General features: G+C 35.5%; 1 protein-coding gene across 2 annotated transcripts; it reads left to right on the top strand.

Moving 5' to 3' along the window:
- The first annotated feature begins 48,922 nt into the window (after positions 1 to 48,922).
- On the top strand, positions 48,923 to 93,962 carry LOC145674596 (uncharacterized). 2 transcript variants are annotated; one of them, XM_081744813.1, is made up of 6 exons: positions 48,923 to 49,136; positions 59,262 to 59,390; positions 65,273 to 65,391; positions 84,953 to 85,034; positions 85,515 to 85,594; positions 93,351 to 93,962. In XM_081744813.1, the coding sequence occupies exons 1-6, from the start codon at positions 49,014 to 49,016 to the stop codon at positions 93,481 to 93,483; spliced, it is 666 nt and encodes a 221-aa protein (XP_081600939.1). In that variant the 5' UTR covers positions 48,923 to 49,013; the 3' UTR covers positions 93,484 to 93,962. The 2 variants fall into 2 exon arrangements, with proteins under 2 accessions (XP_081600939.1, XP_081600940.1); XM_081744814.1 differs by lacking the exon at positions 59,262 to 59,390.
- Positions 93,963 to 144,179: the final 50,217 nt, after the last annotated feature.

Raw genomic sequence — 144,179 nt, forward strand, 5'->3', positions numbered from 1 at the left:
TCACATCAAGTCACAGAAGGCACAACGGGTCCCTATCAGGGCCAGCCACGCTCTAGTCAGGGAACAGATACAGGAACTTCACAGAAGACTAGACCAGCACGACAGGGAAATGAAACATCTACTTCTGTATCTATCAACAGTGCTCCACACCTGGGACTGGGAATGGGTAGATTCTATCACGTATGCATATGGTAGCAGGCAGCATGAATTACACACAGTTCATCTTAAGAAGAAATTCGAAAAGCTTAACCGAAGACAAAACCCTGAACCGTCTCATCCGAGCAGAGAAAAAGCAGTGGTGAATCTCTCCAGCAAAAGACTAAGTGAAGCAGCTACAAGTCTTCTATGCAAAGGCCTGAAATTCGCTCCAACACCTAAACACATTCCCATCACGGAAACTGTAAGCGGTATTGAACAAGCAATAAAACACTTAGACCAAGAAGCAGCAGACCACATACGCACACAAGCCGTTACAGTCCTTATGAGGGCCAAGCAGCAGAAGCCGAAATACAACCTATCCAGAGAAGAAAGGAAAGCCCTCAATGACCTACGAGCTGATGACAGCATCATAATATTACCAGCAGACAAGGGGAATGCGACCGTCATTCTCAACAGAGAAGACTACCACTCCAAATTAACAAGCCTACTGGAGGATCCAGCATATAGAAAAATTGACAGAGATCCAACCAAGGCCATCGAAAAGAAAACCTCCAGATTAATACAAAGTTCCAGTCTGAATGAAGAAGAAAAGAAGAGGCTTAAACCTTCCGGTTCAATACCACCAAGGATTTATGGCCTTCCGAAGATACACAAGAAAGAAGTTCCATTACGACCCATAGTTAACACCATAGGAGGCCCCACGTACAGCCTGGCCAAGAAATTAACAGGACTGCTACAGCCACTAACAGGAGAGTGTACACACCATATCAGAAACTCCAGCCATTTCGTACAACTGCTACAGAGCATCAAGACAAACGCAGAGGACATACTCGTCAGCTTTGATGTGGTTTCTCTCTTTACGAGGGTACCACTGGAAGATTCTATTAAACTCCTGGAATCGCACTTCAGCAAGGATATAGTACATCTCTTCAGACACACCCTAACGTCTACCTACTTCAGTTACCAAGACAATTTCTTTGAACAAAGTGATGGTGTAGCAATGGGCTCTCCTCTCTCTCCAGTAATAGCAAACTTCTATATGGAGTATTTTGAACACAAAGCGCTAGAAACAGCAACATACAAACCTACAGTATTCTACAGGTATGTAGACGACACATTCGTCATATGGCCCCATGGCAGACAGAAACTCGACGAATTCCTGCAGCATCTGAATTCTATACACCGCAACATCCAGTTCACAATGGAAACAGAAACAGAAGGAAGACTCCCGTTCCTGGACGTACTCGTATACAAGAAGCCAGATGGAAGTCTAGGCCATTCAATCTACAGGAAACCCACACACACTGATCTCTACCTCGATGCGACCAGTTTTCATCATCCTGCACAGAAGATGGGGGTGTTAAATACTCTAATACACAGAGCATACCAAATATCAGATCCAGATAATATAAGCACAGAACTGTCTCACCTGGAAACAGTATTCAAATTCAACGGATATTCGTCGAAACAGATCAACACAGCCATGAGAAAATACAGTAGCAGAGATTGCACCACAAAAGAGGACAACACGGCAGACAAGAAAAACATTGCACTTATTCCATATATGGGAAAAACCTCCAACCAACTAGCAAGACTATTGAAGAAATTCAACATCAAGACTGTACACTGCCCTCCACCGAAGATCAGGAGTTTACTACCAAGTGCAAAAGACTCATTGGGATTAAAGACACCAGGCATCTATAGGATCACCTGTGAATGTAACGCCACTTACATAGGTGAAACAGGAAGGAATATTGAAGACAGAATGAAAGAACACCAGCGACACACCAGACTTAAACAACCCGAAAAATCTGCAATAGCCGAACACTGCATACAATACAATCATACGGCCATGTGGGACCAAATTGAAGTACTAAAGAAATGTAAACAGTTCTGGGACAGGAAAATACATGAATCTATTCATCCGTACATATAAGCCATCCATCAACAGAGACGAAGGTTATCATCTACCTGACATCTGGTTCCAGCTTCTGAGTACGAAAAGAACCATCAGCCAATCAGAGAGCAGTTTCCACCAGCAAAATCAGAGCACGCCATTGGCCAACATAAACAACCAATAGGAACACAGCGATTCTTAAAGACCACTATATAATCTGTACGACCAGCACACTTCAACACATAGCTCTGAAGATGTTGCCGCTGTATGGTAACGAAAGCTCAGCACAGCAACACGTACTCTGGCAGCAATCCCGAGAACATTGGATCAATAGTAGACGCCAGCAAAGCTTCAAGATCATATGCAACATGTTGTGGTACATAAGGAGGAAGGCCATAGCTGTCAAAATATTCTCCAACACCGCGATGATCAATATAAATTGCAATCCAATGACTTCCTAGTTTTGTGGATGGATCTGTATTTACAATCATTGCCAGAGGAAGAGAAATCCGTGAGGGCAACTCATCGCTTGCAAATACCCCGGTAAAATGATTTCTGAACAATGGACTACCGTGTAAAGCACTAGCTAATTGTAATGTATTCAACATCGTGAATGGAAATGATACATAACGTATACGTACCTTGTAATTTAAAAGTCCAGGATAATGTTGCGCTGGTGGTCGATCTCTAGGAGTGAGGAAAACTCTCCATACACAATACAGTTTGCAGGTGCTGCTAATTTCTCTTGGAAATGAACTTCCAATCGGATGGCTCCATGTCGTTGTAAATTCCAATAGTGACAATCTCCAGCAGAAGAATCGGGAGTTAGGTCAAATACAAACAGTGTATATCCATTCTTGTAGTCGGCTCTTGAAATTGTATTTCCAGTATTGGTAAAATGTATGCCAGAGCCTGAGAACAATGTGTGGTACGATGAAATGTAGAGATTTTCTTCAAAGTTGGGTTGCAACGGTTTTGAAGGTACAGCTTTTCCATCCACGTACAGTGTAAAGAAATTAATGTTTAAATGTTGAAATTCAAATGGATTGGTGGTAATAGTTCCACTGGATGCTTCATTCGATGTAAATCCTACAATAATACGATTTGGCAATGTTCCCATAAACAGGTTATCAATAGTTTTGGATTGTATATCCTTCGGGATGGTAAATGATTTCATTTGAACCCTTGTCAGAGGATACTTTGCCGGTGTAGATTGTAAAATTTTATTGTGTGCCAATTTAACACTAGGGCTAATGTTGACTTTTTTCACCTGCAACGATGCATCTAGAATATTGATTTTTGCACTGACACCACTTTCACCGGCCATGAGACAAAAGTTTGGTTTTGCAGGAATAAGTTTCACACGAAATTCCACTCCATGAATTAAAAATTTATCTTGATTAAAAATGTCACAATGAAGATGTCCAATCATATCGAATTTCATACTTTGTTTTGTCAGTTCATAGCGTTGTTGAAATCCTTTGTTCTCACTAGTGGTTGCGTTCATATGACCAGCCGTATCTTGAAACCACATTGCTGTTTGTAAATGTGTATTTTTAGCTCCATCACTATAATTGAGCAGTTTTTCCATGTACGAACGATATGGATGATTATGTGACGGAAATGAAATTAGTTTATTGTTCAAGTAGATTTGTACTTCACTAAACATAGCATTTAGAAAATCATTGACAGGTGCAATTGCTTTATCCGTATTGGTGAAGGAGGAACCATCTGGTTTCACAATTTGTGCTTGGATGTAGAATAAGGTTTGTGGCAAATCAATGTATTCATCACTGCTACCACTCACTACAAATTCTATTGGTGAATTTTCTGCTATTGAACTAATTGGTTTGTAGCCTATAATACGATTGTCCAGAACACTGGTTTGCGTGGGCAACGTTGAAAAAATGTCCAATTCACTTTTTACACATTCACAGGATTGATGATGTAAGAAAGCCATCGTTGAATTAATCAAAAATATCTGGTGACGATGCCAATGATTTCTTCTTCTTCTTATGTGATAATTTACGTCTCTTCGTAGGATTGATGGTGTTGTTGATCGTTGGAAGGTCAACCTCAAACTGAGAGCAGTCATCCCATTTTCGTTTATGATATCCACTTCCCAGCATAGTTTTCAACTTATTTTTAGCTTTTTCTTGTAAATTTGATTTTGCCTCTTGCATCCGTTGATGAAACGATTCTTCCAGCGGTTGATTCGAGATCACAACGTCATTAATCATATTGGCATCTGATTTTAATAATTCTTTTCCCACAGTTTTAGCTCCTTGCTTCACAAGTGGTAACACTGAACGAAATAAGCCACCAAGGAAACTTCCAATGCCATGTCCTGCTTGATAGGGACTTCCCACATAGACGTTGCCGATACCGGACAACGCTTGTTTTTGGTAGTATTGCAAATACGGATCAGTCATGACGACGACGACGGAAATGTAGTTTTGTACACACCGTTCCAAAGGTGAATGGCATCCGATGACCTGTGCTATCCCTTATATCGATTTGTATTTGCTCAAAATTCATTTTTTCCACCGGAACATAATGTGCAGGATTAAAGATTTGTACTGCATGACTTCCAAAAGTATGATTCACAGGATCCATGTTGACAATTCGTAGCAAGGGTACCATTGTATCTCCAACAATGACAGATTCAATAATGTCACAATAGACGTACATTTGTGATGGTAAACCTAATCGTACATCCGGTGTATATTGTCCCTTTTCCATATCTTTTAAATCACTTTTCGGGTCAAATCCAAGCATTAAACTAACACTTGGTGAAATTTGTACAGAAGTATGGATTTCCTTTTTGGGATGTCTTATGAGGCATATATTATTAGTTGCGTCATGAGATATAAATAAATTGGTTTCTTTATGATGTATATTAATTGCATGAATAAGATCCCGTATATTGTTATAATAGCGAACAGGGATCGTTACAACCTTCCACGGTTCTTGATCATTACTACTTGATGATTTGTAATATATTTTATTGTTTTCACTGTTAATGTTCAGCAAAGAATGTGGATAATGAATCTCTACAATTGCCACATCCCATTTCTGGCGAAACTCTACACGTCGTTGTAATTTCGTAATATATGAAGTCAATGTATTTTCTGGAAAATAATCCATGGAACTATTACTGGGAAGTGTAACGTAAAAATCTTGATCAGGTTCCATTCTTCTTCTTCAATGAAGTTGCAGGGATCCACGAATTGAATGAGGAAGGATATCCTTTCCACTGGACGAGATACTCTTTTCTGCGACCTTTTGTTCTTGTACGTAATATTTTATCGATGAGGAACGTCGAAGGGAGCGGCACTGGTTGTAATTCTTCTCTGTAGAAAACACCATCGATAAGTTGATGATTTAAATCCTCTAGTCGATACACTAGTGGGTTTCTTGGTACAATGGCTTTTACTCTGAATATTTCCCAAGTCCAGTTCTCGAGGTAACCCTTGTCAAAGATACGTTTTGTTTTACTTATACGAACAGTATCACCAACAGATAAATCCGTATCTTGTTTTGAACGTTGTAGCTTTTTGTCGTATAAGTTATGCCACACCTCCAGTAAATTGTCCTGAGAAACGTTTGCAGGTGCCATTTTAATACTGGAATGCCGACTTTCATTGTATGCTTTTACAAGTAAAGGCAATACTTTGATGTAATTGTATGTTTGATATTTGGTAAAGTATTTCCACATACGATGTTTCAATGTCTGATTAAATCTTTCTGCGATGCTGGCTTTAATATCTGGATCCTTTGTTGTAACATGTTGCACGTTGTGTTTCCTGAGAAACTTTTGTACTGTCTTGTTGGTAAATTCAGTTCCTTGATCACTACGTAGTACAATTGGTTTCCTGTCCTGGAAAATTATTTCAAATGCATTCACTATATCCTCGGCACTTTTTGATTTTAGTGGTACAGCCCACCCGTACCGACTAAACACATCAATCACTGTAAGAATATAGCGGTAATTGTCATTATAGTTTTGAAGTGATTGTAAATCATTTAAATCACATTCCCATTGATCATCAATATTGTTGACAAGATAAAAATCTCTACGGAAACGACGACGTACAGGACGATGTAACGTGTAGGTAGGTTGTTTGTTTAACCAAAGTTTTATTTTGGCTAGAGGTATAGATTTTCCTGTGGCTTGCCATAATTTCTTTGCAGTAGAAAATGATGCAGGATGTGCTGGATTGTAATAAATGGATTTCAACTTTTTGTTCATGGTTTGTACGTTGACCATTGTGGAATGATACGTTTCCTTTTTGGTCGGACTTCTAAAACATCATCATCTTCTTCTTCTTCTTCTTCTTCTTCTCCGGAAGAAAATAATTCAGGTGCCGGTTTTGGTGGTGCAGATCCTTCAGATGCTGATGTACTATTATGCTTGACAATATAGCTTAATCTCCGTGGATTACCAATCAATTCTTCAGGTGTGTTTGACGATGCAAGGTAGTTGCAAAACAATTCCCAGCCTTGAGGATTAGAATGTTTCCTCGGTCGAGTCACATCGCACATTAAATCTACAATATTGGATCCATGTAGTTTATTATCGTTGATGTACACTGTTCCTTTATGATCCCACGTAATTGCGTCATCTTGTTTTAAACGACGGAATAGTAGTTCGGCTTTCTTACGATACATTTGTGGTATTGCGGCTAAAATTTCTTGTTTCGTGCTATCGTCAACATTCGGGACGTCACCATCAGGTTTCATTGATGTAATTGTAAGTGGTATTGGTTCTTCTTGTTTACGTATCACATAAAGATATTTCTGTAATATTCTATTGTACTGATTCCATTTTTCTTCATCACTTGGATACGATGTATTCAATATAGATTGCATTTCACGATCGAGATTAGATTCTCGATTTTCACTCACACGGGATGATGATGCATGCATTCGTTGAAGCATTTCTGGTGGCACTAAAACCATCTTCTTGCTATGTTCCATGATGTTTATTGTTTAAACAAAATACTGGATAACACACTTCCTACAATAGGTGCAAGTAATGCAGGTAAGAATCCTCCTTGTTGTACGGCTAAATGTTTCTTCTTTTTATCCAATGATTTTGTATTGTCCACCAGATAGCGGAGCGTGTTCTTGTAACGCTTTAATCTTGACTTCTGCGCACTTGTCAGTGGAACATTGCCTTTTAAGACATTATAACAACATTCACAAATACTATGAATTAATGAAGCGTCTGCATTGGCAATAATAGCTTTACGCAATCTTGGTTTAGCTTTGTGCAGAGCACGTAGCAGATCAGCGTGTTTCACTGTAGGAGACATCGTGACAGACTAAGTCATTCTTTTCACATGCACAATAATTTAAACATGTTTTGTTGGTACGTAAACATAATGATGCAAATCGTCGGGAAAAATATTTGTACGAAATCGCATTTCATCGGGTGTATCTTGTTTAAGATCCATCAGTAAATAACCATGTGGATTTCTTGTTGCGTCTGCATAACTTTCTTGTAGAAACAGAGGATGCTCAGGCATGATTTGATAACTCATATGCTTGATTTGTGACTTGTCACGTGGATTTTTAAACAACACCAAATACGAACAATTTAAACTCATATTTCTATTTGCTTTACTTTGATGAAATACATTTTGTGTTATAAAAATCACACTAATATTTCGATGATGTGATCCTTTCGTGAACATATCAACAGTATCACTATTCACTTCTCGCATATGGTCATCAATAATAATCAAATGTGGTCCATCTTGAGGCTGAAAATCTTTCATTCGTGGAAGTCCTTCGTGAAATTCTACTGGAACTGGCATTGTTGCATACACGTCTTGCCATTCTGCATAATACCAGTATATCTTACGAAATTTTGCATTGATCATGGTTGGGAGATGTGACAGTAATCGTTTCACAAAATACGTTTTTCCACACCCACTAGGCCCTGCGAGAATACAGGTAAATGGATGTTTCCACTGTGTATCCATGATGAACACTAACACCTTGTTTCAAAAATGATGCGTATTTAAAGCGAGTACAAATTTTTTTGTTTTAGTTTGTAAATTCTTGCATTCACTGGTGTGAAAAGGAAAGAAACCGTTCATCTGTTTATCGAATAGTTGAAAACCGTTTATTTGTTAATCGAATAGTTGAAAACCGTTTATTTGTTAATCGAATAGTTAAAAACCGGATAAAGTTTAACGGTTAACCGTGAAAGCTGATCACTGTTTGATTTAAATTCTATTTGAAAATTTTTCGTTTCAAATTTGTTTTGAAATTTTTGTTTCAAAAATTTTGTTGAAAATTTTTTGTTTCAAAATTTTTTGTTTGAAATTTTTTGTTTGTAAATTTATTCTTTCAAAATTTTTTCTTTGAAAATGTTTCGCTTCAATTTTTTTGTTGAAAATTTTTGTTTTGAAATTTTTGTTTTCAAAATTTTGTTTGAAATTTTTTTCGTTTGAAAATTTTTAATTTTTTGTTGCAAAATTTTTGTTTCGAAATTTTTGTTTTGAAATTTTTCGTTTCCAATTTTTTTTGTTTAAAATTTTTTGTTTCAAGATTTTTGTTTAAAAGTTTTCGTTTCAATTTTTGTTTTGATTTTTTAGTTTGAAAAGTTGAAAAAAAAGTTTTAAATGCCAAGAATCTTGTTCAAAGTTTCCACCTAATTCCTAGAGAACATTGACCAGGGACCTCGTCGCGCATTAAAACCAAATCATCGATCACGTGACCGTACTACACCCGAAGGGTCCTACCAAATTGAAAGGGGATACCCGTCCATACCTTATAACCTTAATTGAGTCAGTAACCGAACACGTGGTTGTACTAAACAAATTTGGTAATAGGACCACCGAAACATATTGAGGTCCTGTACTATGCTTCAATTGGACAATTTCAGTGGACCCCCATTGCCAAAATTTAAGAAGGGTGCAACAATATACGCATGTCTTATAATAAGAAATGAACCCCTGTAATCATAGAATCTCATCAAAGGGGATAAAATGGACCAAAAAAACAAACACGTGGTACAACGTTTATATTTTGGCAATTTTTGTACCCCTAAAAGGGAACGATGTGGACCATCCAAATTTATCATAATACATGTTAGGGTCCAGTACTATAATACCAAATGTTGAAATTGGGCAATTTCCAAAATTTAAGGGGGTGGGCCAAGGTACCCCTCCCGGGGTGCACCAATGTACCTATGTCTTATGAAAGGGAATGGACCCCTATACATGACCATATAACTATATAGGGTAATAACACCTCATCAAAGGGGATAAAATCGACCAAAAACCAAACACGTGGTTGTACTAAAGTTTTGGCAATTTTGTACCCCTAAAAGGGAACGAGGTGGACCACCCAAATTTATCATAATACATGTTAGGGTCCAGTACTATAATACCAAATGTTGAAATTGGGCAATTTCCAAAATTTAAGGGGGTGGGCCAAGGTACCCCTCCCAAAAATTTAAAGGGGTGCACAAATGTACCTATGTCTTATGATAGGTAATGGACCCCTATACATGACCATATAATCATATAAGGTAATAGGACCTCATCCAAGGAGATAAATTAGGTCGAAAACCAAACACGTGGTACAACGTATTGCTTACGTTTATAGTTTTGGCAATTTTGTACCCCTAGAAGGGAATGAGGTGGACCACCCAAATTTATCATAATACATATTAGGGTCCTATACTATAATACCCAATGTTGAAATTGGTCAATTTCCAAAATTGAAGGGGTGGGCCAAGGTACCCCTCCCAAAAATTTAAAGGGGTGCATTAATATACCCATGTCTTATGAAAGGTAATGGACCCCTGTATACGCCCATATAAGTATATAGGGTAATAACACCTCATCAAAGGGGATAAATTAGGTCAAAAACCCCCGAAATTTGAATTTTTGGCAATTTTTTACCCATGAAAGGGAACGACATAGACACCCAATACTGATAGAGGTACATACTATGGTCCTAGGCTACCATACCCAATTTTTAGATTTGGCAATTTCCAAAATTTAAGGGGTGTGGTCCTATGTACCCCTGCCAAAATTTAGGGGGTGGGCCAAGGTACCCCTGCCAAAATTTAGAGGGGGTGGTCCTAGGTACCCCTAGGTCATTGACCCCGGGCCAAGGTCATTGACCTTTGACCTATGACGTCACTAAAATTTTTGCTGACTCGGCTGCATATACGCGGGCCCCTACTACTGAGTATTTATTAACATTTTAAGATACGTAAGTTATATAATATACTTCAATAATAAGTATGATTTAAATGTTGATATATTACAACTTAGTGGACCTTTGTTGACTCGAACCAAGACGAGACAAGAATCCAACACTTAATTTAAGAGACGACAAGAGAAAACTTTATTTCTCGTCTCGTCTCGTGAACAAGCGTACGGTACTCAAACGCTCCGGAACTACGCAAACGTACGGTAATTAGATTAATTCTTCTGTGTCACTAAGGAGAGAGAAGATTGATGACTCACTAGTACATATGATATGAGGATCATAATTCAATCCCAAGTATAATAGTGTTTCCCAAATAAGATTTTCTTGTCTCGTCAATTTTTATAGAATTCTTGTCTCGTCTCGGTTTTCGAATATTTTTTACTCTTTCGTCTCGATTATCTTAAAAGTTTTTCCCGTCTCCTTTTGTCTCGTAAAGTAGTTTCTGATCTAGATTCAGAAGAAATAATCTAACTTTTATGTTGCTTGATGGTAATTGAAGATAGTACTACAAATCTGTTTTGAGATCAGCCCTATGCAATTGAGAGAGAGACGAAGCTAAATCAAACAAAACGTGAATTTTAGCTTTCTTCTTGAGAACCGAGATTATAAGAGACATAGATGGTAGATCTACAGTTTAAAGTGGAATTCGAACCCGAGCTCTCATACAGAAAAGGTTCATGCGCTAGTCATTACACCAACAGTTAGGGCTAAAGTAATAACATATATATATATATATATATATATATACTAGTGATTATCGCGAACTTTAGTAAGATTTTTGCTTAAGTCAATAAAAATTACATGATGTACCCAACACTCGTAACAATTAGGGGAAAAAGTGCTAAATCATCATCATCGAATTAAGTGTAGAACTGAAAAGAAAGTAAAAAAAACTTCGCATTAGAATACTGTGACAGAATCCACATATATGAATGTTCGTCATTATTACATAACGTGCAATTATATATACAAAGTTGTCACATTACAATAATACTTTTTTGTCTTTACACTGAGTAGTATGCAAGAGAATTTTGGTGTTTAACTTCTCGTAAGATATTATGGAAAAATAAATATGTATTGTTAGGATATATATTCAAAACTCTCACTTTGTATTTCACTATTGAACTTTCTATCATATGAACTGCTAATTTTATTATATACAGTATGTTACCTGTCCTTTTTAAGTCTTACTCTTATAAGTTCTCCTAGTAGAAGTTGCATACACACGTTTCGTTCGCGATGCCCTTCCACTTTTCATATCCTAACACATTTGTGATACCCCGAATTATGTGAAAGTTAACAATCAGTGACAACACCAGAAAGGAATAGGAGGACGAGAGTCCGTCTCATGTGACGACGCCTGCTCTCTGCAGACAAATTGTATTGTGAAATAGGTAAAGTAATAAAGTAATATAAAATTAACTTTTTCAAGTACATAAATTTGCTGTGTCTCTTTTTTTCTGTTTTCTGCTTACTCCCACCTAATTAATTAAAATTGACATCGTCACTGTTAAGAATGCTTGAGTTAGTTCCTGTGTCAATGTATCCCAATTTACAATACATTTCAGTGAATGTTTTATAGGTTAAGAAATACTTACTAACTTAGTAAAGCAATCGATGCAATTTACTTCACTGTTGTTGACTGCGTAGGTATATGAGAAATGACCTTGAAACGCTTGCTAAATCGTAGTGTGAAATATGCTAAATGAAAGGTGATCAAATACATATCCTCACATATTAATGTCTGATAGTTCCACGAGAATTTGCGATTAATTTTGAAGTGTTTTTATTTTGACTAGGAAAATAACGTAGGTATAGGGAGTAAAACCATAAGTTTGAAGCATCGATGCACTGTCATCTCTGAAAAGATGCGTATTGTCAGTTTTTTTTTTAAATTTTGTTGTCTTATATGGTAAGTTAATAACTGTTAACAATTGCTACTAGCGCTTTTCACTCTTCAGGAATTTAACACATAATGTTCGCAGAACACTTTTCTAAGTCCTAAATGCATTCGTGAATTATTTCATTCGTCTAATTGTCCTTAATTCAGAATGGAAACTGAATATGCTGATCGTGAATATGTATCGCTGTCGTCAAGTAATGGCCGTAATAAATGTAAATAAGGTTTTTATTATTAATTAAAACACAGAAGTATCTATTCCACGTATAGCACAATATAATACAGTAATTAACCAACATGATAATCACTAAAACCCGCAGGATTTCTTCGAACGGAGGGGGGCAAAGGCCGATATAGAGTTTTTCGATTTTTTGTCCTATATATATGAAAAGTCATAGTTTATCATTGATAGCGTATATGCTCTTACTTTTTAAAATCGCCACAGCAGCCTATTAGTCAGAACACACGTCTCCAGATATTGTAGAGAGAAGAGAAGGAAGGACATATGCAACGTGGCCTAACTAGTTTTACTGTGCCCTGGATCGATTCATTCCATTGGTGATCGATTTGCTCATACCCCCTGCCCCACGCATTTCAGCTGCTGCGATATATATATATATATATATATATATATATATATATATATATATATATATATATATATACTAACAGTAAACGAAGTTACTTTTATTAAGAAATCTAAGTTTTTACTTATCTTTTTCTTAAGTTATCACTACATACTTAAGTCGTAACTACTATCGTGGGATGTAAATTTGAACGAGATCGGTCGGGTGGTTAAGAGTTATTAAGTTACAAACAAAGTCACTTTCATTTATATATATATATATATATCGATATAGATAAATATTTCTATTGTTTTGGAAAATTGCGAACTATAGACTATATAAATTGGATCATACAGAAGAGATTCGAAGACGCACTAGACACCAGCGTAAATGGTGGCGAATCCCGCATGTATTACAATACAATAAAGCTCCGTTTTGCGGCTATCGCAGCATTGGATTTAGGGAACACGCTTTTCCGGAGTTAGTTGTTAGTGATCGTAACCACCGCCTGAAAATGCCCTCATGTTCGCACTTGTATTGCTATTTCTGAGAATGTTATCTGAAACCTTTGATTTGAATTCTTCTAAGGGGTTTTGCATGGGAAACAGAAGAAATTCTTTTTCGTGAAATTATATTTTCCGTGATGGAACGGTCCACGATTTGTAGATCCAAATAAGATATTAAAAAAAACTAATTCGTCGGATATTATCTCGTACTAAAGTTCTTGATTTTTGAATTTGAATATTTCTCTAGAAATTGAGTTTATTCGCATTCTCGCACTGATTTAACACAAGAAGAATATGAAAAGAGGTAAACTGAAGTCCAAAGTCCAAACAAGATGCTCGAGAGCTTGTTCACAAACGAGATGTCCCTGCTTCTTCACATGCGCAACCACTTTGAATCTGTGGTCGACGAGGAGGGGAACTTTGCATCGTCGAAAATGGCGAACTTCAAATGCACGTAGCATCATGGATCCCTGAAAAAGAGATCGAATTTAGTTCTTTAGATCCTGTTCCACCTTCACCTTCCTTGTTACTATTTCCTGATTGTCATCATCTGTCCTAAAAGGATAGATGTGATCTCCTTGGGAAACGACAGTATGCAGTTTTGATGAATTAGGACTGTTAATTAAGCTATCTTATGGGGTTAAAATATTATTACCGTCCTACCATTTTCTAATGCGTACCTTTACTTTGATTTATTAGCAAAAAACACTACAAATATATTCAGAATAAAAGCATTTTGTAATAAATGTTCTGCTATTAAAATAGTTTTTATTATAATCACTCCCAAAATAAGGAAAATTGGTGAAAAAACAAAAATCCAAAAGTGTTACGTAACGAACGGGGGAGGGGTTCAGCCTTGCATTACGAAGTGTGACAAGGGGGAGAGAGAGGATAAAATTGGTCAAAAATAGCGTTACTTAATATGTGGACGGCCCGTTAAGACTAATCATTGTGTGTATTGGTAGGTAGCTAAGCAGATAACCGTAGCCAGCCCAAAAATATGAGGGGGCGGTAGACGTTAGGGGGCCGATCCAACCATATTATAGTTCATCATTATATTATAGCAGTTCATTTGCAAGCATACCGTGAATATTTTAGGGAGCGTACGCAGGGGTGGGTCCTGGGGGCTCCACCCCCCGAAATCCCAACTTTTTAAAAATGTAATCTACTTTTAGGGGGCAATTTTAGAAATTTTGCTATAATTTAGCCTCAAATTGTATTTGGACCCCTCCAGAACGCTTTAGGCCCCTCCCGAAATAAATTCCTGGGTACGTCCCTGTTAGGGGGAACAGTAAAACGTTATGGGGGCCCGGCCCCCTAGTTCCCCTGTGGATACGGGCCTGTAGCCAAGCAACCAATCAAACACACAAGCATCAATTGTCAGCTTTTTGAATGACAAGTTACATTTTCTCAGCATAATTGAATGCTTTCTTTACATGAAAATAAATTTATTTTCATACTTTGTTATTTTCGGATAACACAAAACTTTATTATTTCATTTAGGAATGTTGTTTCGCTTTGTAATAATCTATTACCAAAAGACCATTAGTCAAAAAATATTTTGAAAATATCTTTTGTCCCCAAAACTAGTTAAATTCATTAAAGTATAGCACTAGTAAACGGTCCACAATCAACTGCCAATGTTAATACGTATTAACATATTTTAATTTCAAAACAAATAATAAGGTTAAATCTGACTCCACTATAGTACTTATGCAGTATAAAAATAACGAAATTAGTAAAGATTTAATATGAATTATGTTAATAAGATATTAAATTAAAAATAGTTTACTCTACATAATTTAATTTAAGAAAAATAATGATAATAATAAAATAAAATAATGTAATAATAAAAAGATGGTAATAAAAAATTTTTTAATGATAATCCAGGATTCTCTCGTGTTGAACAACATGGCTTTTCTCAATGCTGCCTTCAGAAAGGCGATAAATACGTATTATGAAGCACTCCAGTTCACATTTTTGGTTAGCCAATCACATATCAAGAAATGTTTCAAATTTATTTTTCAGACCTTCCCCCCCCTAAAAATTCCTGGATCTGTCCGCGATATCGGTTGTTGCGAATAAACTGATAATAGTTATAGCGTACCTATTGAAATGGCTTCAAACGCTCTTTGCGTAAGGAACAGTGATCCGTAGTCTTTCTTTTTTTCCTTTCTTTTCTTTTTTTTCGCCCTTTTACTGTGCTGGAAAGGGACTCAATTGGCAGTGTTTGGCACACGACCCGATCGGGAGAGTAATGCTCCCGGAAGTACGTTTTTTCGCGCGCTACTCTAACCAGTAGTTTTAAACGCTATCCTATCCAGTTGTTGTAAGTTAGTCACAAAATTTCTATCATGGAGTACAAGGGGAACAAAACGAGCCCTGCAGGGCTTCTAACCCGTTCCTACTACCACTACTACTACTTATCTGCACAAAAGTAAGTAAATTACTTTTTTGAGTATTATTTTCGTATTATTTTAATTTAAAAAGTGTTATAAAATATTTAAAAATGTTTAAAAAATTCCTCGAGCCGGGTTTGAACTCACGCCAAATGAGACTTTCATTATTAGCATATAGCGCTAGCCCACTCGGCTACGAAGATCGACAACAGCAATCATTTGATTTCTGCTATTTAAATGCAACGTGGCAAGAAATGGATAATGACAACCAATCAGAACTGTGTTTTTCGTTTCTACTTCCGGGAGCATTACTCTCCTAAGCTAGTCCTTTTGGCACAAGCTATGTGAGAACAGCGAGCAGCTCTGAAGTTGAATGTTTTCAACGCCAAGGCCACCGACACATTTTGATAAGTACACTGTCGCGTGACTCACCCTTAGGGAGTGAGTATGCCACAGCAGTTGCATTGTGTGTTTCCGTATGATACTGAGATATTTCTTTGCCAGGAAAATAGTTTTGTAAGGAGCCAAAGAAGACCGAATGTAAAAACACTTAAAAGGTATACTCGGCCTGCAAGACTTACATGCCTGGCTTTACTTTGATGAATAAGGACAACCACTACCACAGTACATGTTGTGGCACGAAAGTTGTAGTCTACGTATCTGCTATGAGTTGGTCAGCTGTGTTTATACACATCAGGTTTGACTTTCGTTTGTTGAGTACAGCACCTGAAATCCATTCATAATTCGATATGAGTTTTTCAACATGTGATAGTTCTTGTGCAATGTTAATATTTTTTAGCTACTAAAGTAGTGTCCCTATTTATCCCTATTTATTAAAAGGAACAAATAAAGCTTTTTACTTTGGGTTTTCTGTTTTTCCAAGTGTAGAGGCATTGTAGAACACGTTAGGTATGGTTTCGCTCTTTTCTGCGTCGAGACATAGGAGGTGATGACGTCAAAACTTTAAAACATATTTTATTACTAGGCCGATATTTATTTTTTAATTTTTTGGCGGATTTACTTTTGCACCTTAAAGATTGAAATTTTGCACAAACATTCAGTCCACCGAACAGTATTTATCAGATGATCTCTGCGTTATCACTGGGGGTCCATAGGGGCAAAAAGGTAAAAAAAAATATATTTGTAACCAAAATATCTTTTATTCGCGGTTTTCACGCCTTCGATACACGATGAAGACATGTGATGGTATCGATTGGAAGGCAGTTCTGAAGAGAATTATGTACGACCCACGATCCTAGGATAAATAGGGATGTATCAAGGAAATTTCTACACAAGATCCTGTTTTATACGGGAATCTGGGGTATTATGGATATATCATTTCTTTTGGCAGGCTTAGTTTTGCACCTAAAAAATTGAAATTTCGACAAATATTCACTCTACCGAATAATGTTTATCAGATTTCTTTCAGATCTCTGCGTTAACACAGGGGGGTCCACAGGGGCAAAATTTTTAAACGATATTTTGACGAAAAATCTCTTTCTTCGCGATTTTCCCGCCTTAGATACATGATAGAGAAATGTGAATGGTACCGTTTGAAAGGTAGTTCTATTCTCAAGAGAATGATGGCAATCCATGATCCTAGAATAAATACGGATGTCTCAGGAAATTTTTTAACTGTCATCAGGGTCTTTTGCGAGATAGAAACTTGAAATTTTGTACACACATATAGTATTTTTCAGTTGATTTCAAGATGTCTGCGTTTACACGGGGTCCAAATGTACTAAAAAATTTTTAAATCACAGAAAAATTCTGATTTCTCTCAAACTTTCTCATTTCAGGGACACAATAGGGAAATATAATGCTACACTTCGATTTGAAATCATTGCGACAGCTAACGCATTGCAGTTAGGCCACCAAATATACATCTTCTTATCCCATAGTCGTGTCAGGTAAAGAGACCCCTCTCTCACCTCCTTTCTTCTCCCCCATACTAAAATTAGCTAACCCCATGAGCGCAAATCTTATTACCAACTATACATGTATTAGTATAGATAAAATGAAATAACCGAGACGAAACAAGATTCATAGGTAGATGTAGGGAGAAACTGAAACACACACAATGAAAAATTGGAACCGATGAATGTCTGTTACAGAGATTCAGAAATGAGCAAAGTGAGAGATAGAGAGAGAAGAGGAAAGGAGAGAAGAAGGAGAGAGAGGAAAGGAATCTAACATTATAAAGTTCCGTTTCCAGAAATCCATCAGTAATATAGAAATAACGTTAGTTTTTACAGTTTTTCAGAACTATTCGAATATATGGACAATCCTTTAAATATTTATTATGTTACTTTCATAATGGATAGCTTACTCAATTTCAAGTAGAACTGTAGATCTAAACACATATAGGATAATGTCATAACACAAAATGCTTTGGTTCCGCGTGGTTTGATTGCAAATTCGGTAGTGTTCGTTGGACGTACTTATCGAAAATACATTCTAATATACCCAGTAGATAGCGTTGGTCATATCCTCCATTTCAGAATACTAATGCAAACGGAACGAAAAAAAACGAGACGAAAAGTAAAGAGAAAGAAAGAAAAAAAAGAAAATTAAAGAGTGCTATTTTATTGCTAAATATCTATCACATATAACCTATATTAAAAGTCCAAACTGTATCGTAATGGAAAGCTACAAATGTTGGAAAGGAAAAGTTTATGTTTCTCATAGATGTAGCATCTTTCAGATTTTAACTTGAATAAAACACATTGAATTATAGGATGGGAACATATATTGTGTCAAACTAGTATAAATAAAATTTTGTTTTCAAATACCCAAAGAGGTACCATTTTCTAGTATTGTCCGAAGAGTTATCTGTTCCGAACATCCAGCATTGGTTCAATCTCTTCCGAATATAACGTAATTTGCACAGAGAGAAAAAACACGCTAAGAGCTCATACGCATCATCGTGTCAGTCGTATTATGTTGGTTAGACCATCACTGGATCGAAAAACTTAAATCCGTAGTGTCCCGGTAATTCGACTGAGGCTGGGTAACAAAGAGGATAAAAATGAGATTTTACTTATTTCCTTGCGTTTAAACAGTATTCCTGTCAGAGATGACTAGGACCGTTGATGTTATCCCCAGAGCACGAAAAACACGACGCCGAAGTTAACGGTTAATTAGATTCCCCGGACCAGGTATATCGGGCTTCTGCTCCGTTTTAACTTTGGAATATGAAGTGCAAGTGTGAGAGGGAGAGAAGTGAAAGATGCAAAGACGGGTAGGGAAACGTCAAGAAAGAGAGAGAGGCACGGGACGAATATAAATATGAAGCATACTTTCTGTTGCAGTGTATGATATAGAACGCACACACTATTTACTCGAACTATCGCTAGTGATGCCTTGTAAGTTCTCCACCAGTAGATGAATCTCTGTTTGCAGCAATTATTTTATGTGAAAAATCATACTACCTGATGGGGAATCGAAACAAGATTTTCGTTTTGGAAGTCTGACACGTTACCACTACACCACCGATTGCTTTAGCCAAACTTTGTTTAACAAATGGTGTAGTGTTTCTTTCAGAGAACGATAACACGAAAAGTGCATACTGCAGATGAATGATGTCTTTGGAATATCCTGGTAATTCCCTTGCCCTTTCCCAACCAACATTCGTAAATCGTCTCTATCATGATACAGGTGTTTGCTTTCATATTCTTACGTAATACTTGTCCAGTATGATAAATCGATTCTTCACAATCACATTGTAAAAATATTAACTTTGACGTGAATAAGATTTGAACCTATGTTAGATAGCTGTATCATTCATAAGGCCACTTCGTTACCCCAACGCTATCATGCCACCTGAAATTAGAAGCCAAATTTTACTTACTTTAGCTGTGATCTTTTGAACGAATCAAAGTGCGCAACGAAATTAATTTATTCGACTACCTAGAGAGAAATTAGTGCCCACTAATAAAGGAAATGCACACAATCCAGGAAAAATTACAGAAATAAAACATATTTTTCAGTAAGTTCGTCGTCCAAGTTCAAAAGTACGTGAATAATAATAATAATAATAATAATAATTGTATACATTCACAATATAATAGTCTATTATTACTATTATTATTATCATTATCATTATGATGATGATGATTATTATTATTATTATTATTATTATTATTATTATTATTATTATTATTATTATTATTATTATTAGCATCAATTACCCGCTTCATTGGGTCAAATTGAGAAAAATATTAATATGGTCCGTTATTCAGTCACTGTTTAGTATTACTAAAGCCCTCTTTGATATCGGTCATTTTCGATGAGTTTTATATATCCCCTCCCCACACTATGTTGTGGGGCACGGCACCTGCAGTGTTATTGTTGATCTCAGCGAGCCGGAAAACTGTGAATTCGACACTGATATTGGTTATTTCGATCATTTTATATGTCTCCCCTCCCCCAGTAGAGGGACTGAATTTGGATTTAAAAAGCATCAGATGTGTCACTGTTAATCTCAGTGACTCCAAAAATTACAGATTCGCCACTTATACCAGTAATTTTACGTTGTTTGTTAAATGTCGCTCCCCCTCTCCATCTCTTAAGTTCCAGCGTCCAAGTGATATGACAGAAACCATCTGAGGTTCGAACTTCATTTAGGTTGAAAATTTGATCGTGATGGATCCTTTGTTTCGCGAGTTATCATCTTTTATTTATACCTTTTAACTTCTCCCTCTCCTCAACCCTAAGCTATATCGTCAAAGTAAATAGATAAATGCCATCTTAGGCCCGAACCTGATCTGTGTTGAAAATTTAATTGAGATCGGTCGAGTGGTTCAAGAGATTAGGAGCCACAAACATAGTTACTTTCAATTTTATAATATAGGTTATTATTATTATTATTATTATTATTATTATTATTATTATTATTATTATTATTATTATCATTATTATTATTTGCTTACTTTTGAACTTGCACGGAGAAATTACTGCAAAATATGTTTTATTTTCACATTCTTTCCTCGATTGTAAGTTTTTTTTTATCAGTGGGCACTTATTTCTCTCTAGGCCGTCGAACAAATCAATTTCGATGTGCACTTTGTAGCAAATAACGTTACAGGAAGAAGCCGGTTTGTTTCAAAGATCAGGGCTAAAGAAAGTAATATTCGGCTTGAAATTTTAGATGGCATGGTAGTGTAGGGGTAACGCAATGGCCTTATGAATAATATTGTTGTAACATAGTGATTGTCGAGAATCGACTTATCATACTGGATAAGCAATACGTAAGAATGTGAAAGCAAACACATGTATCATGATATAGACGATTTACGAATGTTGGTTGGGAAAGGGCAAGGGAATTACCAGGATATTCCAAAGACATCATTCATCTGCAGTATGCACTTTTCGTGTTATCGTTCTCAGAAAGAAACACTACACAATTTGTTAAACAAAGTTTGGCTAAAGCAATCGGTGGTGTAGTGGTAACGTGTCAGACTTCCAAAAGGAAAATCTTGGTTCGGTTCTCCATCAGGTAGTATGATTTTTTCGCATAAAATAATTGCTGCAAACAGAGATTCTTCTTCTGGTGGAGAACTTACAAGGCATCACTGGCGATAGTTCGAGTAAATAGTGTGTGCGTTCTATATCATACACTGCAATAGTAAGTATGCTTCATATTTATATTCGTCCCGTCCCTCTCTCTCTTTCTTGACGTTTCCCTACCCGTCTTTGCATCTTTCACTTCTCTCCCTCTCACACTTGCACTTCATATTCCGAAATTAAAACGGAGCAGAAGCCCGATATACCTGGTCCGGGGAATCTAATTAACTGTTAACTTCGGCGTCGTGTTTTTCGTGCTCTGGGGATAACATCAACGGTCCTAGTCATCTCTGACAGGAATACTGTTTAAACGCAAGGAAATAAGTAAAATCTCATTTTTATCCTCTTTGTTACCCAGCCTCAGTCGAATTACCGGGTCACTACGGATTTAAGTTCCTCGATCCAGTGGCGGTCTAACCAACATAATACGACTGACACGATGATGCGTATGTGCTCTTAGCGTGTTCTTTCTCTCTGTGCAAATTACGTTATATTCGGAAGAGATTGAACCAATGTTGGATATTCGAAACAGATAACTCTTCGGAAAATACTAGAAAATGGTACCTCTTTGGTTATTTGAAAACAAAATTTTATTTATACTAGTTCGACACAATATATATGTTCCCATCCTATAATTCAATGTGTTTTATTCAAGTTAAAATTTGAAAGATGCTACATCTATGAGAAAAAACTTTTCCTTTCCAAAATTTGTAGCTTTCCATTACGATACAGTTTGGACTTTTAATATAGATTATGTCTGATAGATATTTAGCAAGAATATAGAACTCTTCAATTTTCTCTTTTCTTTTCGTCTCGTGTTTTCGTCCGTTTGTATGAGTAGTCTGAAATGGAGGATATGACCAACGCTATCTACTGGGAATACTAGAATGTATTTTCGATCAGTCCGTCCAACGAACACTACCGAATTTGCAATCAAACCTCGCGGAACCAAAGCATTTTGTGTTATGACATTATCCTATATGTGTTTAGAAGATCTACAGTTCTACTTGAAATTGAGTAAGCTATCCATTATGAAAGTAACATAATAAATATTTAAAGGATTGTCCATATATTCGAATAGTTCTGAAAAACTGTAAAAACTAACGTTATTTCTATATTACTGATGGATTTCTGGAAACGGAGCTTAATAATGTTAGGTTATTTTTTTACTACGTTTGAATTCCTCAGTTTTTTCTGTTCTCCTGTTATCTTTTCTTCTTCTCCGCTCCTTTCCTCTTCTCTCTTTTTTCTCTCTCTCTGCCTCATTTCTGAATCTCTGTGTAATAGACATTCATTGGTTTCAATTTTTCATTGTGGGTATTTCAGTTTCTCCCTACATCAACCTATGAATCTTGTTTCGTCTCGGTTTTATTTCATTTTATCCAAAGTAATACATGTGTAGTTTGAAATAAGAATTGCGCTCATGTTGTTAGCTAATTTTAGTATGGGAATGAAGGAAGGTTGAGAGATAGGGGTTTCTTTCGCTGACACGATTATGAGATAAGAAGGTGTATATTGGGTGGCCCAACTGCACGACGTTAGCTTTCGGAATTTTTTGATGCGGAGTTTACCATTTGTAAGGCTGCTCAATTGTGATAAAAAAAGGTATGAAGCATGATCATACGATAAATAGGGATGATGCTGAAGTCGCTTTACTGAATGTCTGTAATTTAATTTTAAACATAGGACACCCTGTAAAACAGAGCATGCTCTGTTTCAAACAGATGATGTGTCACAAATGAGTTCACATTCTCATTTGTAGGAATATTAAGATCTAAGTTAGTCTAAATTCATAACCCTTTATATTTAATAATATTCTGTGATATACAATATGGCGGAATTCAAGATGGGTTCGAAGGTAGAGCCACTTCAAATCAATGCAATAATGCCAATTGTAACCTTTCTTGACTCCATCCACACACGTCGTTATTATTGTTCTGTCCCAATCATTTTGACTAACCCTGTATACAGCTCCACATATGTCTTCTCACTGCAAGATTAAACTAATCTTTTTCTCAGAATATTTTTCATATTATACTTTGATCCAGGCCTAGAAATCGAATTTTAGAACTAAGTGGAAAATGAATAATATATAAAGTTTGATTAGGCTATGTAACGAGAATACAAACTCCGAAAGACGGGAGTGCAACCTTACTTTAAAGGAGAATGACTTAAGCAATAGCATTTGTTGCAGAACAATCAACAACCAAACAAAACTTATATCACCATTCAAATTTCCAATTTGTTACTAATAACTGCAGATATTTTTCCTTCTTTTGCACAAAAACTTCAACTTACTAAAGGGACAATATACACTTGTGCATGCCTGATTTGCACTCGTGCTTTGATCTCAGGCTTTTTAGCCGTGGAACCGTGCCCTTTTCACGCAAGGCCTTTTTCACTCGGGACTATTTTACGCATGGCACTTTCGACTCGAACCTTATTGGCGCGGGGCCGTTTTGACTCCGGACCTTTTGACCAGGGCACTTTTGAAACAGCGCCGTTTTGACGCGGGCTCATTTGTCGCCGACTCCTTACCCGGGCTCTTCCTACCCGGAGCCGTTTTGACTTGGAACCTTTTGACTCGGGCCCTTTGGTCGCCGAGCCCGTTTGGCAAGAGCCCTTTAGACGTGGGACCGTTTTTGACTAGGGCAGTTTTGTCATGGGGCCTTTCGACCGGGATCCTTTTGACTTGGGCATTTCGGTCCTCGCCCTTCTGACATAGAATATATATTCACCAGCTGAAATGCGCTGGGCACGGGGAATTTGTGAGTAAATAGATGATCAACGATCCAGGGTGCAGTAAAATTACTTAGGCATCTGGTCATATATTTTTCTTCTCCTTATTTCCACTCCTGATTCCAGACCTTCTAGCCGTGGAATTGTATTTACCGGGCCTTTTATCGCGGAGCCTTTTTGACACGGGCCTTTTTGACGCGGGGGTTCTTTGACACGGCCTCTTTTAACGAGGGGGCTGTTTTGACTCGGGGCATTTTGTAGCGCGGTCCTTTCGACTCGGGAACTTTAGACACGGGACCGTCTTGACCCGTGCCCTTTTGAGGCGGTGTTTTTTTCACCCGGGAATTTTTAGATAGGGCCCTTTTGTCACGACGACCTTTTGACTTGGGCACTTTTGACAGCGGGGCCCTTTTTACTTGGATCCTTTTGTCGCCGGTCCCTTTTGACTGGGGTCCATTTTACTTGGGCATTTCTGTCTTCGCCTTTTTGTCCGTGCCGTTCTGACAGAACTATATATATATATATATATATATATATATATATATATATATATATATATATATATATATATATATCAACTCTGCGTGGGGCAGGTGTGATTAAATAGATGATCAATGATCAGGGCGCACTCTTGGTCTCAAGCTTTTTCGCCGTGAAATTATATTTGCCGGGCCCTTTTGAGGCGGAGCCTTTTGAGTCGGGCCTTTTTGACGAAGGGGTCTTCTGACTCGTTCCCTCTAAATGGGAGCCTTTCTGACTCGGGCATTCTTTCGCGGTGCCCTTCCGCCTGTAACCCTTTTGACCCGTGTCCTTTTTGAGGTGAGGTCCCTTTTGACAGCGGGGCTGTTTTGATTCGGATCCTTTTGTCGCAAGGCACTTTTGATTCGGGCATTTGTGTTCTCGTCCTTTTGTCCGTGCCCTTCTGACATAGAAATATATATATATATATATATATATATATATATATATATATATATATATATATATATATATATTCACCAGTTGAAATGCGGGCGGCAGGGGGGAGGTATGAGTAAATAGATGATGAACGATCAGGGCACAATAAAATTAGTTACGTCACTGGTCATATGTATCTTTCTCCTGATCTCAGGTTTTTTCCCCGTGGAATTGTATTTGCCGATCCCTTTGACGCGGGGCTCTTTTGACTTGGCTCCTTTTAACGCGGAGCCTTTTTGACTCGGGGCAATTTGTCGTGGTGCCATTTTGACTCGGGTCATTTTGACGCGGGACCGTCTTGACCTGTACCCTTTTGAAGCGGAGTTCTTTTTGACCCGGCTTTTTTGACATAAGGCCCTTTTGACTCACCCTCTTTACTCGCGAGGATCTTTTGATCGGTGTCCTTTTGAGACGGTGTCCACTTTGTTCCGGAATTTTTGACATAGGGCCCTTTTGACTCGGACTCTCTTCCCGCGATGATCTTTTGACTCGGGCCCTTTTGACGAGGGGAACATTTTCACGCGGTACATTTTCGACTCGGGCACTTTTGACCTTGGTCTTTTGACGTGGGGCCTTTTAAAACCGAGCCCCGTTTCGACTCGGGCCTCTCTATCCTCGCCCTTTTTCGGGCCCTTCTGACATGGAACCATATATATATATGTATGTATATATATGTATATATATATATATATATATATATATATATATATATATATATATATATATTTATCCCGATACCGATGGAACGACCATACATTGGCGATTTGCATTCCATCAGGCGACCTGGTCGATCAGGCGACACTATATGGTCGTCCAGTGGGAAACCGTGTTAGACGGTCTCCTCTCATCACCACTAGTGCGTAGAAATCAACTTTGAAAATTGACGTTGGTGGTCCCAACGGTGTTGACATAACTTTTTCTTGTATAACTGTAGTTCAGGGTTTCATCGGCAGGTGCGCGACAGTCGTGAGCGTATAGCTTGTCGAGCGTATAGTTCTATATACATCAAGGCGCGTTGGACCACCGGAAGTTCTCATTTCGCAGTTGGCAGTTGTGCTCACCATTGGCTCGTGCATGCACTTTGTTGTGTTTGCAGATTTATCGCGGTTTCGGAAGCTAGAAGAAACAACATGAATGAAGGAATCAAACAATGATTAAAAAATAACTGAAAAAACTGACAGAATATTTTATATAGTAATATACAAGACGATAAGAAAAAGTTACAATGTTTTTTAGCTTGTACATTTGTTTCAACTATTATCATACATATTAATCGTGTGGGATGTCAAATACTTTTACAAGCAGTGTTGGGCGTCTTTGGGCCACTTTCACATAATAAAAACCGCAAGTTACTGGCAGAAGTTTAAAAATGTTTTATATCCATTTATAAGAAAATTGGCAATCGTTTTATACTAGTTCCCTTAAACCTCGGATCTGTTTCCAGCAGAGCCATAGCAAGAAGGGGACGCGCGGGGCGGTCGTCCCAGGCGCTGGTGGCTAGAAAGCGCCGAACGAGCAAAAAGAAAGAAAAAGTGCTAGAAATGATTTAAAAAAGTATTGACGCCCTATTAAATCAATGTTGTTGTCGGTTTTGATACAATTTGATACAACTGTAACACTCCGACTTTGATCAAATTTGGCAGTTAGATACCACACATAAAATACACGAATACGTGTTTTTTTTTCTTTTATAATTTTCTGTGGAGGAGAAACAATTATTGAGGACCAAAGCCCATATCCAATATTTCGGAAGTTGACGCCCGAACGCAGTATGAAGTGGACCGAAGTGAATGATATTGTACCTAGTAGATGTAAAATGAGGGAATACTTGTTTCGTATTTTCCTGAAACAAAGAAATAAATGGGTGGGGCAAAGACCCTTCCAAATATTTGATTACGAAATATAAAAAAGTGCTAATGAGTATACTTTCGAAGTGCCTAAATTACATAGAGAACGCAACGAAAGGATGTTAAGAAACGATACACAAAAATAAGCTAACCCGTGTTTTGTAGTTTGTGCGGAAAAACTGTGGATGCCAAGGTCCTCTCCTTAAAAAGTACATAATAAAGCAGAAGCACAGGAAGGAGTGGACCGAAGCGAATGAAATTATACATAGATCTTGTATATGTAAGATAAGGCAATATGTGTTTCGCAAGTAGCTAGGGGGCGCTAACTTCAGTCTTTGAATTTGAACTTTTGAGGGCAGAAACACGAAACACTCGAAATTCACTGTATTGATTCCTACTTTTAGGTCATCTATCTATTGCTAAAATTTCACTATTTTCACACTAGGTTTTTTTTTCTACATATAGCGTATTTTATAGTATTTCGGTGTGCGCCTTTAACCCTTACAGTGTTTTCCCCATAAATAAAAGCACGTGCCGATTTATTTGCTGTTTACTGTTCGATATGCAAATTTGAAACAAATCAGTACGGGACACTTGGGAAACACGAATTGCTTTATTTTACACATACAATATCTACATACAATTTCATTCGCTTCGGTCCACTCCTTCTTGCGCTTCTGCTGTAATATTTACTTTCTTCGGAGGTACCTTGGCCCAACACTATTTTTCCGCAGAAACTAAAAACACGTGTTCGCATTTTTTTTTTTGCCTATTGTCCTTACACAAAGTGTTGTAGTAATTCTCATTATCATTTAGGCACTTCTAATATATACTTATTCGCCCTTTTGATATTTTGTAATCAAAGGTTTGGAAAGGTCTGTGCCCCACCCACCTATTTTATGTTTTTTTTTTTTAAGAAAATACGAAATACGTATTTCTTCGTTTTAATTCTACGGTATCTATGCATAATTTCATTTACTTCGGTCCACTTCTTGCTTTTCGAGCGCCAACTTTCAAAATTCTGGGTTGGGGCTTCTTTCCGTAAAAAGAAAATACGTATTCATTTATTTCATGTGTAATATCTACCTGCCAAATTTGATCAAAATCGGAGTGTTACACTTGGGAATTGTTACATGTTAGTACTTAAATAAAGTTATTGCTGTATGATTTTTAATGACGATGTGATATATATAAGGTGCTAAGTAATGATGTACTCAAGAGCGTTTTCAAAATCAGAAACAGTCAAAGTCTGAGTCTAAAATACGTTGGTGGTGATGAGTTTGCTTATTTAATCATGCTTTTCTACCCAATGGGATTAATATTTCTTGAGAATGAAGATACAAAAATGAAAGGAGTGAAGAGACACGAGAGAATATGCAAGTTGCTGTTTGCGTGGGAATATTAAAAAAATATAAGTAAACAAGAGGAACAATAACACTTTCGAACTTCAAGCAGTTGTAAAAAAGGAGTCAGCGAATTTTCTCTTTTCCATAGACTGATCACTACAAGTGTATTATTATTATTATTATTATTATTATTATTATTATTATTATTATTATTATTATTATTATTATTATTATTATTCCTTTGATAGGCTATATGAAATGCTTCCAATCTGAAGGAATTTGTTGGAATCATTTCTCCATCAACCACTTGTATCGCCAGGATATTTTCTTTTGTGCATACGTATCTAGTTTTGTAGTTTTTCTATCAGCACACATACCAAACGTATACACATATATAACATATATGTGTGTATGTGTATTAGTGTATTTTCAATATGTTAATTAATAATAAGCAACCTTAAATTCAGAACTTCTATTGATTTAGAGATTAAGTAATTACTATTATTTCAAAATGTTTTAACAAAAGAGACACTGACCAAAGCTTAAAACTTTACTTTATTTTAAATTATAATTTGTAACTGTTTCGGATATCTAGCATATCCTTCTTCAGACACGATCGAAATTAATGAAAATACAGACATATATATAAATGAATAGTCTTACTTTCAAAATGTTGTAGCGAACTATATTTTGGATTTGAAATACAACATTAAACATATTCTTTAGCTCCATAGATCAATATTGAAAAATTCGCAAAAGAAGGCTCCTTCTAAATGTCCATTACATTTCACAAAATATTTTTTTGTCGTAAAAGAATTGAAATTAAAATCCCATTTGCTTACAGAATAAAATTACAAAAGTTTACAATTATTACTGGAAATTCTATAATTCATTTCAAACATTTTAAAAGTACATAGTTTCTACTGTACTGAAATATCATTTCTTACCGATAGTATGAAATATTGCAAATAGTTGTACTGTAAGTTTCCATAACTGTTCTCCAAATGGATTTGTATAGAACCAAAGGGAGTTTTGTGAAGTTTAACAAAAATTCCAAAATAAACCTCTTGAAAGCAGCTCTTATTTCTAAAAGAATACATAATGATCGCTTTTGGTTGTTGTAATGCCCTTTTAAGCAGCTTAATAAAAATGCAGTGTAGCATAATAACAAAAGCTGCTTTTCTTATGTAACAAAAAAAGAAGAAGAAGAAGAAGAAGAAGAAGAAGAAAAGCTTGGTAAGGTGTCTGTACTGGGTGCCGAATTCTACTTCACCCCGGGCGCCGAAATCTCTATTTACGGCTCTGGTTGACGGCATTAAAAAAAAAAACTCTGTTGACATGTAAAAAGTTCGAGCGGAGTGCCTACAAAACGGAATACCGGCGCCATTCATGGTGTATGGCATGCTTTAACAATGAGAAAGGCAAATAACTTTAAAACGTCGGCACAATCAAGCCCTTAAATGAGATACGAACTTCCTTTTCTGAACATTTGTTATCTCTAGGTTGAAATTGGTAAGGGTAATTTTAATGTTTCACTGTTGGGTAAAGACAGGAAGATTGTGCTGATATATTTACTGGTACAGTCAACTGCTTTCGAGCTGCTTTAAAAGTACGAGTAATTTCATGTGTTTAGGTACAACTCTTCCTCGTTGTTCAATCACTCATTTTCCTCCTTAATTATTATTATTATTATTATTATTATTATTATTATTATTATTATTATTTGTTTTTGGCTGGGGTTAAAATAATTGAAGTAAATGATGTAAGATGGTTCTCAAAATAATTTAGTGCAAACATTACTACATAATTATTGGTCAAATAATTAAGTTCTATTACTGACGGTTTTATTCAAAGTAACTTATAATCTTTCATACGGTGTGTAAATTGAAGAAACTTTTTCTAATAAGAAAGTAATTTATCAATACTTGTATTTTCACTTCCAGTATGTCTTCGTGATAATGTTTGTGACATTTTACATGTTACAAGCTTTGCTTACTTAATATACATTAATATCATCAATTTAGAAAGTTGAACATTCACATGGGTCAGTGGGTCAAGATTTGTGAGCGGGTCAGTGGGTCGTGGTCAGCACGACGTGACCCACTGCTACCTACCAATCACCGTGACCCATTCTGACTCACCGACACACTCAGACCGACTGACTCACTCTATTCAGTCCATAGTAGACAGCATCTTCTGAACACTGGTGAATGTGCCTGTGTTTCACTTTCAAGGCATCTATTTTATTCACTTTTCATTTTTTTTCTATTTACTTATCTGAGATGAGTATATCTATGTGAAAAAAGAACTTCAGGTATTTTGGATATTGATATTTGTAACTGTTGTAACAACAATAGGACTTACTACTTGGCTTTCGAGATACAGCCTGAGAGTTTTTAGAGGAGCTAACTACTGAAAAAAATACATTTTTGAATCACCTGTAATACATGAATTATTACATAAAAGCGAATGTAACTAAGTGTGAGTGATGATCACGGACAAATGGCAAAGCCAAATGAAATGAATTTTGGTAGATAGTTAGACCCTAATCTCAACTGGGATGATATCATATCGCTTTTATTATAATACATGTACTAAAGGGGGAGAGGAGGTCCAAGTTTTTACGAAAAATTGAGTATCTCACAAGTCGTTCAACTTAGGGAGTGAAATTCAGTATATTATCTCTTTATTAAAAATAAGCAGAACCTGTTTTAGCAGTTTTTTAAATTTCTCTTCTATGGGGGAGACTTTCTATATATGAGAAATTGGTAGTGGGTTGATCTGTAAAACTAATCAAAAACGATCGATATTAGTTGAGAAAAATTAAGAAACAATTATTAATTGAGTCACAAAAAATACAGTCTCAATTAATTAGAAAACAGTAATAATTAGAAAGCAGTGGTATCATATATCCACTACTTTCTAATATAATAATTTTTGATACTTATGTTTATTATATGGATCCTTCACAGCACAAGGCACTGAAGCTATAAGGTTGCGAGAAATATATATATATATACAAAATTTGTACTGTAAGTTTAATTACATGGAAGTCTTAAGTTTTCACTGTATACTTAATTATATGGAAAACTTTACATCTTTATTCACATTTACTTTGGTCCACTATACCTTGATTTGAGACCTTCAAATTTCATCCCATTTTCCACTGAAAAGTATCTGTAATTCAGCAAGGAAATAATTATATATAATATTTCAAATTCATCGTAATTTTACCCATGATAAACACTTTACCATTTTATATTGTAAAGGTCAGATCCACCTTATTGTAACAGAGCGGTGCTTGAGCGATTAACCGTAGAAATTCAAACTCTGATTAGTGATAATTTCACAGCATTGTATAATTGCAAGTGTAAACTCTTTAGTCAGTGGACAGGAAGACGTGGATCATGGGTTAAAGTTGATAACGATGGGTTTTGATGGGTAGTGGGCCAGAGTGCGTCACGTTAGGAAGTGGGACATATTGGGTCACGGTTTGTTGAAGTGGGTCATGGTGGATGGTGGATCACAATGAGTCATAGTCATGATGGGTGGTGGGTCAATGGGTTGTGGGTCAATATTTCATTGACATACATCATCTGAACAGTGATCAGAAATAACGAATTGAAGCAAGCATCATTCCTTCTGATCACTGTTCAGACATTTTCTTCTTTATATATTTTCCTTGGAACAACGTAAACATGATAGTCTAAATTAATACTTGAAGGCTTTGAAGGTTGCCATCACTTTTTTAAGCTTGACGTATTATAAGAAAAGTAACAATGCACTGTAGTGCCTTTCTTTGCTAAACAAACGCATGCTTAATTAGATGCGTAACCGTGGTCTCAAATAATGCGGATAATCAACACTATTGCATTGCTGTCACTACTGGAAATGAGATTTCTTTATAGATTAATTGGTATTTTAGACTTCAAGACTTTTACTTGCCTCCTGATGTGACACTCGTCAATGAGCACGTAAGGTTGTAATGAAAAATGAGACTGAATTAAATTGTTCATTACGAAGTAACAGCCTGAAAAAGGTTTAATTTAAAGAGGGTGAGTGTCAAGAAAGAAACAAAAAGTAGATTTTGTTGCGGAGGATGATAGGTAAATATAAAAGTTCGTAGTAAAGCTATACGTATAAGGGTAAAATTTTTAAGGGATGACAATAGTTTCAAGAAGCAAAGAAATATGAAGTTTGTTTACAGGGTGTCCAAAAAGTCCCGTATCATAGATTAGAGCACATTTGTTCCATGTGCCCTCTGTTGAATTCTACCCATGTTTTGAAGCGGAATGGTAAAGAATGAAAATAGGGGGGGGGGGCAATTTGGGCAAATTGCTTCCCTTATATATCCTTTGTTTTCGTGCAAGATGAGCCCCGTCGGGAATCTATACGCTGAATTACAACATAGATTAACCGTACTCCCAGAAAGCATAGTTCATCGAACTCAAAGTAAGCCTCGGGCTCCTTGACGATCAATACAGTTTGGCTGAAATCTAGTGTTCAAGTAGTTTAGTATGAGCAAGACGTGGTGTGCTAGGGCACCAACTTTCATGAACCATGCTTTCTTTATATATTCTACTAACAAAGTGCAATATTCTTATCCATGTTCAAGAAATGACCATCTTATCCTCCTGTCCTCCCTTCGTTTTCAAACACCGTATTTACGCAATCCTAAACGCACATTTTTAATTATTTTTCAACCCCAAAATTGAGGTGTGTCTTACATTCGAGTTTGCAAGTTTAGGCCTACATTTTGCACTGCCAGTAAGACCCAATTTACAGCAGAAAACGATTGAGTTTTGACGGAGATAGCTAATCTCGTTAGTCATGATTCTGTGAAGAATGTGTACTAGGAATACCCACATTTTGCGAAAAATGGGAAATTGTTTTATCCGGAAATTTGAAACAAAATGGAAGACGAAAAATTTTCGTTGTGTTTTCACATGTTTATTTATCTTTTTCATTCTTAAAAGTCAATGCCGAGTAGTTTTTTTTTCCCTCACATTTGAGGACGTTTTAGACTCGCGTAAATACGATATCTAAAATGTCCTGCAACCCGCTTTAATTAAAACCTACGCTTGAAACTGCTAAACTTTTATTCTTATGAACTTTTAGTTGAGATGCATATTCAACAATTTTTCCTATGGCCACGGACTTTCACCCCAACGAAACTATGTTGGGAACCTCGGAAACACTTAATATATACAGAAGTGAACATAATGTTTAAAATTGTAAAAATTTTGTTCTCACCGCAAATTCAGTTTTACCAATTTCTTGTATATTACAGCACTTTTGAAGTATTCTGTAGATATATAAATGAAAGTCAACGCTTTACTTTTACATAACAGAAAATTGCATTTGAAGAATAAAACGCCATACAGTTTACCTCAGTTGCATATTCACCCATTTAAAGGAAAGTAAACGTTTTATTTTCAAAGAACTGATCACTGTTTGAAACTGAAAGAAATGTTTTTAAGCCTCAGATGTTATTTCACTTAACCCATTTCAGGAATTATGCAGAAATTTTAAAGTAACATGTATACAGGGTGTATCAGATCACACCGTCCCAGGCTTTTTCTCGGCTCGTAGTGCCCGTATACACTTCAAGCAACAAATGGTGATGCTTCCATATTTGGTTCTTCAAATAAGCAAACTAGCTTCAGGTACTCTTATTATGATAATGCCATTAAGCGATCAGCTAACTGCTTCACATGGCATTTGATACATAGATTTGGTGTCTCAAATACTTCTCTGCAACACAGACTGTCACAGCGAAAGCAAGGAATGAAATTACCTGTTGCGCGTAAGTTTGGATTTGAGAAAATACTTTCCCCGATATGTATGGAAAAGAGCTGAAATGCCATGTGAAACAGTTAGCTGATCGTTTAATGTCATTCTCACGGTAAGAATAAATGAAGATAGTTTGACTTAGCTGAAGAACTAAATATCAATGACAGGTTCAACAAAGATAAACAGAGTGCTGTGAAAGGCTTTTATACGAGTTTAAGAAGTGACTTCCCAATTTATTTGTTTGAATACCTGTGTCTACAAGTATATTTAAATCTTTGAGTTTTATTTCCCACGCTTATGCCGGCTAGGCTAATGGACACTGCAATGATGAGAAATGAATGAAATGGTGGAATCAAGAAAGTGCGAGAAAACGGAAGAACCTGGAGGAAACCCACACACACGGTGTTTGTCCACCACAAAGGTCACTTGGCGGAGCTGTGAACGAACCAAGAACTCTATGCAGCAGAGGTGAACGCTCTACCACTGAGAAACCGCGACCTGTAAGTATATCGTGAACAAGTTTCAATAAGGAACAATTTGCAAAGTTCTATACAAATTAGTGCACACTGATGAAGAAATGTTCTTTTCCACCATCACGAATACTGAACGCTCATGAGATTGGTATCGTGTGTTCATATTAATTCCAAAGTGATATGTGAAAAACGGAAACGAGTTCTGGGCAAGTTGACATCGGGCTAGGGTTGCCAGACTTCCCGGTTTTCAATGAAAGAATTAACTGTCCCGAAAAAGGCTTTCAGGACTCCTGTTTACGCTCTTCAGATTTAAAAAAATCAGCCCGCAAAAACTAGTATTTCCTACCTGAAAACGGAAGGTAGTATTTCTGACTCAAATGATGACGCAACAAAGAAAAGAGTATCTCTTCAATCATAAATGGGAGAGTGTGTCGTAATTGGCGCAATATTTAGGGCCTGTTAAACACAAAAGCTCGGAATTCGGAAAAAGGGTCACCAGGCAACTCTCCCGTTACCTCTCCACATTTTTTATACATCCTTTGTGGGGCTTCATTTGTGCTAACTGTTTATAAAAAGAATGAACTGGAAAATTGTAAGTAGCTACTAATCTGAAAAGACTGGTATAATAGATTCTTACCAAATGAGTAGGAAACGTGATCTTAATGGCTATATAGCGTGAGATTGGTGTCCGGGTTTTTCGCTTACAAAATCTGGCAATCCTACGTCGGGCGAAAGAGGTCGGAATATAACATTGATATTCTGCGTGAGTGCTACTGGTCAGTTTGTACTACCCCTCTTCAGCTTGTACTGAAGATCAAACTGTACAGAAACAAATAACAAAACGTACACAAATAATAGAAAATATTAGAAACAAACAAAAACCAACATTGTTTCTCAAGGCTAAAAATAATGAGAACATTAAACAAGTCAGAGAAAATTTTGTTAAATCAGTGAATCCATCAAAAGACAAAATTAAAATCACATCTTTGAAGGAAACGAAAAACACTCTGATTGTTGAAACAGCATCGATCACAGATATGGAAAAAATAATGAACAATCGGAAATTACATGAAAATGTGAAAGTAGAAAAGCCAAATAAGAGAAAACCTTTGCTAATAATATACGATGTTCCAGCTGATTTTGAGAACGAAGAGATAGTTGAAACATTAATTGAGCAAAACTTCGAAGAACAGGAAATAGAACAAGCCAAGCAAGATATAAAACCAAGATTTAGAACAGGCCCAAAGAATAAAGACAAATGCCATCTAGTGATTGAGACATCGGCCACAATGAGAAGGAAACTAATATCTGAAGGTAGAGTGTACCTTATGTATGAAGTTCATGGAGTCAAGGACTTCATCACAATACCAAAATGTACTTTATGCCTAGATTATTCACACGTAAGCAAACACTGCAAGGAAGAAGAAAAGATATGCTCTCATTGCGGAAATAAAGGCCACGAACGTGCTACCTGTGAAGATAAAAATAAGAGCAAGGTATGCATACCATGTAGCAGAAGGAAAAAGAAGTGTGATGCAAAAAATGAGAAGGACTGCGCTACATATAAAATGTTTTACGAGCGGACCATTTCTAGGATAGAATTTTAATGGATAAGTATCCCGAAAGATTTTTCAATAATCAACAGGAAAATAATATGGCAAAAGAAACAAAAAAGAAAAGGAAAAGCCAGTCGAATAAACTAAGGGATAAAGAAAGATCTGAAGCTAGAAGGAATCTGATCTCCAAAACAAAATTCGAAATTTGGTTGGAAGAATCAACACCAATAAGTAGCATCGAAAAGGTTTTGACAATAGAGGAAGGTTACATTGATTTAGAAGATACAAATACATGCATAGTGCACCTTATAAACCCAGATTTAGTGACATTTCCAAAAGGATTTGCTGAGAAAGTGGCCAAAACACATGAAAATTTTGACTTAAACAAAATGAAATACATAGATATAAAAGAAGCGAACAACGCGGTCAGAGTGTATTACTCCACAAATAAATATCAAGTAAATTTTTTGCATATAAAATCGAGAAAGCAAGAAGCTATGGAAGATTTGGAAATTGTACTAAAATATATACAAACGGTTACATTAAGTAAAGATAAAATTAGGAAAGAAATCACAGCTCCAGCACTGTCAATGGGTCTGTGGGGTAAACAACCGCAAGAAGTCATAAAAAGAATATATAAAGTAATAAGAAATTCCAAGAAACTAACCTTAAAAATGAAAATACCAGATAAACAACTCTTCAATACAGCAAAATTAACGTTAGAATACCATGAGAAAGAAAGTAGTGAAACGGTAGCTTATGGGGAAAGAAGGAAAAAACAGGATTTAGAGCATCCAGAAACCAAAATTAAGGAAGATAATATCAAAGAGATGGAGAAGAGAACAGAATGGAGAGAAACTGACAAAATGGATAGGCTACTAACAAGAGCAAGAAAAAGTGAAAATACAGCCTCACAGGACCCTAAAAATTTATACAATAACATAGAAACCCAAATGATCCTAGGAAGATTAGAGGAAACCAAGTTATTGACAACGGCTCTAAGACTCTTGGTTAGGCACCATATTGAGAAAGGAAAAACGATATCCTTCCCACAACTCGAAGACGTAGACGAAATCGAACTTGAAACGAACGGGATAACCTCAGACCCAGAACAACTACTTGAACACGTGAAATCAGTTTACAAAAGGAGAAAGAAGACCCTCGACTTGGAGAAAGTATATAGGGAATTTGCCAAACTGTATGGACGTATTGTATTTGACCACAGAGCGGAGTGGCCACACACCCACGTTAAAATATATAACCCCTGACCACAAGCATGGATGAACCAAGGAAGGAGGAAAGAATAAAAATTATGCAGATAAACGCAGGTGGGTCAATTACAGTAATGGACGAGATAAAAGAACTCGCTGAGAAGGAAGATATAGACATAATTTTAATACAAGAACCCTATACTAAAAACAAAAAACTAACGGTAATGGGAAAAACAGAAATAGTGTACGCAGGAGAGAAACCTATAAACAACACAGGTGAAAAACAAAACACACGAGGAGGGAAGCCAAACTCAAACCACATTGGAGAGAAACCTATGGCAGTGATAGTAAACAGAAACAAAAACTACAAAATTCTAAATCTAACACAGTTTAGTGACCCATGGACAAATTGTATAGAACTTAAATCACAAAATGGAGATATTATGATATTAAACTGTTACTGTCAGTATTGTCTAGATATAGAACCTTTTTTAAATACCATGACAAAATTTTGTGACACTTACAAACACAAGGACATACTTATATGCGCCGACGCGAATGCTAAATCTCCAATTTGGCAGAGTAGATATACAGACGACAGAGGACAGAAAGTAGAAGAAATGATAGCAGAAAATGATCTGGTAGTAATAAATGAGGAAGGTCATCCGCCCACGTACAGGAGTAGACAAGGGGGTGAATCAAACATAGACATAACACTAACAACATTGCAACTCAGCGACAGAATAACAAATTGGAGGGTACTAGACGCGGCTACCCTAAGTGATCATAACGCAATACTATTCGAGATAAGCAGCAAAACAAATTCTAACAATCTAAATGAAAACGATAAAACTGTAATATATAACACAAAAAGAATAAATTGGACTAAATTTTGGGAGACAATTAAATTGCCACAAATTGAAGACGATAGCGATGTTGATGAAATAGCTGAAACATTGGAAACTGAAATAATTAAAGCAATTATAAGTTCAACTAAAACACGAACATTAAATGGAAAATCAAATAAAAACAACTCCTTTTGGAATAATGAACTAAAAGACTTAAAACTAAAAACGAGAAGAGCTAGGAAATTATATCAAGAGACGTGGGAAATAGAATTGAAACAAATACGACTAAGAAAATACAGGGAGCAAAAAGAAATATATGAAAACAAAATGAAAGAAATGAAAGTAAATAGTTGGAAGAACTACCTTAAAGAAAATACTAACCTAGACATTTGGGGTGAACCATATAAAATAATTAGTCAGAAAATAAAGAAGCCAACAACTCTCTCAACCTTAAGAAAAGATGACGGAAGTTTTACTAAAGGATGGGAAAGCACCATAAAATTTTTAATGGAAAAACTTTTACCCAAGGACGAAAAAGAAGACGATGACGAGGTGCACAAACAAATGAGGGAAGAAATGAAAATTTTACCAATAAACGACGAAATTATGGAAGAAACAACCAATCAAGAAATAAGTAATTACATAAAATTGTTAAAAAAGAAGAAAGCAGCAGGTCCAGACATGATAAAATCAGAAATTTTCATGGAAAATGCAGATACATGGTCACCATATCTATCAAGACTCTACAATTTATGCCTCAAGACGAAAAGAATTCCTAAAATATGGAAACACTCAAACTTAGTAATAATAAAAAAGAGCGAAGATAAAAGAAATGACGACCCTAAGGCGTATAGACCTATCTGTCTCTTAAATATAATAGGAAAATTATTCGAAAGGGTAATCACTAACAGACTTAGCAAATATCGAAACATAGAAAGAGATAAGCTACAGCATGGCTTTAGGAAGAAGAAAAGTACGGAGACAGCTATAAGAAGGCTTTTAGAATTAATAGAAAATGGAAAAATAGACAAGTACCAGGTAGTAATCTATGTTGATATCAGTGGAGCTTTTGACAATTTGTGGTGGCCATCACTCTTCAAACAATTTAAAAAAATGAAAGTACCTAAATCACTATACCAGCTAATGTTAGAATACTGCAACGAAAGACAGGTCACTTACAAGGCACCAAATAATAACATTACCACATATACAACAAAGGGATGTCCACAGGGATCCATATGCGGTCCAACGATGTGGGACATCGTTATCGAACCCTGCCTAAAAACACTGGAAATTATGGAAGACACGGAAGGAGTAGTCGGCTATGCAGATGATATCGCAATAGTCGTATCAGCACGATCAAGAGACGAAATTGAGAGGAAAGGGAACCAAGTCTTACACACGCTTCAGAAATGGTGCGAAATAAATAAACTGAAACTATCAGGAAATAAAACTAAATACACGATATTCGGCCAATCTATACAAAGAGATCCAATATTAAAGATAAATAACCAAAAAATTGAACGAGTGAAAGAATTCAAGTATTTGGGAGTATGGATTGACGATAAACTGAACTATGCTAAACATGTCGAAAACGTAACTGACAAAGGAAAGAAAGTAGCACATAAAATACTCACAATTGCAAGGAAAGACTATAAGATACCCAAAAAGACCCTACAAACGTACAACAATGCTGTAATAATGCCAACAGTAAAATACTGTGCCAGCATCTGGGCTCACAGAATATTTGCAAATAAAAAATTAAGGGAACAAATAAACAGAGTTCAGAGAGGAGTTATAATTAGAACAATAGGAATAATCAAAACACTACCGATAGAATCCTTACAAGTGCTTGCACTAGAAGAACCAATCCACTACCAAATACTAAGAGAAGCAATAAAACGATGGAAAACAAATAATGAAACTATAAAAATAATAGAGATTCTAGGTACAAATCCGAATAACGAAGACGAACTAAATATGTTGATAGAAAGAAAATGGCAGGAGGAATGGTACACCACAACAAAAGGAGAAAAGCTCAAAGAATACATACCAACTATCAAAGTAAGGAAAGAAATTGGTGAAATAAAGAAGGAAACTATGGAAGCACTGTCGGGACATGGACCCTTCAAAACACATTTGAAAAGACTAAATATTGAAAATGACGAAATGTGTTCATGTGGAGAAATCCAAACACCTGAACACGTAATATGGAATTGTGAAAATTACGTAACTAGTGAAGAAATAAGGAATTTCAGAGATGAACTTAGTGATGAAGATTGGACTAGCTTACGGCAGGATAAAACAAAATTCGATAATTTTCAAAAAATAACAGAGCATGTAGTGAGAAACCTATGGAATGAACGAACCCAACGAAGAAGGTAATTGAACAAATGGCACTTTGAAAAGATACAAATAAAAAAAAAATCAAATTCTAATAGAAACAATTTTAAAGTTCTGGCAAACACCCAGAACTATAGTACAAACTTACGTTTCTTTTATTTATTTATTTATTTCGTTTTATTTCTATAACCTCTATCAACATTGTGTGTGTGTCAGTGTAGTGCGTGTTAGTGTAATAAACGCATATGAGAAACAGTGTGATAAAAGCATAGAGAATCATGGAAGAAAGAAGAAACTACAAGACAGTTAACACCAAATGAGAATGTTTTTTACACTGTGTTTTGTTTATTTTTCTTTTAATATTTTACTTTTCAGGGTGGGGAATGTGCTGCTTTCCACTCATTTATCTTATGTACTAATCAATTATTTTCTTTCTTCTTTCAGGTTATTTTCTGCATGTAAAAGGATAAATAAAGGAAATTAATAAAAAAAAACAACAAAAAAAGAGAGAGAGAGAGAAATATAAGGGCATGGTTTTAAATATTAGGTGCCATGCTGAAAAGAAATGTGCCTCACCTCAATCTGCTGAGGTTTGACAGCCGAAAAGACAGAGAGATAAATAAAGAAAAAAACAAAGTATAAGAGAGAGAAATAAAGGCAAGAGGCAGTTGCGTCTGCCGTAAATAAGTCCGAAAGTAATCGGCCAAGGCAGGGGGAAGTGGAGGCTTATAAAAAAAAAAAAAAAAAAAAAAAAAAAAAAAACTACCCCTCTTCATACTCGTATTTCCGCGCCAGAAGAAGAGTGAGGGACTGTTTGTTAATGCTCCACCTGAGAGTATTGCTGTAGCACAAAGTACTGATTGGATAACGACTGATATTTTTTTAACTTAATTGCAACACTTTGTAAAATTCTGTCATCCTTTCCCTCACATCCCAGTTGTGCTAATTGTTGATGGACATGGCAGCCATAAAGAACTGAAAGTGATTAAATGTGCGAGGGATCACAGGATTCACTACTCAGTACTCCTCCACATATCACTCACAAGACTCAACTCACTGATAGGTGTTTTATGAAACCATTTCAAGACACATACAATGATGCTTGTTCACTGTGGATGCGCAAGAATGCTGGAGTAAAGACATCCGAATACGATGTAGCGCATCTTGTTTCAGAGGCACACCAAAAAGTATGTCACATGGACGTAGCTCTCAACCGATTTTTCTTCACAAGAATATATTCACTGAACCCTCAGATATTCACAGACACTGACTATCTGTCCGCAAACGTTCACGAGTATCTGATCGGCACTTTGTGTGCAAAGGATTGGGCACGTCCATCCTCACCACAACAAACGTCTGGAGATCAGGTGACATGTTTAGGATAAACGGTCTCCCGACATCCTTGATGCAGTCTTTATGGTTCCCCAAATCTCAACAGGACGATTAGCTAGGGATGCTGCTATGAGCCAGATAATGATTTGGAGGACTCTGCACAATAACGCGTTAAATCCTTATCACGTTCGTCTGCACCAAAAACTCCGAGAACAAGATTTCCATAACCATCTGGAGTCAATGGCTGAGCGACAGGAATCCATGTTTCACCACAACATTCTGTGTACGGATGAGGTGACCTTCAAGATTAATGTAGGTCAACGTACACAACGCTCACTACTAGTCCAGCGAGAATGCTCACTGGGTACGTGAAGTTGACAATCAACATATCTGGAGTCTAAATGTCTGACGTGGTATAGTGAGAGGCCAAATTGGTCCTTATTTCTTCGAAGGTACTTTAACAGAAGTAGGATACGCTAATTATTTGTCAGATGTTCTTTGTGAGCGCTTGGAAGAGGTCTCATTAGCAACTCGTGAAATAATGTGATTACAAGACGGTCACTCTGCTCATTTTGTAACAGTTGCCGGACAAACTATTGCTCATTTATTTTCAAACAGGTGGATCGGAAGAGGAGGCCGTTTCCTGGTCAGCTCGTTATCCGGACCTGACTCCTCTCGATTTTTCTTTTGGGGACGTGTCAAGGAGCTGGTTTAGCAAGAGCGTCCTACTACAAGGGAAGACATAATGAACAAGATCTATAATGTCTGCCATGGACTAAGATGAAATGAAGTGTTAAGAGCAATCTACAGTGTCCCGGTGCGCATTCGAATGTGCATCGCACGTGCTGGATGATCCTTTGAACATTTATTGTGTTTTATTTTTTTTTGGGGGGGGAGTACGATATTTTGGTGAGAATGTTCAGACCTTGCAGTTCATGTTATTTATTTTATTTATTATCTTCAGTTTGTTTATTTTTATTATTCTTGAACAATTGTTTGTGCAATGAGTTCCGAAAAGTGATTTATTAAAATGTTTACATAAGTTAAGAAGACTAAGAGAGTGTCAGTGATTTCGTAAGTTTGATTTTTTTAGAGCGGAGTTGTTGGACTTTACAACCAAATTTCTTTCATACGTAGTTTAAAACCAAAGAGTGTTTTTCTCTGTTTTTCTGTTTTAAATTGGTTCATATTCCGAAATTTAAACTAGTACTGTCCTGTAATATTGTTTTCGTTTGTTGATAAGTAGACGAGATATGCCCTAACGTTTGATACTAAATGCTATAAAGCGTTTTTAACAACTATTTAATAGAACATGTGCTATCTGATGTTCTTTTGGAGTCATTACCAACTAAAACTGTTGTTCTTAGTTGCAATTCAACAGCAAATAATACATAGATGCCAAACCGGAGATTTTAACCGAAAATGTTCCTGTAAAAGTTGTTTCCTTTTCAATAATACTTCCAAATAAATCGAAATTGGTATCACTCTCCATTTAAAATTTTGGAGTTCATTCCCCGCGGAAGTATTCTCGCTACGCCACTGAATATGAAAGAATCACAGTTTGATTCTTCACATACGATTTGGTAGTTCATTTTTTGTTTGTGCAATGAGTTCCGAGAAGTGATTTATTAAAATGTTATACCACAACATTCTGTGGTACAAGTGTCTACGTGCACTACGAGGCGAGAAAAGTGCCTGGGACGGGTGGTCTGATACTCCTTATATATAGTAAAAAGCTGAAGGAACAGAATAAAGAGCTCGTCGCTCCATCAAATAAATACATACATATCTGCTACCATAACTAGGTGCGTAAAGCATCTATACACAGCTTCGCCGGAAGTCTGCTTCATTGTAAGGCTAATTGGACGCCCAAGCAAACGTTGGTACTTCTGCTTGAATGGGCGCAGAAATTGCCTGAAACTGTACGCAAAAAAGCATCTATACTGGACTCCGAAGAGGTACTTGAGTGAATTGTCTCCAGAATAACGCCAGTTTGGGAACAGGCAGAAATACATCAATTTTGAAGAAAAAAAGTTGACTACGGTGTCATCCTCAATGTCTAGAGACGATATATCCAAAAACAAATTTCTATACTCCAGCCGTTCTACCGGTTGCAAAAAGCATACGTTTTATAACGGTCTCTATATTGGTAGAGGGATTTAAATATATATATATATATATATATATATATATATATAACGCAGCAGTTGAAATGCGTGGGACAAGGGGCAGGTATGAGTAATGGATTATCCAGGGCGCTGTACAATTAGTTACGCCACTTTTCATATCTCCTTCCTTCTCTTCCCTCTACATTATATCTGGAGATGTATGTTCTGACTAATAGGCTACTGTGGCGATTTTAAAAAGTAAGAGGATATACGCTATCAATGATAAACTATGACAATTCATATATATATAGGGCAATAAATCGAAAAACTCTATATCGGTCTTTTGCCCCCTCGTTCGAAATAAATCTGCAGGCTTTAGTGATTATCATGTTGGTTAATTACTGTATTATATTGTGCTATACGTGGAATAGATACTTCTGCGTTTTATGTAATAATAAGAACCTTATTTACGTCTATTACGACCCTTGCTTGACGACAGCGATACATATTCACGTTCAGCATATTCAGTTTCCATTCTGAAATAAGGACGGTGAGACGAATGAAATAATTCACGCATGCATTTAGGACTTAGAAAACTGTTCTGCGAACATTATGTGTTGAATTCCTGAAGAGTGAAAAGCGCTAGTAGCAATTGTTAGCAGTTATTAACTTACCATATAAGACAATAAAATTTTAAAAACTGAGAATACGCATCTTTTCAGAGATGACAGTGCATCGATGCTTCAAACTTATGGTTTTACTCCTTATACCTACGTTATTTCCCTAGTCAAAATAAAAACTGTTCAAAATTAATCCCAATTTCTTATGCAATCATCCCTTCCTTGGAGTACTGCGCAGTCACATACCACGTAAAGGCACTTTAGGCGACGAGGATACATGGCCTTGAAGGCCAGGCTTCCGACTTCTGATATAGAGGTCCTGCGCTTCTTCAGAACAGGGAGCAGGATACAGTTTAAAAAAACAGAAATATTACATCGGGATATTTCTTTAGTGATAAGCATTGTTGGTCGAATCATGCTCGAGCTTTCTGATGGATTCAATTAATTACAGGCATTTGATAATAATGTTTGTATTAAGAGTATATAAAAGAACATAACTTTAAGAACATAAGATCATAAGCCTCAGTGGTAAAACCAACAAAAATAGAAAAATGATAAAAGTTTTGTATTAAAACAATTCTCCCTGCGTAATCTAAAACTTAGAAAAACAATAGTTAGAGCTAGTATTCCACCAGACTGACTATTGGTGATAGAAGCGAATGACGCAAAATAGTCTCTCAGTCTCTTCCCCTCACATCTTGTCTTTCTCCGAGGTTGGCGCGTGGAACGTAGCACTCTACGAAAGGAACTGAATTTCGCCTTGAAACGATTCTCCTATCACTTCAACTCCGCTACTATAGAAGGCAGGCACCTAGCAGCGGCAGAGACTGAAGAAGCAAAGAAGGAACTTACAAAATTTTCCTAGTACCTGAGCCAGTATGAAATAGACTAGAAACTCGGTAGGCGGCATCATACTTAAGTTTGATGAGGGTTACGCGGCTTACATCAGCCTAATAATCTACTCGAACCTGGACTGCCTTTCTTAGATTCCTTTCCCTTTTCTTCATATTTGGCAATTCACCTTTTTATTAGTTACATATTGAATCGCACGACTTGGGATTCTTCTAGCAGTCTACATTATTACTTTCTCAGTGTTATTCTGGGAGTTGTCTCTTTCAATTATGTAAGTTTTACAAAATTTGGTAAACAACTTCTTATATCAGACATGGGATAAATTTTCCTACATCTTTCGTAATAAATTTACTTTATTACGAGATGACTTATCACTTCAGTCAAGTCATATTCCAGACTCTAGAATATTCACTAAAGGGTGTAAGAAAAGACAGATACTCATACCAAATTTCCGATAAGTTCATTTCTGATGCCACCAACCCCTGAGACTTCTGTTCATTTTTGGTATCAGTTATATCAAGTCAATTTCAAACCAGCAAGCTAATGAAAACGTTCTTGCTTGAAGCTAATACGAGTTTTATTCGAACCCATCAGCTTAAAGAAAGAATCGAAATGTGAGTCGCTTTACTAGAAAACATGGATAAGGACCCATCCCGACCCATATAGGAAGGAGTTCCTCACCGGAAATTATTCTTAATTGGGATACTGTGAGATTCCTAGTAAGGATGGTGGGATTGCTCCATGCAAACGCAGTAAAAATCACCCTAAAATTTATAACATGTTTTATGTTCGGTCCGCGTTATTCTAGAACACTTACACGCGCACACAAACACACACACACACATATATCTATATATCTATATCTATATCTATATCTATCTATCTATCTATCTATCTATCTATCTATCTATCTATCTATCTATCTATCTATCTATCTATCTATCTATCTATCTATCTATATATATATATATATATATATATATATATATATATATATATATATATATATACTCGAATTATCACTCATTTTTCGTGGATTGCACCGAGTAACCTCGAAGCCGTGTATTGTTTATCTTTCTTAATAAGCCTTCCAGTAGTTCTGGGAAGCACTCTGGGTTTTTCATTAAATTATAATATGGCTCATAAAATGTTTCACTTCTTAATGATCCTTAAATATGCATTTTACAGAATTCAGGGAATAATTGTTCCTTTACATCTCATTTCACTAGTTCACACCATGCTCCACTTTCTAATGTGAGGGGGTCTCTATAAAGATAGATATGATGTAACTGATTAAGAAAGTCAAACACACTACCTTCACTCCATAATATGTCCTTGTGTTCCTTTCTTATGAAAAGATAAGAATGGGATACCCTGGCGTTAGACCCTCTGGCGCGTTATTCTCCAATAGGTGTAAGATCCCTATACTCTCGATGTCGTTTAATCTAAATACAGACTTTGTTAGTACTCTTGGAGGAGGGAATGCTAGCATGAAAAAAGAAATTATCAAAAACGAAATACATTACTATAGAATCCAAAGTTTCCGGAGTCCCTAAGTAGATTGACGAAACTCTCTAAATCATTTAATTCTACGTTTAACCAGCTATTAGCACCCCCAGGATGAAGGGATGGGGAAAACAAATAAAAATAATCACGAACGATCGATAGTGATGTCGAATTAATATCACTTGATGTCACTGAGATGGATAATTCACTTCCGAAATTGTTAAAGTCGAAGTTCAGCAGGGGTCAGAACGAGGTGAAAAATAAAATGTCCTAAATGAGTAAGATCAGTGTCCAATCCATAGTTTTCGGGTTTGCTAAGCTCACAGGTCCCAATCGCGATGACATTTAATCATGACTTTAGGCTGTACGGATTGTCATCTGGATTGAGAATTTGCGCGGGCAAATTCGAAGGTGTTCCTCGCACATCGACGTATATGTATGTGCAGTGGCGTATTTAGGGGGGTGGCTTCCGGGCTTAAGCCCCCCCCGAAATCTTCCTTAGTATAGTAAAGTAAATGAAATATCTTGCAGAATTTTCACATTTCCAGGCATAGCCCCACCCGAAAGTTAGCAAAGCCCCTCCCGAAACAAAATCGTAAATACGCCACTGTGTATGTGTATGTATGCATATTCAAATGTAACCCTGGTATATTTGGAGGCATTTGGTATAGCAGTATAGGTTCGTAATATATACCACTATAAATTTTGGTGATCCATATCGTATAAATATATTTTGTAACATTCAATATAACATATGTGTTTAGTGACATTTCGTCGATGATGCAAATTTTGCTGTATGAAATCATCTATCGCAGATGTTTTGTTCGTAGTCTAAATACCAATTGTTATTAAGGCATAGCTTTATTCCTTTGCGGTCCACAAATTGTTAAAACACATACGGATTGGTGTCTCCAGATATTTGCAAGATAAGCCAGTCATGCGTACATTGCTTCCTTAACTCTGATTTCCACATGCTTGTCTACTTTTATGATCATTTACTCCTGTCTCAATGTGTTAAAATTAAAAATCTCGGTTCGGAAGCCTCATTCCGCATCGATCCACTTCAGTGTTTTAAAACTAAAAATCTCGGTTTGGAAGCCTCATTCCGCAAGTTTTAAAACTAAAAGTCTCAGTTTGGAAGCCTCATTCCGCATCGATCCCCTTCAGTGTTTTAAAATAAATAATCTTGGTTTGGATGCCTCATTCCACACCGATACTTTTCAATGTTCTAAAACTAAAAATCTCGGTTCGGAAGCCTCTTTCCGCATCGATCCCCTTCAGTGTTTTAAAACTAAAATTCTCAGTTCGAAAGCCTCATTCCGTACTGATCCCCTTCAGTGTTTTAAAACTAGAAATCTCGGTTCGACGCCTCATTCTGCATCGATCTTAGGAAACGTTCTGGACCACAACGCAATGCAAATAATACAATAACCTTTTTGGATTGTTCTGCTTATTATCTAAATCCGAATCGCTAATTTTTATTTGTGGCGGCTGAAATCATTACAAAATGATGCCTCAAGTCCGATTGCATTGGAGGAGTACGACTCAGCACGTATATAAAATACTCTTGAAACTGATTTTAACCCCTAGTTTTGCTCTTGTAATGGCCTCACACTGGTAACATTACACTTGTAAACATGTCACACTGGTTTACTATTCTGTAAAAAAATCTTCAATCTATACAATCCTATTTCACGTGTACTCATTGATTTTATTTACCATTTTTATGACTGACTACTCTTAAGCTGCACTTTAATTAATATGAAATGCCTCATACTATTTCCAAACTTGTTTTATTCTTAGTCACCAGAGTGAAATATAAAAGTACTTTATTTCAAATTAAAAACATAATTGTTTTACTTACGCTTGTTAGCACATTTAATTTTGAAAAAGGGTAGGTGGCCAATTTGATTTCAACAAAACTTTTAATCCTAGTAATGTAGAGTAATATAATCTCTTATCACAAATAACTTAGGGTAGTTCACCTCAATAAACAAGTGTGAATTCTGACCTAGTAAAACGATTTAAAAAAATTTTGATCCATTTGCTGAGCCCCAAAAAATAATATTATTTTAAAATCACAATTGTATAGGTGGAAAATCAAACTCGAAGTAAATGCCATCTGTTGCGGCTGGCCGAAATCTCACGAAGGTGAACGAAACCCAACGATCAGCTGGAAGATAAATACGCCATTTTATCAGGAAAGAAAATCGATTTCTAGCAGTTTTTAACTCAAATAAAGGATATTTACAATGTCTGTTTCGAAAGCATGTCGATTATGCTTCGCCGAAGCTCAAAACTATATATATGTTTTTAGCAGAGAGGCCAGATCTGCTTTGCTAAATCTTAAAATCCAGAAATGTTTGGGTATTCACGTAAGCCATATCAGTACTAGCCATTATTATATCATATTATAAGATTTTCCAAATGTTAATTTTAAAAATTAATTTAAATAATTAAATATCGTGGTGGATATGCTGTATAAGCGTCATGCTTATAATGTGAAATTTATGATTTAACTATTTGAATGTTGAATGTACGGCATTTTACTTCAGTTCAGCCGATGAAGCCAATGTACATAATCGAATTGCTGAAGATAGAATTTATAAACAAGATTAAAGAGTAAAATATAATTATATAAAATATATGATTAATTGCCACTAATTGAAACCCAGAAATAGAAAGTTTACACAGAGGTGAACAGAATCAGACGAAATGTGAGCATAAGAGTATCCAAAGAGGTTAGAAAGGTCCTAGGTAAGTGGTTTTTCAGGAAGAAAAACGAAGTTAAACTCTGGACTATATGGTTTAATCTATTGATGAGATATTAGGTAGACAGGCAATAATAACCTAGGATGTGTGTGCTGCAGTAATGGAGGGAAATACAGAAATGTAAAGCGGAAAATATTATAAGAGAAGTTGCATCTGAAACAAATGTGGTGAAAAGGGGCAAAATGTTAGGTGCTATCTCATTTTATGGGGACACTTATGTGTAAAATCTAAGGAAGAAACATTTCACTTGATTTCACAATAGGATTGTAGCTACAAGTAATCAAAATATGTCGGAATATCACCTCTAACAAGTGTAAAAATGTAGATATCTAATAGAAAGTGTGCCCTTTATAAACGCACTATTCTCTAGATAGGACACTGATAAAGTGAAGTGCTATACAAAGGTAATGTACAAAAAGATCATGGAACTGTCGAAACGTGTGCCACACACAAGACATTGTTATATGTCATTTAAACTGTTTTTCTACTATTCTTGTTAATGTGTATACTCACCATCACTGACGCGCCTGTTCCCTGCGGATGAACTCTCTTGCTAACGCACTGGGTGCTTGCTACGTTTCTGCCCAGACTCGGTTAGATAGCATTTGTGTTTTAGTTATCACCTAGTATATGATGAAATCTGTTTTAAAGTTGATTCGTTTTACGCAATGCAGTTTTTATCCCATGTGCGCACATTCTGTACTTATACTCAGGCCTCCTAAAGTCAATTAGCACCCATTAATGCAACTCATCCCTTAAGAATCACTTTCTAAGGCAGTAAGACTGCAATTTCTGCTAAGAGAAATCCATATTTCATTCATATAAAGTGCACTTAACGAAAGGTGGCTTCTGGCAATTGGAGTGAGCACGGGGACAGTGATGGCGCTGTTGCCAAAGGCTTTGGCACCACAGAGGCAGTAGTTTCAACAGCTTAGGTTTAGAGGTGATCCTACACTTTCAAACCTAGAAAAAAATTAAAACGTTAAAAATTGCGAGGTAGGCTAGGTTAGGTTAGTTTAGTTTACTGGGTAAGATATTAGTTAAACTAAAAGAGTGACTGGAACCGGTTCTCATAGAAGCTTCAATTATCACTTAATTTAAAGTATGTTAGGTTAGATTGGTGTAGGTTAGGTTAGATTCCAGTGAATGCTCTACTTAAGTTAAAAATTTACCCGTTATACTTTTACTATTTTCAACGCACCGATTCGCAATGCTATACGCATGTGGATTTTCACAACCTTCCCTATTTTCTACACTGTGTTCTTTAATTCAGTAATCTGTGGTTCTCATAAAAATTTAATATATTCTCTTCATTATTCTTATATAATACTGTAAACCTCAATGATAGAATATCACATTTCACGCACCGATTCGCCATCCTATGCGACTACCATGCTTCCGAATCATTGAAACCTTCCACATCTTGCAATTAGTGCCCACTTCTACATCTTTCCTCGTATTAAACATAATTTTACTGCCAAACTTACACACCTAAACATCATATAAGAACTCAAATTCAAAATTTCTTACCTCATTTCTTCTGTAAGTTTTTTCTTTTTCTTTTTTTTTTTTAATCGGAGGTTCATCTCTAAACTTAACCCGCTCCGACGACACATTTAAGACGTTTAACAAGTCATATATAATTCTATAGTCGTATTAATATGAAAAGAACGTATCATTTCCAAATAATAATAGTATTATTACTACTTGGAACAGTGGTGTGAAAAAGAGGTGGGTGTAGGAGTTCATCTCCCCTTCAGCTAGACATTATGGATAAATAAACACTTGCTATATTATGTGTTTATATAAATTACGTGTGTCCTGAAAGGAAATAATTTAATCTTTTTAACTTTTACGGCTAAAGGAGATGGTGATGATCAGAAATGAATGAAATGGTGGAATGAAGAAAATGGAAGGAAACTGGAGAACCCCGAGAAACTCACGTAGACGGTGTTTGTTCAACACAAAGCTTACTTGGCCAAAGCTTGGATCAAACCAAGGACCCCATGCACCAGAGGTGAACGCTCTACAACTGAGCCACCATGGCCCGCGTGTCCTTAAAGGATATGAATTGAGTGCTTCAATCCCTTCCAAGATAAATCTACAACAAAAGTAAAGAATATATTAATAAAATTTATTTTGCATTTAGTTTACACTTCTGTAGTCTTTCGTAATAGAAGACGGGAGACATTTCGATTTGAAACTTAACACCTGCCTGCATATAACAAAATCAATATCTATCTTTTACCAATTGGGACAGGCTTGGTACATTTGTGTGCCAAGTTAGTCTAGCATTTCCTATTGGAATGATTAATACTTACAATGTTCTCTCAAACCATACTGTCCTCTTAGGTTCAACATTTGCCATCTTCGAGAAGCAACACCGTATAAAAACGGTATCCTCCCTGTCATAAAATATTCCTTCCTTAAATTTCTATATTGAAACCCTGTTTCTTAACTATTTTGTACAGAGTTATGTTGTCCGTCTGTAAATAAACTATTTCCGTAACGAATCCCAGAGATAATTTAAAGTTGGGTACTTCTTTTATCTATAAACATGAGGTCGAATTGCATCCTTCGTGAAGTCATCTAAGGTTGATTTTGGACTTGCTCGTGACTCTTTCTTCTTTCTTTCTTTTTTATGTTTACTAGGTTTTGTAAATGATACCGGAAACGTGTAGTTCCTGCCTTTGAATTTTTCTGTGATTATGCGAATAATAGTTCATTCATTGCCTTTCAAAAAATTCGAAGTTCTTTTTATCAACTGTTCTATGGGGGAAAAAAGGGTCTTTATTTCTTTGTTGCCTTATAAATAGCACCGTGCGTCATGTCATTTCCTGCGACTGACTTCAGAAAGTTGAACCAGTTGTCTTACTCGTTGTTGTTCCAGCATTTTCAGTCGTCATATTTATCTTCCTCTTGTAAACACAACAAACATCACTATTCACAATCAACACTTACCTCTAATTCAGAAAGAACACTTAAAACAGCATGTACTAAAACAAATATTTTACTCTAAAGAAACAACTATTGACAAAATATTCAACACTCAACTACCGTCAGTGACCTTGGTTTTCTAGAAACAACGTGAGAGAATAGTTCAGTGGTTGATGGCTACTCTCGCTTTTGTTTCCTTGATAACAATTGTAGCTACCTGTCAGAGGCTAGCTTTCGTTAACTGCACTGCAGGTATCATCTAGTATGACAACCTTGCACAGGAAAGAAGTAGTTTCGTATACGTTTTGTAAGTTTTATGTCCCATTGATGTGTATTTGATAAATTCTCGGTTCCCAATCCCGCCTCTAAAAGTTTATTTATACAATACTGTATTAGGGCTCTGTTTGTAGTGCTGGTTTGAAATATGATAAGGTTAGGATTGATCGTTTCCGTTACTTTGGAATAGTGAGTAGTTTCCACCACTTAACAGTTGGAAGGTACTAATTTTGCGCAGTAATATTATACAGGTGAACACGTATCTAGTGAAGAGCAAAGAAGGTATGAAAATAAATGTTTGTGATTAACAGCTAAGAGTGAACAGTTAACAGTTAAGGTGTATTAAAATTTAAAAAAATACATAGTAACACAGCGTTGAATACATGTTCATGTAGGTCTGATCATAGGTCACCATCTGCGGAAGATTAGTGAAATACATTGCTCTGCATAATGTAATACAACATATGGATTTGAGCTCTAGATATTGGGAATAAGAAGATGAGAACTGAAGTTTCTAACATTCCTGAAACAAGTTTCATATTATAATTCCGCAGAGCATTTGATCCCGACCCGGAAATAAGATAAATTAAATTGTAATTATATGTCAGTCTTCATAGAAGCCATATCATTGAGTAAATAATGTCCCAGTACAGCCACTCACAGTTTGATATCTCTACTCACCTTATGGGGTAAAAATCTGGAAGAAAGCCTGTTTGGATGGTACCCTACGACCAGCGTAAATGTCGCCTAGCAGTACAGTGCTCATAACAGATGATCGGCTGGTAAGTCAAGCGTCCTCTCTCCTTGTCGCACGCTTGCGCTATGGAACTTAGGTCTAAGAACCTAGTAGGTTAAGTAAGTAACAAGCGATATACTGAGTTACACTGGTAGTATATTAATCCGCGATATCCTGCTTGAGGATAAGCTTCTATAAACTGCCGAGCTGAAGTCAATGAACAGAATTGACTATATCATGAATGTAAGTTGCCCTAATCATGCTACCTGAGCCAAAGCCAGGGGCTTATTTAGCATTAGTATTTACGTGAGCTGCCTAACGATATGGAGCGTAAGGCGCTGTTTCGAATTGTCTAACCATCTCTAGCGACATTTTCGCGAGATAGGTAACAATAATTGACTTCATTCAGGTCAGCAGCAAAAAGGCAGAAAAGATTCCAACTCGCAAGCAAAAAGGGAATGAATATTTGCCCTTGTTGTCTGCCGCTTTACTTGGAAAAAAGGAAATATTAAAGTTACTAAAATCGTTTTAATAAATTATATTGCATTTGCAAATATTTCGTGAATGAAATAATACCAGGTGGAAACAACAGTGTAAATGAACAATCTGAGTGCCAATATTAAAAAATTAAGGGTAAAGGCAAGTAATTGGCGAATAAAGGGCGACGATTAAGAACAATTTTACCGATATTTAGAAAATATATAGGAGAAATTTAGTTATATAAAGAAAGATATAGCATTAGCTGAATATGCAATTTATGTATACTGCATATCTGTAACATGGGTAGTAGTCAGATATTTCGAGAAAGTGTGAACCAGCACTGAAAGATCGCCTGAAATTTTATAAAGAATATATGATTCTATCGACAAGAAGTGTGAGAGTTGTAGCTTAGCGTACTACTGTCAAAAATCAGGTGGAATAATGTAAAGGTTGTGTACATCGATGAAGGATGTAAAACAAATACCGGCTAAATATAGGTAAGCACAAAATAGGTTAGGTGAGAAAAAGTATTTTAAATAAAAACTCTAAATAATGCCTAGCTTTCTATGCTCCTACCACGTTCGTTCTCTCAGTTTTTTTACACGCTTTACCGGGTCTTCAAAAAACACCTTCGTGCAAGCAATCTAGTAAAAGTTAATTAGGTTTTTTAAGGTACTTTAAGTTGAATAAGCTACACACACTCATTCTCCTTATCTTGAACAAGGAAGAATTGCCACAAGAATGAAAAGAATCAATCATTGTTCCAATTCACAAGAAAGCCGACAAAACTGACTGTAATAATTACTGAAGCATTACTCTCCTACCAACATATAAAATTCTTTCAAACATTCTATTAACAAGATTGACCTATACGCGGATGAAATTATTGGAAATTATCTGTGAACGACGAAATTAGACGAAATAGATCAACTATCGACCAAATATTTACCATTCGCCAAATACTCGAAAATAAGTGGGGATACAATACTGTGGTACATAAACTATTTATTGATTTTAGAAAGGCTTACGACTCAGTTAGGAGAGAAACATTGTACAACATTTTACAGAATTTGGAATACCGAAAAACCTAATTAGATTAATTAAGATATGTTTAAATGAATCCCAAAGTAAAGTCTGGGTAGGAAAATTTTTGTTCACGAGCTTTCCCGTCGAAAATGGCCTGAAACAAGGAGATGCGTTGTCGCCATTATTATTCAACTTTGTCGTGGAATACGCAATAAAGAATCAAAGATAGCAACCAGGGCTTAGAGTTGAATGGTGTTCACCAGGTTATGGCATATGCTGATGATGTAAATTTAATAGGGGATGATAGGAGAACAATAGAAAGAAATGCAGAGGTCTTATTAAACGCTTGCAGGGACATAGGTTTAGAAGTAAATGCAGAGAAACCTAAATACATGTAAGTGCGTCGGGACTGTAATAGGGCGAATTATAAATGTGTTAAAATATTAAATAATACTGTTGATAAAGTGAATACATTCAAATATCTAGGATCAATATTAACAGATGAAAACCATATTCAGGATGAAATTAAATGTTGACTGAAATCAGGGAATTCGTGTTATTATTCAATTCAAAATTTTGTCGTCACGAATTCTGTCGACGAATTTGAAGCATAAAATATATAAAATGATAATCATGCTTGTTGTACTATATGGTTGCGAAACATGGTCGCTTATTCTGAGGGAAGAACATAGACAAAGTATTTGAGAATAAGATCCTGAGACGAATATTCGAACCCAAGAGGAACGGGAATGGGGAGAATTCACAAGGAACTGCATAATTTATACGGTTTGCCGAACATTGTTAGGGTCATCAAGTCTAGGAGGCTTAGGTGGGCAGGGCATGTAGCTAGGATGGAAGAAAGTAGAAACGCTTTCAAAGTCTTGACTGGGAGACCAATCGGAAAACGGCCATTACGAAGATCTAGGCACAGATGGGAGAACAATATTAAGATGGATTTCGCATAAATAGGAATACAAAGTAGAAACTGAATCCAGTTGGCCAAGTATAGAAGTCAGTGGAGAGCTTTTGTGAGCGCGGCATTGAACCTTGGGGTTCCATACACCATAGTTAGTTTTAGTTACTTTGAGTTGAATTTTAGTTAGAAAATTTTGAGTTAATCATCATAATTCTTATGGCTCCTAAAACTAACCTTGAGCTAGAAATGAAACACTGCTTATAATCAACTATTCTAAAGGTAGATTTAACAAAAAGACATGATATGCGTGGTAATTTCCATTTGGTACACCTAATCTTCATCTGAATATATTTAAGTAACTCACTTATGCAGGCAACAAAGATGTATATAAAGTATTCATATAAAAACATTATAAAATGTTTGTAATTCAATGCAGTAGTACGTGAAAGAAACACATTCAAGCTTCACATTCCACCAACATCACTAAGGAACTTTTTCGTGGCTCTCTGGATGGTGTACACGGCTTCTGCGTAAAGACCTAGGTTTGATTTTCGGCAGGAGATCATATGGTTCAAATCTCACTTTAAGCTTCACATCCACATCTCAAATATCCTCAATCCTGAAGGTGAATGAAGCTCCAATCCATTCACTAATACTAATAAGCTGTGTATGAATAGAATAGTTTGTTATTATGAACAAGGGACAACAGGACAGACTAAAGAAGTGCAGATCATGAACAGGTGCAGAAGTAAAGTAAGCATGTTTCTTCTAATAATTTATGATTTTTTAAAGGTTTTTCACCTCTCACACTTCCTAAATAATGAGAAGATAAAGGACTATCAACGCCACTAGATTGTACGATTGTTGTATTGCTAGTCACATTAAATAATATCCAAGTTATCATTCACTTCCATATTTCTGTAATTCATGTATATTACTTGCACTTCCGAGCTTTCGACTCTCCCCTGGAGTCTTGGTTACAGGGATAAAAACATCAAGGAATAAAACTGAACAGATTTACCAAGAGAAGAGTGGTGCTGAAACACATTTTGTTAAATTCAACGATCACACGTCAAATGGTGCTGATGTAAGTTGCAATATGGCTGAGTTCTAAGGAAACCATAATTAAATTTAAACAAGGGATTGTTAAGTGATGAATGGGATGTAAGAATTACAAAGTCATACAATATTGGCATAACACAAAACTATCAACATGAGCTTTCAATCTCCCACTAAAGAACAAAAGAGCTTACAAATCGATTTCGTCACCACCACTTGACGTGTCATAGTTGAATTGATGAAGTGTGTTCCAGTACCGTTCATCCATTGGTAACTTCGTTCAATTTTATTCCTTGTTTTTTTTATTATTATTATTTTTCTTCCTGTTTTTATCCCCTGTGATCAAGACTCCAGGGGAGAGTCGAAAGCTCGTAAATACATGTAATGTTCAGCAATTACTGAAATTTTTAATAGAATGATAGTTAAAATTCTTGTATGTATTTTTAAATTGTCTGAATATCCAGAATGATAGTAATTAGAGCTAATATTTTCTTTCCTTTGATAAGATTGGAATCTCCTAGCATGTTTGTTAGTTTCATTAGCTTTCCTTTTGTATTTGTAAGAAAAGTTTGTGCCACATAATGCCTATTAGTTTGGGAATTACATTATCCCTATTTCCTAATTCAAGCGAATGTTGATAACCAACTTGCTATACTTTGAAAATAAATTAGACGAACAAGTACACTGACATTAGTAAGTTGTTGATTGTAATAAGTGCCTATCAAAATTTGTGAAGTGTGGCGAAATCAATTGCCAATATAAACTAATGGTGGTCTGAGAGAATGCCGTAAATTAGATATATTAAGTATGAGTGGTAGAAAAGAATTTGTAAGCCCAGGTGCTCTTGACACACACACACCACAAATAGGTGTCATAAAAGCCAGTTTGACATTTCCATAAATGATTGCACATTTTCTGTTTTAATAACCAAATTTACATTAATAGGCTTGACTTGATCTAAAGAGCTAAATCGAGTAAAGTTTTTTTTTTCTTTTTGTTTCAACTTTTTTAGCTGTTCTTCATATTGCAAGAAAATTTCATGTTGTTTGATATAAACAGACCCTAATATTTCCTGTTGTTTTCTATGAACGAACCCCAACATTTTTGTCCAAATAAAATTATGAGATATACTCAGCTGCTTGGTCATACTTACTAAATCATTTTTATTATTTTTACATGTCAAACTACACCTTCTTCCCTGTAATAAAACAGTGATAATAGTCTAAGTTAAAGTGTGATCAGTTTCTTGCCAAAACCCATTGGAACCAGTGCAGTGGTCTAGAAACAGCCCTGAAACGTAGTTACGTTATTTTTACCTATGAGTATAGATAGCTTTATAACTACTAGCCTTCCGAATATCATATAAGGACTATAAAGACTAACCTTTACCATAACCCCCTTATATTGAAAACCTAACATTTCGGACTTCTGTTAGTTTCACCACAAACACTAGACTCTCAAGAAATTTCAAGATTCTGCAGCTGATGGGGATGATAACTAAAGATTTTGGGGTGTGGAAGTAGTCCTGTTTAAAATACATAGCATCAATTTTTTAAAAGAATATAGGAGCCTGTAAGAACAGAACATTTTCCATTTTTGACAATTTTAGAAACCTATAAGTATATCAAGCTTTGAGTTTGATTTTAATTTCAAGTATTTAAACTTCTAAGATTTTTCACTGAAATACAACCGCACTAAAATAATACAGAGATAATTTTGTTCCCGCTTTAGACTCCCTGGAAACTAAACCTATTTACTTTTTGTCAATTTTTCTAAATTAGCCCCAAAAGGCTACAAACACGACAAACTTCATCATTGTAGCCCCACCTAGTGTCTAATAATTATGGGATGTATAAGGTGTACCATTTAAATAAAATGAGAAGATTTTTTAGTTCCCAATCCCCACTTAAGTTAGAAATTTTTATTTTTGGTAATTTACATAGTTAACACTGTCAGAAACCTATAGGTATACATAATTTCAAGAGTGTATTCCAACTTCAATTACCTAAAACATTAGATTTTCTGTCAAAAAAAAAAAAAAAAAAAAACTATTTAAATATCATGGAGAGTCTCTTATCCCTCATTTTTACCTCCTGACAGTGTAGAAAATACACTTTTGACAACTTTAATGTTCGTTTTTCTCGTAAGGCTATAAACATGAAAAAATTCAGTTTTTCTCATCAACCGTAAGTACCTGTAACTTTATGCCAGTTGATATAGCTTTATGTATTATTGATGACATAACAAGGACTGAGTAGCTTTTAGCCAAGTTGAATTGCAACTAATTTTATTTTACAGATTCGAGAGACTGATCCTCATAGTAAGTATGTGTACGGAGAATGTGTGGAAAAAGTTGATACGTTTTATAGGTTTTGGGCCCAGGTGCAAGGAAACCAAGTAGCGTTGGGGTCATTTGTTGAGGAAGAGGTTAGTCCTTAAAACTAGTATTACTAAACAATAGGCTAAATTCATAATAAAATAGTTACTTGTATTCACACAAGACCCGGGCTACTAAAAAACATATTGAATTGATGTGATTGAAATGTTTGATTGATGTTTGTTATTCTGAAAGGTGAAGCAATGAACTACCTTGTTAGTTAAGTATTCTCCGTCTGCTTCTAAAAGTTTTCATTCTTTTCCATGGGAAAACTAAGTCTGGAATCTATACCAGAACACACGTTGCACCACTCGGTCAAGAAACGAGTTCTTCCTTACCCAGTAAACAAAAAGGCGGGGAAGATGGGTATCGGTAGAAAAATGTAATGAAAATACACTAGGTGATGAACTGTTTCATAGGGTGATTGCAGCGTCTTTTGAGTGACATGTGGGCGTGAATTGTCATGGAACGTGAGCACACTATGAATGCTGATCATTGCTGCAAGCTCGGAGACAAGTTTGTTTGCTGTGCATTTCATCGATTCCCAACTCTGAAGCAGTGCCTAATGATGATCTTTACTTGACGTGGAAAGACATTCTAAATTACCCTTATTATAGAACAACATAAAAATAATAACACATTTTACTAGACAAAAGGTCATTTGGGGAACCGCCTTGGATGTTGATCAAGATCCAACCAGTACTGGCCTGAACGTTTACGATTGTTGTAGTAAATAACTAAAAAATCAAAGTTACATTTCGATACAAAAAACCTTCCCAGTTACTCCATACACTCAGAAAGCTGCATACTTGCAGAAGCTGACCGTTGTTGCCGGCGTAAGCTCACGTGATACCCACATGTCCAAATTTTCCCCTTGCCTATTGCCCAATCGGTATGGTACATGCCAAAATGCTTTGTACGAAAACTTTTCCCAGAACCTGTGGAGCTAATCAGGGTACTGTTGGCGGGTGGCAGGGGTCCAATATTTAAATGTACTATTAGCACAACCTTTCACAAAATCAACATGGCATGCTCATTCATCACTCTTAACTCAAACTGCTGTTGATATTTTTTTCCGGTTAGACGTGTAGAATGTCTCGTTTGAACTCGTAAAGAAAAGATTCTCGCGATTACATGTTTCCATTGTGCACTTTCTCATGACCTTGGTCAAAAACACTCTTTATTCATGCCTGACTGAGTGCACCAAACTGTTTTCGAAACCTGTATGGAGTTTGTAAAGCTTTACGCGCGGTTGCATATATTGGATGTGTTACAGAGGGTTTTTTGCCACCACAAGAAAAAACATTGAAATTGCACCAATGTTGACACTCTGTGAAATTTTTGCTAGTGTGTTTTCTATATTTATATCCGTTCCTTGTTTTACTTGATGTCATCGGATTATCATTTTCTCTTGCTGCGGTTAGTTTGAAAATCATAAAAAAAGTATATCATTCAAGATGCTCTATTTTAATAAAAATCTTGCTTTTATAGAACTACAGTACATTCATTGTCAAAACCATAGGCACGCTATTGACTTTTCAGAATTTTTCAAATAAAAGATATTGTCTCCATACAAAACCATATTTATTGGACATGTATTTGAAAATAAACAATGTTGTTGAAATAAAGATTCGAAAGTTCATAGCCTAGTTGACATCGAGACAAACATATTGAGGAAACCTGCTTGGCAATAATCATATAACTAATGAGCAGGCAATTAATGTCACCCTTTGGTGATTCGTAGTTTCAATGACATCTAATATTACGCATATGAACCGTCGTCAGTAGTTGTCTCTTAAGTTCAACGAACAATTGTGTATGTGCTATTCAATTGTGTTGTAATGTAGTTAAAATTTGATTCAAATGTGTGACATGCGATCTTACTGTTTTGAATTGCGTGAACCATTTAATACTATGAGAAAATCCAAATAGCATAAAATGCGGAAGAAAAACTGTTAACTAAGACTCGACGGAGCGTTCAAGTGGTTATTTCGAGATACGAAAATCGTTATCTGATAATATTCGATCAGTGATCGGCGGAACAGTCTATCTGGCTCTTGAAGGATGATCTTAGTGGTGCAAATATTACACCGAAATACACTGATAGTCCAATAATAACAACTTCTCTCAACAATAAATTTACTGGAGAAACAACCAAAATGACATAGACAATAATCGCTCCGGAATAACCTAATAGAACAAAGAAGGGCCATTTCCAATCGCTATCAAATAGAACGGTGGCCAGTGCTTTCAGGTCTACGGTCTTGGGAGTAGGATTATGGCAAAGGAACCATTTCTTCAAGCAGGGCCCAGTAAGAATAAACAAAATAAGAAATGAAACGATAATCTACGGAAACGGGTGCACCGACGAATCTAACTTCAATCATTTTGCCTTCCAATATTAGAAGTTCTGCGTCGTCCTTCCGAAGAGCGTTGTCGTTTCGACCGTTGAATACCTACAGCAAAACACGTAGAAGGTAGTGTCACTCTTTGGGGATACTTCACTGACTACCAAGTTACAATTTAGTTCAAATTGATGGAATAGTGGACAAAAACGTGTTTCATAACGTTTAAATAAGGCATGGAATTCCATCAAGAACGCTATTATGAGGGCGTAATTTTGTAGTATAACAGAACTTTCATCCCAGATATTCTTCCAAGTAATGCAGTAATTATCTGTAATACAAAGAGGGCACTTAGATCAGTAACAAATGGAATAATCGCTATCATCACTTAATTTGTTAGCCATCGAGGTCTTGTAAGATGGATTTGAAAAGTCAGTCCGTAAGTACATGCCAACGAACACTGAAGGCATTTGAAAGGCTCTTCACAGTTACTGAAGTCGCATAACTTCGTAAATGTTGGATATATTAATCAAAAAAATGCCTGAAATTTGTAAAGTTCTTATCAAGGTAAGGGGCGGCAACGCGGACATACTCAACAAATTTGTCTCAGAGGAAACATGACCAAAGGTTTTCATACCTTTATATGACCAATAATGTTTATTTTACAGTACGAGTCCAACAAACTTGGTTGTGCATTGATACATGCTTTCTTGGAAACTTCTGAAAAAACAATAGTGTGGTGAGACTTTTGAATGACTGCATGTATACCCCTTTGGGAATCCCATGGTACAATTTGTACCATACGGGGTGTTTCATGGTACATTGCGTTATAACTCTCCTATTTGAGCTTTTTCGTTTGTTTTTTTTGCTTTTGTTTTTCAAGTCCAGAGGCATTGTAGAAGACATTACGTATGGTTTCACACCTTCCTGCGTCGAAACATACGAGGTGATGACGTCATAAGTCTAAAATTTATATTTTTGTGTAATGCTTTTGGGGGGGGGTTTATGTAAAGTATTTTTGGCGGGCTTATTTTTGCACGTAGAAGATTGAAATTTTGCACAAACATGCAGTCCACCGAGTAGTATTTACCAGATTTTTTCAGATTTCTGCGTTAAAACAGGGGGGATCCAGAGGGTCAAAAAGTTGAAAAAAAATATATTTTTACCCTAAAATCCCGTTTTTCCTCATTTTCCCGCCTTAGATACATGATGGAGACAAGTGAATGGTACCGCCTGAAAGGCAGTTCTATTCTGAAGAGAATGATGTGCGACACATGACCCTAGGGTAATTAGGGAAGTGTCAGGGAATTTTTATCAAAATATACTTCTGTATAGGGGAACTTTGGACATTTACGGTACTATTTTTTGCGGGCTTATTTTTGCACCTAGAAGATTGAAATTGTGCACAAACATTCAGTCCACCGAGTAGTATTTACCAGATTTTTTTTCAGATTTCTGCATTAAAATAGGGGGTACAGAGGGGCTAAACGTTGAAAAAGGGAAATTTTTACCAAAAAATCCCTTTCACAGGATTTTTCCACCTTAGATACATGATGGGGACAAGTGGATGGTACCGCCTGAAAGGCAGTTGTATTCTGAAGAGAATGAGATATGAACCGTGATCCTAGGATAGATAGTGACGATACAGTAGCTGCTTGACTGAAAGTCTAAAAAATAGCCCCAAAACCCCGGATCCCTTAAGGGATATTTATTGTTATTTAAACTATTTATAGAACTGGAAACAGTTATAATACTGTAAAGATTGGGTTATTGTTCGATTAGTAATTTTATTTCACATGATAATAATTCAATATCTTTTATAAACTCAATCAATTGGTTAAATGAAACGTAAAAGATTGACTGAGAAAAGGGAAATTAAAACTAGTTTAAAATGTTTCTGTGATTTCGTCTTCTTATAGACTAAGCAACATGCTTTTAAGAAAAAAAAAAACTTGAGAAAGTAATGCATGGACTATACACGCATATAGGGGTGCAGTCACCAGTTACATATAACTAGTAAATGCATAAAACTGAAGAACTCATTTCCTAATGTGACGTCATTGTATTTCCTCTCTCTCTCTCTCTCTGTCTCGAAGAAAGAACCCAGAGAAGCAGTGGAACCAAACGACGAAGAGAAAGTGAGTCAGTCGGGCTTTGTACAGCAGTGTTGGCTTCCAATAGTCATGGCTTTCACGGGGATTAGGCCAAGAAGACTTTGACTCTGCATTGATGTTTTGTTCATATGCCAACACTGATGAAAAGAGGCGGACCGTTACTTGCACTTCTTATTTATGCATAGCATACTGAAAATAGAAGAAACAAGCTTTAACGTCACTAGCTTATGTTTAGAAATTACCTGACTTAACCACCCTTTAAAATAGAAAGTTATATCTCAATATTTTCAAATATCTTATCGAAATGTCATTCTAAAAATTGATGAGTTATCTTTGAATTTTCGTACGTTGATTTTTTCATATTGAATTTCAATATTCTGATTTTTGATATATTATGTTCATAGTAGTGTGATATTTGATTTTGTGTTTATGAGTGTGCGTGTTGAAGTCAAGTGAAAAAGAAGGCATATTAGCTCTGTGATGGAACATTCAAGTCTGGTTTCAAGAGCACCTTGTTCGATCCCAAAGCAAGTGAGTTTCCAGTAGACAACATCGTAAAGGTGAATTTTTCCGAGAATCTCTCGTTTCCTGACACTTTCTCATTGTGCCAGCGGTTTCCTTACCATTTGTCTTCCTTAAACATCCGTCTTCTTTAGCCTAAAGGATTGGGACGAAAATTTGAAACTTCGGTTTATTTTATTTCTCTTTCCATAATTAAAAATATTAAATTAAATTTCTGTGTCATCTAAATAATCACAATTCTAAGATAATAGTTATGTAGATGATAAATGAGTAATAAAATATCAAATACGTATTTTAATCAATGTTTCTGAAAACAAGTAAGTGATTAACACTTATGGAACATTTGAAAAAAATATATTTTAAAATGTACGCAGGTTTACTGTGAGGAATATACTTACACGAGTAGAATTTTTATTATTTTTTAATTACCACGTAGTTTCGTGCCTTGTCATTATAGTCACCAAAACCTACATAGTTTTTTCACGCATGTAATAAAAAGAAATCCAAGTTAATGATTTTAATTCTACTTACAGAAATTGTTATAATTCTTCCTTTCGTAAATTTTACCTGTAAAATATTATTAGATACAACCAATTTTCATATTATCTTAAAAATGTTTCTAGAAAAGATTTATATAATCTTCTGTCTCACTATAATATCTAGACTTTTAAAGGAACTAAATTTGATCGTAACTGATGATGTTATAATTTACCGTATGTGATATGTTTCTTCGCAAAGTATTCTCAAAATGTGATAAAACATCAGACAAAGTAGAAACAAAATACATTTTCTAACGTATTTCATAGAATTGAAGAAACAGATGTCTACTAAATTCTCATCAGATTTGGATTAGAACTAAGGACCCTTTCCAAGAGAAGCCTCTTTGAGTATTTAGAATTAAGTAAACAAAATGCATTTAACTGGCTAGTTCTTTTTTTTTTTATATTTCAGAGACAGGTGGAGAGGACACGTTGCCAAGCAACAGTCAACGTGGAGAGGATACCTAACCCAGTAAGGGACAACAATATTGAAGAAATCGAAGATGATGCTAGTGTAATTGAAATTGAGGGGTAATTCTAAATTTTAAGATGAACATTTCAATATATATTATTTATATTTAGTTTATTCGTCATTCAATAATTCTTTCTTTATCATATCGTAAAACCGTGTAACTTTGGTCACTTTCAAAATTTAAACATAAATAGCGTCTCTTTAAGAAGTGATATAACAAAACTTTTGCTTCGAAAGTTTCATTTCGATGTCATACAACACATTTATTGCGCAACATGACAATCAGTTAACGGGAATATTGCAGAAACAAATTAATTGTCAGTGTTCCATGTTAAACTTAAAACTTCACATGGTAGCTTCACACGTCTATTAATTTTTAGTAAATAACAAGTGCTTTGGCCAGATTTATCCATAGGAATGGTAATTCTAGACAAAACCATTCAAATGGCAATGGTCAATTTTTCTCTTATTTGCAATTGATCTACCAAGTAATTATCAACAACCAGAGGAGATGGAAAATATCCTCTGCATCTGATTTTAGTGCCAACCACTTTTGAAACTTGTGAAACAATAATTATTTCATTCACTGACACTTTATAAACTTCTTTGTCATTCTTCTCAAATATATTTCACTCCACACTTGCACACTTGAACCCTACTACATAGCACAATGTAAAGTTATTAGAAATTTGTCTTCCCTAACATACGCTTTAATCTGCCAAGAATAATTGTAAACTTTCTTCTTTCCATTAAATTCGATAATTATGAAAGTATTAACGTTCACCTCTGAAACGTCATTCACTTGAACACTTCTTCTCGATGGTATCAAAATTATTTTGTTCAGTCTCTTTTCCTGAATTGTCTTGAGCTGTGGCAAAATCTAATTCGGTGACACTACTTGCTAATTAAATGCTTATTCTGTTGCGCCTTTTCTGCTTACAAGCTAACTCCAAATTTTCAACTATGTCCAAAGCTATCCCTCTTCTGCATACGAATAATAAGAACTTTTTCATTCCTTCAATAACATAACACCAATCTGAAACTTTTTCACATGTAATTACAACATATTCCTCATATTTAATAAATAATACCTAGGTAAAGAAGAAACAAATTCAGTGCGTAGGAATGTGAAAGAAATATTCCTACTTTTAATAAACCTTTGAAGACAATAATGAAGTAACACGGTTATGATTCAACTATATTAATGCTTAATACAATACCCAACAAGAATTTAACATGCACTGAAACACAATTCATGGTTGTAAATTTGCCCAGAAAAAGTACATACTATGCACGCTAATACAAGGGCAAAAGATTGTGATATTTGAATATATTGTGTAATGTCCAAAGTCGCCCTGTTTCACGGTATGTATTCTTATTTTATCCATATTCTATCAAAGAACCAATAGTTTTTAATATTTATCTCCTCGTAGATAAATCATTTTGTGTATCTCCCTGAGATAAATAAAATCTAGCCAAAGTACTAACTATTGTTAAGAAATACTGATACTAGAGCTTCGCAATTTCCCATTACCTTCGTCATGAAATAATAAATTTCAGCACTCCATTTCAAGATATTCTTAATATAATTTGGTCAAATTTGTTAATTATTCTGTTATAGATATATTCAAATCTAATATCAACAGGGCCGTGGTGGCTTAGTGGCAAAGCGTTCACCTACGGTGCATGGGGTCCTTGGTTTGATCCCAGCTCACGCCAAGTGAGCTTTGTTGTGGACAAACATCGTATGCGTGGGTTTCCTCGGAGTTCTCCCGTTTCCTCGCACTTTCTTCATTCCACCATTTCATTCAGTTTCTCATCATCATCGTCCCCTTTAGCCTAGGCGGCATACGGGTGGGACGTAAAACTTAAAGATTTCATTTCATTTTTCTAATATCAACGGTGTATATACATATTTATATGTTAAAAATCCGTAATTATAGATAAACTTTTTGGCTTGATAATTTCTGGCAAACCTTTACGATTTTTTCAATGGGAAGTGTATACTCCGTAACATTTTGCATGGTGGTTTCATTACTTCTAAACTGAAAGACACTAGAACTTAATCAGACGAAGAACATAATGAGAATTAAGTGTACTTGTAGGTAATGTGATCAAAATGAGCGAGAATGTATTATTAAGAGTAGAAACTAGCAATTAATTGCGTGCTATTATCGCTTTCACACTAGTTTTCATTGCCAACAATATCATGATAAAAGATAAAAATCTATAAAATAATATTTTGTCTGGTATACTATGAGAACGCAAATATTAATTACTAATTGTTATGAATAATCACAAAAATATGGCTTTTGATTATAAAATATTGGAGGAAGTATTTATTGAAAACATGAGATAAATAATAATGGAGAATGACAAACTTGAATGTAGTGGTAATACTAAAATGAGATATTGTACAACAAGGTACATTCGTGATAGTTTGATATAAAATACTTCTAGATACTAAAAGTTGAAATTTGAGCGAAAATCAAAACTACATATAAATAGGGCTTCATTATTCTATAATCTTTTGATATAAATCTTAAACTGTGTACAATATGTGGTGTGTATAAAGTGAAAGTATAAAATCTAGTAATATGCAAGTAATTCTGTGAAAAATATAAGTTCGACGTAGTAGGTTGGTATATTAGTAACAACACTGTTATTGTTTAAGAAGATTACAATCATAATATTTTAAATCAGTATTGCAGTTTTGAGGTGTTTGGTGCATGAAATAAAATAAATCTAAAAAAATACCAAACTTCATTTAAACACCCGCATTCTTACTTTATTCGTATACTCTTCAATGACTATTTGACACCATTATCAGAATGTGATAATTAAAAAATATTTACAGTGATTCGTGGATTCACATAACTGTAAACTTTCAATTCTTAGAAGAAAATACTAATTGTCTTCATTAACAGCAATCCACTACTGAAATTAATACTCTAGTAAACCATTTGAACTGTTAGGTAATTTCGTGTCACACAGTCGTTACTTCTTTGGTTAACTGATTCGTAGTTGGGAATTCAGTATTTAAATTCTGTAGTCATACTATTAAAGCTTACTTCAGTTCGAATTATCCAAAAGAAAAAGTTATTATACCTTCTTGTATACTCATCAATTTTGGTATCCGTTATACGATAAAATTTGGAAAAATTAAAAACGTTTTTGCATTGTTTTAAACGAAGAAATAAGGTGATAAAGCAAACTGTTGAATGTAAATTAGCTTCTCCATTCCCTGTAATCTTAAGGAGTTCCTACTCTTTTTAAAAAAAACAACGGAGTGAAGCACACTGATGCTTGTTGGTTTTAATGTATTAAAGAAGAACACGAACTGATTCCATAAAATCAAAGGTAATGGAGAAGCTATTTTATTCAACAGTCTGGATTATCATCTTACTTCCACATTTAAAACAATGCAAAAGCGTTTTTAATTTCGTCGCAGAACCGACACTGAAGTTCAAAGACTTTACAAGTTGCATGTTGTGCAAGCAACAATATTCTTTCTCTAATGCCTCTTGTTTGTTTAATTTCTAGCTTTTAGGTAAGGGACATTGATTTTAAATTTAACCAACTAATACTGCTGGAGTGGGCATCGTATAGCTCTGACATATGACGACATTGTTTTGATGTATCGGCAAATTCTCTATTTTATAACATTCTTGAAAGAAACAGTGTTTAGCATAATATACGCAATATATCTTTTTCTTGTATTTTTATTTCCCTCCAAACCTACTACCGCACGCGGCACTAACAAAGAAAGCTGGAAGAAATCTCCATATTTTAATTCTCAATTGAAGGCTTAGGAATCTAAATCTGAAAAGAAATGAGTTTAATAATGTAAATATGTATTTTACAAAATTATATCGAGAATACCATATATATATATCTATATCTATATATATATATATATATATATTAACAACCTTCCACCGTCGTGCCTATATAGCATGGGGATGACATGTAAAATGACGGTCGAAGATCGCTGCTACTCACCATCTAGAATGAGTAGGTACAGGATGACGGAAAGAAACCACATTAAATGACTTTGAACTAAAACTGTGTATTTTCATTAAGCTTGTGTATTATTGTGATTGATCGTCGACTGAATATAATCGCAAGATCACATATCTTTAAGCAGCTAGGAAGTTAACCACGATGAACTCAAACATAGCTGAGATACACGTACCTTTATACAGCTGATGACTGGAACTGCTATCGATGTTCTGGACGATCTCTGTATGGCTGCCAATAGTCTAGAATGGTTGACTATTGTGTACCATTATCTGCTATAATGGTCTGTTGAACTATTAGATCTCCTGATCTAATACTGGACTTCGAATCACAGAGAAGTGACTACTGTGACATGAGCAACTATGTTACTGCTCGACGTACGATGATCTCTTATACTCAACTCTGAGACAAATGCTCGAAGACTGCTCCCCAGAGACTGATCCTTCCAATCTCTCAATCTCTAAAACTATAAGGTTTTATACGAAGATTCCAGACATCTTGGAATTCATTCTCGTCGACTTTCTGTATATTTCAGCTATTGGTAAAACGTTGGTTTCACCCGAATTACATCGTGATCAAATTCTCAGACTTACAAATTTCTGCGAACTCAACGATTATATCACAGTCAAAGTGTGTCAATGTTACAATGTGACAATCTGATGACAATTCAAAACATTACAAATACAAATTACAATATCTTACAAATCGACGACCAAGCGTCTAGCCGTAGAACATTCATTACATACACACAACATTGATGTCAACACATAAACACACACACGTGTTTACGTTACGTGATAACACTTAGTTTCTTAACATTCAATTTTATTAAATATACTTTCCTTTACCAAAATAATATCTTTTTAAATAAATCAATGACATGCCTTCACATGCCCCTCCTTTAAAATAAGAGAACTCCGTTCTCGACTCAATTTCTTCCCTGAAATTGACCGAAAACTAATTACATATATTACATGAACTAATCATATATATTCAACCATCACCCTGTATATATCTTTATATTCATTTTTCACATTCGAAAGAAATCATCAAAACATTATTTATTTACAATCATTGTTTTCGTTTAAAAAAAAACTTTTCAAGAGTCCTCATCAGAGTATGAGCTCCTGCCATCTATTGAGTTACATATATAACTACTTGAAGTTGTGTTGCATTTCCTGTGCTCGGAATTGCTCATATATATACTTTTCCGTTCTCGTTCTTGAAAACTTTCCACTGAAGTTAGTCGCAAAGTTCAACTCAGTGTTTATTGACTCTGCATAGTTTCCACTAATACCAGTGACCATATCACTGATGCTTTCCATAAAAATAATGCACTTCCTTATACACTAGATTTGTTGTTGTAAACCACTAATACACTAATGAACAACGTCTCCTATCGCTGCATGATTTTGAAACACAAAAATAAAATTTAAAAATATTATTCACTTCACTTATGGTAAGTTTGCTATCTATAGAGTTAGCAACTCTTGATGCACTTCCTTCCGCAAAATGTTAAGTCAGCAAACGTTTTTGACACTGATCTTGAAACCTCCACGTCTCATCCTGTTTGTCGCGTTACTTGGATGGTTAAAGTTAACTTTGAATACGTGCTCCGCATTGTTCGTGAAAATTTCGGCAAAATATTCACAGGACCAAAATGTCGCAAGGACGCATGTACAGTTTTTCGTGTTTGAAGTTTGTGACCAAATGTTGATCCGTTTTTTCTGCTTCAAAACCGGATAATTCGTGATTTGTGTTACATCCCTCTTTGGTTTTGGTGCAGTGCATACCAACAATGTTTAAGTTACCTTGTGGTTCCTTTTTCTGCTCAAGATAATGATCTGCTTTGTGTTTTGTGCAAATAGTGTGCTTAGTGTGGTTTTTATTTATTTCTGCATAGATTGGAAATAATCCGCAGTTTTCTACGTTACTAATATCGTCATCTACTTTTTTATCCTCTACTCTTCCTTCCTGTTTTTTCTTTCTCCTAAATCTACGTAATTTAATAATTAAATAAATGATAATTATAGACGTTGCTAGTACTAAGGTTATTAACGATGTTAAAGCAATAGCCATTACGGTAAACTTCTTTTCCATAATACCTGTAAATATATAACTAAGTGTGAAATCGTGTTTTTATTTTCTTAAAAACTTATATAACTATACCGCGGTCTATGACTCTCTTCTGAACAATATATTCATAATTTCAGCATAGGCCTAATGTTAATGTTCATTAATGGTTCATTATTTTCTTTAAAATGTATAATCGATGCATATTCTAAATAATGACTAGTGTTCTAATCACTATGTAACCTATTCGGATACAAAACTGCTATCCTTGTTACATTTTCATTCGTTTGACGCTGTTATTGTCTTTTTTTTTTTTTCAAAGTCGTAAAATCCTACATTTTCGTGCATATTTCAGCTCTTAAATACACTTTATTACTAGTTTTAACGTTGTTTGTAGGTACAGTTATCTTTATTGATGTTTAATCTATCTAATTTTTACATTCCAACACTCTCTATCCTTAGAATTCATTCATAAAGCATCAAAATCATTGTGAATACAAGTAGCTAGTCTCCCGTGGGTGGGACTTGTTGCTACGCTGGCGGCCATCTTCTCGTAAACCACGCCCCTTAGCAACCGCTCTCTGCTTGCATGAGCGCACAGAGCCTCGCCAGGATTCAATCGTCTCGTAAGTAGTAAACAGAAAACTACTCAACAGAGTACAGTATCTTCATGAATATCAAAGATACTCATAACCTAAATACAATAACTTATTATAATACAAATAATCTATATACCAATTGATCATTTGATAATAATAATGAATCAATAATTCCTCTCTCATTTAAAAAAAAAACGTGAATTTAGAAAATGAATTTTGATAAAAATAATGTGTTTTCATACAACTTAACGTTGATTATTGATATGATGCATTATGATTGTATTCTATTTGCGACTATTTCTCGTGTCTTATCTATGATTTTCCTACTTTTCTATTAAAACTATTTACTTCTTTTCAACGACTTTTTCGTACTTTTTCCGTACTTTTAACAACTTATTATTGTAGATTTGTAAGCTTACTTGAACTAGTTTATAACACTAGTATCTACTTTATCTATGATTTGTCTATTTATCTAGCTTTACTAATAGACAACTTTTCTACTTTTCTTCTTTTCGCTTTTGTTTTCTATAGCTTGAAGCTACTGATTTCACTAATATTCTGATGTTGTTTAACTTAGCTATTATCTATTTACATGCTTTTATCTATGCTTGTCTATGATGATCTATTATCTATGCTTATTTTCTATTGCTTCTTTCTACCAAAAACAAAGAGTTTTGCCGTACTAGCTCTACGTAACCATTTTATATTTTCAACGATTTAATCGTTTTCACCGACTCAACTAGACCAATCCTAGTTTTATCTAGGATGACAACCAAAAGCTTTTCAACCCACAACTACCTCTTGCTGTAGGTAAGTATGTCTACATATTACCAATTGTTTTAAATGTTCATTCGATATTCCTTTTCAGGTTTTATTGCAACTTAGATATTTTTTTTTAAAATAAACTCCATTCTTCTCCATATCCATAAATGTAAAAACTTTTTTTTTCATAACCCAAGGCACATACGATATTGATTTACATACTACGCTTCCTTTATTATTACTTTCTGATGATTATTATTATTATGATTATTATTATTATTATTATTATTATTATTATTATTATTCCTGATTTTGAATTTTATACTTCCGTATTGCTCTATACAGCTTACAATACAGTACTAATAACAATATTGTTGTCAAAATTAATGATATTATTACTCCAAAAATTACATACATGATATAGTCTGTTTTTAAATGTAGTTCTGGGATCGAAGTATCGACTTCCAATTTTAACAATTTTTCAGTTAAACTATTTAGCTCTTGCGTATGCAAGGTGAAATTTATTTGTCTCTCAGTCCAATTACCGATCAATTTAATGTGTTTATTTTGAATCTGAATTATCCGTTTGGATGGAATGACCAGCTCTCCAATTATTATATTATCAAATTTATCATAGTTTATGAAATTTGATTTAGCTTTGGTTTGATCAAGTTTTGTTGAAGTAACTTCTTGATGTACACCCACTTTTGTCATGTACGCTTCTTCAATAGAAGAATACATCACACCAGCGTGTGTATATCTGAATATCACATTCCCCAAAAATTTTTTCCGAATTTTGCTGGCATCCTCCTAGAGATTTATTTAAAATAATATTATTCAAACATCTCGATTCATGGTCCATAGTTATGCTCTCACAAAAATATAGAAAACTTTTAAATTCGCATTTACTTTTATCCAATGAGTGAAATTTACCTTCAGCCAAATAGACTGCTTCTGGTAATTGATAAAATATTCTTGTGTTATTTATTAAGTAGCCCATTGATGTAACGTCATACATTATTGAAATGCTAGTATCATATATTATCGGAGTCTTTATTATTAAATCAACATTATTATCTTCGTAATGGTATTTTACTAGATATACGCTAGACATTTGGTAAAACATTCCAATGTCTGACCTATAAATAGTATTTTTCAAAACATCATGAAAATTAATTAACTTTTTAACATCAGCATTAGATAATATATGATATGTTAACTCATTATTTAAAATGCTATTTACTATTTTATTTACTCTCTCCTGTACAAGATGAACAAACAAGTTTGCCATTATCCTGCGTTGGGATTGCTGTAAATAACAGTATAGCTCCTGAATTTTATTTTTAAAATCTTGCAACACCTGTTGCACTTTTACGACTATCCCGTGGACTACTGTTATCTCATTATTAAATGATTCTTTTAGATTTTTAATTTCATTAGTTAATACATTCTCATGCTTACTTAACTTATCAATAGACTGAGACAATTGTTTATTATGGATTAAATTATACGTCGATAAACCAATGGACGACAATCCCAGTTATGTTTTCATTTATTTATTTTACTTTGTATGTGTACCTTGGATTATTTTACCAATTTAAATATATTTACTAGATATCTCTCTAATTTAAAAAAAATTCTCTAATTTCCTAGTCACTTTATGCTCTGTAAACAATATACTTTTGCCAGTTAAGGGATTTTTTGATGGAAATCAACATTTACTTTGATTTCGGGTACACGGACTTTTGTTGATAAACAGCGGTCCACCTCGCTGTCTCACTGACAAAAACATCTTGTTTGCAGATACCTAACAACAAAAAAAATATTAAACTTTTACTAAAAACTTATTCGTGTTTTCGTAGTTGCAAAAAAAATTTTTTTTTTCGTCGTGATGTAGTCCTTTTGAAAAACTTTTTGGTTTTTCCCACGCGTTGTTTTTTTTTTTCATTAGACATCACTGTCTAAATCCGATTCTTCTTCTGGTCTATCCGAATCTTCGTCATTTGCACTTACAAATGGTTTCAAACGTCTTATGTCAACAGAATCTGTCTTCTCTTGTCCTTTCTTAGTCTCGTATCTCACTTTATATGAGTTATTATTCAACTTTTGCACTATCACTCCTCGAATGTTATATCGCTTTCCAAAACAAGCCGGAATGCCTGCTCTTGGCATTTCACGAATCCAAACTTTTTGTCCCACGTCGAAGTTTGGTTGAGAGAATTTCTTCTCAATTTGTTTCTTTTGGGATTTGAACCGCTTCTGCAAATTCTGGTACGCGACCTTCCTTGCTTCCTTCACATTTCGTATCCGCTCTTCGTTTTCCACATACTCACAAGGTATGTCCAGATCCTGTTCCAAGAACGTTCTGGGTTCACGCCCTGTAAGCAAATAGTAAGGCGAGTATTTTGTCCCGTCATGAATCTGTGTATTCATGGTAAACACAATTGAAGGTAAGATCTCGTCCCAGTTTGTAAACTCACGGTCTATATAGTGCTTCATAATTTGTTGAATTGACCCGATGGCTCTCTCCGATGTTCCAATCTGGTAATGGGCATCTGTATTGGCAAAATTTAACCGCATACCAAACCTTTCAGCCATCTCTTCCATCACTCGGCTCCGGTGTGTGCTGTGCCGGTCCATCGCAAGAATTTCAGGAATCCCATGTTTTGTAATTAATTCTTCAAAAATTGCTTCTGCTATAATTTCAGAAGTTATAGCAGGAACTGCTCTTGCAATTACGTATCGAGTAGCGCTATCAACAAATACAATAACATATTTATTCCTGTGATTCTTCGATCTTTTAAACGGCCCAATCTCATCCATAGTTACATGCTGGAATGGCATATAACTCGGGTATGTTTGCGGATGCAGTGGTGTCCTACCAGCTTTACGTTTCAGGATTTGGCAACTGATGCACTGGCTGACCTTCTCTTGAAAAAATCTTTTCATGTTTGGGAAATAGATGGATTTCAATGCTCGATTATAACACTTGGTGTAGGAATAATGTCCTCCTCCGTATATCGAACAATGCAAGTTTTTAAAAACTTGTTCCCGCAAAGAAAAAGGAATGCATAATAGGAATCTCTTCCCATTAGCCATTTTCTGAGTTCTGAAAAGTTTTCCATCCTTAATCTCATACCAGCGTGCCTGTTTTTCTGCTTTTTCATCTGCTTCTTCCGGATGTTCTATAGCCTTCATTATTGAACCGAAGAAAGGGTCTTTCCGTTGCAACTCAGCCACATTCACATCTTCGTCGAACGTGATGTTGACTTCAAGGTCTTCCATCTTGACTGGTAATGCATCTAGATCGATGTCTTCATCAGTTGGTTGGATGTTCGTGTTTCTTGATAATACATCGCTAGGATTTTTCTCTTCTGGACAATGTACTGGCGTGTACTGGTACTGCGCCATCTCTAGACTATACCGTAACAGTTTCGGCGATAATTTTGGCGTTGTTTGAAGGTATTTTATACACCTGCAATCAGTGTATAGCTCAAATTCTTTATTGTACAAATAATAGTTAAATGCTTTGAAAGCACTAACCACGGCCAAAATTTCTAGTTCCACTATATGTCTTCGTGTTTCGTTTGGTCTCAATACTCTACTATAATACGCTATAGGTGTCCACTCTCCATTCGATTGTTTCTGCATTAGTACAGCCCCTATTGATTTTGTAGATGCATCCGTATACACTCTAGTTTCCAGCTCTTCACGGAAAGGTGCCAATAAAGGTGCACTCATCAACGATTCTTTTAGTTTTTCAAAACTAAGTTGGTGTTCTTCCGTCCACACAAATTTCTGGTTTTTTCTTAATAATTGTTGAAAATTAGATGTCATTTCCGCGTAATTTTTACAAAATTTCCTCACATAATTAGTCAAACCAAGGAATGATTTCAACTCTTTCGCGCTTGTAGGTGGCTTACAAGCTTTTATTGCTTGAATCACTTTAGGACTGATTTCGTAACCAGCTTCGCTCACAATGTGACCTAAAGCCATTACCTTCTCTTCCATGAAGTGACATTTCTCTACTGATAACTTTAACCCATATTTCCTTAACCTTTGAAAGACTGAGTGTAACACAGATACCATTTTCTCCTGATTATTTAAATATATAAATATATCATCCATGTAAAATGACACCGCCTCCGGATGAACGTTAGCTAATGTCATTGCCATGATTTTTGTATATATAGCGGGCGACTGAATGTAACCCATTGGGAGCTTAGAGTATTGATACGCTCCTACGCCAGGGATATTGAATGCAGTATACTTCCTAGAATCCTTAGAAATTGATACCGTATGATAGGCACTCTTAATGTCCAACACACTGAAGTATTTGTGACCACCCATACTTGTAAGAATTTGATGGATAGGCGGCAACGCCACGGAATGGAACCGTACATGCCGATTCAGCATTCTACAGTCCAAACAGGCCCTAATCGATCCGTTTGGCTTCTTTACGAACAACATAGGTGAGTTATACGAGCTATTACTTTCCTCGATGATGTTTTGTTCGAGTAAAATGTTTATCTGTTCTTTCACTTTATCTTTCATGGCTATCGGTATTGGATACTGTTGACGTCGAAACGGAACTTCCGTTTCCAACTCTATCTTGTGTTCTACTCCCTTGACTCTTCCTAATTCGTTTTCTCGCCACGCAAAAACATCTGCGTAATCGTAGCACAATTTCTCTAATTTCTTTTTGATTTCTGGTTTAGTATTCTTGCCAAATTTTAACCGTGATTTATCGTAGTTTTTTCTCGCCTTTAACACTTCTTCAATTTCATCCTCTAATAATCCTTCTTTTCTTAATTCCGATTCATTCATGCATGCTTCTGCATCACCAATTTTTAAATTTTTTGTCAACATGATCGTCTTATTTGACGGATTGATAACTTCTAAACACTTATTTTCATTCGACAAAATTACTCTAGGTACAAATATGTTATATTGAGACTCTAATAGCTTATCTGGCTCTAATAGAAATTCATTGTTCTCCCAAGAATTAACTAGGTTAACCTCGACAGTTGTCCTAGTTCTTGGTAACAATTTCACCCTATGACCAAGAACCCATTTTGGCTTTAAACTTGATTTAATGCTAATTGCAACATTATCAGAAACTGTTCTGGTTTCCTGATCGTTTCGACAATGTTTAATGGGTTTCCCAAATCTTTGAACAATAATTTTACTAGTTCCATAATCAATTCTACAATTTTGTGTTTGCAAAAAGTCATTCCCAATCAACATTTGATATGGGAAGTCTTTTATTATTCTAAAAGCCTGATGAAACGTTTGATTTAATATTTTGAACTTAACTATGGCTAATTTGTTAATTACCAGCGTGTTCTGCGTGATCCCTTTGATCTTAGTTTGTTGTGGGATTATTTTTGCACTCGGTGGCACTAATTTCTCGTTTATAATTGAAATTTGCGACCCACTATCGAGTAACGCTTCGATCTTTCTATCATCTATTTCTAATGGTAAATATACCATGTTGTTGTCTAAATTCACTGAGGCAATTATTTCTCTTATTCGGACCTTTCGGTTGCCTGTAAATGCGCCTCTCCCATTTACAGATGTGTTCCGTTTAAATTACTCGAGCCTGGTGTTTGATAATAAGTAGTACCATTTACTTGTGCTGGTACCACTTGCACAAATCTCTGCTGATTCGGGTTTTCGAAATTATAAGACTGGTGACAACACGAATTCTGACAATTCCCTTGCCAGTTTCCTTGCTGACCACGTCCTCTATTGTTTCTCCAAAAATTTCCTCGATTACCACGCTTACTGTAATAACGGTTATTACCTCTATTGTTGTTTTGATTCCTATCACTATTACTGTGCCAATTCTTATTTCTATTTCCATTTCCACGGTAATTATTTCGATAACCACCTCTATTCTGCTTATTATTCCTATAATACTGATTTTTCCCTTGTTTTCTCGCGTTATTCTCTTGTTTCTCGTCGTCTTGTGTTTTTGCCGACAATGCTAACTGTAATTTGTCTATTTTCTTTTCTAATTCCGCGATTTGTGTAATACTCGGAGGTTCCTGTTTAATCTTACTTTCTTCTTTATGTTTTCTTACAACCACATGATCTGAATCAGATCCGCTCTCCTCATCTTCTACCTGCTCTCTAATTTTCTTTACAAGATCTTTAATTGTAACTTTGCCAGATTCCTTTTTTACACGCTTTGCTATTTTACACTTATTCTTTTCTATCTTTTGCAAATCCTCCACGAATTTGTCTAAGCTAGAATATTCACGCGTTCCTACCTTTTCCATATAGTATGGATGTAGACCTCCAACTATAATACCTATCTTCTTGATATCATTCATTTTTGAATCTAGTCGTTCACAAAGAACGAGCATGTCATAAACGTAATTAATTACAGCTTCGTCTTCATGCTGTAACCGCTCCTTAATTCTATCTTCAATGTCTATAGTTACATTAGATTTCGTAAACTCGTCTACTATTTCAGACTGCAATTGTTTATACTGTATTTCTGCCATGTTTCTCCGTTTCAGGAACAACTTTATCCATTGCCTCCCTACTCCTTTGAAAATATTGGGCAGTAACTCCTTTCGTTTGCTTTCGGCGATGCCTGCCATTTGACAAGCATCGTCGAATTCATCGAAAAACGACACGATGTCATTATCGTTCTTGAGATCGAATTTAGGCAATTTATTAATATCTGCGTAAAACGTAATGTTAGACGCCATCGTAAACTTCTTATTTTCACTATTTACTAATTTCGGATCTAAATTTATGATTGAAGGAAAGTCTTCCGATACAGATTTCGTCACCGGACTACTTGGGAAATTAAAAACTGGTTCTTTACTCAAAACAATTTTAGGACTCGCGACTTTATCGTGACTACACGCAGTATTTTGTCTTTCTGGTGTCCTCACACCAAATAAATTCACATCAATATTTATTCCCTTACTCGCTTTCTGTGCTCTAGTCAACACAGTTCTTTCATTCATTTAACTTAATACTTAATTCAACTTTAATTACGAAGTGAGGGTGGGTGGTGAGGGTTAACGTATTACTTTTTCTACTTGAGTCAATTGCCTTTAGTCATTCGAGATCCGAACCATATCTCGTCTTTGAGTGGTGAACGATTATAATACAAACTCTTAACATACTAAATAACTTAAATCTAAACCGAACTTAACCATAACCTAATAAAATATCTTCTTAACACTAAAATTATTCCATTTCGGGATTCGAGTCATAGCTATTTTCACCATAAGTTTGGTGCGACCTATTTTTAGCACTGTTCGGGAATCGAACCAAAATATCTCCACCGTAAAACTGCCCTGGAATCGCTACAAAAACCAGCATCTCTACCATAATAACCTTCCACCGTCGTGCCTATATAGCATGGGGATGACATGTAAAATGACGGTCGAAGATCGCTGCTACTCACCATCTAGAATGAGTAGGTACAGGATGACGGAAAGAAACCACATTAAATGACTTTGAACTAAAACTGTGTATTTTCATTAAGCTTGTGTATTATTGTGATTGATCGTCGACTGAATATAATCGCAAGATCACATATCTTTAAGCAGCTAGGAAGTTAACCACGATGAACTCAAACATAGCTGAGATACACGTACCTTTATACAGCTGATGACTGGAACTGCTATCGATGTTCTGGACGATCTCTGTATGGCTGCCAATAGTCTAGAATGGTTGACTATTGTGTACCATTATCTGCTATAATGGTCTGTTGAACTATTAGATCTCCTGATCTAATACTGGACTTCGAATCACAGAGAAGTGACTACTGTGACATGAGCAACTATGTTACTGCTCAACGTACGATGATCTCTTATACTCAACTCTGAGACAAATGCTCGAAGACTGCTCCCCAGAGACTGATCCTTCCAATCTCTCAATCTCTAAAACTATAAGGTTTTATACGAAGATTCCAGACATCTTGGAATTCATTCTCGTCGACTTTCTGTATATTTCAGCTATTGGTAAAACGTTGGTTTCACCCGAATTACATCGTGATCAAATTCTCAGACTTACAAATTTCTGCGAACTCAACGATTATATCACAGTCAAAGTGTGTCAATGTTACAATGTGACAATCTGATGACAATTCAAAACATTACAAATACAAATTACAATATCTTACAAATCGACGACCAAGCGTCTAGCCGTAGAACATTCATTACATACACACAACATTGATGTCAACACATAAACACACACACGTGTTTACGTTACGTGATAACACTTAGTTTCTTAACATTCAATTTTATTAAATATACTTTCCTTTACCAAAATAATATCTTTTTAAATAAATCAATGACATGCCTTCACTATATATATATATATATATATATATATATATATATATATATATATATATATATATATATATATATATATATAATCTATCGTATGTTACCTAGTTGCACAATGAGCTATAAGGTAAATAGTAAAGTATGTATATATGCAAGATTATTACATTTTTCTCTTTGTTCTTAAAGTCATTTTTGCCTGAAAAATCAAGGAAACTATATATCATACGAGTTCAGTTGAACACATTTGATCGGAATCAAAACAGGTGTAATGGTAGATCTTGATCTGCTATATAGATGTGTGACATGTTGTGCAGGATATGGGTTTCCGAGTTATAGGCTGTCAAATTTTGCATCATATTTTCGAAACCAAAATCTCATATGTATGTAAAAGGACCGATAGGGATCAAATTTGGCATAATGGAAACATCGACCTGCAGTATGAGCGGATGAAATACTATGTTCTAGAGGTTTTTGTTCCCCGGTTAGGCTCAATAGGACTTTTAAATTATTGGAGTTAACAAAATTATAATAAATGCTATTCAAATAACAATTAATGGATCTTTAAAAAAATACTAAAATAAAAATAAAAGTAAAAAACTTAATGAAGAATACTTTTTACGACTAGACATATTTCACTTGTTCTTTTATTACTTGACTTATATGTAAACTGCTCTCTCTTTCTCTGTCTCTGTCTCTCTCTCTCTCTCTCTCTCTCTCTCTCTATATATATATATATATATATAAATTGTATGTTTTTATTGTTGCTAATTTTGCTGTTGTTAATATTTACAATGATTTAGAGTCTTTTCAAGCACCGAGATTCTATAAAACGTCGACCTACATGAAAAATGAAATATTTACTATATTATTATTATTATTATTATTAATTCTGCCTTTTGCCAGGTCCTGGGATTTTTCTTTCATTATGATTTGGGCCTGGAAATGTTTCTTCCACATTTCTCGATCTTCAGTTTCCTCTTTTAAATTCTCAATATTTTCTTCTATTTTTCAAATCATTGATCAGTTATGTTCAGGCTATTCCTCGCTTTCCTTCCATCTTTCTTTCTATCGCGGTATGAAGAATACAATTTCTTTGTAACACGTGTCCAATACAACCAGCCTCTCTACTACGAAGGATGTTGGCTAGAAGCGTCCCCTTCTCTCCTACCTGTTTCAAACTATCTTCATTTATTACTCTGTCTGTCCGTTTTATGTTCTGCATCTTCTTCCAATACCACACTTCGAAGCTCTCTAAATATTTCTTCTCTAACTTCCGTAATGTGCAAGTCTCTGAATTATAAAGTCCAATACTAAAAATATACGTAGCTCTTGACCAACTTCTTCCTTAAGTCTGCTAGCTAACAGTGATTTTTTTTTTCTTGTTGAGTACTTTTTTGGCTATAGCAATTTTTGACCTGATCTCACTTGTACACAAAGCATGTATAGTCGAAATACTTCCGAGATACTTGAAGTGATCGACCTCTTCAAGTTCTTTCTGTTCTACTCTGACACGTAACGGCGCGTTTCTACAGGATATTCTCATAACTCTTGATTTTAGATGTTGATTTTCATTCCATATACTTTCCCAGTGTCAATTATTTTGTCAATCATATCCTGTAGTCCTTTTTCTGTTCTAGCTACGATAACCGTATCATCCGCATATCTGATCTTGTTAATGATCTACACTCCAATCTTGAAATCTCCAATTCCCATTAATGCTTCCTTCATTAATCATTCACTGTAAATGTTTAATAATTGTGGCGACATACTACATCCTTGTCTGACTCCTCCTCCAATCTCCACACTATTGGTATCTCCGTCATTCAAGTGCAACTTTACTCGTTGTCCTGTGTACAGGTTGCGAATGAGTCGTCAGTCTCTCCAGTTCAAACTCAATTTCTTTAAGTATTTTCAGAAGTTTCGTCCAATTAACCCGGTCGAAAGCTTTTCGCCAGTCGATGAAGTACAAACTCATGTCTTCCTTTACATCAAAAAGCGCGTTCTGATATATTCTCATCAACCCAATAGCATCTCTAGTGCCTTTTCCTTTCTGAAATTGAAATAGATCTTCCTCTAACATACCTTCTATCTTAGTTTCCAGTCGCCTGTTCAGTATACGCGCAATGATTTTTCCAGTGTGGGAAATAAGGCTTATGGTTGTGTGATTGCTGCAATTCTTTGCTTGCTTTTTCTTGGGTAATGCAATCATTGTGACATCAAGAAAATCCTTTGGCTATTCTCCACTCAGGTAAATATTGTTAATGAGTAAATTCAATACTTTCATTGCATTGTCTCGTAGTTCGTTGAGCAAATCTGCTGGTATGTCGTCGTTGCGTTCAAATTTCCACGCTCTCCCACTGATAACTCGTGAATCAAATTTAAGCACGTGCCATAAGTTCAGTATGGATGACCATATTGCAAATATTACATACAAGTTCTATTAGTTAATAAAAAGTCATGAAAAAGTAGTAGAGTGCTCACTCTTGGCGTAAGGAGTTCCTCGTTTTATAGCAACCCATGTGATGTTTTGTGGACAACATTATGTCCACGAGTTTTCTCTGGGTTCTCCCGTTTTCTCTCTCATTTCCCAATCCATAATCATTCTCATTAGTTAATTATTAGTTTCCTTTAGCTTCAAGGGCATAATCATGACGACGATAAGTTAAAGACTTCGGGAGTTTGAAAAGAACGAACATAGAAATATCTTTATCCAAAAATGAAATTCAAGTTCAGAGCAGCTGAATATTTCGCAAGTATTGTAGTCAACGTTTTACAGGTAAAACCAGTATACCAGCAATTGTATTTAATTAGGACCATATACTCTACATAAATGGAACTTAACTCTTTGTATAATTAAATGCATGGCTTCTCTTTATTAAGATCACTCAAAAATAAGTAATACAAAGTTAATTATTTGGAAGTAGTGAGATGTACGTTGTCGTTGATCTTATTAAAGGTGAATATAATACCAACAGATGAAACTTTTACTGTGGTTGGGGTGCAAAATCACTATACAAGTATTGGACCATATGTGAACAGATTAGGTAGAAAATTATGGTCGAAGCGATCTATCATTTCTCTCAGCATACTAAAGAGCTGGATCGGAACTCTCAAATATTGTCATTTTCTTAGATTTAGCTTCTCAAGGCAATGCATTATAGCACCTTTTTCTCATGTCTTTCAAATCTTGCTTGCATTTTACCAGTGGTTGGTCTTCCAACGCAGTAGAATTCCGATGCCTTCAGTGCTATTTGTTGTGGTTAAGGAAGTAGAGAAAAGAGGGGAGAAGAGTGGTGAATCCTATGAGTTACACCTGTCTCCTCAAATCATCAATTATGAAGCAATACACTCTCCAGGTTCGAGAAAGTGGAAGATGTATCTCTGGAGAAAGGAACAAACGCTTGCCGGTGGATTATATTCTGCGACAAGCCAATCTACTCATTTTTTTTATTTCATCTTCTGATGATGGTACTTTGTGTTTTCCTCCCACTTTCTTCCTAAAAATGTCTTTTCTAAAGGCTTACCGATTTGAATTTTCATATAGATTTGGTGCTGGAAAGCAACGTTTAGCTTAAAAAAAAGATTGGAATTCAATGTCATTTGCATTAGTGGCCAAACAAGTGGTGTGTTGAACCCACCGTGAACGTCTTTCTATGGTATGAGATGACATGTACATGGTGAACTTTTACAATATGGAACTTACTTCACTGACTTTTGTTATTTTTTATTTATGCCAATATTTTATTTTAAATGCTATTTTTTTTTTAAAAAATATCTTTGTTCTCTGTGAGATTAGAAACTACATTTATAATTTCCACTAATCTCCTGTATACTAATTTCAGTGACCCGGAGATTGTTGAAGAAAGACCAATGGAATCATTCACTGATCTTGACATATTTCAGTATAGAGCCGACCGCCTGCTGGTAATATGTGTAAAATTGCAAACATAATTGTGGTATTGTTTCAGATATCAAATTTTTACTTTTGCCCATTAGTCAGTAGGAAAGTAGATTATATCAATAAAACTCTTCCAAATAAAATTTTAATAATTGAACAAAATTTTCGTTTTGAACAAATTTACATTCTACTAATTAACATAAAATTTAAATTTGACCACTGAGCTTTCTGATGGAACTGAAATTTTACTGCAACTGAATAGGATTCCACGGTAAATAACTTCATAGACATATTATTACTTGATTCAAACTCGAAAAGTTTTCGATATTTAGAGCGCAAGTTCCATTTTCAGTTTAGACTGCTTTATTAAGTAGTTTTATGTATGTTTGCGTATGTGAAATCGCTCATACTATATTTATATTTCATTAATTATTTATTTTATAACATTGCTCTTTTATGGTTTTGTTTTAAATACTACACCAGAACAGTCTTTTTTAAAATTTCAGCTCTACAATGAAAGAGAATACTTTAGGAATGACTACGATCAAGAAGATGAAAGAGCATCTACGATCTCCGTTGTGTCTAGGTATTATGATCACTCCTTTCTACAATTGTCTCTTTTTGTATCTAGAGTTCTTTTTTAAAATTAGTACGTTGCCTGAAAGTCCAATTACACTTGCAAGTACGTATGAAATAGAAGAAAGGGAATATCCGGTTGCAATGATGTAAACACACTTTGGGGGAGATGGTTGAAATTAAGCTCAAATGTAGAATAAACTGTAAATACTATATTCTAAAAGCAAATTGTCCTAAAATGGATGGAACTTACTCATAAAAGAGCTTGAAACATTAACGATAATGCCAATTGAAAACGAATGAAAAACAAGTAATTCCTCCCCTTATCTCAAAAACCAAAAGAGGGAGATGGCTGAAATTCAGCCCAAATGCAGATGAGAGTATGTAGATTCTATATTCGAAAATCAAATTATCCTAAAATGAATGGAACATAGTAAAACATCACGAAACATAAACATTAAACTTAATGGAAAATCAGTGGAAAAAATTAAGTCGTCCACATATCTCAAAAACTATAATAAGTGCATGGCTAATTGAAAGCTTAATGCAAAGACATAATAAAGAGCTTAAAAACTATGTATAACACGTAAGGTAAATATGGCTACAACATTGCCAAAAGTCAAGTTGTTTGAGCAAAATCAATAATAAAGTATACGGATTTTCTGCGAATTACCCAGGCGCCCCGCGCGGAGGTTACATGATTGAAATATCTCACATCTGGATTTGGAATTTAACTCGATTTACCACGCAACATGATTTTTGACCTGATGACGTGACACAGTTTGGTCTTTATGGCAAACCGGATAGGTCCTTTCATGAGGAATGATATGGTAACTGGACTGTTAGTTAAAATAACTTAAACTAAATAATTTTCTAAAACCTTAAAATGATACATATTGTTAAAGTATGGCTTTTGATTTCAGTGTAAATTAGTAACTAAATCTAAATTATTACAATGTACAAGTAAATTCTTTAGTACAACTTGCTATAAAGAGTAAGATCATAAATTTACTCAATTGTAACTTTGCTTTAGAAATACACTTTAAAATATTTTATAATTTGTTGTAAGAATAGAAATAATAATGGTACTATTAGTAGTAAATAGTTTAAAATAAACGATTCACATTTGTAATGTTAGTTATTAAAAGAATAATATTTCAGATTGTCGGGGAAGCTAAACCACAAACAAAAAGCAAACATTTTCCATGTTCGGTTCCTTCTTATTACCTTACCTTCAATATGTTTTGTAGAGTAGGCCTGTTAATAATAAACTTCACAATTTAACTTTTTGTTTTATATTATACCATTAGATCGGTTTCCTTATTAAAAACTTGGGAAAATATATTAACAAAAATTTAAAATGTCGACAGACAGAACACTTAATAATCATAATCTTATTATTCGTGATTCCAGCGATGAATATTTATACTGGTAGCACAATATCGAAGACTCATACTTGGAACCAGAGCCGGATTAAGGGAGGGGCTCAGGGGGATTGTAACCCCGGGCCTCCAGATAGACAGGGGCCTCCAATCGAATTAAAATCTCAACTGGCTATCTAAAAGGTATCATGAAGATACTATCATCATCATAAAATAAAATATGACCAAAAATACGAAACATATTCCCTTAACTCTCCCACTGCATTTTCATAGAAATGTATTCCGTGAGGTCAGCAGGGGTCACATACTTTTTGTATCCCCGGGCCACTAGATGGCTTAATTCAGTCCTGCTTGAAACTAGTTATTCCTAACATACATACAATAAATAGTGGCATTATTAAGCCTAGTCAGTGTTGCATGTAAATTAACCCAAGAAGTACATGCTATTCAAAGCAATTTACTTTTCGAACATTTCTTTAAAAGTGGAGTAGACAACATAGATAGTTTTCTATAAATAAAATAGAAAAAGATTTTCTATAAGAAGAACTGTACATATAATGATAAGTCATTCAAATGATACTGTTTCAGTGTTATATCCCCTTTGAAGAGCCACGATTTCGTGGTTTATAAGTCCCCAATTTACTAACGCGCCAATCCCGGTTCGATTTCTAATGGGGACGAAACATATTTATTGTATTACCTTTATTCGAATGTGACTCAGAGGTTCAACCATCCTCTGTAAGAAATGGAAACTTCATGAAATGTGGGAAATAAAGATGTCAGTTCTGACTAGACTCTTCCTGTATGTGCTAAATTCTAGAAAGTGTAGACCCTAATACACGTAAACCTAATTGAGTTGCCTCGAGTACCAGACACAGCGGAAAAGGCAATTGATAATGAGACATAAGAAAACATTTTGGGAATGAATTAACCAGAAACTATATATAAAACATGCCATTCCATCATTCGTTGTGCGAGGCAAGGAAAGATCCCTGTAAACCATTAAATCGGGATGGCTAGTCATAAGGTTTGAATTAGTAACCTTAGAATTAAGGAGTGTAAACGGCAACAATCCTGCCATATTCGCTCGGAGAAAAATTAAGGGGAATAAGTATTTTACAAAATAGCTCTGTTTCCTCCAAATTACATTATTTTCACTTTCTCTAATAATATTTTTTGAACGATTTGGGCAATATGAGCACTGTTTGCTTTAACATAAAAGGAACGTGATCAATAAAATGGGTTATATTTTTCTTTTCAAATTTTAATTTAGAAAACAGTGAACGAGAAAGGTATGTATTTGCTACGGCGAATTCCTATGTATGCTATGATGGTGAATTGCCATGAAATGGTGTTTGTAGTCTCATGTCCCATGTTTAGTGATTTAGGATAAAAGACAAGGATAGTTCACTATTCGTGAAAAAGTTAGCAGAATGAAAATGTGAAGGAAAATGATAGAAATCCAAGAAATGTAACGAACATGATTTTGCTATCCACAAACTCATATGGCTGAGGGTCGAACTATGGGAATTTTATACGCTTTTGTTCACAAAAGCCTAGACTGTCTTTCAGAAACTACGTCCAAACAATGACTTTAGATCCTTATGAATTCCCTTTATATCAAGATCATTTTCCCTGCATTTTGCCACAGAAAAAGGTAGAAATTTAACCGTAACATTTCTGTATGTATATTCCAAATTTGTTGTAAATGAAAACGTAATTTCCGTACAAGAAAATACGGTAACTTTAATCCCCAAATTTGATACATGATTTGTAATTTAAATCTAGAACGAGATGGGATTAGGAACAATAACTTAACTACAAATAAACTGCAATGATTTCAGATATGTTTTACGCAAATTATGAATTGTTTCGCCACCAATTCGAGTGTGCGCACTACATGCTTTTGTGCAGTTAGTTTCCTTGAAACCAAAACTAAGGGGAAATTAATTAATGGAGTACCGAAACCAGCAAGGTAAAAGCAAGATTATTTGAAAACACACCAATATTATGTAGTAAGATGTATTTCATTTTATGCATGTTTTACCTAGAAGGTTGGGAGGAAAACCGGTCTTCGTTTCTAAAAGGTTTGAATAACTGAAGAACAAAGTAAAATCATATTTACCTGCAGTGTCAGTGCTACAACCTTCCTAATACAGTGAAATTTTTATATGTTAGAATATAATAAGAACAGAAAGTAAAGTAAAACTTGAAACACTGATATGCGTTTAACATAATTTACTGAGCATACTCGAGTTTTTTTCTTTCTTTAAACACTTTTAAATACAAACCTTTAAAATAATCATTCTTTCAGTAAAGCAGCTAAACACTTTTGTAACTTATTTTCTTTTGTACTGTTCTTTTGTAAGTAGTATCAAGTAATTCGTGAGAAGTCTTACAAGTAACTCTGTAATTAGTATTTAAAATAAACATGCGACACTGATGTGAAGAAGTCCTTAAAATTGCTACTCTATAAAGATATTCTGATTTATTTGTTACCTGTATTTATAAATTAGGACTCAAGAAACTATTTGAAGTTAAATTTCGTACCGATCCTACTTTTCCTAAGATGATCAAATTGATTTCTTTAAAAATATGAGATAATGAATATTGAGAGTACATTACTGTCTAGTACTAAGATAATAGTACTAGAACATCATAGTACCTAGTGAACTTCGAATGAATCAGAACAAAGTTACAACGGATTGAAAATTTCACTTTTTCTCAAAAGACTTTATTTATAGAAACCTGCTTACACTATAAATACCTCTTCCAATTGAATAAATCGTTTCAGTAAATGTAAAGATCATACTACTGTTTACAGCAATTTCATATTTTGGCTACTAAAAATTTTAAGAACTGTGCATTAAAACAATCGTATTTAACTCGCCATTTCGTGGTGGGAATACTACTGTTTTAGCATATGTAAGCATTATTTTAATAATATGAAAACTTAGTGTTATGTCTGAATTTAAGAAAATTCACTTCTGGCAAAATTTAGGATTGCTACGAAATTTAGCTTAAAATGATTTGTTTAAACAGTAGTGTACGCAAAGGGTAGTTTCGGATTTTAACCTTAAGCTTGAACAAAATTATGAAAGAAATAAACATTTACTATTTTAGAAAATTTAAATGTATATATTTAAAATGATATGAACTTTGGAGAGTAAAATTTACGTATACTACTACCTTTGAATAGACACTTAAGTTCGTCTTGGCTTCTAGTTTTAAAAACAAGCTCATACAAAATCACTATATATATATATATATATATATATATATATATATATATATATATATATATATATATATATATATATGTATGTATGTATGTATACAGATAGATAGATAGATAGATAGATAGATAGATAAAGTACGGGACAAAAATGAACGACGAAAAATGCCATTAAAACTACTAGCACTTTTGGTCGTTTATTCTTGTCCCGTACTTTATATATAGTGGGTGTTTCAAAACAACATCGACAACATTTGGGAAGTGATTCCTAACACCGAGATAAAAGAAAAAAATATAGACTAACCTGGATGCACAAATGCTTCTTTCCGGAGTTAGGGGCTGCCGAAAGCATGAAAAAATGAACTTTAATCATCCACAGTTCCAACACTATGGGATCTATCGTAGTCGGGTTAAGACTTGACTTAGGAATTAGTATCTATCCAAATATCCAAGTTTCAGAATCCTGCTGTACTTCCGCAACAGTTTTTATAAAGGTAGATGGTGAGTACTCGAAAAGAAGTGGGAATACAATACCCCGGAACATCAACTATTTATTGATTTTAGAAAGGCTTACGACTCGGTTAGGAGATAAACATTATACAACGTTCTTACAGAACTTGGAATACCGAGAAATCTAATTAGATTAATTAAGATATGTTTAAGTGAATCCCAAAGTAAAGTCCGGGTAGGAAAATTTTTGTCCACGAGCTTCCACGTCGAAAATGGCCTGAAACAAGGAGATGCGTTGTCGCCATTATTATTTAACTTTGTGCTGGAATACGCCATAAGGAAACTCAAAGATAGCAACCAGGGCCTAGAGTTGAACGGCATTCACCAGGTTATGGCATATGCTGATGATGTAAATTTAATAGGGGATGATAGGAGAACAGTAGAAATAAATGCAGAGATCTTATTAAACGCTTGCAGGGACATGGGTTTAGAAGAAAATGCAGAGAAAACTAAATACATGGAAGTGCGTCGGGACCGTAATACGGCAAATTGTGGAGGCGTTAAAATATTAAATAATGCTTTTGATAAAGTGGATACTTTCAAATATTTACGATGAATATTAACAGACGAAAATCATATTCACGAAGAAATTAAATGTCGACTAAAAGCAGGGAATTCGTGTTACTATTCGGTTCAAAATCTCTTGTCGTCGCGACTTCTGTCGAGGAATTTGAAGCTTAAAATATATAAAACGATAATCATGCCTGTTGTTCTGTACGGTTGTGAAACATGGTCGCTTACTCTGAGGGAAGAACATAGACTGAAAGTATTTGAGAACAGGATCCTGAGAAGAATATTCGGACCCAAGAGGAACGAGAATGGGGAATGGCGGAAGCTTCATAACGAGGAACTACATAGTTTATACGGTTTACCCAACATTGTTAGGGTCGTCAAGTCTAGGAGGCTTAGGTGGGCAGGTCATGTAGCTAGAATGGAAGAAAGTAGAAACGCTTTCAAAGTCTTGACTGGTAGACCCATAGGAAAACGACCATTAGGAAGACCTAGGCGCAGATGGGAGGACAATATTAAGATGGATCTCGCAGAGATAGGAATACAAAGTAGAAACTGGATGCAATTAGCTAAGGATAGAAGTCATTGGAGAGCTTTTGTGAACGCGGCACTGAACCTCCGGGTTCCATAGGCCATAGAGTTAGTTAGTTAGATGGTGAGTACTTTAGATTATATGAACGTAGCCAAATTGCCTCTATAAAAATTGTTGTGTTAGTATCTTAGGATTCTGAAACATGTATTTTTGGATAGTGCACATATTAGTTCGTAAGTGAAGTCTTGACCCGACTACGGTAGGTCCCATAGTTTTGAAGGTATTGACCCTTAAAGTTAATTTTTTCATGTTTTCAGCAGTCTATAACTCCAAAAGGAAGCATTTGTGCACCTAGGTTGGTCTATACTTTTTGTCCCATCTTAGTGTTAAGAAGCACCTCCCAAACGTTGTCGGTGTTGTTTTGAAACACCCTATATAATATAATATAATAAATAAATAACTTTAAATTTTATTTTACATCAGTGTTTACATGCTGCTTTTAAGTACTGCCCCACATTTACTTGTTGTTAGACACTCAAAAACTACTTGACATTAATTACAAAAATAAAACATAACAGAAAATTAAACATTTTTTTAGATACTACTCTGAAAGGATAATTGTTTTAAGATACCTGCTTAACAAAGAAAAACTTGCCGAATAAAGGCAAGGTTACAAAACGCGTAACAGTGCTACAGTTTCGTTTTACTTTCAGCTCTATTTTCTAGGAATATATTAACATAAGGTAATTTTACTGCGTCATGAAAATTTATAATAGGCATTGCTAGTAGCTGTGTTTTTACTGTTTCTTGAGATTTCCATCTATTTACGAATAAATGAATGGTTTCCTTTTCTACTTCCTATACAAAAGATGGGTAGGATGAGTTACATGCTACTAGAAATCTGCAGAATGTTTTCAAATATTCTTGTTTGTTGTAGCCTATTGATTTCAGTGGGATTTCGATAAATTATTTCTTGGTTTTTCATTCAAGGAATGTCAGCAAACATGGACGTGTTGTAGGGACATACGTATTGTAGTTTAAACATTGACAAAACACCTAACACAGATTGTCATCAAAGCTTATTTGTAGTTTCTGTGGCACTGCCATCTCTCTTTTCAAAATAGGTTCAGGTTTACAAGATGGTGCTACTTCCAACTCTTTCTTTTAAAATTGCTTTAGATTTAATATATAAATCAAATATCAAATTTGCGACTTCAAAATTACAAAGTTTCCTGTACGGTAGATACGTTTTGATCGTACACCGTATATGATGCAAAATTACGATATAAATATGAGAATAACTCTTGTACAGTTCCCAACCGTATCAGTTGCAAAAATGGAGGGAAATGGAGTCAGATCTAAGGAAGTTCGTAAGGGTCTAGTGTCATTTTCTTCGGACGTAATCTATGAAATTCAATCTAAGTATTTGAGACCACAAGATTACCAGTACTCTACCTTTCGGTTAACTTGCCCCTTATGTTAAGATGGTAAAAGTGTTGTAATTATTATTATTACAGATATAAAAGTATTACTATAATATGTTTCTGAAGAATGTTGTAAACGTGTATTAATGGGATAATGTTTTTTTTTTTTAAAGTGCTTGTGTTGAAGTTTCTCTCAATTCCATGGAACTTCGTACCCGAAGAGCAATTGATAGTGTGATAAACCCAATGAATCAGTTCGTAGCTGAGCTTCAACCATCGACGTCATACGGTTACCAATATCATTAGTACGACTTTTGAGGCCACTTTTACAGTAGGCCTAGATCTTCCAGTTTTTAAAAAAATTTTTGGTCGTTTAAATTTAGTACATATCAAATAAATATTTGAGTAGAGATTTTGTGCAATTTTGACTGCTTGTTTATATATATTTGATGTTTCTTTTATGTATATATGTTGGCAGTACTAAATCCATTAACTGCGTTAATTTCTTGAGTATTGACAGCTTTGGAACAACATACTTATTTCTTTCCTTTAAACAAAATGTGGTTTAGATAAATGGATTCATGACTTTTGATATAAGTTATTGTTGCTCATTGTTTTGATATATCTGAGTTTTCATGTAAAATTTTATTTAATTCTTTCTGCCACGAATAATACATTATATAGAACTATTAAATTTTGTGTGTGTACACTTATGTACTAAATTTCGTAATGATAAAATGACTGTATATATACATAAAGTGTACACAGTGTACATTAATCAAAGTTGGTAGTAGTAATAATAAAAAATAAAGAAATACGTATTAATGTAATTTATTTATTTGATTTTTACTTCTAGTATCTATTTTCGGCGTTTTATTTTAAAAGAATGTACATAGACCATCATTCCATTTCTTCAGGCGTTCAAAATACTTAATCCAATAATATATTTTTACAAGTTGGGTGCCTGTCCATGTCAGTTCAAATTTTCTATCTATTTAGCAATAAAAGTGCATAACTATTAGGCAACACCATTAAAGTGACTCCTTGCTGGCTATTCAAGGGAGCCAGACGTCCAAAACCTGTTTTCTGGAAAATAGATGTCGAGAAACGCACGGACAGAACATGTGAAATGAGGCGGAGTCCCATCCGGTATAAAAATTAAGTATTTGTAATTGTGTCGCGTTAATACTATACCATGACTATAATGTTCAAGCATAGAATAATGTTCTACATTCATTACGTCCTGAACAAGGTATACACCGACAACTTTCGTGGATGTCATGCCACATCACACTATGACCTTTGGGCGAAGTTGACTTTTTCAACAACCACACCTGTATTTTCTCCTCTTCAATATTAACAATTGTGCTGTTAATAAACATCCACAACACGGCTTCTTCTGCCACAGATCGAACCGGTTTTCCGAAAAGATCGAACCGGTTTTCATAGCAAGAAGCACCATCTCCCCATACTCCAACCAATAATCACAGTTTACTGGTGATAATTTCTGACGCGTGTCAAGTTAGACCAACCACCAACACTAAAACAACCGGAACATATCTCAGAATTATGGGTTATTTATGAGCTAATTAGTTGCTCTAATCCCAATTTTTGGGCTCTCACTGTTTAGCGGGAAATCGAATTCACAATGGGCGAGTCTAGCTTGATATCAAGCTAGAACCCCCCATATGGTTACGGTTACAATGGTCCGTTCGAAAAAATTCAAACGCCAGAATTATGGGCTAATTAGTTGCACTAATCCACATTTTTGGGCTCCTACTGTTTAGTGAGAAATTTGATTCAAAATGGGCGAGTCTAGCTTGATATCAAGCTAGAACCCCCCAAATGGTTACAATGATCCGATTGAAAAAAATCAATACCAGAATTATGGGCTAATTAGTTGCTCTAGTTCCAATTTTTGGAAAAAATGAAATGAAATCTTTGAGTTTTACGTCCCACGGTTATGCCGGCAAGGCTAAAGGAGACGGTGATTATGAGAAATGAATGAAATGGTGGAATGAAGAAAGTGGGAGGAAACGGGAGAACCCCGAGAAAACCCACGCACACGGTGTTTGTCCACCACAAAGTTCACTTGGCGGGGGCTGGGACTGAGCCCGGGACCCCAAGCACCAGAAGTGAACGCTCTACCACTGAGCCACCGCGGCCCCTCCAATTTTTGGGCTCCTACTGTTTAGTGGGAAATCGGATTCAAAATGGGCGAGTCTAGCTTGATATCAAGCTAGAACCCCCCTTTTGCTTACAAAGGTCCAATCGAAAAAAATTCAAACGCAAGATTTATGGGCTAATTAGTTGCTCTAATCCCAATTTTTGGGCTCTCACTGTTTAGTGGGAAATCGGATTCAAATTGGGCGAGTCTAGCTTGATATCAAGCTAGAACCCCCCCATATGGTTACAATGGTCCGATCGAAAAAATTCAAACGCCAGAATTGTGGGCTATATACGGGCTAATTAGTTGCTCTAATCCCAATTTTTGGGCTCCTACTGTTTAGTGGGAAATCGGATTCAAAATGGCCGAGTTTAGCTTGATATCAAACTAGAACCCCCCATATGGTTACGGTTACAATGGTCCATTCGAAAAAATTCAAACCCAAGAAATATGGGTTAATTAGTTGCTCTAAGCCCAATTTTTGGGCTCCTGCTGTTTAGCGGGAAATCGGATTCAAAATGGGCGAGTCTTGCTCGACATCAAGCTAGAACCTCTCATTATATGGTTACAATGGTCTGATCGAAAAATTCAAACGCCAGAATTATGGGCTAATTAGTTGCTCTAATCTCAATTTTTGGGCTCCTACTGTTTAGCGGGAATTCGGATTCTAAATGGGCGAGTTCAGCTTGATATCAAGCTAGAACCCCCATATGGTTAGAATGGTCCGATTGAAAATATTCAAACACCCGACCTATGGGCTAATTAGTTGCTCTATTCCCAATTTTTAGGCTACCAGTGTTTAGCGGGAAATCGGAATCAAAATGGGCAAGCCCAGCTTGATATCAAGCTAGAACCTCCATGCGGTAATGATGCTCCGATGCAATAAATCTCAAACGCCGGAATTATGGGCTATTTATTGCGTAATTATTGCTCTAATTCCGAGTTTGGGGGTGTTACCGTTTAGCAGGAATTCTTCATCAAATTGTGGGATTCGGCTTAACTTCTAGCTATAAACCTAGTGCTATAATACTGCGATCAAATAATTAAAATCCCGGAACTATGGGTTATTTGTGTGCTAGTTAGTCATTCTATTGCCGATTTTGTTTCTTCTATCGTTCGCAAGAAATCTCATGCAAGATTGGTATTGATTTCCAGATAAAATGGGTTGATACTTTCAAAGTTGCAGTGAGGAAACGTCGATGTTTAACTGAAAATTGATTTACTTGCATTCTCAGTGAATGCAAATATATATCTCACCTAGTAAATCCATGAATTGTCTTTTCACGTTTTTATGTTCATTATATTCATTATGAATAAAATGCGAGGAAATGGGAGAGCTCCGATGAAACCCAAGCACATGGTGTTTTGTCAACCACAAAGACCAGTTGGCGACATCTGGGATCGAACCAGGGATCACACGCACAAGAGGTGAACGCTCTACCTCCCTGCCACTGCGGCCCCAGCAACGGCGAAGAGGCATTTCTTTTGCACAAAAAAAATATTTAAAAAAATATTTCACTATATAAATTCTATATATACACTACTTACTTCCAAAATAATGAATATAAACACGTGAAGAAAGAGTTCATGGATTTACCAGTAGATATATAGATTTACATATGCGGAGAGTGCAAACGAATCAATTTTCAGTTAATAAACATCGATGTTTTCTCACTGAAACTTTGAAAGTATCATCCCACCTTACCTAAAACTCAATATCAATCTTGCATGAGATTTCTTGCTAACGATAGAAGAAAAAACTCGACATTAGAGGAACAATTAGGCATGCAAATACTCTTAATTCCGACATTTTAATTCTTTTGATCGGAGTATTATAGCCTTAGGTTTATAGCTAGAAGTTAAAATTTGATAAAGAATTCCTGCATAAAGGTAGCAGTCGGAATTATAGCATCAATTAGCCCATAAATAGCCCATATTTCTGACGTTTGATTTTCTTCGATTCGAGATGTCTAACCTTAAGGAGGGTTCTTACTTCATGTCCGGCTAGACTAGCCCATTTTGATTCAGATTTCCCACTAAACAGTAGGAGCCCAAAACTTGAGATTAGAGGAACTATTTAGCCCATAATAGCCCATAATTCTGGCGTTTGAATTTTTTTCGATCGGACCATTGTAACCATATGATGAGAGGTTCTAGCTTGATGTCGAGCAAGACTCGCCCATTTTGAATCCGATTTCTTGCTAAACAGTAGGAGCTCAAAAATTGGGATTAGAGCAACTAATTAGCCCATAGTTCTGGCGTTTGAATTTTTTCGAACGGACCATTGTAACCTTAACCATATGGGGGTTCCAGCTTGATATCAAGCTAAACTCGGCCATTTTGAATCCGATTTCCCACTAAATAGTAGGAGCCCAAAAATTGGGATTAGAGCAACTAATTAGCCCATAAATAGTCCATAATTCTGGCTTTTGAATTTTTTCAATCGGACCATTGTAACCATATGGGGGGTTCTAGCTTGATATCAAGCTAGACTCGTCCATTTTGAATCAGATTTCCCGCTAAACAGTAGGAGCCCAAAAATTGGGATTAGAGCAAGTAATTAGCCCATAAATAGCCCATAACTCTGAGATATGTTCCGGTCATTTTAGTGTTGGTGTTTGGTCTAGCTTGACACGCGTTAATTTCTGACAGTAATTTAATTTCCATGGACGAAAACTTAAATCTTTGTTCAGAAGAGTTTGGAATATTTGTCGGGTTAAACTACTTACAAGAGATGTCTGTCTTGTGATTTCTAAGAACTTAGAGTGAACATTTCCTGAATCACTTGAACATTTTCTTCCATCCTGGATGATAAGGGGGGATGACGTCTCTTAATATCTGCTACAGACCCGGGATCCATTAGTGTCAAATATATAGGCCTATAAAATTCCTTATGCTCATTTCATCAAACGAGGCAAGGCTCCTTTCATACTTCGGCAGCATTTCTGTACTTATACCACGACTGCAGTACTTCTACTGTGATGTCAGATGAGCCCGCTTACACAAGATAAGACGTTGCGTCATGGTCCATCACTGATACCTGCAATTAGTTATTATGTAGTTATTCCATAGTTGTAAGGAACAAATTCTTTTCGTTTCATGATAGTTGGTTAAGTATTAAGAAAGTTATAAACAATTTTCAATGGGGAATTTATATCTATCTATCTATCTAGATAAATAGATATTGCCTAAAATGATCTCTAGTTTTAAATGTGTAGACATCAAACTTCTCATTAAGAGAGATGTCTGTATTATGGGTCAACATTTCGATTTTTGAAAAGTATCATTTTCAGAATCTACGGTCTTTGAAGTTCCGATGCTGGAAGTTTCATGGTCGTACGACATCAGGTTCCCTTTAAGAAAAATGCAAATTATTGTGTACTTCCATTGTATTTTTAGGCTTAAGTATATCTATTTTCGGTTTTAAGCTTCATCCCAGCTTGTTTGATAATCTCACTTTTCTGTAATGATGTAATAAATACATTTTTGCTTTTTCGTTCTGAAAATAATACATACATCATTTTGCTTACTTTTGTTTACTGTTCTGCGTTCACAGTTCTTTGTTTTCCTTATTAGTCTCTGTTAGTAAGCTTAACGTGCGCGAGAATTGTATGAACCGGCAAAATGTTAGATATTTATTGCTTGTCGAAATATTTCCACCAGAAGAAAGAATTCAATCCCGGAAGAGGAAAGTGAGTGGCAAGAAGAGCATGTTTTATTGTGCTCCAAGAACTACACAGGCTGCAGACGAGGAATGGAAGTGGCTGGAGTGAAAATGATATTTGAACGTTCTGAGCCTAAGGAGATGGTGACTCCAGCGCTTTCAAATCAGTGTTGGAGAGTAATCCTTATAAGAAGAATTGCTCAACTGAAGAACTTAAATGTGTAGGCCATGTGCAGAAACGAATGGGTGGACGCTTGCGTCGGTTAGTGAAGGGCAGAAGAGGAGAACCACTGGATGATGGGAAACCTATAGGAGGTAAAGGTAGATTGAGTGCCAAATAAATTGATAGTTTACAGATTTATTATAGGAAAGCAATAATTGAAAATCTTTGCAACCTTCAGGAGAAGAAGAAAGCAGTGTGGGTAACTTACTTTCATAGATATTGAACTGAAGAGAAACCAAACCATATGTTTTGTCCCAAAGGAGAGAATTCCTAGTGTGGGTGTAACAAATCTCAAGCGGCTGGAGAACATTATGAACATGAACATTCATTGCCTGCTGCAGTGATGGATGCTATGAAACGTATCTATAAAGCCCTTGCGGATCCCGTCCTTTTGGGAAGATGTTTGCATGGGAAAACAGAGAACCGCAATGAAAGTTTCAATTCACTGATATGAAAAAGATGCCCAAAAACTACATTTACGGATTTAAAAATCGTACAAATTTCAGTGTATGATAATGTTTTGTGTTTTAATAATGGCCATGAAGGAAAAACTGGTGTTCTGAAAAAGATGGGAATTTCAAGCGGTAAGTACTCCTAAAAACTACTGCGAGACATGGGCAGAAAGCGTATAACAAAATCTGAGTTGCTAATTCTGAAGGTTACCAAGGAACCTAGAATGATGCAAACACGGTCTAGGAAGGATGAAGAAGACACAACCGAAGACGAAGAACATGGTTATGGTGCTTTCTGAATGTTGTGATGCGCCTTATTGATGAAAATCCATTGTAAATTTTAAACTTTTAATTTCTCAAAATTACATTCTCTCACAAACTATTGTATCTTAATTAGCCAAATTTTGCACAAATATTACGTATATTCACCTCTGTTTACTGAACTATAGTTGTGGCACAGTTTCTTTATTTATCTCTATTACTCTCTGGTGAATATAAAAAATTACATTATTGAAATTCTTCGAAGATTTTAAAAAACAATTATTGGCTTTGTGTATAACTTAGAAAAATAATACTAGTTCGGTAGCATTACCATCTAGTGTAGGATGCGTGGTATAAAAATTAAACGAATCCTTCTAGTAGTTTTCAAGAGAAAGGTACAAACACTTTTAGAGCTGTGCTAAAACTTTGAGCCCATGCCATACGCGTAAAAGACAAGATAGAGGGTAAAAAAATTAACACAGAGATGGAGAACTTCTATACACATCTACCGACCAAAACTTAAACTTTTGCAAGCAATTGCATAGCGTGGGTTGGCAAATTTCTTGTAAGCGGCCAAAACAAGGACATCCTCCCTTGCTGAATCCACAATGCCGTCAAAATACAAGGAACTGCATTACGTTGCCCACGAAGTAAGAAAAGAGCATTGAGAAAATGAGAAATGAAATGACCTTTTTAATGGGAAGAGATCATTTACTTAATTTCACACAAGTATTAATTTTGTAACTTAGAGCTAAATGATGCCAAGGCCAAGTCTGTTTTCCCATTTTCTTAAAAATTATAAACTGAATACTACCTTTCCATAGAAATTTCAGCGGAAAACAAGAGAACGTAGCCAAAGAAAATTTCTGATCAATATGAAATAACTAACTTGGAGATGTACCATTTATGAACTCGTTATCTCCGAGCCCGTAAAAACAGAATAGGAAATATAGCACTGATAAAGTCTTATGTTTTTGCTTCTTACCTAATTTCCGAAAAATCTGAGTGATTACTTGCTATTTGGATAGGCAGGGCGACTCACCAGGTTCATTTACCCCTCACTCCTTGTACAGTGATATTGAAAATTGATTCAACTTCCATGAAGTATGTTCCGTGTTTTAACACGATGTAGCGACGTTATTTTATGTATAATTTATCACAAAAATAAGCATTGTACAGTTATGTTAAAAAACTTAATTGCCAAAAAGTTTTATATTTTTAACCCTTCATAAAAATTTATCAAACTAACCTTTTAGTGTTCTTTCTCCGTAGCACATTCGTTAAGATTTACATGTCTCAATGTGAGAATAGAAAGCGTTTAACAAATGGAACACAATCGGTGAACCAAATTCATAAGCTTCCAGTGTACAGAGTTGTGGAATATAGATTCTGTTGCCTAACCGAGCCTGTTCCTGTCAGAGCTCGGACACTAAATATAGCAATCTATATTTCTTAAGCCATTTGCTACTTGCCTAGCAAACTTCGTTAAGATCCAGCGTGCAGCTAAAGACAAATATAAAGTACCACATACAAAGATGAGAGCCGAGCCGAGCACAGCTGCCAAATATACTAATCTTTATTTCTTAACAGTTGATTTATTTATCCATCAGATTTCGTTCAGATCCGGCTAATAGCTACGGAAAAATATAGTCACCTGCCTGTATGATTATAAACGGATTTATCCTAACAAATGGTATTTCTTCATGAGTCATGCGTTGTCTGTAGACAGTACCAATCGTGGTTGAGACACCACAGACTGCCGGGGCAGTATGAGCGCAACTTCAACAGTATCCTGTTGATTCATACGTTGGACATATGGAAGCCGCGTTATTATGTAAATTGCATCAGTCCAGTCTGGAATACAGAAAAACTGCATTATGCGTATAGACAGAGAGGCCAGGCCTGTGTGAACTTGGCCCCATAATGTTTGTACTACACGAGAACAAAAAGTTTGGGAAGCCAACATCATGCCATCCCCATAGTGTTTGGACCAGACAAGATTTTTATTGGGATGGATAGTACTCCCTCTGGACTGATTGGTTCAGCAACTTTTAACATTTAGGCTCTAATAGTTTCCGAGAAATGGGCTATTAGATCTGTTAAGAAGTGATTTTTCTGTTATGAAGGGGCTAACTTCACTAATACTATCGGTCTGACAAACATGTTTATTAGAATTAGAAGTACTCTGTGTAGAGTAGCAGTGTAGCAAGTTTGAAGATTTAGACAGCATTTAAAACAGATGTAGACATTCACCAAGTGTGGGTGTTAAATTGACATTACAATTAAACTATTTGTGTTAGATAATATTTTTATTGGGATGTGTGATACTTCGTTTGGGCTGATGTGTCATCAACTTCTAGCTTGTGGATCTTTATAGTTTCCAAGATATGGGCTATTTACATTCGTACTTTCCTGATTTTTGTCGGAACTAACTTCACTAATATGACTGGTCTGACAAACATGTTTATTGGAATTAGCAGTACTTTTTATCGACTAACAGTGCAGCGATTTTGAATATTTTTGCTAGATTTGAACCAGAGTTAGATGTTCACAAAGTTTGGAGGGCTAACTTCACGTTACCTACCAAACTGTTTGGGCCAGACGATATTTCTATTGGAGTGGATCATACTTGGTTTGGGCTGATAGGGTCAAATTTTAAGTTTGGACCTCTATAATTTCCGAGATATGAGCTATTACATATTAAAAAGATATTTTCCTGATTTTGTCGGGGCTAACTTCATTAATATGACGGGTCTGACAAATAAATTTATTGGAATTAGCAGTATTTCATGTCGACTTACAGTGTAGCTAGTATGAAGATTTGGGGTGCATTTGAAACAAAGTTAGACCTTCGCAAATATGGTTGCTGTAGATAATTGGTTTTCAATCTAAAAGGTGAGAATTACCGGATAAGTTATTTGAGATGATAACATTGATGGAGCACTAAATGGTGAAGACAAATGTAATGTTGCCAACCCCCCACACACTATGCCATGGACACAAAATTACGTATTTATTATTTTCTAATTACTTAATTCACAATTTTGTTTCGTAGCTTATTCGACCACTGAATGGCAACATTGCATTTGTCTTTAGCATGTCAACCAGCGTAGAGCCCCTCAAGGAATTAGGTGAAATTTTCACAACATAAATTCCTTCGGTTGCATATACACACACGCACAAACACACACACACACACACATACACAGTGAAAAAGAAAGTTTGAGGAAGGGCCCAGATATTGTCCAAAACAGTGTGGTGTTCTGGTTTTCAAGACCGAGATCCAAAATAGGATTATTTTTTTTCTAACATAAAAAAATACAGCATAGAAAAAAAAGCAAAAAACAAAGATGAGACTTAGAAGTTCAACGTTACAAACTTTAAAATTTAATAAGACGTTATTAATTAGAAAATGGGATTCTCCGTTCAGTCAAAAACTTTCTCACTATTCCAAGAGACTAAGGTAACGACGAAAAACGCACCCCTATCATTGCATTTCTTTCTTAATTTCATGCCTATATGTACTAGCGCTTTTCAATTTACATCCGTCTGGATTACTTAAAATTCTATAAAGAACAATATTACAGTATTTATGTCTACCACGAGGCGTGCACAACCACTTGTACTGCTAACATGCTACTCTGGCAGTACAAATTACAACGATAAAAAGAAAGAAAAGGTACCAATAGCAGTTGAGCAAGTTTAACACAAACAAAATTATTTCCTTGATCATCGCCATCACTTCCTGATTCACAGTGGTTGTCACGTCAGTATTATTACACAAATATTTATTTTGAATCAACTTTCGATGAATAGTAAGTGCTACACGGTTCTTCACTAGTTCCAAAACAAAACAAAACAAAACAAAAAAAAAAAAAAAACAATCAATTGAGAAGTTTAAAGTTAACTGCATGTAATACATAATGTCCTCCTTATCAGCAAACATGTTACTACATGACTTAAGCTATGTCGTAATCAATACGATTGCATTCTTGTTTAATTTGGAAGGCGCGCAATATAATATTTGTTTTTTTCCCTTATATCATTATGTTAATATTTCCCTAAGTTCTTGTTATTATAATTATTAAATAACATCACCTTGCACGCTAAGATACGAATGGTACTGACTCTCCAAAATTTTCCAATTTATATGAACATATTTTATATATATATATATACCGTACTTCTTTCTTAGCTTTGTACATCAACTTTTACGAAACAAATATATTCTTCATTGTATGTAGTGTAGGGTTATACTATTAAAGCAAAATGTACTTTAGTAATATCGTAATTGTAGTTACAAAAATTACAGCGTGGACGAAATGGCAAATTCTGGTGTGTATGAAGCTAGATTTGATTGCAATAAGACATGCATTGACAAGAGTAACTGTAAGAGAACAATAGAAAGCAGGCCAAAGGTCTTACGTTATGGGCACAAACGATGATGGCAGCAGCATCAGAAATATCTAGACACTTGTGCAGGTCAAAGCATTCTTTAAAAACGTACAGAACCCACCTACATTTTTTTTTTTTTTTTTATAAGGAAGAAATTCTTTTTGAAACATATCAGAATGAAGGATTCTAAATTGAATTTGGATAAAGGAAATTTAGATAAACAATGAGATTTCATTTCAACAGTTCAATCCAAAACTCACTTAGAATAAGTTCATGCATGTATCTTATATTTTCGAATATTTATGAGTAAGTTTCTATTTTAAGTGATTGAATTCATTCTTCAGAGATCTATAAATAAATACAATGTTGTTCGGATTAAATTACTTCGTTAAAGAAACAAATTCACCTTAGGATATGGAGGAGCTTTGGATTTCAACAGTCAGTACCTAGACCGATGGTTGCAGTAAAGCAGCCGAAATACACGGGATGAATGAAAAGTACCTTACCACCTCTTATAAAAATGAAAACAAGGGACACGTTGGGCCGAGGGGAAACTTTAATTTGTGTGTCACGTGAACGGCCGCCATCTTGGTGTCCACCATTCTGAGTCTCCTTAAATAAGTTTAAATGGAAAGGGGGTCATGTGATATATATGGAACAGGACTAAAATTATAAGAGAAATTCTATGGTGTAATCATGTTTAACATAGCTATAGTAACTATTATGTTATAATAACATGAATTTCATGTTACCTCTTACCAAATATGTCCAATGTGCTGGCTATGTTGCGCTTCGTATGTTTGCAGACGTGTCTCTCAAGCTGTATGAACCCGAAGTAACGTGATTTGTTGTACATGGATCCCGTATCTGTTGCTCCAAATGACCCAGATTACTAATATCCTTGACATATACCATTGTCTTTAAGTGACACTACAGTTAAAAATCCAATGGTGTTAAACCAGGTGATCTGGCAAGTCATTCCACTAGCCCACATTGACCATGCAATTGTATATGCAAATACTTAGGAGCTTGTAGTTCATAATGAGGTGGCACCCAATTATGTAAGCAAAATAAGGGAAAGCTTCCATCCCGGGGCCAGGACTAAGGAAGAATGAATTGTTCTAAAAAGTCCACGTGTCCCCAGATCAATGTTACACCATAATTTTCCCTTGAAAAGCGGAGATTTGGCTGACATGATATTTCAGTGATAATCGGCGTGTGCTTTATACTACTGTAATACTTCACAAACGATGCGAGCACTACTGTAGTTGTGCCTTCCTGATCGTGACCTGTCCAGTTCTGGGCCTACCTAATCGTGACCTGTCCTCGACTCTATTTGTTTCAGTGCGATTTAGGTTAGTAGCTGTGCCACTGCAATGTGCGAAACAGTAGCATGTTCAAGAGGCCTTATTGAAATAATGAGCTACAATACGGGCACTTCTACCTACCTCACATTTTGACATTGGCCAATGGTATGTTTCAGCAAATGGGAATGAGAGACGAATTTGAAATTGCTTATAACTTTAAAGTTGTTATACTTATGCTAAATCTGCTTACACCATTGGAGTTTCTCTTAAAATTCTAGCCCTGTTCCATATATTGCATGACCCTCTTCATATTTAATCTTTTTAAGTAAGATTCTAAGTGACAGACAACAAGATGGCGACTGTTCACCTGACACGCACCTCGGCCTAACGTGCCCCTACAATCACCAATTCCGGCTATCTAAAGTCGCTTTCATTTCATAGGGGTGGAAAGGGACTTTTGCACCCTGTAGTTTGGAAAACTAACTAAGCAATCCATATGTTTTATTTTTTAAATTAAATATAAATAAAATGTATCCAAAGCAAACACTTAATATTACAGTTTCGGGGATATAACATTGCCTTCATCAGATATGTTATCTAATTTATATTATACATAATTTCAAACTTGCACAGATCGTTTCATCGTTATGGTGGTGAATTGCGTGTCCTAGGGTGTAAAGCCCATTTTCTACCACCGATCATGTTCAATATGATGGTCCTGGCGATAAACAATTGCACATCAGAGCTTCCATTCAAGGAGGCTTCTATTCGGCATAGTCTGATCCAATTTAGCCCATTCGCCCTTGCATACTTTCCAAATTCTCTCAAGTGTTACGACTCAGAGTTTTGTGATATTCAGTTTTAATAGGCTAAAGGCAGAAAAGTCAATGGATGATGCATCTGGCGATTTAACGGGAATATCTAAATGGGATAACCTAGACACCTGTCTCATGTTCCATACGAGCCATGCACGCCACCGTTGCTTTGGCGACGTGACAGTTGAACTTGTCTCGGTGGATGTGGATTTTGGGTTCTCATTGACATACAAAGCAGCAGCATGTTGGCGGTGTATTGTATCTAAAACGTGCTGTATATAACATTTATCTTTAGTTTATATGCCACTGTGTTAGGAAACGTTCACTTGGTACAGTAATCCGCCACTACTACCCACGCATATGTGAATCTATTATAGATGCTCCTTTCCATCAACAGGGCGTTAGTAATTCGTAAGCGCCTGCACTGGCCTGGTCAAATTGATCCATGCATTATCTATAGTGATTATTGAATGCCATTTATCACATAACTAGAAGTGATCACATAGACGTTTACCTAGATTTTGTTCCTTTTGGTTTATTAAAAACGAACACCACAAAACGTGGAGTCACAATTCTTAAGGGACTCTGCAAACTATACAAGTTCAGTAGGCTAAGTTTGATCAGGCTGTTCTGAATGGAAGCTTAATGGAAGCTCCAACATCGTGCAATTGTGCGTCACCAGTGGCATCATATTGAATACCATCTGTGGTGGAAAAGGGGCTTTAAAGCCTAGGCCAAGCGGTTGGAATTCACTCTATCAGACGAAACGACCTACATATTCTATCTTTACCAGACATATTAGCTAATATGTGCCTGATAAAATTTCAGATACATACGAGGTAATGTGTATGATTAAGGCAGTAATATACTGCCGAAATTGTTAGCTTTGGTTAGAATTTTATTTTTTATTTTTTAACTTTTTTTAAAAATTTGTGCGATATCTTGACGTTACTATCGATTATTCGATATGCTAGGTTACCAGCATTATTGGAAGTCGCTCTAGAGCGCAGTTTTCTCATAATGGACTAAACTAGGAATTCGATATGAGCATTCTCTTCCGCAACGTTTGGAAACCGTTCACTGTTTGTCCACGACGAAATTTGAGACAGAATGTTCACGGTTCCTGCACGCGATATTTCAACCCGAGCAGAAAAGAAATCGAGGTGTTAGCAACAGATCTCTTCATCGGTACGTATGGTTGGATGGGATTGGATTTAATTTAGTGTCCCTTTGAGCAGTGAGGATAAATGAGACATGGACCTGAAGTATAACTTGTGATCCGAACCGCACCAGCTTCCACTAGTAATCGAATCAACGTCATATATGTAAGATGTTCCACATGAAATTCTCGTTTTGCTCCACACATTGATAAACAGTTTGGTAGGTAATATGAAGACCTTTGTGAAAGTCTAACTCTGTTTCAAATGCAGTCCTAATGTTCAAACTTGCTTCACTGGTAGTCGACACAAAGTACTGCTATTTGTCAGGCCGATCATATTGGTGAATGTACCTCAGACAAAAGCAGGAAAATAACTTTTTATTAAGTGTAATAGCCCATATCTCGGAAACTATAGTAGTCCAAACGCTAAAAGTTGCTGACCCAATCACCCGACATTGAGTATACTGTCTACCCCAATAAAAATTTCGTCTGGCCGAAACACTTGGAAACTAACGTGAAGTTGGCCACCAAACTTTTTGAAACTGTAGCTTTGTTTCAAGAGTACCCTAAAAACTATAAGTGGCTAGTCCAAGCAGTCCAAAGGAAGTACTCCCTGGCGTAATAAAAATCTTGTGTAGTCCAAACATTTGGGGGTCAATTTCACACAGGCAGAAGTCAGTAGGAATCGTGAGAATTGAGGAAACCAGTACGAAACATAAGTATGAAACAGTACAGACTTTCTGTTGTAATAGTCACGTAAACTTCCCTCTTCCAGCTGTGATTGTGAGATTGACCTTGGACAAGCGCTAACCATACCGTGTTGTTCTTTGTTGCCTGTCAGTTAGCAGTATTTATCAAATGCCGCGAATACCTAGAAGAAATTTTCTTATTTTATCTCTCGAAAACATAAACGTTAGTTGGGGAGAGCAGGGGAGCATTACTGCTGATTTTTAGATGTATATTCGAACATTATAGTTCACAGTATGCGAATATACTAATGAATCTCGTGAAGCTATGAATATAGAAGTCTGTCTCCCTACAGGAAAACATTAAATGATGCTGCAGCTCGAAAAATCTAAGACTTATCAATAACTATTCACTTCTTTATTTCCTTAGTTCAGATCCACGGTGGCTCAGTGCTAGAACACTCACAGCTTGTTCTTGGGGTCTCTAGTTTGATCCCACTCCAAGTGATATTGTAATGTCAACAATGTGTGCGTGTGTTTCCTCGTTTCCTTGCACATTTTCATTCCACCAATTCTTGCACACTCTTTCGCTTTCACTACTAACACGTCTCCTTTAGCGTGCATGGCATATCCGTAGGACGTAACACATTCCAAAACACCTATTGTATTGGGTGTAATTGGAAAGAAATTAAACTTTTACTATATATACAGATGGTCAGAAAAATGGAAATACCTGTAGTTGGCAACACGTCAGATGTATGGATTGGCAGTGGTGTCGTGGCGCTCGCAGCGCCGGACCGCTGGTGGTGGTGTGTTAGGTCGGTCTCCATACTACGTCAGGCGCAGTGGAACAGCAGTGTCCAGTGGCTGCAGCAGACGGAGGTAGTGTAAAATGGGAGACCTCTCAGATTTTCAAAGAGGGCAAATTGTTGGTGCGCGGTTATGTGGAGTGAGTGTGACGGCAGTGGCTACTGTGTTAGGTGTGTCGCGTGGAACAGTGTCGAAGGTGATGACGGCCTATACAACACACAGGAAAACCACATCGGGAAAGCGGAACAGTGGGCAGAAGGAAATCATGAGTGACAGGTCACGCCGGGTATTAAAGCGCATTGTCACGCAGAACCGTCGTGCCACTGCGGAGCAAGTGACGGAGGAACTCAATCAGCACCCCCCCCCCCATCCTGTTTCGACAATCACAGTCCGCCGCGAATTACATGACATGAACTTACGGGGTCGTGTTGTACGGGCCAAACCGCTCATTAGGGACCATAACGCTTTCGCACGCCGCAAATGGTGCCGCGACCATGCCACTTGGACCGTTGAGGACTGGAAACGTGTGATATGGTCGGATGAGTCATCCTTCACCCTATTCCCAACCACGGGCCGTGTTTATGTGAGGAGAACGCCTAAAGAAGCTTATGATCTGCAGTGTCTCTGCCCAACTGTGAAACATGGCAGCGGCTCGGTGATGCTGTGGGCTGCCATATCATGGTCACACTTAGCGGACGAATCACTGCCAACGATTATGTCGCAATTTTACGAAACCCTTGCATCCTATGGTTCTGATGTTGTTCCCGGACAATGACGCCATCTTCCAGGATGACAATGCACCCATTCACACAGCTGGCGATGGCAGCGTGGCTTGAGGAACATCGGGATGAAGTTCAACACCTCCCCTGGCCCGCCCAATCCCGAGATCTCAACATAATTGAACATCTGTGGTCCGTCTTGGAAACACGACTTCGGCGACGATTTCCGCCTCCATCCTCTCTCACAGAACTGGTCGATGCCCTGCACGAGAAATGGTGTAAAATTCCACTTGCTACCATTCACGACCTCTATGCCTCCATCCCACGTCGCATCAAGGTTGTTCTGAAGGCGAAAGGTGGCCCGACACCATATTAATCTGGTAAGTTGCATTTTCGTTCAGGTGTTTCCATTTTTCTGATCACCGTCTGTATGTCTGTTAAAAGAATTTTTAAAAAATGTTTATAACAATGACTATATATATGTCTGTATTTTTATTTATGTTCTATAGTGTCTGAGGAAGGATATGTTAGATATCCGAAACCGTTACATATTATAGTTTAAAATATAGTGGGTTTGAAGCTTTGGTCAGTGTTTCTTTTATTAAAATAATCAATCCAAAGCCATGGATAGTCTTACTACCTATTGTATGGTAGTAAATATGGCTGAAAACCGAGAGTGATCAACAGTGGAGTGATCACCTACGGAGCATGGGGTCCTTGGATCGACACAGCTCGCGCCAAGTTAGCTTTGGTGTGAACAATCCTCGGGTGCATGAGTTTTCTTAGTTTCTTCCACATTCTCTTCCAGTAATTTTTTCACACTAATTTCCAGTAATTTTTCATTAATCATCCATCTCCTTTGGCATATTTATATTCATATCATCATAAAGCGAATATTTTTTTTTTGTAATTTTAATTAAGCTGAAATGTTCGCACGCAAAAAATAAAAAAAATAAAAATTTTTTTTATTTATTTATACATAGTTTTGGACATTACCGGTCTCAGAGGGGTCAAGTCTATGACGTATGAAGGAAGACGTTTCTAGGTGATCACACCAACCGGGAAAGTGGGGAAGCTGCCTTGGACCTGTATGCTACGTATCATCCCAACATTCGTCTACTGTGAATGAGGAAAATCCCAGACCAACCTCTCTCTGGATGGATGGCTTGAAAAAAAGATTTTCCGACTTTCCGACTGAGTGTCCCCACTGGTAATCGAAAGTGGGACCACTCGCACCAAAGGTGTGAGTGTTAGCAACTACGCTACGGGGACCACACTGAAAATAAAGAAATGAGAGAGATAGAGAAAGAACAACGACCCAGTTTATGTGAGTGAAATAAATAAATAAATAAATAACGAGGAGCACCGCCTTCAACGTTGCCTTATCAATTCCGTAACCACCTGATACGTTCCTTCTTGCTTAAACTTTGGTTTGACAGTAATATCAGTCGTGACAGTAAGTTTTACATAACGCCCCACTCCCTTCCCCCTAAAAAGGTGAATTAGGCTGAAATATCATCGAGACTGTCACAAATCAATTTAGTGACCAACAAAATATAAAATTGACACTACTATCTGTTATTGTAGGCAAATTGTTTTTACCCCTCCCCGTAAAAATGTGGGTTAAAGTAGGATTTGAAAGATGACTGAAGTGTTGCTATTTGCCTCACCGACCTCAAAAGCTATAGATTTTACACTAATACTCGTCGGTTTCGATTAGTTTCACGTAGCACCATCTCTCCTTAAAAACGGGAATAATGTTGCCTCGATACGAGAATCAACATCGAAATTGTATTTTCTTTAAATTCGAGGAGAGATGAGAAACGTAATAATTTTCATTTTCGAGACAAGACAAGAAAGTTCGAAGTCTCGTGGGCGATACTAGTTCATCCAACATTTAGATTTGAAGATCTGTTCGTGTACAAAATTCAATGCCTGTAGTTGATATTGTGAAGTTCTGTTTGTGAAGGTAGGTTGAGCAAATTAGAGTCCGGAATCGTTTTTGTATTACCGGTCCTCATTACAAAATCCATTATAAATAGCATATTACAAAAATATTAATATAATGTAATCTCTCTAATACTGGGTAAAAAGAGGCGACTCAAAGCCCCAGCAGTCTAAAGCAGGATCTCGATAGAAGTCTGAAGCAAGCTAGGTGGAGTGGATTTTTAGGGTCTCCAAGCAATCAGTGAGGAGCTTAAGCCTCACGGAACTCCAAGAAACCTAGGCGACTGGGGTTAGGATGCCCAACAGAGCTCCGAGCAAGCTAAGAGGGCAAATGGAAAGCCTAGAGTTCCGAAGCAAATAGGAGACTTTGGATTTGATGTCTCCTAGAGCTCCAGAGCAAGCTAGAGGAGGAGTGACCAGTCACAGGCTGATGAATTTCCTTGGAATACTTTTGGTTATATAGGTGCTCCAGGTGAGGTGATGGCGCTGCTGTTCCCTTGGAGTCATGTGACCAGTGGTGTCGCGGTTTCTCTGTCGTCTGCAACCATAGTAATCCATAGGAAGATGCGCATAGGTGATGCTTATAAATAGAAGCAACATGTTGGGTGCTTGTAAACACAACCATGCAGAATATTACAACATATTTGTATTGAAAAGTCTGCACACACAGACACGCACATCATTGTTTTATAGTTTTTGTTTCTTTTATTTGCAGGTTCCAAACTGTGAGTCCGGGGACAACACATAGGCAACTTTACATTACGTTACATACAGGCAACGCAAACGTTTTCTTTAATAAAAATAAATAAATAAATAATACAAAATTGTCCTGTACGATTAACTCATTAAACCTTAAGGTTTCTTAACAACTTATTGCACTGTTAATCTATTTTCGGTCGTGATTTCCAGATCATAACCCTCTCGACCTCAATAAATCTTTGGTTCTCTCCATACTTTGATTAACTTCCTATCCTTTGGCTTTTGAAAGGTGTATGTGATCTAGGATTACCTTTTAATTAGTTGAATTTTATTGAAAAGTTATTGTGACTTTTGTACTGATTTTTTGTAACAAATTTCTCTTACTTTTGTAAATTGTATCGTGCAAATAATTAAAGTACTTGTGTAAATCTTGCTATCTTAAATGCTGGGTTAGGAGAAAAAAGGTCAAACTTCTGTAAAAACGTAGAAAATCTAACCATTATGTGTACTTCTGTGCACTCCATTCTCTACTGGAATTGGAATTATTCTTAATTATTTATAGAAGTTAATGTAAATGGATGGATAGCTTATTGGAATTTTCCATTTTCAATTTTTTTCCGTTTTCCATTTTTTCCTTTGGTATTATTTCCTAGAATCAGATCGAAGTTAGCAGGTATGAATAGCATGTAAACGCACTACTTCGTCAACTAAAATAAATAAATAAATAAATAAATAAATAAATAAATAAAAACATTTGATTAATAAATTTACCTGCGACCACTAGGTTTTATGTACAATAGGCCAGTGATGACAATAGTTTTAGCTTTTGGGAAGGTTAAACAGAGGGGCAGAGAACGTTTTTGTATACCGAGAACTATAGTTTTATATTATTTGACCTACATTACAATACAATAAATCTGGGGGCAGACGCCACCTATGCCATCATCACTGAAACCTATCTCTAGTAGTAGAAATAAGTTGTAAAGGAAGTTTCAGACAACTACTTTTAGTGGTAATACCTAACACTGGAACTCATACAGATCAAGTTTAGCCATACCTTTAGAAATAATTGTTAAAAAAAAATATGATTCTCTCACTAATTTACTTTTCATTGTCCTCCAAAAGATTTGAGCTTCACGACACGACAATATCTGACTTAGTATAGATTAAGTTCAAAAGAGTAATTAGAAATAATTGATAAAAATTACAATTCTTTTACACTTTGTGTATAAATACAGCGTCAAAATATATGCCTTACAAACTACAGTGAAAAAGCACTAACCAACCTGTGATAGGAAGGCACAAAAATACGAAAACCAGAGCGAAGGCGGTGAGCCCAAATGGTAGTACGTGCGAAGGATGCAACACAACAATTTCCCATAGTCTCTTCTTTTGAATTCATTAATGCTTGTTTGTTTCAATTTCTGCTTCTGATATTAAGTGAGTTTGTTACGCACAAAAGTACTCAAATAATACCGTAGAGTTAGCTGGGGGCACGGTGGCTCAGTGACAGAAAGCTTATTCTGGTATCTGCGTTCCACGGTTCGATCCCCTGCCAAGTAAGTTTGTGATGGACAATATAGCGTCCATGGGTCCTCTCGTGGTACTCCCGTTACCTCCTGCATTTCTATTCCACCAGTTTTTCATTATCATTCACTTGCTTTTTCCATCATCTTCCTTGGAGGAAAGGGCATAATCTTAGGCAGTAAAGCTGAAAGTTTTTTTTTTTTTTTTTTTAATTTTCATTAAGTTAACTCTTTGAATAATCTTCTTCTCCAAAACCAGTAATTATTATGCATGTATAGTATCGTAAAGCAAGGGTGCCGATCCTGTGGGGCTAGGGGTCCGGGACCCCCAAAGCTCATGTTGGCCCCTCATTGTAATTGTGAATATACAATATTTGGCATAATGTGAATGCAATTTGTCTTAAAATCCTCATATATACGCCGTCTGCATCTGAATGCCCCTTCCCCCAAATTAACAGAGAAATCGGCGCCCTTGCCGTTAATTAAACGATTTTGCGTGGCGTTGACGCAAACCGTTATTGAATGAAGCCAATAATTTATGTATTTAAATAAGCTTTCAGGTAATTCTTAAATACAATTGGCATATTTAATATATAATGTCCAAGATAGACCAAGTGAATAATTCAATTTTTAAAGTATGTTATGGACCTAGAATGAAATCTGTGTACTTGGAAACGTTGCCACTAGTATTCTTAGTGCTGCCAGCGAAAGCCTTGAGAAAGTAGCTAAGTGACGTACGGGATTTAACTGAAAATGGCAAATCTAAAATTAAGATAATTGATTTTAACAGAATTTACGACAAAGCAAGCAGAACATCTCATAATTTTACTGTACTCATCTAAACCATACTTTAATATTCTTTCTGACACTACAGTTTTCGGTTAATAGAGATTTTCTTTCTTCGCCATAGTTTCGTGTAGTGTAGCTCCCCTTTCTCACTTAAAGTTAGCTAACCATGATGTGTTCGGTGAGGAACAGTAGGAGTAGATAGATTTTTGGGGAGCAGCTATTTTTTACATATCGAAAATAATAGTTTTATATTACTTCACCTACATTACAAATGCAACATGTCTGGGGGTGTTGAGGAAGCAAATAATAGCACCAGGAGGGGTGACCAGGGTTGACAACTTTTCTGAAGAAAAAAATAGGGTCGGGACAATAGGTGTTGAAGCCCCCCTTCTTCCTCGCAGACAACTACACGTACGGCGATTCGTTGAAAACTGTAAATAATCAGCTGAATAACACGAACCTGAATGCATACGGCACTACTACACATTTACACATTTTTTTTCAGAACATTCGAATATATAGAGGTGATTTTAACATTCATTATGTCACTTTCATAATGGATAGCATACTCGATTTCAAGTAGAACTGTATATCTTCGCGACACAATTAAGATAATGTCAAAAAAGTTTAACCCACTTACTTTTTTTCCCGCGTTGTTCGATTGAAAATTCGGTAGTGTTCATTGGACGTATTGATCCAAAATACATTCTAATATACCCAGTAGATAGCGTTGGTCATATGCTCCATTTCAGACTACTAATGCAAACTGAACAAAAAAAGAAAGAAAAAGCGAAACGAAAAAAAAAGAAAGAAATAAAGAAAGAGAAAATTGAACAGTGCTATTCTACTGTTAAATTTCTATCAGAAATACCCTATATTAAATTTCCAAATTGTATCTAATGAAAAGTTACAAATGTTTGAAAGGAAATGCTTATGCTCGTCATAGATGTAGCATGTTTCAAATTTCAACGTGAATCAAACACATTGAATTATAAGATGGAAACAATTTTCTTTTGAACTAGTATAAATAAAATTTTGTTTTCAAATAACCAAAGAGGTTAATATTTTCTAGTCTTTTCCGAAAATTTATTTGTTCCGAACATCCAGCATTGATTTCATCTCTTCCGGATATAACGTAACTTGCACAGATAGAATGAACACGCTAAGAGCTCAAACGGATCATCGTGTCAGTCAAATTATTTTGCTTAGGTTAGAGCATCACTGGATCGAGGATTGAAATCCGTAGTTACCCGGTAATTCGACTGAGACTCGGTAACACAGAAGATAAAAAAAATATTTTACTTATTCCCTTGCGTTTAAATATTTTTTTCTCAGAGATGAGCAGGACTTCCAAGTTCCAAGTTAATTAGATTCTCCAGACCAGGTATATCGGGCTCTTGCTCCGGTGCGTGTGCGTGTGTGAGGGAGAGGGGAGAGAAGTGAAAGATGCAAAAACAGGATAGGAAAACGTCAAGAAAGAGAGAGAGGGGGACGAATATAAATATGAAACATACTTATCATTGCAGTGTATGATGTAGAACGAACAAACTGTTTACTCGAAGTATCGCCAGTGATGCTTTGTAAGTTCTCCATTAGAAGATGAATCTCTGTTTGCAGCCATTATTTTATGAAAAAATATCATACCACCTGATGAGGAATCGAACGAAGATTTTCCATTTGGAAGGCTAATACGTTATCACTACACCACCGATTGCTTTTACCAAACTTTGTTTAACAAATGGTGTAGTGTTTCTTTCTGAAAATTATAACACGAAAAGTGTATACGGCAGATCAATGATGTCTTTGGAATGTCCTGGTAATTCCCTTGCCCTTTCCCAACTAACATTTGTAAATCGTTTCTATCATGATAAAGGTGTTTGCTTTTACATTCTTATGCATTGCTTGTCTACTATGAGAAGTCGATTTTTCACAATCACTTTGTAAAAAAAAATAACTTTGGCGTGAAGAGGATTTGAAGCTATGTTATATAACTGCATTATTCGTAAGGCCATTACTTTACCCCTGCACAATCATGCCACGTAAAATTGAAAGCCAAATATCACTTACTTTAGCACTGGTCTTTGGAACAGGATCAAAGTGCATAACGCAATTCATTTATTCGACGGCCTAGAGGCAAATGAGTGCCCACTTATAAAGAAAAACATACCATCGAGGAAAAAATAGAGAAATAAAACATATTTTGCAGTAATTTCGCCGTGCAAGTTCAAAAGTACGCAAATAAAATAATAATAATAATAATAATAATAATAATAATAATAATAATAATAATAATAATAATAATAATAATAATAATAATAATAATAATAATAATAATAATAGTAGTAGTAGTAACATATATTACAAAATCGAAAGTAACTATTTTTGTGGCTCCTAATTTCTTGAACCACCAGGCCGATTTCGATCAAATTTTCATTATACATGAGATTCGGGCCTAAGATGGTATTTATCTATTTACTTTGACGATATGACTTAGGGTTGAGGGAGACAGGAGTTAAAAAATAAATAAAACTTGTTAACTCGTGAAATAATGGATGAATCTTTTATCAAATTTCTAACGTAATTGAAGTTCGGGCTTGAGAGAATTTTACTTTCACGGGAGAACTTGGGGAGAGGAATGGAAGAGGTAGGTATATAAAAATAAATAAAACTTAACGACTCTTGAACCACCAAAAAATCTCGATCAAATTTTTAATCTAGATGACGTTCGAACCAGAGATGGTCTCTGTCTTATCACTTTTACAGGGCAACTTAAGAGATGGGGAGGAGGAGCGAAACTTAATAAGAACGAAAAATGACAGATATTAGTGGCTAATCTATAATTTTTGGAAATTAACAGTAACAGATCTGATGCTATTTAAATCCAAATTCAGCTCCTCAACTTGGAGGAAGGGGAGACATAAAAATGATCGAAATAACCAATATCAGTGCAGAATTCATAGTTTTGTGGCTCACAGAGATGAATAATAACACTACAGATGCCGTGCCTCGCAACATAGTGTGGGGACGAGATATATAAAACTCATCGAAAATGACCAATATCAAAAAGCGCTTCAGTAATACTAAACAGTGACTGAGTAACGGAACATATTACTATTTTTTCTCAATTTAACCCAACGAAGCTTGTAATTGATGCTAATAATAATAATAATAATAATAATAATAATAATAATAATAATAATCATAGACAATTATACTGTGAATGTGAATATTTATATTATTATTATTATTATTATTATTATTATTATTATTATTATTATTATTATTATTATTATTATTAGCGTACTTTTGAACTTGCACGGCGAAATTACCTCAAAATATATTTTATTTATCTATTTTTTCCTCGATTTTCCTCCAGCGTGTGCGTTCTAAATCATACACTGCAATGATAAGTATGTTTCATATTTATATTCGTCCCCCCTCTCTCCCTTTCTTGAAGTTTCCCTGTCCTGTCTTTGCATCTTTCACTTCTCCCTCTCTCTCCCTCACATACGCACCCGAACTTCATGTTCCAAAGTTAAAACGGAGCAAGAGCCCGATATACCTGTCTGGAGAATCTAATTTAACTGGGAACTTCGGCATCGTGTTTTTCGTGCTCTGGTGGTAATATCTCCAGTCCTGTTCATCTCTGACAGAAATAATGTTTAAACTCAAAGGAATAAGTAAAATATCTTTTTTATCCTCTGTGTTACCGAGTCTCAATCAAATTACCGGATCACTAAGGATTTCAATCCTCGATCCAGTTGTGGTCTATAACCTAGCCCACATTATCCGACTGACACGATGATCCGTTTGAGTTCTTAGCGTGTTTATTCTATCTGTGCAAGTTACGTTATATCACGGAAGAGATGAAATCAATGCTGGATGTTTGGAACAGATAAATTTTCGGAAAAGACTAGAAAGTGGCAACCTTCGAAATCAAAACAAATTTTGTACTAATCTGTTTGGCTTTCCATGATCTATCAAACAAGGCATCACTCAACCTATATTCCCATTTGAAAATTTTATGATGGGGGCCCTAGGGTCACAGCAACAATATCATTCCACGTTGCCTATGGCTTTTCCGTTTTCATTTTTTGTTTCATCGCTTTCTATTCAGTCGTTTCTGATCTATAAGTACTGGAAATTTTATCTGATACACTACCAGTTTTGGGAGCCATTTGGAAACGGTGCTCCATATCAAAAATTGTTTCCTCCAAAAATTATTCAATTTTCCAAGCTCTTTCGAACGAGGTGTCATTCGACCTATGCTTCAATTTGAAAATTTCACGCACTCCTCCCAAAATAGGTGGTGGGGGTAACCTAGAGTTTGATTCATTTTTAGGCCCCTCTGTATTGTACATTGACTTTTAATAATTTTTATTTGATGTATGGTTCGCGGGATATTGACTTGTAGCGCTTATTTGACTGACCCTGTATATATCTATATATCTATCTATCTATATATATATATATATATATATATATATATATATATATGTTGTCCGACATTTTGGGATGAAGATTCTGATGATTTCGATTTTTCTTGTGTTTTTAGATATTTTGGGGATGCTTATTTTTACCCTAACACATCAGGTTTTTGCACAAAAAGCACAGAAACATGTGAAAATTACGGAATTTGTGCATTTTTGAAACAAAATAAAAAAATTGAAACTCGAGATGAATACAATGTTAAGTGTGCTTCAAAATTATACATTTATATAGTTTTCAAAAATATGATTACGTTTTCTATAGTACGTCTACTTTTTAATCTACAACTAATTTTCATATATTAGTGGTAAAATATACACATACTTATTTGTTATGTAAGCAAGAATGGAAACATTAGGTATAAATACTTCGATTTTACTTATGGATATTTATGTATTTTATGATAAATAGCCAAACATATTTCTGCAATGTTTGATCGGCATTGGTGTTATTTGTAGTAACTATAGCAGCAGTAGTAATACTTGTGCATTACTATAGGAACAAATATACCTGTAATACAAATTCGTAAGTTAAAGTTTTTCAGTAGTTTGTAGTGCAATAAGCAATACTAACAGTTACTGAAATATATACATGAAACAGAAACCCATATATGAAGCAAATTCAGAAAAAAACGGAATGCACACATTATTCCCTTTTCAGAAGCCAACAAAAATCAGCGAGCATGTTTGTATTCCATCTTCCTTGATATCTTTTATCCATAAGTTTAATTGTCTGATGGAATCTCTCGCCGTGTTCCTCACTGAGCTGTCCAAGATTACTTGGGAAGTAAACTCAAGTGACTATGCAGGAAATGTAGCTTCACACTCATATTAAATCCTAATCGTCGGAAGTGCAACAACATATCACTGACAAGCTCTTCGTAGTCCTCTGCCTTGTTATTACCCAAAAAGTTATTGGCTAAATTTTTGAAACTTGTCCACGCAAGCCGTTCAGCTTCACCCACCGTAGTCTCAAAACCTGGATCCATCATTAACTGTCTTATCTGCAGCCCTACAAATATACCTTCCTTCAGTTTGTCTTGTGTCAGTTTTTGAAACTTCTCACAAATGTATTTGAAGCATGTCCCATTTTTGTCCAAAGCCTTCACGAACTGTTTCATAACGCCCAACTTTATATGCAGTGGCGGACGTAAGACAGTAGAAGGTTCCACTAATGGTACATGGAGAACAGTTTTCTCACCAGGGACGAATGCAGTTCTGTTTGGCCACACCTGTTGTTCCCAGTGAAGGGATTTCGCCCTGCTGTCCCATTCACATAGAAAGCAAGGCATTTTTGTGTAACCAGCCTGTAGTCCAAGCAATATACCAATGACCTTGAAATCACCACATAAACACCACTTGCGTTCATCATATTTTACATTCTTTAACAAACACTGCATACTCTCGTAAATTTCCTTCATTACTACCGAATGTGCTACAGGAATAGATGGATTGGTATTTCCGTTGTGAAGAAGTACTTCTTTCAAGTTTGTTTAATTGGAATTTATAAACAGTCTCCAGTCAGCGGCATTGTATTCAATTTCAAGGTAATGCATTAACCCATTTACACTTGAGCAGTATACCATGCAGTCTGACTCTGAAAAGAAATGCAGCATATCCTGTTCGCGATGTAAAACTGAAAAGGGAAAAAGAAAAAAAGAAAGAGCAATAACAAAGCTCCGCTCGCTTCGTAACAAAAAGCGGGGAAGCCCTGTATCGTGCAAATGAAATGCATGGTATAAGTCGTGAGTGGGAAGCCTTCACCCCTGGTGGGGATATTCATGAAGCTATCAGCTTATGTCTAATTATATAGGAATATGTTATCCATTTCTTACTTTCGAACATACAACGTTCAACCAAAATGAGAAAACTTTTATATCGGACTTCTGAAGTAAAATAAAATAAAATAAAATAAATACATGACCGTATTCATTATATATAGAATTCCCAGTAACGACCCCCTTTTCAGTTTTATTCAAAAAATAGAAGAAGTAAAGAAATGAAGGGGAAGATGGGATAGGAGGAGATAAAAAGAGGGAAAGTAAGAAGATGAGGAAAGAGGGAAACTGTTACTGTATATTTATTGAGAAATATGGTAAAGGAAAGTGAATAATTATCGAATTGGGATTATTTCCAAGAGCTATTGGGTGAGTATTTGGTATTAAGGTGATCAAAGGTAGACAGATGTTAACCCATACCCCCCAGACCTAGATCTATTTAACCCCAACTACCGAATTATCCCAATCTAGCTCTGAGATAGATGAGAAAGTTTAATTTAACAGTTTATTCAATATTTCCGAAAGTTCTTGACTAGTATCCAGTATTTAAAGTATAAATGATGAAGTTATTGGCATGCTAGAATTGACCACAGAGAAAAATAAAAAAAAATCAAAGTAAGACAGATGTTTGTCGAAGATTTTGACTTTCGAAGTTCTTACATGATGATCGTTCGTTCAGGCTATTTCTGTCCCTTCTGCTTCTTTAATAGAGCCAATTTAAATTGAGTTAGTATTGACTTCTCAATGACTTTAATTGTTAACTACCATTAATTACAGTAAGTCGCACATATATGTCAAAAGAATTGGTGCACTTAATACTAAATCTACATTTCACTCACACTCACATTCATACAGGACAATGTACACTTCAGGTTGCATTCAGTTGAATTAAACTAACCTAACTACATTTCTATAGACATTTATTACATTCCAAGAAAATTTAGTTTGACATAACAGGAAAAAGTTTGATACATGAATTAAAAAAATATAATAATAATAATATGGTTCATAGGCATGCACAGAAATCTGTTACTTTCAACAATATCGAATAGGACATTTCTCTTTGTATATACATTAAGAGTTGTATTACGTTAAAAAAATCGACAAAACGAAAGAAGGAGAGAGAGAAAAAATAAAAAAAAACAAAGGTTAACATTGAACATATTTAAGATTCTGTACGAAAGGAGTACATATCAATGCGAAAGAAGAAAGAAAAAATTGGTTAATCATTTAATTAAAAACTTTGGCAGCATTTTTATTGTATCTCTATCCCAAAAGGGGAGATTTCGACAATTTTATGAGTCCTTTTCTCACGTCGATAATAACTCCTTTATTAACTCTCTTCATGCACTATGATTGGCGTCCATGAGACTAGTTAGTCATTTTTCTTAACTACAGACAAAGATAGTTGCTTCACATTATATATATTTTTCATTTCGTCACTTGACGCATTTGGTATGAAAATTCAAAATTTCTCGAGATTTAAAATATCGAATCCAGTCCCAAACATTGGGAACATATTTTCTTCTACTATATGATATCTCAATGGAGCTAGGTCTCTGGACCTATCCTAGGTCCTGTATTTACATTACGTAATTATTAATCAAATTTAGTTCAAATTAAGATCACTGAATTTTATTTCTGGTCTAGATCGTGAAGTCAAGAGATTCAAGTCACTGAACTGGTGACTGACAAATAGTTATGTTCTAGTCATAGTGGAAGGATTTGGGGCACACTGTTTCATAATTCACTGATTTCGCTATGGTTTCACAAAATAACTTTAGATAAGGGTTAGCGTTAATTTTGCGACCTGTTACTTGTTCTATTTACATTGAACATTTAACATAGTATTAAAAATTTAATAGTTACGAACATTACTAACAAATCAGTAAGGTGTTATTTATTACAAGTTACGCGGTAATACTTTACAATCACAAATAGTTGGTAAATATCGGGTGTCGAAAATCTATGGCAACCTAAAACAACCAGGGTATATACCGAGCCCTTTACATACATATTCGCTCATATATACATTCATATTAATCAATATAATAAATTTTATTATAATATCAATTAGTATTTCGTCGACACTTAATTTTCTACATAACCGTTTCATATTCAATAAGTATTCACACTTTCTTGGCTCAAAACAAATCTAAAACCCTGACTACCAAAATTCTTTTTTATTTTAATAAGGTTGCAACATTGAAATATATATACCAACCCGATAAGCGAAAACAATTCAATTTACTAATATCCGCGTATTGAGAAATGGTTGATATTATTAAATAAGTTGACACAAGAAGTGAAAATACAACAAATAGAACAGGCACGTAACTTTTCAAACTATGTAAGCATCTATCTATCTATCTATCTATCTATCTATCTATCTATAGCTGCTCGAGGTCTATTTCGGTCCCAATAATAGATATTGCTTTTCTTTTCAGATATTCGACATTTAGCTGTAATTTTGAGTCTATCATAAGACTCTACTTATGATTAAAAGTAAAAATTAATAAAACAATATAATACTTTTCATATACGCTCTTTGTTAAAACATTTTGCTTCATGAAATATTTACAAAGTTTACGTATTTTCTGTAAAATGGCTCTTATTTCAAAGGGAGTGAGATTTGATTCCACCATTTTACATTAAAATAGTTATAAAAAGGTTTATCTACTATATTATCGATTCACAAATAAAGAATTTTGCGTTTTTTGAGCAATAAAGTCTCTTTGAATCAGTAAAACCCACCAAAGCTTCTTTCTGTGAAGTCAAAAAATTGAAGAACAAAAAAAGTTTTTGTTTTGGGTCAATTCCGGTTCAGAATAATAATATATTACAAGATGTATTATCATAGAGAATTTCGTTAATTTATTATTTAAAAATGTTATATCTATACCATATCTATCGTTTTGGAAGGTTTATTACGGTCCTCATTTCCAGATAATTTTCGAAAAATATTTAATAATTGATAGGTTTTTGATCGAATTTAAGTAAAATTTTATCAATTTACGCTAACTGTTCATAGAAATGTTATTACAAAGTAACATAGTAAATAAACGAAAAATAAAGAATTAATACGCAATTAATTTTTTTGGTCATGAGGTCTAGTGTGAACTTTTTCTAGTTATTTCATAGTATTACAACTCATTAAATTTCATACTTAAGAACTTAACCAAAGCAAATCGTACCACTACCATATGAAGGTTGTCTCCGCTTAAACATTTCTTAAATATTGTAGTTGGAACATTGAAGTTTGTCATGGCTACCAACATTATGGATAACATTTTGACATAAAGAGACAATAGACAAACCACAGACTTCTTGTTGTAATCTTTTCGTCGGATGAGCAGAGGAGAGGGGAGTATTTGTTGCCGTACGGAGAAGAGGGGGAGTATTAGTTTCTTTACGAACTGGCCAAACTGCCGCGTACCATTCATATCTCGGTTGAATGGTTGATTGACAGTTCAATACACAATGACAGAGAAAGTGGTTTAGTGCTGTGATGATGTGCGTGTATTAGTAAACAAAAGAACTGAGACTAGAATTTAAAACATCACCTCGTGGGCGGTACAACGAGGAGTTAACCTTATAAACGTATATTTTCTGCTACATTCTTTTTGTCGTAACTTCCTTAGTACTCAACCGAATTTCTTCAAATTTTCACCAAAGAAAGCTTACACTTTTTTTCTTTTTATTTGTTAGTACAAGTAAAGTCAGGAACATACATTAACATTATTTTTTAACCGAAAATATAATTTCACTTTTGGCACTTCGAGCAATTAAAATAAAAAAGAAAGGTAGAAAGAAATCTCTCGGGGAAAGTGTATCTGGTAAGAATTTTAGGAGTCGTTACAGCAGTTAGGTCTATATTAGCGTTTGTATATCCATGACACTCAAATTATATAAATATATTAAGCAAAATCCTTTTAAGATATTTAATAATCTCGTGAAAATCATATTGCTGTTATACCTACAGAGTAATCATTTCCTACTTGTCTATATACAATAGGAACAAGCTTTTACGATCAGAGCCAGGACAGAGAGAATGAGAGCAGGTTTTTTTTAAAAAAGTGAAATGAAATCTTTCAGTTTAATGTCCCACGATTATGCCCTTTAGGCTAAGGTAGACAATGACTAAGGCAAGTGAATGATGATGGAAGAATTGGTGAAATGAGATTTCGAAGGAAACGGGGGTATCTCGAGAAAACCCACAGACATGATGTTGTTCATCAAAATCTTACTTGGCCGGGGATCGAACCAAGGGCCCCTCGCACCAGAAGGAAGCGCTCTATTACTGGGCCACCATGTCCCCCTTAGAATAGGTTGAGAAGAGAAACGGAGGGAATGATGTGAATGAAATTGAATAGAAAAAAACTGGAAGTATTCGATTAATCACCAATACACGAACAGTGCATCTGCAAAACTATCGACTTCGTCTTGTTTGACTGTATTTTATCAACAGTATGTTTGCTGCTTTCTTGCTTTCTACGTGTGATTTGCTGGGAACACGAGCAACAAACTGTGACGTCGCAGAGCATCCAGTTGAAAGTGATTGCTATAGAAGGATAAATGCTATCACAATCCGAAACTGTCTGTATGAAAAATTCTTAATTTATATTTGCATTGACACGAAATGCTCCACTCGGGACCATAGGCGTCAATACGTGGATGTTCCAGGACTCACCGCCCATTTGAGATTCTTAATGGGTACTTAGCACAAATTGGATTTCTGCGTTGAAATTAACATCGAATGTTTTTTTATACCAATAAAATAATTAGGTAATATAAAATGAGCTTCAGCAGTGAGTATAATTCATCTAATTACACGTTACAATTTTAAAAGTTAAGACAATGACCAATGCTGCTTACACATTTAATATGGGAAAATAAAATTTTAATGTTCAGTCCAAATTCAATAAAAAAAAAAAAAAAAAAAAAATAGGCAATGGTGGTATGAAAAAAATTGACGACTTTGCAGTTTGAAACTAATTTCACAGTTCATTTGATTTCAGAGGCCAGTGTCCCTCCGTTGATAGTCTTTCATGCATCTCAAAGGGGAACCTTAGATTGATAACCACTAATCTATTGAATCTGTTGAAAAAATTAGAATGAAAAACGTTGTAACTTTTCTTCAAAAACCGCAGATGAGCACCCACTGAAAACAATATTGAGTGAGTTTCGTTTCATAATGCGAAAGTACGGTAGACTTCCAAACTCTAGGAATTCAGTACTCAAACTTGAAGTAGTACATCTCTAACTACCGGTCCTAATAGATTAATTAATACGATCACAGATAGAATATATTCCTTGGACACTGAATCCATATCAAAAAGTCATTACTCGTTGTACTTGGGGAATAGTTGAAACTGGAAATCGTTAATTTGAACCACTTTCGGATTGAGCAGCCGGTTATTGGAGAAGATAGAACATACTCTTAGGGAGCTGAATCTGTTGCAGAACTCTGCATCTAGATATATATCTCTTATCGTTTTTCCTCTACGGAAATCAGTATTGGAACGGGAAGTAGTAGTAAATTCCGGCTTTGGTAGAGTGTTGTGGGCTATGAAGATATGTTCTCTTGACGCCCTGAATCGTTTGCAGAAAACAGTTTGCCGCTACATAGACCTAGTACCATTTTTATTCTATGGCGATCAATGTTGAAACTAGAAGTGGTTAATTTGAATCACTTCCGGTTTGAATACATGATTAATGATGGAGATAGGACCTATTCTTGGGATGATGAATCAATTGCAACAAAGAGCATCTTCATATCTCTTACAGTTTTTGTCCTATGAAAATCTGTACTCAAACCAGAAATAATAGTAAATTTGAACCACTTCCGGTTTTGGTAGTGTTGCGGGTTGCGAATATATGCTTTAGTGAGACACTGAATCTATTGCAGAGCACCATATACCGTTATCTATTACCACTTTTGTTGTATGACTAAATTTTAAAACCGGAAATGATGATTTGAACCACTTCCGATTTGAGTAGAGTTTTAATGAAGAAGGTGAGACCTATTCTTTGTACAATAAATCGATTCAGAAAACCACATCTCGATATCTTCTAACATTTTTTTCTCTATGGAAATCAGTATTGAAATCGAAGCAATAGTAACTTGGAACAACTTCTGGTTTGGGATAGTTATTGTATGTTGCCCGTTTTCGTTCTAAATAAACGTTGAAACATGGAATGATTAATTTGAACCAGTTGAATAGATAGTTAATGGAGGAGATAGTAGCTATTCTTGAGACACTGATTCGATTTCGAGAAAGCGCATCTCGATATTTCTTACTGTTCTTGACCTGATTCCTGTTGACAGAGGGTCAAACGGAGAAAGTCGTTCTATAAGTCTTCCGACACTTACGTTTAGCATAGTTTGGAAGTATAATAAAAATTGACGCTTATACTCAAGAAACAAACGTGATTATGAAAATCTTCACGTTAAATAAAAAAGTGTCAGTATCTCGAAATGTGTGGAAAAGAATTTTGAAATTAGAAGCACTTTTAACTTCCGAGGTTGGATTAAAGTTTAGCGTCTCATTTTAGCAACAAACGTGGATCCATAGCTTATTGTGGTATCCATACCACATGAGCTCTCACCATAAATCGAACCAGAACGTTCCGTGCCAAAAGCGTGTACGCTACCCATATGGCTAAAAAGGAAGAGCTCATGTGGAAGTAGTGTATTATTATTATTATTATTATTATTATTATTATTATTATTATTATTATTATTATTATTATTATTATTACCAGAATGTTATATTTGAACTAGAGAAAGTATAGAACGATATAGAGATTAACACTTGAGCCTTCTACATTTTTTATCCTAGATCAACCCAGGCGTGGCTGTTGCTACATTGTACTGACCACGAGAAGCGATTTGGGAGAGTCTTGAGTCAAAGTGGTGTCCTTAAAATGTTTTTCGTCTCGAAAAATATACCTTTGTCTATTGGAAGACCTTTTTCTCGCCTAATATGTCATCAAGAACATCGTGTATCTCTCGTCTCATGGACAACACTACTCCTATATGTTAAATGATTGTGCAACCACTTATTTTTAACCATAAACATGCTTTTAACGTGTTTGTGTAAATGATAAATATATGCTCTCGAGCGCAAATTTGTTTCAAATATTAATATAAATAAAACTGAACAAGAAAGTACAGTTTACGTTTTTGGAAGATGAGTGCAGCAATTGCATGCTGTAATATTGAGTATACGGCAGAGAGTTTGAATTTCTTAACATGAATAAGTCCATTTATTTTTGTGGCTCTTCTACCTTCTCCCATTGTTTTCAAGTTGTTGCAGTCCACTTCACAATCCCAAGCAGTATACTTCCATAATACTGTAGTTACAAACAGTGAGGCGCATGCTTGCTCTTTATTTACATATTTCTATTTTTTCTAGGGGGGAGGGGTCAGTAAAACAAAGAAGTTTGGGGTATTAGTTACTTGTCTAAATACAAAAAAGGATATTGTATACTTCTAGACCTACATTACAATACATATCTGGGAAATGAGCCGTGGGACAGGTGTAACAACGAGGGGCGTGGTGCACTCGCTCTTCTTAACCCCTTTGGTATTGTTAATGCTTACGAATATATCCATTTAAAAGTGTTTGACTCAAATATTTTTATCTCCGGCGAGTAACGGAAGAGTGAGAAGAAAGGGGAGAGTTACAAGCTGACAGAAACGTTTTACAAAAATACACAAGTATGAGCATGATGGTGGTGTAGGGGAAGGTCGTCTGGTATCGGACACTGTAGCTTTTTTCAGTTTGTCATTCTGAAAAATAGCTATATCAAATTACTTAATGCACAAACTGATACCTTGGTATCTTACACACAAAGTGCTAAAGGTGATTTGACAGGTAAAAACTAATAATATATATTTTTGTAAAAAATTAAAGGTAATACAAATTAGCATTCTTAAAAAGTGGAGGGTGGTATCGGACAAACATAAAACTATAGAGAATTGGTCTTTTGAGGTAATTTAATAACAGAACTAATTGCAAATAGTAGCTGTTTACTTACAAGTGTTCTTACACTCAAAATAGAGTTTTATTACATTTTGAAATACAGCCTAAAATAAGAGTAAAAAAATAGATCTTAAAATTCTTAGTCTCATCAATAGATGTTATTTTTCTATTCTGACACAAATCACAATGATAAATCAGTCTGCCTTCAAAATTTTCACATTGTTCAAGTCACACTGGACCAAGTCTTTACACATATTGAGCTGTATCCAATCATCAAAAGACTCCCCGCAGATTATAATGTTTTTCAGCAAGTTTGTAAACTAGTTTTAAAAAATTCTGGTATTCTTAGTGGCATTAGACTAGTTAACTATACAAAGCCTTTACATGATTGTATAGTATTCCTTCTTGGTCACGTTCTACTAAATGTGCCTTTGTTATACGAGCAGCGAGGCTTAGCTGTTACCTCTTTTCCTTCCGACAGTTTTCGACAGGATCTCCTAATGTACTCTAAGGAACACCATATCTAGCACTGGCCGCACGTGCGTTTTTGGAAATAACTTTGTCCATGACCAACTTTATACTTTCTTCATCGCAATTGCCACGTATTTTCCCCATGGTTTTCTGAAAAAGCCAGAAACCATTAAAAAACGTCAAGTTTACTTACCAGTGTTTTGTCCGATACCACCCGATTCCCTTTTGTCCGATACCAGCCGAAAGACTTGCAACTTATGAATGGCTATCTACCGGCTTGTAACAACACGAAGGCAACTATACGCCTAAATTATAATATATACACACCCTAATAAATGCTATGATTGCAATAATATATCAATACATTTATTTTGTGACAAGTTGCAGGCACACAAATATATCTCCGTGCACCTCATTACTCGCAAAAATACAAAAACTTTGAAGCACGAGATACACCGTTCATCGAACAAATCCACTATGCCGTGGGCTTGGCTAGTTCATTTTGATCAACTCACTGAATGCTTGATATGTGCCGCCTTAAGCAGGAAATAACGAAAACTGATTTTGTCCGATACCACCCGCTGTCCGATACCAGACGACTTTCCCCTATACAATAGTATTCGAGTTTTTTGCACGAGGACAAGGAGGATGCTGTTTAATATATGCGGAATTTGTTTCAATCAATACCATAAATTTATATCTTATTTTATTACTAGTATGCCAAGAGATTGTTCGACTGGTTTCCAGTCCTTAAATACGATGAAGCACACGTAACAATACATTTTATGCCTTGCAGTATATGATATATCTCATTCAACTTGTGTATAATAAGGTCGAAGTAAAGCTTTTGTTTAGAAGCAACTTATGTTGAACAGTAATTCTTCAATATAATGCGTTCAGTGCACGAGGAAATCAAGTCTATTTCTAGTCATTTTGGACATACTTCGTATATGAGATATCTACTTGAAGCTCCTTTCAGAGCTTAAAGGAATCTTTTCCAAATGTATATAGCTGTAATAATAATAATAATAATAATAATAATAATAATAATAATAATAATAATAATAATAATAATAATAATAATAATAATATTGACTTTTCCACGTACTTACATATAGGGCTGTAGGCGGTATACGCTATACACCTTCTGTTTAATCTTAGTCGTTAAAATATACCTTCTGCATCAAGGCGTATATAGCAGAACTTTTGTTTAGTTTAAACTTATTTATTTATTTACTTATTTAATTGAGTTGATTCCAGTAAAAAAATGTCTCTTCACCTTCTTTTCTATCCTATTCTTAGTTGCTGTTTAAATATACGGATCAGGCAAGAATATCAGCACGAAATCTTCGCTTAACTTTGATATTCATATTTCCACTCTACAATTTCCTTAATTCTTTTTAGCACATTCGATTTTCTCTGTAAGATAAGTCTACCATGTGTTCAAAGCGCGAAATCGTTTCATGTTTCTGAAACTTAAACTTACCAACTGCATGATAGGAAATAAAGAAAGCATGTCAATTATTGGCAATTTAATTCAACATGAAACTTCAGTCACAATAACAAGACTTAAAATACAGTAGGCTGGACGCACCGGTACGTCGTTCAAGCAAATTAGTGTCTTGTCGGATCTTCGGCCCTATGCAACACCTGTCTCTTAGGAACATCTGGACGATTCTTTAGTTTATTATTATTATTATTATTATTATTATTATTATTATTATTATTATTATTATTATTATTATTATTATTATATGTTTATATTTCAAACCGCTATTAATCTTCGACATTTACTCAGAAAACATACCGCTTAATCTACTGGGAAGAGATTGTTTACACTTTTCATTCAACTCTGAGTAGGTTGGTTCATTTGCAGTTTAGCGTCCCGTCCAGCACCGAGGATATGTGGGACGTGGATATACAACGTGGGATCCCAAAAGGGTATCTTCAACTTCCTATCTCCGACCGACTGTCTTATCAGTCCTTTCTTCGATCGAATTTCTTTACACTCAAATGGCACATCAACATAACTTATCTCTCTTTTCAAACCTGCCAGCTCGAAGTACAATTTCCAACCGAACAATATACTATGAAAAATTTACATGCCTCACTCTTTAACACTACACTCTTTAACAACGAAAGAAACATACAAACACATAGGATGTTAGTTCATTTTGCATCCCATATTGGGTTATTAGTATACAACTTCGACGTTTTTGTGAATTTTAGCTTAGTACTGAACTTTTAACAAAAGAAAAAAAGCAATATTTGGTTTGGTGGTACATTTTAAAAGGAAAATACTATTTTAAAGGTAAAACCACATAATTTGAATGTCACTGCAAAACTGAATAGTAAGTTGGGGAGATAAATATGCACATGAGTGTTGTTCGAAATTCATATGCAGTTATTTAAAAAAAAAAAGCTAAAAAATATGTAAACATGTTGAAAATTCGCTGCAGTAACTTCATAATCACCACCTTAAAGTCAATCAAGAATAAGGGATTGAATTAATCTCCCTTCCGTTAGGGTCTATTGTTTAGAAAGAACTCCCGAGAAAGCTTCCGTAAATAATATTTGATTTTTACACAATACAGTATTTATGTACTTATTTTTTGATTGATCTCTAAATCAGTGAAAAAGAGATGAACTTATCGGTGTCTTCTTGTTATGCCTAAATCCTGTTCTGCCTATGACCCTCCAGCACTTTGTAAGGCATTTTTGATCTAATCTTTAGGTATAACAGGAGTTTCTGTTCTGCCTAACTAACGCAATAAGGGATATTTAGGTTTACGGGAAATTTAATACTAATTATTTTCCCTACAATTCCAGTTGCTTTCAGGACCTCTTGATTTTCTTATATCATTTCAGCTTCTCTGAAAGTAAATTAGCAATCATAGGCTACCATTATTTTACTACGAATATATCTACGTGATATCTTTTGTCCGCTAGGAGATCTTATCCTTCTGGTTGCGAGGATCGAAATGTGTTACATCGAAACGCCCTACACTGAAACAGCCGTGTCCCACTCCATATTATTGAGTATGATTGACATGATTACGTGATGGATGACATACTTTCTTCAGAGTATATTCCAGTATTAGAAATCTATTCAATGTTTATCTTGATAATCAGCCTTAGTGTATGGTTGAGTGTGATTTGCGCCCATGGAAAAAAAAAAAAAACTGTTCAAGGGCTTCAGATGCGGCTATTGATAGTTGCGTCCAAAAGTTCTTTAGATAGACACGTTATTTGCGGCCGTGTGGAACTGTTAGGCTCGATTCGATTCCATTCGATTAATCCTGAGTTACACAAGTTGAATGTACTTTATTGTAATAAGGATGGTATTTTTGTGGAAGGTTATTTTTGAAGGAGTATTAAAATATCGAACTTGAAGAAATGCGTTTGTTTCGAAGAAAACCACTCGCTAAACTATTAGTTGTAACATTAGCTTCCAAGTAAAAGCAATCCTAAGGAGTCGTACTCTATGATGCAATACTTATAATGGACTATACATATTTCCCTTACGTTACTAACACCAAGGACAGTAAATTATGTTTGAAATTCAGAGTAAATGGTGTACATATCATAGTGGAAAGCCATTAGAGTTCTACGTAATTTATTGATCAGTTCTAATATAAATTGTGGAGGAAAATCTGGCCTATTACATGCAAGAATTCGTTGACATTCAGTTTACTCGCCGGAGTAGCTCTAAACAGCAACAAATACTTGTTTCTGATTGGCCGAAACTAGATATCAACTCATCCTTGAAAGTAATTGGCCAATCATTTTTCCATATTGAAACCTACATTGTTTATTTGAAATAAGAGACATTGTAGGCCTTAGTTTCAGTTGTACTAGCTGCCAAACGCTACAAAAATTGAATTATTTATATTATATGATTTAATCGGAGCTATTTTATAAATAATAGGCCATTACTTTTTAAATGGCTTTCCATAATAAAGTACATGCAAATTTAGTTGCATAGCAAATAGAATTTGCCTTTTTGTTGATAGTCATATATAAGAAAAAGGTTTGTTATGCTATAGTTTTCTACTTAATGGTCATAAAATGAATAAAATGAGAGACATAAGCCATGAGAAAAATCTTACTGAATATGAGTTGGTATACGACAATACAGTAGAATTTGAAATAAAGCAAAGTCTAGATTTATTATCTTACACTCATAGCACACTATAGGTACTGCACCATACTATACGACTCATTAAGATTGTTTTTACTGCAAAATTTATGTTCAATAAACAGTATTGAGGGTGTTCTTCCACGGGAGGTTTATGTTAAAGATAGAGCTTATGGGAAGTAAAGTTTCTGAACATGACTCCATCACTTGTTTTTTCGTAATGAATTACAGTATGTATATTCCCATTTCAGAAAATTTAATTTAAATTGTTCTGGAATGGCATTTGAAACTCCTTTAGGAGATCGAGCTGAATGTTAACTATGTTTACCATAATTGACCTAAAATTAGTATGGGTTCTTTCCGATCTTATTTCTCCTTAAAAAGAAAAGGTATTTGTTAATTTATATTTCTCTTGACTACTTCTGAATATTGACATAAAGAAGCAACTTACTTAGTGCAGGCTGAATTCTACATAAATTAGTTTTTAAAAATAAGTAAATTAAAATTTATAACAATATTATAAAAGACAACTAAGTGACTTCAGATCTATGCACACAAATCCTCCAAACCAGAGATACATACCTAAAAGAGGGTTATGACGCAATTGAGTCAGAAATGAAGTGAAATCTTTCCGTTTAACGTAACACAATTATGACCTTTAGGCTAAGGGAGACTACGATTAAGGCAAGCGAATGATGATGAAAGAACTGGTAGAATGAAATTGTGTAAGGAAACGGGAGTACCTGCAGAAATACTACGGACACGATATTGTCCCCAGTGAATCTCGCTCACGAGATGTAAGCGTTCTACCACTGAGCCACCGTGCCCCCCCCCCCTGTGAGTCATTGGAATTTTATGCTAGAGGGAGGAGGAGAAAAATCATTGATACAAACTTTAAAAAAACAATATTAACCAACTTCAACAAAGCACTAAAAGAGATAATAATAATAATAATAATAATAATAATAATAATAATAATAATAATAATAATAATAATAATAATAATAATAATAATAAAGCACTTAACAGCAGAAAACAGTTATTTATCTTTATGTATTAAAAAATTAAGTCTGTTCTGTCCCAAAAAAAAGTAATACCTAATGAAAAATTTCCTATAATATAAATGCAAGAAGGATTAGAAAAAGAGATTAAACAAAGAAGACAAAAAGAAAAGAGAAACTTACGAAAGAAATTTTCAAGGAAAAAAGAAAACTCTCACATATATTAATTCATTACATCAACTACTTCTGAGTTGGTTAGACCGAAAGTACTATATCTAAGGAAAAATGCCCCTGTTACATAAATTATTCATAGTAGCTTGTTTCGGTCCGAAATCGGACTTCGAACTGACACGTTTGAGAAGAGAGAGAGTTATCTTGAAGTGCCATCTGAAGTTCGAAAATTCGGTTGGTACTTACACTAATTTTCGGAAAGCATAAGTTCGCACCGGGAATCGAAACTGGGTCTCCTATGCCAAACTCGCATACTCAACTCTCAAAAGTAACCTATTGTTGTGGTAGGTATTCTTTGGATACAATATAATAAACTATGGTTTCCTTTTAATTTCCTTTAATTTTCTTTACCAGCAGCACAGAGTAGCCATCGTATTAAGGTATAACTGTTGGAATTAATATGCATATACTCGCCCCGGTTTCAGATTAAAAAGGCAGAAGTAGGATAAAAATAGAAGACTGTCACGACAAAATCGGGACATTTGGTAGCCTGAGGTTGGATTCTAGTATAAACTGCGTTATGTCAACGTCTTATGTGGCTTCAGTAGCGAAAACAGACGTTAGACCTGAGTATTGAAAAGTTCGGCAACTATGAGCAATCTCAAACCAAGAGATGTGACCGCATTATCAACGGGGCAGTAGGATTAATCAAGGATTATATCACATTACAAGTGCAAAACTCTAACGAAGTAAGCGAAAGATTATCTATTATTATTATTATTATTATTATTATTATTATTATTATTATTATTATTATTATTATTATTATTATTATTATTATTATTATTATTATTATTCACTTATAATCAGTTTGTGAACTGACGGAGGGATCTTAGGGACTTCCCCCTTCACAAAAAATTTCATCCCCCTGGAGAATTAAATTTTAATCCTTGACAGGAATAACCTCTGCCTTTTCTAGATTTTTTTTTTTGAATGATCATAAATATAGAAACAGGGAACAACTTTTATTTTGTCTAGCCAAACTAAAAAAAAAAAAAAACTTTTATTTTAGCAGTTTGTGAAACATCTCACTTCTCAACATTCTTGTAATCATTAGAATCATGCATTTTTATTTCTTGAAATATTTATCTCCTTATGAAGAAAATTCATTATTTTTTACCATGAGCAAGCTAGAATGCCTCGAAGAAGATGGAAAGAAAAAAAAATAAATTGGAATATTTAAGTTTTACGTCCCACGATTATGATGAGTAACGAATGAAATGGTGGAATACCACAAAACTCACTTGACGCTAGCTGGAATCGAACCAAGGACCGCTTGCACCACAGGTGAACGCTCTATCACTGAGCCACCACATTCAGCAATTGTTTAAATATGCAAAATAATAATAATAATATGTAGACCCTATAGCTATTGTTTGTGTGTGTGATGGCTAGGTTTCCTTTCTGGAGAGAATTATTACCTCATACACTGCTTATAATGGCTGACAACATGAAAATAAATTATCAAAAAAGGAAAAATGTTTAAATTAAGGAATGTAGGAAACGTTCTTACAGTCAACTATAAGAAAAGATTCGTAAGTTTTAACCATAATAGATTTACGGATAATTAAAAAGGAATAGTAACATTCGCAACGAAGTGGCTTATATAATGCCCTCTAGCCAAGTGGTTAGCGTGCGTGCGCATGGTTCTGGATTCGATTCTTGATTATATCCTCAGATTTTTCGGTTCAACCCTAGCATCGTGAAACAATTGGATATGTCTATACAGGGTGTTTCAAAACAACACTAACAACGTTTGGGAGATGATTTCTGACCCCAAGATAAGCCAAAAAATAGACCAACCTGGGTGCACAAATGCTTCCTTTCGGAGTTATAGGCAGTCGAAAACATGAAAAATTGAACTTTAAAGGTTCAAAGCTCCAATACTATGGGACCTACCGTAGTCTAGTAAAGACTTCACTTAGGAACTAATATGTACCCTATCCAAATATCCATACTTCAGAATCCTGCGGAAGTTCCGCAACAAGTTTTATAGATGTAGTTGGTGAGTACTTCAACTCATACGCCCGTAACTAAACTCCCTCTGCAAAAATTGCTACGTGAGTACCTATGATTTTGAAACACGTATTTTTGGTTAGTGTACATATTAGTTCCTAAGTGAAGTCTGGACCCGACTACGGTAGGTCAAATAGTTTTGGAACTATGAACCTTTAAAGTTCAATTTTTCATGTTTTCGGCAGCTTATAACTCCGACAAGAAGCATTTGTGCACCCAGTTTTGTCTATACTTTATGTCTTATCTTGGTGACAGGAGTCATCTCTGGGGATGCGCACGAGACGAGTCGAGACAGAAATTTCCTGACAAAATTCGAGTCGAGACACAGCTCTTCCAATAGAGAAGAATACGTTTTTCGAGTCGAGACACTACTTTTACAGCACATTTTCGAGACGAGACAACCTCAAATCTTGTCTCGTGCGCATCCCTAGTCATCTCCCAAACGGTGTTGGTGTTGTTTTGAAACACCCTGTATATTGCTTCCACATATCTATGCCAATATGGATGTATATTTCATTTTCAACTGTTCATTGCTTTAGTAAATCATAGGTCGCGAAATTTCAATGCATTAATTGCTCCAATATTGTCATTCAAAAATACATTATTATTCACATTTCATTTTTGTTCAATTTTTCTTGTTTTACTTATTATTTACAGTCTTTCTTCAGAACTTGTTGCGTATACTAAAAATATTAATTGGGTGTATAGCAGAATACCTGCACAACGAAGCCTTAGGTACTGATTAACAGCATACGTGGTATCGCTTTTCTTAATCTAACCCTTTGGCTACGTGCTTATTCCCTCTTTGTGATTTTTTTTTTTTTTTTTTAAAGAAGATTGTCGTCCTGGCATTCGCCCGAAGAGAAAAGGTTTTTCTCATTGATACAAAATCAACTATGAGTGAATGAAAATAGATATACTATCTAGCATGACATATCAGTCATTACTACACTACTGTTCCATATATAATGTACTGTAAATAAAAGTCCCTACTTAGGCACTCCACAATTGTTTCAATAAAGAAGGATGAACAATAATATACAAAAATATCAATATTACCTCCTCGCTTGCCTAGTGGTTATCGCACTCGACTTTGATGAGCTTGGTTGTGGGTTCGATTTCCTGTGCCTGAACGTTGAAAGCATTACGGTGATTTGAATTTGACGGTAGAGCCACATTAAACTTTAGGTTCACATCATACGGTATCTGCACTGAAGAGGGACGCTTCTTTTTTCAATACTAAACTAAACTTTCTCTTAGTCTTTACTAAGACTTTAGGCAGTAAAGTTGCGCTCTCATTTCGTAACCTGGCAGAAGATAGTTTCATATCATCCCCTGAATCTGTTTGAACACCTAGAGTATTTCATGCATTATCTTACCACTATCCGTCGCAGGCTATTAAATTCATTTTTAACCATGGTCACGCGTCACAGTGCACGTATTTATAATTAAATTGTAAATAGTTTTCTGGGGCTATATTTGATTTACTGTGAGCTTATAAGTCTACATGCATTGTGTTGTGTGCTTATCACGATACGCTTTGATAAGTATTTTTTTTTTTTTAAGAAAATTGATTTATACTATGTGCATAAATGATTCATATAAATCTACATCTATGAATTACCAGCTAATAGAAGGATGCAATTTACAATTAAATAATTTAGGCGATAGCTATTGGGACTGAATTCTAGGTTTCTGCCTCGATGGTAACTCGTAACTATGACTACAACAAACTTTTGAACATTGCAACAAACCCAATTATTTAAATAAAAATAGGCTTTATCGTATAAAAATAAATAAAAAATAAATAAATACGTATATACTTCTCCATACTATATGTTATACACTTAATATTAAACTATGCAATGTTATTTCATAACCTTTGTTTCTTTTTTGTCATTTTCATATAATAATTGACACTTCAACTTTGAAAGAAAGAAAAAAAAACTTTATACTATTTTATTATGTGAATAAAGATAGAGTTTAACTCAAAATATTGCTAGAAGCTAGATGAAAGTGCAAAGCTGAGTTAACTAATCCAGTTTAACATCCCCCTTAATTCTGAAGCTGTATGCAACACGAAAGCATAATTTAACATAGGATGCTAACTATATATTATGTGTTTCGGGTGAGAATGGAGTTAAGAAGAATCACTATCTTTTTCTTTTTAGTTTAACGTACCACGTTTATGCGCCGAAGGCAAAGGAGACGGTGATCATAAAATCAATAATGATGGAAATAGGAGGAAACAGGATACCTCGAGAAAACCCACTCGGCCCACTTAGCTGAGTGTGAGCTCGGATCAAAGCAGAGATCGCTCTACCAGTGAACCACCAGGGTCCTGAAAACCATTTCTGTTGGGGATTTACCTGAGTATAAGAAGAACCATAGTCTGATCACATTCTCATATATGAGCTCCCTCGTGGCTACATGGTAATTTAACGCAATGAAAAATTCCCCATGCATTTCTTATGGGAGTTTCGTAACTTATAATTGGCTATATCTACATTAATAGTGAAGCATTAACGAACTATTAGTATTTTCTAGAAGCACTAACGATGAGCTAACGAATGGCACTAATCTTTTCGTTAGTGCTCAAAGTGGGGGTCAAGTTCACGCTAGGCCCAAAGGGTTTTTTACTTGTAGTTCGTACACTAATGAAGCACTAACGTTAGTGTTGGTGCACTAAGAAGCACTAGCGATGCATTAACGATTGCACTAATAGAAATCATTAGTGCTTTTGAATTTGGCGGTAATTTGACGGAGTGAAAAATTCCCCATGCATTTCTTATGGAAGTTTCGTTACTTACAATTGGCTATATCTACTCTAATAGTGAAGCACTAACGAAACTATTAGTATTTTCTAGAAGCACTAACGATACACTAACGAACGACACTATTTCTTTCCGTATTGCTTGAAGTGGGAGAGACAGCGTGTACCATTGTTTTGGCTCTAGAGCCTACACTAATGAAGCACTAACGTCAGGGGTTAGTGCACTAGGAAGCACTAACGATGCACTAATGAATGACACTAGGTATTTCGTTAGTGCTTGAAGTGGGGGGCATCGTGAACTTGGCCTCCCAAAAGTTTTTACTTATAGCTCCTAGACTAATGAAGCACTAACATTAGGGATTGGTGCACTAAGAAGCACTAACGATGCACTAACGATTGACATTAATTTTATCGTTAGTGCGTCAAGTGGGGGGGGGGGGCAAGTTCACGCACCTAAATAACACACTAATTAGAATTTTATTGTGGTTAACTAAGAAGAAATCTTGTCTTCTGTGATAACTCATAAGATTCATATTTCACGTCAATATGTAGAACTCCGTATTATATAGTTTCCTACGGGATGTTAGGCTAGACCCTGGATGCAACTTCCCATTGCATAACGATTGATAGCAAGATGGATACCAAAAGTTTATATTATAGCGCTGTGTTGTGTAAATACTGTTTTAATCTGAATAATTGAATTTGACAATTGTGATTTTACACAATCTGAAAAATGGAAACTATGAGAAAACCGTTTGTTAGATTTCTCTGATAAATTTATTTCTCCTTTCGTACGTTTATTGAGCATAGTATTCAACAGTCTCGCAAATACAGATGGTGATCAGAAAAATGGAAACACCTGTAGTTGGCAACACGTCAGATGTATGGATTGGCAGTGGTGTCGTGGCGCCCGCAGCGCCGGACCGCTGGTGGTGGTGTGTTAGGTCAGTCTCCATACTACGTCAGGCGCAGTGGAACAGCAGTGTTCAGTGGCTGCAGCAGACGGAGATAGTGTAAAATGGGAGACCTCTCAGATTTTCAAAGAGGGCAAGTTGTTGATGCGCGGTTATGTGGAGTGAGAGTGACGGCAGTGGCTACTGTGTTAGGTGTGTCGCGTGGGACAGTGTCGAAGGTGATGACGGCCTACACAACACACAGGAAAACCACATCGAGGAAGCGGAACAGTGGGCGAAAGAAAATTATGAGTGACAGGTCACGCCGGGTATTAAAGCGCATTGTCACGCAGAACCGTCGTGCCACTGCGGAGCAAGTGACGGAGGAACTCAATCAGCACCTCCCCCACCCTGTTTCGACAATCACAGTCCGCCGCGAATTACATGACATGAACTTACGGGATAATGTTGCACGGGCCAAACCGCTCATCAAGGACCATACCGCTTTCGCACGCCGCAAATGGTGCCACGACCATGCAACTTGGACAGTTGAGGACTGGAAACGTGTGATATGGTCAGATGAGTCATCCTCACTCTATTCCCAACCACGGGCCGTGTTTATGTGTGGATAACGCCCAAAGAAGCTTATGATCTGCAGTGTCTCCGCCCAACTGTGAAACATGGCGGCGGCTCGGTGATGCTGTGGACCGCCATATCATGGTTTTCATTGGGTCCTATGGTCACACTTAGCGGACGAATCACTGCCAACGGTTATGTCGCAATTTTAGGAGACCACTTGCAACCTATGATCCGGATGTTGTTCCCGGACAATGACGCTATCTTCCAGGATGATAATGCACCCATTCACACAGCTGGCGTTGTAGCAGCGTGGTTTGAGGAACATCAGGATGAAGTTCAACACCTCCCCTGGCCCGCCCAATCCCCAGATCTCAACATAATTGAACATCTGTGGTCCGTCTTGGAAACACGACTCCGGTGACGATTTCCACCTCCATCCTCTCTCACAGAACTGGCCGATGCCCTGCACGAGGAATGGTGTAAAATTCGATTTGCTACCATTCACGACCTCTATGCCTCCATTCCACGTCACATCAAGACTGTTCTGAAGGCTAAAGGTGGCCCGACACCATATTAATCTGGTAAGTTGCAATTTCGTTTAGGTGTTTCCATTTTTCTGATCACCATCTGTATGTGTATAATTCTGAAGTTTCGGATGGGGATTCGGATGCACTGGCTCCCGTTTTTAGTGCTCGCCTCTGTTACGGAAGCACAAAATAGTGTCTTTCTTCAAAATTTTAAAATATTAATACCCCCCTTTTTTTTTAAAAAAAAAAAAAAAGTTTCCAAAGGTAAAGTATCAATCGAAAAATCTAATGGAACTGGGCAAAATAGTATGCCTGAAGTAAAAAGCTCATATCTATATATATATATATTTTTTTTTTTGGTAAAAGAAAGTTTGTAAACTTAAAAATTGATATAGGAGAAACATGATACTTATTGAGATGAATGTGATACTGAAATATACATTTATTAAACTCTTCATTACGACCTTAGCAAGATGACAGTATATAGTATGATTAATGAGATTTATATCCCAAAATTATTATTAACATGAACTTTAACATATATTTCTTTGTAATATTGTGTATTTCATATAAAATATATGAATCAATAGACTATATCGACCTAAATAAAATCACATGTCAAAGATAAGTTCTCATTCGTAGTTTTCAAGGTAAACGAAAAGAGGACTTACGACTCTAGAAATTGTGTCGTTTATTTCCAATAACAACTGATTTTTATTTTCTGACAGAAATTGTTATTGAATTACTTATTACATGAGTAGTAAAATGAACTCTTAACCCCTTCAGTGCGTAATTAGCTACTATAACTTGTCATTGTCGTATTTATGGTTATCATAATAATAATAATAATAATAATAATAATAATAATAATAATAATAATAATAATAATAATAATAATAATAATAATAATAATAATAATAATAATAATAATATGGTTAGGTTACACAAAATTTGGGAATGCCTCAACAGATCAAGCCCAATTTTTCTGTCTGGTCTCTTGGGGTTCCTAGGTGAGCGCAAACTCGCTAAATATTGTCGGGAATAACATTACTCATACTGTGCCCAAGTATATTCGCCATGCACAATACAAAATAGCCAAACCAAAATGAAAGCGTATATATACGCCATCCGCACAGCAGGTGCGTTTTGAAAACACGAGTTAACTCGCCACCCACACTGAAGGGGTTAATTAAGAAATTATAGATCTATTTATTAATGTTTGTCTTTTACAAACAGTAACACAGACACTCCTTTACGCATATATTACTTGCAACTCAACCTTACAATTCAACTGTGTCACATGTTCTTATTTTTTATTATAATTGTTCATTCTTCAGTATCCAGTTCCTGACAAGAATATTGTCTTTCCATAGTTTCTGATATTCTTCCGCGTATTTTGATTTAAGCCAATCTGAGCCAATGGCAGCCATTTTTTAAATTTATTTCTGAGAAGGCCAAAGAACTGTCTTCTAATGCCAAGAGATAGCTGAATAACATCCTCAGTCAATAGGCGCGGTTGATCCGAGTTTGATTCCTGATGGTAATTCATGTAGTTCGGATCTCACGTTAAGCGGTAGGTCCACGTCTCATATAGCCTTGCTGCTGAAAGGGTAGCTTAACTCAAATGAAATCAATAATTTACAAGGTTGTTCGAATAATCAGTATATTGAAAAGATTTACTACCCAAATAGGGACATTCGCAGCGAGTGGTTCCTGGAGTTCTGATTCCTCCGAAATCCCCACTTTTCGAAAATTTAGTCTAAATTTAGGAGTGACTTGATAACTTTTAATGTAATTTATAGTCATATTGAATTTGGACCCTTTCTGAAATAAGTTTATGCGTACATCCCTGTATTCAATGGTTTAAAATAAGTTCCCATTTATTTACTATATATAAAATTATAATATTCAAATATGTACTGTGCATTTCGTAATCCTACATGTTATTACAAACTGTGTATATATAACTGTGGATTTGGAAACCCTAGAAAGCGTACTGTAAAGATAATTTCGGGATTTAGTAGACCATGATCAAGCGTAACCACTTTACGATGAATCATACAGTAAATATGTTAAACGTAAGGTAGGAGATGCAACGATTAGAAGTCGAAATTTGACGGGAAACGAAATGTAAAGATTCATTGTAAATGAGTTTGAAGACGACACTGATAATACATTCGGTTGGAAATCACACAGCTGATATATAATTCGTTCAAAATTGATGATCGTGCTAAAATCCAGATGTCTAGCAATCCTATAAAGAAGGGGATACACGTTTGTAAGCTAATTTTCAATTTTCTTCGACGTTAATTCTCTGTCATTATCAACATAAAGTAGAAATTGCTTATACGTAATAAATGAAAAGTCTATGTCCACTTGCGCCACACATACGTAGAACTCTCTCTCTCTCTCTCTCTCTCTCTTGTATCTCTGAATTATCTTGTAAGACAGGTAACTAAAGAGATATGATCATCATAAGTTTTATTTGGAGATCTATCTCT

This window comes from Thermobia domestica, chromosome 17, assembly GCF_964235325.1.
Source record: "Thermobia domestica chromosome 17, izTheDome1.hap1.1, whole genome shotgun sequence".
Taxonomy (NCBI): Eukaryota; Metazoa; Arthropoda; class Insecta; order Zygentoma; family Lepismatidae; genus Thermobia; species Thermobia domestica.

Bases quoted from the DNA above. Each gene is read 5' to 3' on its own strand.
- LOC145674596 (XM_081744813.1), top strand. From the start codon at position 49,014: ATGTCTGTTTCGAAAGCATGTCGATTATGCTTCGCCGAAGCTCAAAAC. The intron at 85,035-85,514 runs GTAATATGTGTA...TTAAAATTTCAG, and splicing joins ATAGAGCCGACCGCCTGCTG to CTCTACAATGAAAGAGAATA. The intron at 85,595-93,350 runs GTATTATGATCA...TTTTTTTTAAAG, and splicing joins ACGATCTCCGTTGTGTCTAG to TGCTTGTGTTGAAGTTTCTC.